Source organism: Thalassophryne amazonica, chromosome 13 (assembly GCF_902500255.1).
Source record: "Thalassophryne amazonica chromosome 13, fThaAma1.1, whole genome shotgun sequence".
In the NCBI taxonomy this organism is placed as follows: Eukaryota; Metazoa; Chordata; class Actinopteri; order Batrachoidiformes; family Batrachoididae; genus Thalassophryne; species Thalassophryne amazonica.
The window spans coordinates 61,794,617-61,938,795 of record NC_047115.1 but is presented as its reverse complement, the minus strand read 5'-3'; the positions used below and the strand labels follow the sequence as shown (position 1 = coordinate 61,938,795).

The 144,179-nt window shown below is 40.1% G+C and overlaps 2 protein-coding genes across 5 annotated transcripts; both read right to left on the bottom strand.

Annotated features, from left to right (window-relative positions):
* Window positions 1-50,625: 50,625 nt before the first annotated feature.
* On the bottom strand, window positions 50,626-84,981 carry rel (v-rel avian reticuloendotheliosis viral oncogene homolog). The gene is made up of 11 exons (XM_034184689.1): window positions 84,857-84,981; window positions 84,415-84,453; window positions 80,559-80,698; window positions 80,322-80,470; window positions 79,625-79,716; window positions 58,262-58,402; window positions 55,457-55,561; window positions 55,018-55,236; window positions 54,592-54,657; window positions 54,024-54,104; window positions 50,626-53,793 (listed from the first exon to the last, which is right to left on the bottom strand). Exons 1-11 carry the CDS (start codon window positions 84,861-84,863, stop codon window positions 52,874-52,876), a joined length of 1,959 nt encoding a protein of 652 aa, XP_034040580.1. The 5' UTR covers window positions 84,864-84,981; the 3' UTR covers window positions 50,626-52,873.
* A 3,930-nt stretch (window positions 84,982-88,911) lies between these two features.
* On the bottom strand, window positions 88,912-143,166 carry papolg (poly(A) polymerase gamma). 4 transcript variants are annotated; one of them, XM_034184559.1, is made up of 24 exons: window positions 142,852-143,164; window positions 141,986-142,144; window positions 125,853-125,919; window positions 125,646-125,727; window positions 124,431-124,540; window positions 121,927-121,980; window positions 121,702-121,813; window positions 118,306-118,395; window positions 117,305-117,443; window positions 117,112-117,184; window positions 113,442-113,562; window positions 105,057-105,141; window positions 104,341-104,394; window positions 100,582-100,701; window positions 99,205-99,314; window positions 96,551-96,672; window positions 96,297-96,451; window positions 95,988-96,082; window positions 94,421-94,623; window positions 94,247-94,330; window positions 94,111-94,170; window positions 91,345-91,448; window positions 91,140-91,240; window positions 88,912-91,058 (listed from the first exon to the last, which is right to left on the bottom strand). In XM_034184559.1, the coding sequence occupies exons 1-24, from the start codon at window positions 142,866-142,868 to the stop codon at window positions 90,883-90,885; spliced, it is 2,493 nt and encodes an 830-aa protein (XP_034040450.1). In that variant the 5' UTR covers window positions 142,869-143,164; the 3' UTR covers window positions 88,912-90,882. The 4 variants fall into 4 exon arrangements, with proteins under 4 accessions (XP_034040450.1, XP_034040451.1, XP_034040452.1 ...); XM_034184560.1 differs by lacking the exons at window positions 91,140-91,240; window positions 91,345-91,448; window positions 94,111-94,170; window positions 94,247-94,330; window positions 94,421-94,623 and having other exon boundaries at window positions 142,852-143,165; XM_034184561.1 differs by lacking the exons at window positions 88,912-91,058; window positions 91,140-91,240; window positions 91,345-91,448; ... (7 more) ...; window positions 100,582-100,701; window positions 104,341-104,394 and having other exon boundaries at window positions 105,053-105,141; window positions 142,852-143,166.
* Window positions 143,167-144,179: the final 1,013 nt, after the last annotated feature.

The following is a 144,179-nucleotide window of genomic DNA, read 5'->3' as shown; positions in this document are numbered from 1 at the left end:
ACAAAAATTTTTTGGGCCAATTTTCATGTGTGGGGCTTACGTCACAAACGTTCAGAAAAACTCGCAATTTTTGCCAAACTTCTAGTTTTCACTGGATTTTTTCAGTTAAAGCCAACATTACTTATGCCCTTGGACCAAAGGAACACCATTCTGACAAAAAATGGAACAAAATTTTTTTTGGCCAATTTTCATGTCTGGGGCTTACGTCACAAACGTTCAGAAAAACTCACAATTTTTGCCAAATTCCTGTTTTCACTTGGTTTTTCAGTGAAATCCAACATTACTTATGCCCTTGGACCAAACGAACACCATTCTGACAAAAAATGGAACAAAACGTTTTTTTGGCCGATTTTCATGTCTGGGACTTACATTGCAAACGTTCATAAAGACTCTCAATTTTTGCCCAAATTCCTGTTTTCACTGGATTTTTTTCAGTCAAATCCAACATTAATCATGCCGTGGGACCAAACGAACACCATTCTGACAAAAAATGGAACAATTTTTTTTTTTTTGCCAATTTTCATTTTTTCAGTTAAAGCTGAAAAGACACCATTTTTACCCAAATTCCCATTTTAACTGGATTTTTTCAGTCAAATCCGACATTACTCAGGTACTTGGACCGAATGAACACCATTCTGACAAAAAATGGAACAAAAATTATTTTGGCCGATTTTCATGTTCATGTTTTCAGTCAAATCCAACATTAATCATGCCGTGGGACCAAATGAACACCATTCTGACAAAAAATGGAACAATTTTTTTTTTTTTTTTTTCCAATTTTCATTTTTTCAGTTAAAGCTGACGTTACTCATGCCATTGGACCAAACGAACACCATTCTGACAAAAAATGGAACAATTTTTTTTTTTTGCCAATTTTCATTTTTTTTAGTTAAAGCTGACATTACTCATGCCAGTGGACCAAACAATCACCATTCTGACAAAAAAATGGAACAAAATTTTTTTGGGCCAATTTTCATGTCCGGGGCTTATGTCACAAATGTTCAGAAAAAGACGCAATTTTTACCCAAATTCCCATTTTAACTGGATTTTTTCAGTTAAAGCCAACATTACTTATGCCCTTGGACCAAAGGAACACCATTCTGACAAAAAATGGAACAAAAATTTTTTGGGCCAATTTTCATGTGTGGGGCTTACGTCACAAACGTTCAGAAAAAACTCGCAATTTTTGCCAAACATCCAGTTTTCACTGGATTTTTTCAGTTAAAGCCAACATTACTTATGCCCTTGGACCAAAGGAACACCATTCTGACAAAAAATGGAACAAAAATTTTTTTGGCCAATTTTCATGTCTGGGGCTTACGTCACAAACGTTCAGAAAAACTCACAATTTTTGACAAACTTCACGTCTTCACAGGATTTTTTCAGTCAGGTCCGACATTACTCATGCCCTGGGAGCAAACGAACACCATTCTGACAAAAAATGGAACAATTTTTTTTTTTTTTGCCAATTTTCATTTTTTCAGTTAAAGCTGAAAAGACACAATTTTTACCCAAATTCCCATTTTAACTGGATTTTTTCAGTCAAATCTGACATTACTCATGCACTTGGACCGAATGAACACCATTCTGACAAAAAATGAAACAAAAATTTTTTTGGCCAATTTTCATGTCCGGGCCTTACGTCGCAAATGTTCAGAAAAACTCACAATTTTTGCCAAATTCCTGTTTTCACTTGGTTTTTCAGTGAAATCCAACATTACTTATGCCCTTGGACCAAACGAACACCATTCTGACAAAAAATGGAACAAAACGTTTTTTGGCCGATTTTCATGTCTGGGGCTTACATTGCAAACGTTCATAAAGACTCTCAATTTTTGCCCAAATTCCTGTTTTCACTGGATTTTTTTCAGTCAAATCCAACATTAATCATGCCGTGGGACCAAACGAACACCATTCTGACAAAAAAATGGAACAATTTTTTTTTTTTTTTTTTTTGCCAATTTTCATTTTTTCAGTTAAAGCTGACATTACTCATGCCATTGGACCAAACAAACACCATTCTGACAAAAAAAATGGAAACAAAACGTTTTTTGGCTGATTTTCATGTCTGGGGCTTACATGGCAAACGTTCAGAAAAACTCACAATTTTTGCCAAATTCCTGTTTTCACTTGGTTTTTCAGTGAAATCCAACATTACTTATGCCCTTGGACCAAACGAACACCATTCTGACAAAAAATGGAACAAAAATTTTTTTGGCCGATTTTCATGTCCGGGGCTTACGTCGCAAACGTTCAGAAAAACTCACAATTTTTGCCAAATTCCTGTTTTCACTTGGTTTTTCAGTGAAATCCAACATTACTTATGCCCTTGGACCAAACGCACACCATTCTGACAAAAAATGGAACAAAACGTTTTTTGGCCGATTTTCATGTCTGGGGCTTACATTGCAAACATTCATAAAGACTCTCAATTTTTGCCCAAATTCCCGTTTTCACTGGATTTCTTTCAGTCAAATCCAACATTAATCATGCCGTGGGACCAAATGAACACCATTCTGACAAAAAATGGAACAATTTTTTTTTTTTTTTGCCAATTTTCATTTTTTCAGTTAAAGCTGACGTTACTCATGCCATTGGACCAAACGAACACCATTCTGACAAAAAAATGGAACAATGTTTTTTTTTTTTTTGCCAATTTTCATTTTTTTAGTTAAAGCTGACATTACTCATGCCAGTGGACCAAACAATCACCATTCTGACAAAAAAATGGAACAAAATTTTTTTCGGCCAATTTTCATGTCCGGGGCTTATGTCACAAATGTTCAGAAAAAGACGCAATTTTTACCCAAATTCCCATTTTAACTGGATTTTTTCAGTCAAATCCGACATTACTCATGCACTTGGACCGAATGAACACCATTCTGACAAAAAACGGAACAAAAATTTTTTGGGCCAATTTTCATGTGTGGAGCTTACGTCACAAACGTTCAGAAAAACTCGCAATTTTTGCCAAACTTCCAGTTTTCACTGGATTTTTTCAGTTAAAGCCAACATTACTTATGCCCTTGGACCAAAGGAACACCATTCTGACAAAAAATGGAACAAAAATTTTTTTGGCCAATTTTCATGTCTGGGGCTTACGTCACAAACGTTCAGAAAAACTCACAATTTTTGACAAACTTCACGTCTTCACAGGATTTTTTCAGTCAGGTCCGACATTACTCATGCCCTGGGAGCAAACGAACACCATTCTGACAAAAAATGGAACAATTTTTTTTTTTTTGCCAATTTTCATTTTTTCAGTTAAAGCTGAAAAGACACAATTTTTACCCAAATTCCCATTTTAACTGGATTTTTTCAGTCAAATCTGACATTACTCATGCACTTGGACCGAATGAACACCATTCTGACAAAAAATGGAACAAAAATTTTTTTGGCCAATTTTCATGTCCGGGCCTTACGTCGCAAATGTTCAGAAAAACTCACAATTTTTGCCAAATTCCTGTTTTCACTTGGTTTTTCAGTGAAATCCAACATTACTTATGCCCTTGGACCAAACGAACACCATTCTGACAAAAAATGGAACAAAACGTTTTTTGGCCGATTTTCATGTCTGGGGCTTACATTGCAAACGTTCATAAAGACTCTCAATTTTTGCCCAAATTCCTGTTTTCACTGGATTTTTTTCAGTCAAATCCAACATTAATCATGCCGTGGGACCAAATGAACACCATTCTGACAAGAAAATGGAACAATTTTTTTTTTTTTTTTTTTGCCAATTTTCATTTTTTCAGTTAAAGCTGACATTACTCATGCCATTGGACCAAACAAACACCATTCTGACAAAAAAAAAAAGGAAACAAAACGTTTTTTGGCTGATTTCCATGTCTGGGGCTTACATGGCAAACGTTCAGAAAAACTCACAATTTTTGCCAAATTCCTGTTTTCACTTGGTTTTTCAGTGAAATCCAACATTACTTATGCCCTTGGACCAAACGAACACCATTCTGACAAAAAATGGAACAAAATTTTTTTTGGCCAATTTTCATGTCTGGGGCTTACATTGCAAACGTTCATAAAGACTCTCAATTTTTGCCCAAATTCCTGTTTTCACTGGATTTTTTTCAGTCAAATCCAACATTAATCATGCTGTGGGACCAAACGAACACCATTCTGACAAAAAAATGGAACAATTTTTTTTTTTTTTTGCCAATTTTCATTTTTTCAGTTAAAGCTGACATTACTCATGCCATTGGACCAAACAAACACCATTCTGACAAAAAAATGGAAACAAAATGTTTTTTGGCCAATTTTCATGTCTGGGGCTTACATGGCAAACGTTCAGAAAAACTCACAATTTTTGCCAAATTCCTGTTTTCACTTGGTTTTTCAGTGAAATCCAACATTACTTATGCCCTTGGACCAAACAAACACCATTCTGACAAAAAATGGAACAAAAATTTTTTTGGCCAATTTTCATGTCCGGGCCTTATGTCGCAAACGTTCAGAAAAACTCACAATTTTTGCCAAATTCCTGTTTTCACTTGGTTTTTCAGTGAAATCCAACATTACTTATGCCCTTGGACCAAACGAACACCATTCTGACAAAAAATGGAACAAAACGTTTTTTGGCCGATTTTCATGTCTGGGGCTTACATTGCAAACGTTCATAAAGACTCTCAATTTTTGCCCAAATTCCTGTTTTCACTGGATTTTTTTCAGTCAAATCCAACATTAATCATGCCGTGGGACCAAACGAACACCATTCTGACAAAAAAATGGAACAATTTTTTTTTTTTTGCCAATTTTCATTTTTTCAGTTAAAGCTGAAAAGACACAATTTTTACCCAAATTCCCATTTTAACTGGATTTTTTCAGTCAAATCCGACATTACTCAGGTACTTGGACCGAATGAACACCATTCTGACAAAAAATGGAACAAAAATTTTTTTGGCCGATTTTCATGTCCGGGGCTTACGTCGCAAACGTTCAGAAAAACTCACAATTTTTGCCAAATTCCTGTTTTCACTTGGTTTTTCAGTGAAATCCAACATTACTTATGCCCTTGGACCAAACGAACACCATTCTGACAAAAAATGGAACAAAACGTTTTTTGGCCGATTTTCATGTCTGGGGCTTACATTGCAAACATTCATAAAGACTCTCAATTTTTGCCCAAATTCCCGTTTTCACTGGATTTCTTTCAGTTAAAGCTGACGTTACTCATGCCATTGGACCAAACGAACACCATTCTGACAAAAAAATGGAACAATGTTTTTTTTTTTTTGCCAATTTTCATTTTTTTAGTTAAAGCTGACATTACTCATGCCAGTGGACCAAACGAACACCATTCTGACAAAAAAAATGGAACAATGTTTTTTTTTTTTTTGCCAATTTTCATTTTTTCAGTTAAAGCTGAAAAGACACAATTTTTACCCAAATTCCCATTTTAACTGGATTTTTTCAGTCAAATCCGACATTACTCAGGTACTTGGACCGAATGAACACCATTCTGACAAAAAATGGAACAAAAATTTTTTTGGCCGATTTTCATGTCCGGGGCTTACGTCGCAAACGTTCAGAAAAACTCACAATTTTTGCCAAATTCCTGTTTTCACTTGGTTTTTCAGTGAAATCCAACATTACTTATGCCCTTGGACCAAACGAACACCATTCTGACAAAAAATGGAACAAAACGTTTTTTGGCCGATTTTCATGTCTGGGGCTTACATTGCAAACATTCATAAAGACTCTCAATTTTTGCCCAAATTCCCGTTTTCACTGGATTTCTTTCAGTTAAAGCTGACGTTACTCATGCCATTGGACCAAACGAACACCATTCTGACAAAAAAATGGAACAATGTTTTTTTTTTTTGCCAATTTTCATTTTTTTAGTTAAAGCTGACATTACTCATGCCAGTGGACCAAACAATCACCATTCTGACAAAAAAATGGAACAAAATTTTTTTCGGCCAATTTTCATGTCCGGGGCTTACGTCACAAACGTTCAGAAAAAGACGCAATTTTTACCCAAATTCCCATTTTAACTGGATTTTGTTGGGAAAGCGTAGTGATACGGACCCACAACAGGGGGCGTAAATGAACGGACAATGAAAGAGTCGAATATAAACACTTTACTGTTGTGAATGAGCACAACCACAATACAGAGGACTACAGAATTTTTGCAAACAGTCAATCCACAAAGGTGACGTGTGGGCAGGCTCGAGGATAGCAGACGTCTGTCCTGAGAAGAACCGGAACCACACGATTTCCTCCGCCACCGAACCTGGAGTATACTGGAGCCGCCAAGTCCCGAGTCCCCAGGTGGCCACCGTCTCCGAGTGTCAGATCTGGTACTGCTGGCGAGGAGCAGAAACAATAAGATGTGGGTGTGTGTACACCCAGTAACAACAATGGTGGAGATTCCACCTCCACCTCAAACACAGTAACACAGTAACGTGCAGCGCCTGAATGAATACTTATCGAGTTTCATGTGAGGAGTGAAGAGCGTCAACTCCTCCACAATCCGCAAACCCCAGCTCCAGCTGCGAGTAATCACCAGGTAAGTCTGCAAAAGTCTCAAGAACAGATTACGTGCGTTCGGCACAATAACGGCTGAGAGTTTTACCTTAACAGGTCGATGATATCTCGGCAACAAGGTGGAGATGACGTCCGGGTTTTATGGAGTAGTATGATGAAGTGAAGATGGGTGACAGCTGTCATGAGATAATGAGTGACAGCTGTCACCCCTGGCTGTGTCCGTGGCGGCAGCGCCCTCTCATGCCTCAAGCCCGCACTTCAGGCAGGGCGCCCTCTGGTGGTGGGCCAGCAGTACCTCCTCTTCTGGCGGCCCACACAACAGGACCCCCCGCCTCAACCAGGTTTATCCGGGTATCGGCGGTAGAAATCGGCCAGGAGGGCCGGGTCCAGGATGAAGCTCCTCTTCATCCAGGAGCGTTCTTCGGGTCCATACCCCTCCCAGTCCACCAAATACTGGAACCCCCGGCCCATTCGACGGACGTCCAGGAGCCGGCGCACTGTCCAAGCCGGCTCCCTGTCAATGATCCGGGCAGGAGGCAGCGCCGGACCGGGAGCACAGAGGGGTGAGGTGTGGTGTGGTTTCAGTCTGGACACATGGAAAACAGGATGGATCCGCAGTGAAGCTGGGAGTTGGAGTTTCACTGCGGCAGGGCTGAGGATCTTGAGGATTTTGAATGGTCCAATGTATCTGTCCTTCAACTTAGGGGAGTCCACTTGGAGGGGGATATCCTTCGTTGATAACCGCACCTCCTGCCCGGGCTGGTATGCAGGGGCCGGGGACCGCCGGCGGTCTGCATGGTCCTTAGCCCTCGTCCGGGCCTTCAACAAGGCAGAACGGGCGGTGCGCCACACCCGACGGCACCTCCGCAGGTGGGCCTGGACCAAGGGCACACCGACCTCTTCCTCCACCATGGGAAACAATGGGGGCTGGTACCCCAAACACACCTCAAACGGGGAGAGGCCGGTGGCAGAAGACACCTGGCTGTTATGTGCATACTCGATCCAGGCCAGATGGTTACTCCAGGCCGTCGGGTGCGCGGATGTCACACAGCGGAGGGTCTGTTCCAACTCTTGGTTGACCAGTTCTGCCTGTCCGTTCGTCTGTGGGTGGTACCCGGACTAGAGATACACGGTGGCCCCCAGTTCCCTGCAGAAACTCCTCCAGACTTGAGAGGAAAACTGGGGACCACGATCTGAGACAACGTCAGTTGGTATCCCATGCAGATGGACGACGTGGTGGACCAGGAGGTCTGCTGTCTCCTGGGCCGTTGGGAACTTCGGGAGGGCCACAGTCCTTCGCACCCCTGGATGACAGGAGAGCTTGGAACCATGACAGAAATCCAATACTGCAGCTACGTACAGTCGGTTCTTCGGCCCAGTTCTGGGATCCGTGCTCCGTGCCAGGGCCTCCCGGACGGTCTTCTCCACGTCCCAACACAGTAACACAGTAACACAGTAACGTGCAGCGCCTGAATGAATACTTATCGAGTTTCATGTGAGGAGTGAAGAGCGTCAACTCCTCCACAATCCACAAACCCCAGCTCCAGCTGTGAGTAATCACCAGGTAAGTCTGCAAAAGTCTCAAGAACAGATTACGTGCATTCGGCACAATAACGGCTGAGAGTTTTACCTTAACAGGTCGATGATATCTCGGCAACGAGGTGGAGATGACGTCCTGGTTTTATGGAGTAGTATGATGAAGTGAAGATGGGTGACAGCTGTCATGAGATAATGAGTGACAGCTGTCACCCCCGGCTGTGTCCGTGGCGGCAGCGCCCTCTCGTGCCTGAAGCCGCACTTCAGGCAGGGCGCCCTCTGGTGGGGAGCCAGCAGTACCTCCTCTTCTGGCGGCCCACACAACAGATTTTTTCAGTCAAATCCAACATTACTCATGCACTTGGACCGAATGAACACCATTCTGACAAAAAATGGAACAAAAATTTTTTGGGCCAATTTTCATGTGTGGGGCTTACGTCGCAAACGTTCAGAAAAACTCGCAATTTTTGCCAAACTTCCACTTTTCACTGGATTTTTTCAGTTAAAGCCAACATTACTTATGCCCTTGGACCAAACGAACACCATTCTGACAAAAAATGGAACAAAAATTTTTTTGGTCAATTTTCAAATCCGGGGCTTACGTCACAAACGTTCAGAAAAACTCACAATTTTTGACAAACTTCACGTCTTCACAGTATTTTTTCAGTCAAATCCGACATTACTCATGCCCTGGGAGCAAACGAACACCATTCTGACAAAAAATGGAACAATTTTTTTTTTTGCCAATTTTCATTTTTTCAGTTAAAGCTGACATTACTCATGCCATTGGACCAAACGAACATCATTCTGACAAAAAAAATGGAACAATTTTTTTTTTGGCCAATTTTCATTTTTTCAGTTAAAGCTGAAAAGACACAATTTTTACCAAAATTCCCATTTTAACTGGATTTTTTCAGTCAAATCCGACATTACTCATGTACTTGGACCGAATGAACACCATTCTGACAAAAAATGGAACAAAAATTTTTTTGGCCGATTTTTACGTCGCAAATGTTCAGAAAAACTCACAATTTTTGCCAAATTCCTGTTTTCACTTGGGTTTTCAGTGAAATCCAACATTACTCATGCACTTGGACCAAACGAACACCATTCTGACAAAAAATGGAACAAAACATTTTTTGGCTGATTTTCATGTCCGGGGCTTACATTGCAAACGTTCATAAAGACTCGCAATTTTTGCCCAAATTCCCATTTTCACTGGATTTTTTTCAGTCAAATCCAACATTAATCATGCCGTGGGACCAAATGAACACCATTCTGACAAAAAAATGGAACAGAAATGTTTTTGGCCAATTTTCATGTCCGGGGCTTACGTCGCAAATGTTCAGAAAAACTCACAATTTTTGACAAACTTCACGTTTTCACAGGATTTTTTCAGTCAAATCCGACATTACTCATGCCCTGGGACCAAACGAACACCATTCTGACAAAAAATGGAACAATTTTTTTTTGCCAATTTTCATTTTTTCAGTTAAAGCTGACATTACTCAGAAAAAGACGCAATTTTTACCCAAATTCCCATTTTAACTGGATTTTTTTTCAGTCAAATCCGACATTACTCATGCCACTGGACCAAACGAACACCATTCTGACAAAAAATGGAACAAAATTTTTGGGGGGGCCTATTTTCATGTCTGGGGCTTACGTCGCAAATGTTCAGAAAAACTCGCAATTTTTGCCAAACTTCCCATTTTCACAGGATTTTTTCAGTCAAATCCAACATTACTCATGCCATTGGACCAAACGAACACCATTCTGACAAAAAATGGAACAAAATTTTTTTTGGCCGATTTTCATGTCCGGGGCTTACGTCGCAAACATTCAGAAAAAGATGCAATTCTTACCAAACTTCCCGGTTTCACTGGATTTTTTCAGTCAAATCCGATATTACTCATGCCACGACAAAAGATGTACCAAAATTTTTTTTGGCCAATTTTCATTTCCAGGGCTTATGTCACAAACGTGACAGTATCACAAACTAATCTGTTAAATCACTTGTCGTGATGCCATCATGGACTGGGTATAAGACTGAGTTGCCTTTTTCTCAGCAGAAGTCTCCTTTATTGACTGATAGATGTCAGTGAACTCCAAGAACAAATACTTTTTTCTTGAGTTTAGTAAACATGAACGTATACTTTTTCTTCACGATTCTCTTTATGTAAGCGGGCTTTAATAAGCGTGAACAATGAATGAATGAATGAATGAATGAATGAATGAAAACTGTTTATTTCGAACATTTGATACAACAACAATTACAAGATAGATCAGTAAAGACAACAACAAAAAAGTTCCTACTGTGTACCCAACATGTCCGAAAAGGGGTAGGGTGAAGCATCAGCTTATTTATCCCTACACCTTCTTCCCCACAACCAGTAATACCCTTTGCCACATATACACATAGATTCCTACACACCTAAACCGATATCAATATATATATATATATATATATATATATATATATATATATATATATATATACATATACATACACATACACATATATATATACATACACACATCAACATACATACACATATACATACACATATATACACATATACATATATACACATATATATACACAAACATAAATATACACCTTCACATACCTACTTACATACAAAATACTATATATTTACAAGCCGAAGCAAAAAACAAAAACACCCTAACCCTCATTACCCTTCCTCCTCCCTATACCCAGAAAAAAACATATTTTTGTACCGCTGTTTGAACTGGTTCATGCTTGGACATTGCTTGAGCCCCACTCCCAATCTGTTCCACATCCTCACCCCACAGACAGAAATACAGAAACCTTTTAATGTTGTTCGTGCCCACTGATGCTTTAAATTAAATTTCCCCCTCAGACTGTAATCCCCTGATCTGTTAAAAAACATATTTTTAATATTTGATGGAAGTAAATTGTTTATTGCTTTATACACAATTTGTACTGTTTGAAAATGAACCAAGTCTGTGAATTTTAAGAATTTGGATTGTAAAAATAGTGGATTTGTATGATCTCTATAGCCAGTATTATGAATAATTCTTATAGCTCTTTTCTGCATTACTGATAGTGATTGTGTTGTACCTTTATAAGTATTACCCCATACCTCTGCACAGTACTGTAAATATGGTAAAACCAGTGAGCAGTAAAGAATGCGGAGTGAGTTGTGGTCCAGAATATGTTTCGCTTTGTTTAGAACTGAAATGCTTCTTGACAGTTTACTTTGTATATGTTTTATATGAGTCTTCCAGTTTATCTTATCATCTATTATCACCCCCAGAAACTTATTTTCATGTACCCTGTCAATATCTACCCCCTCGACTTGTAACTGAACCTGTATGTCTGTATTACAATAGCCAAATAACATGTATTTTGTTTTACTTAAGTTTAATGATAATTTGTTTCTGTCAAACCATATTTTCAATTTTCCCATTTCTATACTGATCCTCCTCAGTAACTCCTGCAAATCCCCCCCTGAACAAAAAATGCTTGTGTCATCTGCAAATAATACTAATTTTAATATTTTGGAAACATTGACAATATCATTTATATAAATTAGAAACAGTTTTGGACCCAATACTGACCCCTGTGGGACGCCACAAGCATTGTCCAAGCATGATGATGTATATTCCCCCAACTTCAAAACTGTTTTCTGTTACTTAAGTAGCTTCTCACCCAGTGCAACACCAAACCCCTAATCCCATACTGTTCAAGTTTATTGATTAATATGTCATGATTAATTGTATCAAAAGCCTTTTTAAGGTCTATAAATATTCCAACTGAATGTAATTTGTGGTCTATGGCGTTTGTAATCTCCTCAACTGATTCTATTAATGCAAGTGATGTTGAACTATGTGCTCTGAATCCATATTGACTATCAGTAAGTAATTTATGTTTATTTATGAATTTGTCTAATCTATTATTGAATAACTTTTCTAATAATTTGGAAAATTGTGGAAGCAAAGAAACAGGTCTATAATTTGTGAAGTGGTGTCTATCCCCAGTCTTATACAGCGGCACAACCTTAGCTATTTTCATTTGATTGGGAAATTTACCGGTTTGAAATGATAAGTTACAGATGTATGTTAATGGTTCTACAATCCATTCAATGACCTGTTTTACCACCACCATATCAATTTCATTTAAATCGGTAGATGTTTTATATTTACAATTATTCACAATGTCTATAATTTCATTTCCATCCACTGCTGTGAGGAACATTGAACAGGGATTTCTTTCTATAAGATTATTATCCCAATCCTCAGATTGGGAATCGGGAATTTTTTCTGCCAAGCTTGGTCCAATATTTACAAAAAAATTATTAAAACCGTTGACTACCTCATCCTTATTTTCCTTCTTGACATTATTATCAATGAAATACTGAGGGTAACTCTGTTTTTTATTACAATTTTTGATAATGCTATTTAATATATCCCATATTCCTTTAATATTGTTTTTGTTATTATATAATATGTTACTATAATATTCCTTCCTACATACCCGTATAATATTAGTTAATCTATTTTTGTATTTCTTTTTTGTATTTTCTTTTAAAATTGCTTTTTTTCTCTGTGTGTGACTTTAATGAATGTAATAAACCACATATTCTAAAACTTATACAGCCTGTGTTCTTTCCTATAATATTCTTGAAAAGGGTAAATTGTTTTTCAAACGAGGTATTTTGTGAAAAAAGGGTCTCATTTGAAGTATGCACACACACACACACACACACACACACACACACACACACACACACACACACACACACACACACACATGCCCGCACCTCCCTGTTCTAAAAACACCCCCCTCCCTCTCTACCATTTGGCGTGACACACACACACACACACACACACACACACACACACACACACACACACACACACACACACACACACACACACACACACACACACACACACACGGGGTCATGTTTCAGTGAGGAGCTTCTGTCTTGTTTCAGTGAGAGGCTATTTCTTTAATTAATCCAAAAAAAAAAAGCTTTTTATTTTAACTTCTATTAGGTATTAACGTTAGTGGGGCTCATGGGATGTGATGCAAAAAAATCATGTGACATCTTGGGCTCTCAGTGCAAAGAATTATCCCTCCCACATTACATTAAAGAGGCCATTATTTTTTAATTGTTCTTTAATTTAAGAATTAAAAAATATTAAAGGGGTATTAAAATATTCACATTTAATTAAAGCATAATTCGACATTTCTGTAATTAGTAAATTAAAGAATTCCTTAAGAATTAAAAAATATTAAAAGGATATTAAAATATTGACATTTAATTAGTAAATTAAAGAAATCCTCCCATAATTGCATAAAAGATATGGGTATTTTTTTAATCGTTCTTTAATTCAGGAATTAAAAAGTATAAAAGGATATGCTTTAATTTAAGAATTAACAATATTAAAGTGTATTAAAATATTAGACACTCTTTTAGATATTCAGGTTTAATTATTTCATAATTAGTTAATTCTTTAATTAATACATTAAAAAAAAACCACCCCATAATTACATTAAAAAAAGATACAGGTATTTTTTAATCGTTCTTTAATTCAAGAATTAAAAAATATAAAAGGATATTAAAATATTAGATGCAGGTGGGAGGGGGCGGGGCTTAGAGGCGGGGCTTGGGTGGGGTGGTGAAGAGGGGTCGGGGTGACCTTTGATGTAACAAAAGGTGGGTCAGTTTTCTCTCTCATGTATGTATGTACATACATTTGGATTACTTGTAATCTGATTACTTTTGGATTACATTTCAAAGTAAACTTACCCACCCTTGCACACAAACAAATACCCGGTACTTTATCCTTAGATTTTACTTTGCAAATGATGTTTGTCTTCTGTTGTCCTCTTTGTCTGTAGACGATGACTGCAGATCTGCTCAACCAGCTGCGGACAAGTGAACATGGTGACACTGAAATGCAGCACAAGAAAAACAACATCACAGTGAACTGAATGTGCATGAACATGTGTACATAACAAAAATTGTTTGCATTTTTTTTAACATTAATACATTTTCTCCTTTTTGTTTTATTTCCGTGGATCTGCTTAAAAACAGTCAGGTTCAAGAGCTGGAAGCTCTGATCACAGATCTGTCAATGGGAGCTCCTACAGAAAAAAAAAAAAATACACCTGTGAGAACCTCATGAGAACTCTGGACAGCACATGGGATCAGAACAAGGTACATGGACACACCAGTTTGTTCTTTCACACTAAATTCAGATCGAGAGTTTTCTCACAATTACGTCACTGTTTCTTTATGTGCTCAGTTTCTGTCTGGAAGGTTGGAGACTCTGAAAGAGTAACTCAGGGATCAGATAGAAAGCAGGATAAGGGACACCCAGCTCACTGAGTGGCTGGTGCAGACCATCAGCAAAAATGAAGAAGAGGCAAACATTGAAAATGTTTTGTTTTTAAATCTATTAGATCTTATTGAAAATGATCTGAGCAGGATGTGCTGTAATGACTGTGTCAACAATATGTCTTTCAGAGATCTGAATAGCCAACAAACAGTTTATTGTGGACCGTGCCTTCAAAGGACGCTGGTTGTTCTTAGCGTCAAATACGAATCATGACAATAAACTGAATTTAAATGTTTTTTTGTTTTCATTTTGTCTGTACAGTTGATGTTTCTTTTGTGTACACATGATTAACATCATGCAGGAAATGTTGGAGCAGAATGGGCAAATGCTCAGAATCCAGAGGATGCTGAATACATTTTGTGATGCTTCAGCTCCACCAACTGTTGAATGAAGAGAGTCGACCTGCATACCTGAATTTATTTTGACCTGAGAGTTTATACTTTACATCATCGTCAGATCCCAGGAGTGAAGCTGAGCAGGTATTTGATTAATACTTTGCTGAGAGACAGCTTGGGAATATCAGGAGCAGTGAGCAGGTTTCTCCTTGCAGAAGTGGAGTTGCATCAGGAAAGGTCCAGCATAAAAGTTTTATCACATCACAAATCAGATCTGTTGTTTTGAGCCAGAACAAACTGGAGGAAGCTTTAAAGTCAGAGTGATTTCTGGACTTTAGTTGCACATTTTGATGCGATGTTTGAATTCGTCTGTTTCAGCTGCATTTGTGAAGCATGATGGGATTTTATGAAGATAATAGAATAGTTTTCTTCTGTTTGCATTGACCTTTAATCAGTGGATATCTGACAAGTCTGTGACCTCTGAACTGTTGATGCTTTTCCACAGGAGCTTCCAGTGAATGACCAGCAGGGGGCATTGCAGAGCTTCAAGCTGTCAAAAAATATTGAAGTTGTTTGATTGAAATACTGTAAAAATTGAAGATTCAACTGGGCAATATTATTTTAATAATTTTCTTCAGGGGTTGATGATTTAATTAGAAAAGTGATGTTTACACAACCAAACATATTTATTCTCCTGACTTATGTGGGACTGGCAACATGTATAACGTATTAAATTGCAATTAGAAATATACTGAGAAATCTTTAATGACAATATCATAAAACAAAAACATTTTAATTCAATGAAAGTAGATACCTATGCTATGTACAATATAGAAATATTCATTACAGGTCCTCTAATTATAAATAAGCAACAAATTAGTAACAATTCACAGTAGTTCTATATGTAAAATGTTTATTATAGTACCTAGCATTTTGAATAAGCAACAAATTACTAACAGTTCTTACTATTTCTATATGTATCATAGAAATTTGATTCTTAAATGAATGAATGAATGAAGGAATGAATGAATTTATTCGGCACACAAATCACCAATAGCAAAAACTCAAAACAAAACAACTCAACAACGAACTCGGGTGACCGAAAGGGTGTGTGCAGAAGCAAAGCTTATAAATACCCACCCATTATGCTACAACAATAAGAAATGTATACACACATATATACATGCATGCATACATAAACACATTTATATATATACACACACACACACACACACGCTTTCTCCAAGATCTGTAATCAGTGTCATAACAATATCTATTATTTATGCCTATTTCACAAATTTGATGATACGAGGTCTGTTAGAAAAGTATCCGACCTTATTATTTTTTTCAAAAACTATATGGATTTCAATCACGTGTGATTGCATCAGACAAGCTTGAACCCTCGTGCACATGCGTGAGTTTTTTCACGCCTGTCAGTTGCGTCATTCGCCTGTGGGCAGGCTTTGAGTGAGCACTGGTCCACCCCTCCCGTCGGAATTCCTTTGTCTGACTACTTGCTGAGAGACTGGGGCTTTGCTTGATCAAAATTTTTTCAGAAACTGTAAGGCACATCCAAGTGGACACCATTCGAGAAATTCAGACGGTTTTCGGTGAAAATTTTAACGGCTGATGAGAGATTAAGGAGTGTTACTATCGCTTTAAGGACAGCCCACGGCGCCGGACGGCACGCCGCGCCCCGAGCCGCCGTCGTCAGCCTGTTTCCAGCTGAAAACTTCCAAATTTAAGCCTCTGTTGACCCAGGACGTCGTGAGAGAGCAGAGAAGTTTCAGAAGAGGTCGGGATCAGCAGTTTATCCGGACATTCCACTGTTAAAGGAGATTTTGTAATGAAAGTCGTGCGGACAGATTCGCGCGTCGGCACCCAGCCGTTCATGGCGCGGCGCCACAGCAAAACACCTCCATTGGAAGCGTTACGGGACAAGTTTGAACATGCCCAGCTGTTAAACAATTTCTCGGATACTCACTCGACTGAAAGCCATCAAAAACCGCCTGAATCTTACGAATGGTTATCGACACGGAGGTGTTTTTCTGTGGCGCCAGGGCGCGGCGCGCTGTCCGGCGCCGTGGGTTGTCCTTAAAGCGATAGTAACACTCCTTAATCTCTCATCAGCCGTTAAAATTTTCACCGAAAACCGTCTGAATTTCTCGAATGGTGTCCACTTGGATGTGCCTTACAGTTTCTGAAAAAAGTTCTCAGACAAAGGAATTCCGACGGGAGGGATGGACCAGTGCTCACTCAAAGCCTGCCCACAGGTGAATGACGCAACCGACAGGCATGAAAAAACTCACGCATGCGCACGAGTGTTCAAGCTTGTCTGACATAATCGCACATGATTCAAATCCATATAGTTTTTGAAAAAAATAAAAAGGTCGGTTTCTTTTCTAATAGACCTCGTAAATGACTAATTACCACTGAGCATGTTTTAAGAAGCTGATCCATTAGTTAGTCAGATTTTAGGCAGATTCCTGGAATATTTCAAAATCGAGAAATCTTATGTGACACACGAATAGATTACTAACAGGGCTTTATATTTGACTTTCAAATTAAAACATTACTAAATGCTGAATGCAGATTGTTCTCTGTAGTGACAGTTAGATGAAATGTATTGATCCTTGGCAGACGACAGCTAATGTTATTTGAAGAAAAATTAGCAGAATTCTTTGCAAATCCTTTTAATACCCCCTTGATCGGGTGAGAACAGGAAGTCGTACAAGTCCAGAGAGTAGTTCATTATTATTCCATTGCCTTTTAATTATTTTGCTACTTTGTTTCCAAACATTGGAAGTGGCTTGTCATTTGGGGCCTATGTGGTACAACTACTAACTTTCTAAATGTTTACATACCGTTCTGTCCACAGTGTAATTTCTTTCAGCTTAAGTGCACATACAATAAAGAAATGGTTTGGTAATTAACAGTGAAAACTAGACTTGGTAAGGATGTAATTTAAACCAATAAACCGAGATTGAAATGTGCTTAGTTTTAAGATTAAGAACCGTATGATTTGCAAAAGGACTGAAAGCTGGTTTCAATTTATGGAGAAAAATAACTCGCCTGTTCACCTATATTATAATAGCCAAGTAGCCTCTGTGTGTGTGTGTGTGTGTGTGTGTGTGTGTGTGTGTGTGTGTGTGTGTGTGTGTGTGTGTGTGTGTGTGTGTGTGTGTGTGTGTGTGTGTGTGTGTGTGTGTGTGTGTGTGTGTATGGCTTCGATCACAGAGAAACTGGGGCAGCTAACATTTGCCATTTGGTATGCTTATGTATTTTGGGTCAAGGATGACCGTTGTGGAAACATAAAGTTGAAAGGACAAATATTTTTGGAGAAATTAGCAATTTTAGCTAGTCAGTAGTACACAATGGACGTTGTGCTGCAATTCACCGTGGGAGTTTGGGGTTTTGGGGTTTTAAATGTTGTTATTGTGGTTCATGTTATTTTAACAGTGTTGTAAGTGTTATTGATTCATTGTGTTTTTGTAGTTCCATGGGTTTAGGCAGTTTAGTTAAGTGTCATGTTGCCATTACCATGAGTGAGTTAAGTGTCATGTTGCCGTTAACATAAGTGAAAAGTGTATTGTGTTTGATGTCTTCTGCCACAGTCTCTGTTTGTGCGTGTCTAAAAATAGAAACACCTGCTTGTAGCAGAATGCAGTAAAGACAAAATCATTTTGTGTGTGCGTGCAGATTAGGGATGGGCAACGAAGCCTTGTGAGGCTTTTGGATCTTCTTCCTGATTGTATCACAAATATGTTCGAGGCATCAAAGCATCAGGGACAACTGGCATCATCTGGTGGTTTGCTGAAATTACATCAGGCAAAAAAAAAACACCCTAATGAAACAGTATTGACACATCCGTAGAAATGCAACTTATCTCAACTTGAGAATAAAATGTTATGACCGGGAGATTTCATTGTCTTACTTGATTATTAAAGAAATTGAATATGTTTACCCGGTTGTTTTTGGTCTATCATTTCTTTTATGTGTACTAATTGCAGAAGGAAGGCAATTTCTCTACCTATAGCCTAGAAACAGCTAAATAAAAGACATGTGCAGAAGAGGTTACAATTTACCAAAGAACACATCAACTGGCCTAAAGAGAAATGGAGGAATATTTTGTGGACTGATGAGAGTAAAATTGTTCTTTTTGGGTCCAAGAGCCGCAGACAGTTCGTGAGACGACCCCCAAACTCTGAATTCAAGCCACAGTTCACAGTGAAGACAGTGAAGCATGGTGGTGCCAGCATCATGATATGGGCATATTTCTCCTACTATGGTGTTGGGCCTATATATCGCATACCAGGTATCATGGATCAGTTTGGATATGTCAAAATACTTGAAGAGGTCATGTTGCCTTATGATGAAGAGGACATGCCCTTGAAATGGGTGTTTCAACAAGACAATGACCCCAAGCACACTAGTAAACGAGCAAAATCTTGGTTCCAAACCAACAAAACTAATGACTCGCAGATGTGAAGAAATCATGAAAAACTGTGGTTATACAACTAAATACTAGTTTAATGATTCACAGGATTGCTAAAAAGCAGTTTGAACATAATAGTTTTGAGTTTGTAGCGTCAATAGCAGATGTTACTATTACTGTGAACACCCCCTTTTCTTTTTACTAATAGTCCAATTTCATAGCCTTAAGAGTGTGCATATCATGAATGCTTGGTCTTGTTGGATTTGTGAGAATCTACTGAATCTACTGGTACCTTGTTTCCCATGTAACAATAAGAAATATACTCAAAACCTGGATTAATCTTTTTAGTCACATAGCACTACTATTATTCTGAACACTACTGTATGAGGATACACCTGCTCGTGTGCAACCCAGTAGGCCAGTGGGCCCTCTGTCCTGGGAATGTGAGCATCTTTGAAGTACCTAAAAAACAAAGAGAGATACTGTTGTGATTTTTGCAGGAGAAAAAATAACATATTATAAGAATAAGGCTTTTTATTTTCCTCTGGACCTCTGCAATGGCACGAGCTGTTGCATTGGTACTCTGTGCGCCTACATGGCTGTCAAGCAGGCCCCAGATATTTTGATCTTGTGCTGATGATACGGACTGTGATGGAGGTGATTGTGGTGGTTGTGGTGGTAGTGGTGGAATGATGCTGGCACATTCTCTAGTGAGCCTGTCAACTGCTGCCTGTGCGCTGGTGGAACTGCAAAATCCCATTTCTTTAAATGTGGGATCCACAAGAGTCACGATTGACAGAGGTGTTTGTCTCTCCAGAACTGCAAATTTGTCACTGAGATTTTTCTGGATGTTGGTAGCCAGTTGCAGTGCTGTGGTATGCCTGGTGGTGGTGCAGTGTCTTGTGTTAAGAAGTTTCAGAATCTTCACCAGAGGGATTACCTGTGAGCCTGATACCCTTTTCTCCTCAGACAGCTCAACAGTTGCTGTATTAAATGGCTTCAAGGTTACAAGACACTGTTCAGTAGTAATGTACTCCTCAGCTGTGAATGGAACAGTCTCAGATCTAAAAGATGCAAGGGCAGCACTCAGTAGCTCTCGCTGCTCAAACAGTCTTTGGAGCATATCAAAAGTGCTGTTCCAGTGCATATCAACCTCCTGAATCAGTTTCATGTGAGGCCTGCCCATTTGTGCCTGAACCTCACAGTTTTTCTTTGGCCCTGGTGCTGCACTTGAAAAGGTATACCATTTTGCGTGCCCGGGAACGGATTCCCTCAAGCTCTGGGGTTTCATACAAAGATCTTTTTACCACCAGACTGAGGATGTGCACAAAACAGGGGACATGGCAAACGTTTAGAACATTGGAACAGGCAATCATGTTCGCAGCACTGTCAGTCACCAGACTGGTGACCTTTGTCACCTGACAAAGGTTTGGTGTCACACAGTGGGACATCACTGCTAAGTATGCATCAGTGTTCCTTGAGGTCCACATATCCGAAGTCAGACTGGCAGCTGACACAGTCTGCAACTCAGAAACTGCCTTCTCCTTGGTCTCCTGAAACTTTCTATCAAGCATTGACTTCAATGTCTTCCTTCCAGGGATGGTGTACTCTGGGTCAAAAAGCTGAACAAAAGCCCGAAAGCCTGAATTTTCTACAATGGAAAGCGGCTGGGCATCAAGGACAATCATGTCCAGCAAGGCTTCATCCAATTGTTGTTTCCTGGATACTGTAACATACGAAACACTGTGTGAAAATAGGCTCACTATGTAATATATAAACTGTCATTGTAAAAATTTAATGTGTCCACAGAAATTTAATGTGTCCATGATGTGACCACAAGTGAAGTGACAATGACACTATTTCTGTGAACAGGTGACATTTGAAAGGATATTAAGTGATATTTTTCAAGGTGATTGCTGGAGTGAGTGCCGCTAGTGAGAAATCCTTTTGCCCAAAGTTTGGTGCTTGTTCCTGGTGGAATGGAACACAATTAGTAGACAATAGTAGGCTACTGTAGGCTACTATGATTAGAATAATTAAAAACAAAACAAAACAAAGATTGAGAGAAAAGAAAGATACCTTCTGTCACATCAAAGGGTTGGGCCTCATGATTTACGACCTAGAGGTCAAAGGTCACCAACGTGCTTTTACGATATATTTTCTTGTCTTCTAGCAGAGTGCGAAAATCAGATCATCTTTCACGGTAAGTGATTTAAGTAATCTTTTGATAGAAATGCTTCTGTTTTTTAAAAAATTATGCTCGCGGTAATCATTTCTGAAACAATGTCTTTTTTAGACAAAGCCACACAGACGATACAGAGTGCGTTCGGAGCCGTCGTTTGTAATATATTTGAATTATTACAGAATATTTGTTTGAGAGGCCAGTGGTTTTTTATTCTGTTTTTTAATTTTAAGAAATCAAGTCAGAGGACCTTGCAGAAGGAAGAACGCGCGAGGAAGCCTCGCAACAGCAGGGTCCATCACAGAGATGTAAGTACACCCTACGAAAATTCATTTACGTTTAAAAATATGGATTAATAATCCGAAGTTTTTTCTGTTACAGCCGGGGGAGATCCAGCTCAGCGTCAGAGAACTGTAAGACGGGATTCAGCTTTACACGGTAAGGAGATGAAAAAATGTATTATTTTAGGTATAAATATTTAATAATTTGCGTTTTTCTTTTCAGCTCGCGCTGGCAGGAGACCGTCTATTTTCCACCAACACGCCAGGCTCGAAGATATTTTGGACTGGAATTAATTGTTTCTGATGAAACATCAACTTGTTGGAAAATGTGTATTCTGTTTTTTCGATGGACTACGCTGAATTTTATCATAATTAATGGGAACCGTCCAAACCTCACTGGAAAAAGCTTTAACACACGCCAGGGCCAGGGACTTTATCCAAACGGAAATTTGCGGGGATTCCGTCTACAATGAGGCTGCTTTTGATCACCCCATACAAAAATGGAATTGATGTGACGGCCTTCTAAAATTTGCTAGAACGATTGATCCAATCTAATTCCAACGTTTTATCCAACGGCTCTCTGGAATTAGTGGTCCAAGTCATCTGCAACCAGATCGGAGCAGGAAAGCGTAAAATAGATGATCTCCTGCATCACTAGGTTATAAAGAAAAAATCCGGATGCCTTAATATCGTGTACAACCCCGAGAACAGTTTATGTTTTGCGATAAACCTTGTCCAATTATTGAATCCTCATCTGACTACGCAGGAAGCAGAGGTGCAAGGATACGCATTACAAATTAGCATGGGGTTAACGGCTGGAACATCGGTATCTTTAGATCAGGTGGGAAAATTTGAAAGCGCTCTGGGTTGCAAAATTGTGGTGTTTTTCAGACCTGAAGGGGGGAGAAAGCTGGCAAAATTCCAAACAGGAATGCCGATGCAGCAGAAAACAGTTTTTGTTTTTCTGTTTAAAAATCACTATTACGGGGTCAGAAATCTTAAACAGTTTTTGGGGGTGAAATATGTATGTGATTTTTGCTACGAGGGTTATAACAACCCTACTTCTCATAATTGTCTGTCTTATTGTAAAATTTGTGAAACCTCACACTGTTATACCACAAAAATAACCCCGTATTTTGCAGTGATTGTAACAAGTTGTGTCGCTCGCCCATCTGTTACAGCCTGCACAAACAGCCGAAGTATTGTCCTCTCGCCCGCTAAATTCATTAGCGTGTGTGATAACAGGAAAATATGCCCTCGATGTAAATGCGAGTAAACTATTACTCACGACAGACGCTGCCTTTAAACAGAAATATATAGATTCATTATCATTTCTCACAATGCGCTTGGCTCAAATGCCGAAAGCCATGGGAATCCAGCTGAAAGAGAAATCCTACGCAAAGGTTACTTTCTGCACCTGTTCAGTTCAGAAAAAAATCTGAACTATGTCGGCCCATACCCCAACTCTGCACCTTACGGGCTCGCCAATATGTCAGAGGGAGAAAGACAGGAATTTAATGCGTGGTACATAACCAAAAAAACCCCACAGTTTTCGATTTTAAAGCCGAGGCCATAATGTATTGCGATAATGACACAAAAATTCTGGCTGCAGCCTGCTCCAAGTTTATGTCAGAATTCATCGCTGAAACATGCGTGGATCCTTTCACCTGTGTTACAATTGCCTCGGCGTGCATGAAAGTCTTCCAAACTAACTTTCTTGCACCAAAAACTCTGGCGATCCCCTCCACTGACAATTATAGAACGACTCATAAAAATATTTGGATGTTGCCATGCAATGGTTAGAATGGGTTGCTGAGATGCAAAACATAGCCATCGATCACGCTCTAAACAGGGGAGAAAAAAAAAAAGAAAAAGACACAATAAAATACTAATGATAAAACAGGGAGAAGAGATGATTAATTTCATTTGATCCACCTTCATCGACCAAATTGTTAAGACCATCATTTAATGGTATTAAGCAAACTCGGCTTAAAAGTCTGTCTCTGGACTCTGTGTTATTTCGAGGTGGCAAATTTAATGCCTCAGGTAATGGGCCATCTGCTCCAGCAGCGCTTCCCGCTGGGCCGATTATTGAGCCGTTTAAATCCAATAATAACCCTCCGAGGGTAATTTGTCGGTCTGAATTCTCTCGTTCCATCTTTAAAACCGCGACAAGATGATTCTACCTCAAAAACACAATTAATATACCTCTCTAAAATGAATTCTCCCATTCCATCGAACAAACAGAATGCACATTTTCCAACAAGTTGATGTTTCATTTTTTTTAAAAAAACAGAAGCATTTCTATCAAAAGATTACTTAAATCACTTACCGTGAAAGATGATCTGATTTTCACACTCTGCTCGAAGACAAGAAAACTTAATTGAACAACGTGTTTTTACGATATACCGATCATGGAATTTTTACCGCAAATTAATTCTATATTATACCCATTGCAGACTCCAGACGTCTGCTCCTGTCAAATGCTGCTGTGGAAATGGCGAGAGACTCCGACTCAGGGGGGCAGGACTGGACAGGAAAGCCTGTTTTGTCTTCAAAACAATCTACACCTCCCATGGGTATCTGCCGATCAGGTAATTTGGAGGTGGGTCTTGAGGCGGGGCTTGGAGGCGGGGCATGGAGGCCGGGCTTGGGGGCAGGGAGGGTTTGACCTTTAGGTCGTAAATCATGGGGCCCAACCCTTTGATGTGACAGAAGATAATTTATAGCCTATATGAAACCTTATTAAAAGTGAAATACTAGGATATATATGCTTTTAAAATATGATGTGAGCCAACCTAGGCTACAAGCTGCATATCGGATGTTTAGTATATAACATCCAATACTTGGTAACATGACAGCAGTAGCCTAAAAAAATCTTTTTTAGCTTACTGGGGGTAATTAGGTCGAAATGTTCCCATACTCGTGATCTTTTCTTGATTGCAGCGTTGTCCATATTAATTGCAAGAGCTTAGCTATGAGAGGACGTGGCAAGAAACCCAACTGGGACATTTTTGTGTCTTTTTATCCATTGGGACAGCGGCATGTTTCGGACCCCTCCCAGCGTACCAGTGACGTACGATGCTCCTCACATCATTAGTCACGTGGTGGACACAAGCTCCAACACACCGTGTCGGACCATATTGCTTTGAAAGGAGTGATACAAGCTTCTGTGCATTTGTGCGATTGTCACATCCTTAGTGTATGTATAACTTCAATCATGGACAAAATGGACAGCTGACATTTGCTGTTTGGGATGCTTATGTATTTTGAGTCAAGGATGAACATGACCAAAATGGATCATTGATAGGACTAATATTTTTAGAGAAAATATGGCTACTAGCTAACATTGCTAATTAGGCAGGTGCATACATTTGGACACCCTTTTCATTTTATTGATTTGAATACATGTAGCACTAATTATTGGAACACAAAATTGGTTTGGTAAACTCACTGACCCTTGACCCCCTTACACAGGTGAATCCAATCATGAGAAAGGGTATTTAAGGTGGCCATTTGCAAATGTTTCCCCTCTTTGTATCTCTTCTAATGAGTGGCAACATGGGAGCCTCTAAACAACTCTCAAATGTAGCTAATGTAGCTGTATGTAAACTGTAGAAACACACACAGCCACTGGTGACCCAAAGAGGTCACCCATCCAAATACAAACCAGGCCCCACACTGCTTAGCTTCTGAGATCTGACAGGATCAGGCTCACACAGAGCAGAACTGAAATTGCTGATCCAAACAACCAATGATTTAAAAAGGAAAATCATGGAAATCATCAGGGGTGCCCAAACTTTTACATACCACTGGTGCTTTGTATGTCACGTGCAGGCTTGGGGAGTAACGGAATACATGTAACGGCGTTACGTAATTAGGATACAAAAAAAGGTAACTGTATTCCGCTACAGTTACAGAAAAAAAGACGTATTCAGATTACAGGTATATTTAGTAAAAATGGGGATTACTTCGCAGGATTACAATTTTAATGCATTTTATGATATTATCTGTATATAATTTTTTTTCTCCCTTCTTGGACAGCGACATGACGTCTCCTAACAGGGCAAAATATTGATGAAGTACCCGGATGTTAATGCATTTTCAATGGAGATCCGCGACTGAAAACACTTAGAGAAATGCTTGCAAAATACGTGTTAAAATGCCATTATGACCTGGATATTGAGCCAGTAAAATTAAATTACATTAAATTATGTCAGGAAAGTATTAAACTTACTCTGACACATACACATTCTCAAATATTAGTGTTGAAAGTTACACGGATCTGCGCTATTCAAGCTGCTGAGCTAAGGCGTCCTGCTGCTGTGTTCAACGCAGCACGGCTCCTAAAACCATTACAGTGCATTTATATATATATATATATATATATATATATATATATATATATATATATATATATATATATAATATTTTTACACAATTATCCTTTATTGACGGAGTTTCATTCATGAAGTCAGTGGTGTGGGTACACATCTCTATGTGTGGGTGTGACTGTGAGTGGCACAGCGCGGGTCATTATAATCTCATTATTTTAAGGTGCAAATTAAAAAAAAAACTCCCCAGTCTTGTCGAACAATTTTAATCAGTAACGACAAGTATTTTAACTAGACATTGGTCTAGCAGTGGAAAATATCAACTAGACATAAGTGAAGAGTTAATGGTCCATGTCATCGGGCGACACAGGTACGGCAGGAAACATACAGCTGTTTATCATCCAAATATCACGGACAAAGTGACAAGAAGAACCAAAACCACTTACTTATGGAAGGAAATATTGTCTCCCTTGTTCCTCCGTTTCTGGCTTTGCCAACATGCGCAGCTTTCCGGCATAATCCACCTGTTTCTTGAACTTACCTATACACGCAAATCACTAAGTTGCCCAGAATTAAAATAGCGATCACACCTCCTTACTGACAGTATTTACTTAATGGTTTTCATTATGCTGTTGTTCTTATTTTGAAAGTTCAATAAGTGGACTGATATGCTAAACATGGTGCAAATTTACTGAACAAGTAGTAGACTTTTCTTTTGTTTTGTATATTGTTCTGAAAGCCCATTTTAATTACAAATTCACACACCGCCTGAGTTTTCATTATCCTTCATTTGTTTGGCATTTTTTGTTGAAAATTTAGCAGGTGAACACTGGGGGTGTTTAAAACAATATTGAGGGTGCTCTTAATTCATAATGTGAAGTAAAACAGAGCATGCCATGTAAAAGAAACAGTTTTATTTTTGCTTAATAAACTGTACTATGTAGTCAAGACTATTTCTATTTAGTTTCTTTTGTCTGTATTAGCATATTTGATATTGGAGTAATCCAGAAGTAATTGAAAGTAATCAAATTACATTACTTTAATATTATGGTACTTGGATTACGTTACTGATTACATTTTTCAACAGGTAACTAGTAACTGTATCAGAATACATTTTTAAAGTAACCCTCCCAACCCTGGTCACGTGACATGGATTATTCGTCCCATTTGTGTTGTGTTGCATATAGCATGCAAATTTGGTTCCATGCGTTTTGTACCATTGCACACTGCAACCACCACCCACTAGTGGAGGCAGTGTTTAGGTAAACATGGCAGAGTTTGTTTTGCTGATGGATGATGATTTGGAGGAGCTAACTGATGGTGCTGATTCTTCTAACACACAAAAACAAATCCACTACGCTGTAAGCCGTCTGGAGGCATGAAGAGCTGTTCAGATGAAGAGGGTGAAGTTAGGATGAAAAGCTGAAGAAATTTCTGAAGCAATTTTTCGCTGGAGTGAAGAAAGCAGACGGCCATACATGAAGTCAGTGTACGGCATCACAGACTACATCGTCAGAATTGTTTTTGGAAGTTGACTGAGAACAATTTTGGAACCACTCAACAAGCCTTGTTGAGTGGTACGTTCCATCTTTCACTGAATGAAATATTTGTACCATTGAACTCAGAAACATTCATTATTTGTATAATGTGACATCAGCCTTGGCTTGGGAAGTAACCTGTGATGGACTGGTGTCATAAACTCTCATCCTCTACACACTATGGATTCCAATGATGAACAACCAGCACCAAAGGGTCTCAAGGCTGGAAGAGAATGTATTGTTTTCTGAAAAATATATTTTAATGTGAATGTTGAAGAAAGAATAAATAACTAAATAAATAAAATATTGGACCTTCCCCTCGAGTCTGATTTGCACCAAAATGTAATAAATACTTTTTTTTTGTTAACGCACCACTCCTTATTTAAGTCCACATTAGGTTTTGTGTCATCCCAATGATAAAAATAAATGAAACCATAATGTTCTTGCTTAGGTGTTAAATTGCAGCTAAACAATTCATTGATGTCATACACTGGATTGAGTGCAGCTGATGCCTGTTGGTTCTATGATGGAGACTTTAATATAAACTAACGAGGTTATTTCTTTCTATAGAGCAACCAGACTCACACTGAGTTCACTATCCTTGTATTCTACTATTACTACTGGTCACTAGAGGGTGGTAGGATCCTGCCCACTCAAAATATTGGGAAAATAAAATGTACTACTGTAATAATTAATAAATAAGTATGGATGCTGCAAAGTGTAGTACCAGTGCAAGTTCCGCTGACGATATGACTTGATGGTTTGCTCAGTCAAAATATGCAAGCACCTGTCAGTGTCATCATGCATTTAAATTTGTTCCAAGACTTCATTTCAGTGTTTTCAATTTATTTAATTTAATTTCGTGTTGCTAGAGAAAAGTCTGTGTCCTGGCTGGGTCACCAGCCATATGAAACTCTATGGAAGGTCAAAAACTTTTACGATCTTATGACCTGAGGCTGAGTTTTAATTTGAGCATCAAACCTTCCCTCTCAGAGATGCAGCTCTGTGTGTCCAGGATCAATTATATAATTTTGCGTGCTTCTTTTTTAATCTAATTTGATTGGTCAACAGGCAAATCACTCACACACTGAAAAGAAGTTTCACCCGTCACTCTGCCTGTAATAGCCTGAAAAATTGTTGTGCACCTGCAATCGCCACCACTTCTGTGTTTCAAGTCCAACTTCCAACTACTATTGTGTTATTTTGTCTGACTGCTTTTGCAATCATTAGACGACAGCACATAATTCAAAGCAACGATTAAATAATGAAGCACTCTTTGGACTCTTCAAAGAGCACTTTGAAGCTTTGACTTGAAGTTTTTTACAGGCTGAATTCAAAACAAAAAGCCTTTGGGTAGCAGCATACAGCTGAACAACTTGATCTTATGGTGAGTTTTAAAGCATTTCCAAGTAATAATAATAATAATAATAATAATAATAACTGTTGTGAAAAGTGTAATGACACGGACCCACAACAGGGGGTGTAAATGAATGGTCAATGGAAATAAGAAGTAACACTTTTAATGTTGTGAAATGTGCACAACGGATACAGATACAATTCGATACTAAGGTCAATTATAAAGTTGGTGTCGTGTGGGCAGGCTCGAGGATAGGAGACGCCCATCCAGAGAAGAGTCGGGACCCACACGATTTCCACCACCAACGGATCTGGAACACTCCAGAGCCGCCAAGTGCTGAGTCCCCAGGTGGCCACCGTCTCCAGCTGTCAGATCGGGTACTGCTGGCAGGAAACAGAAACAGTCAAGAGTGGGTGTGTGTGCACACACCCAGTAAAAGTCAGCTGAGTTTTCCTGATAAAGGGAGAAAACACCACCTCTCAATCCCACTACTTCCTCTGGTTATCCGTGCAGACTCCACTACACAAGTATAAGAGTGAAGAGTGGAGAACGCCACCTCTTACCACTCCCTTTGACTCAGCAGACAGTGGAGAAGCTGCAAAATCTGAAGGTAAATTAGCTACCAATACAGATGTGAAAGACGTCACAACTTAATATTACGGCTGAGTGTCTACCTGAACGATTCAGACGATTTCTCGGCAGAGGTGTGGTGTCTTCTCCAGGCTTTTATGGGTGGCATGATGAGTTGATGAATGACAGCTGTCAGAGTTCCTGGTGCTCCTGGCGGCGACTGCGCCCTCTGATGCCTGAAGCCCGCCTACAGGCAGGGCGCCCTCTGGCGTTGGGCCAGCAGTACCTCCTCTTCAGGCGGCCCACACAACAAATAATAATAATAATAATCCAAGTAATAATACACTCTGCAGGGCCGCCTGAATAGCTTATAATGGTGCGTTTACACATAGGCAAGACGTGTTATGAATGTCATATTTGCATCAATCTTGGCACATTCCTGACATTCTTAGTGTGACAACGCATCTGAATAGGTTTCTTAATAGTGTGTGTTGGTGCGTGATATTCTTGATATTTGTGGAGCATGTTTTTGGCTGTCAAAAAATCTTCCACAAATGTCATACACTGAAGAAGGACAGTGATGCCAAGTAGGCTAAAAGTTTTGTTTCAATACTCCTCAGCGCACTCCTGCAGGTGTTCCACCTGCTGCATGTGCCTGATGTTTGGGAAAACGAGCGTGACAGGAGCCACGTGGAGCTACACATCTGTCTCCCTCTGTCTCCTCCTCTTCTCTGCGCCACTCCACGACACAGAGCCCAACTAAGCATACAGTCACAAAGTTCTTCTGCTGTGGATTTTGAAGAGCAAACTGGAGTGATCTGAATTGTTCAGCAACTGCCAGTTGGATGAATGCGCTGTGTATGTGTGTGGAGACAAGCAGAACATTATTCTTGACCGTGCGTAATGGTTTGTGATAATCCTCCAACAACATGTACCATTAATCGTCGCTACTGTAATTTTCTATTTGTCACTTTCCCTTATGATACTGCAGCTCTGGGTTTACTTCTGGGATTCCCTTTTAGCATTCTCCTGCTGATATAATCAAGTCAAACACAGTTGATTCAATCCTCCAGTGCAGGTTTGTATGTGGGTGCCATGGGATGTTTGGAGGCAGATGCTGCTTTGAGCGCAGGCAGAGATCGAGCATAGCCTGAGTGCAGGTGTGTGCAGTGTGGTTTGAACTGGGAGACCTGTGATGTCAAGTGTTGCATGGGGCAGCGTGCGCACACATATCAAGCTTGAGTTGGGACGCCACAGTGTGCTAGTATAATGCTGTGTGTAGGTGTGCAAGATTGAGGCTGCTGTTCGTGACACAAGGGTGTTATGGTCCTGGTGACAGGTGGAGATCCAAATGTTAGCCTGTAGATCTCGATGTACAATATGTGGGAAGATGCCCGCGTTGTTGATGGGTCTGGTATTTGGGATTTTTTGCAAAGCACTTGTGACCTTCTGCACAGGGATAAATTGATTTTTTCTTCAGTCTCAAAGTCAACAAAAACATGAAACAGGAGAGATTCTGCGCTCTGGCTACATCGTGCAAGTGTGTGCCATTAGGGCGTGTGACCTTTTTGGCAGACAATCTGACGGACCACATATCCCACAGAGAGCGGCAGTGCCGAAGTGGTTTGAAGCTACAAAATTACCCTGTGTATTCCAGTTTTTTAAAACTAAAGGTTGTGAAGGTAAGAAACTGTCTTGACATGCATGGAATGGTTTGAGCAATTCCTTGACTGTCCCTGATGCCAAGATATTTGTCAAATCGCTTTCACTTCCAGACTACGGTCTGCTGGTTTGACCAGACGAATTGCGTCTTTCAAAAGCAACATACATTAGTGGGTCTGAAATTCCAGTGTTCCAAACTGGTCGAATGATGTATTTTTGCTGGGCAGCACGCTGGATTGGCCTGAAAGTGATAAAAGGTACTTTTCAGAAACTTGTAGTTCCCTCTTGTTCAGCCTCTATATGTTTTCTTTGTGCTGCACATGTGTGTGTCACTGAGTGCACGACAAAGAGGAAGGCAAAGTCTTGTAAAAAGTGGAACTGTTTAACAGGAAATATTGGTGGAACATCCACAACTTGAAATGGGTTTATAGTATTTGTTCATGGTTTCGGGTATCAAAGGAAACAATGGACAGAATATGCAAGTGCAGCAACAAAATATTATTTGACATCACTGTAATAGACTTTTTTTCTGAGTACTACCTGACAGACTGTAATGCAGGGAGGGACATGTTTTCTCTAAAATAACAATAAATAAATTGCCGTTTGGACTAATTATAATCCTGATTTGCTAATGGCATTGGCTTATGTAATCAGGGTGTGTTTACTTACGTCACGCACTTGGCTATAGATCAAGATCACAAAAAATAACTGTGCAAAGTGAATGAACACACACAGAGTACAGAGTGCCCTGGTTAAAGTATGAGCAGGGATTTTCCCCACTCTAAAACATGAGTTGTCTTGCATGCAAAGCCTTTCTAGCAACACCTATATTTAAAATGTGCTGCAGGAAGTTAGAAAATTGCAGGATTTGGGAAATTGCCCTCAAACAATGTAAAGTATAAGTGGTTTTCATATTTGATAGTGAGGTGTGAACTCAGTGACTCACAGTTATATTATAGGTGAGAAAGATGATCAATTAAGTCCTTTGATTCAGATGTATATACTATTAAAATGTTGAATTGTGGTGCAAAATAAACACGAGCTTTGAGTTGTGTTTGAGTTGAACATGAGGAAAATTGTTGTGAAAGTGTCGTGACACGGACCCACAACAGGGGGCGTGAATGAACGGACAATGGATAAGCCAAAAAGTAACAATTTAATGTTGTGAATCACACAACGATGTACAGACAATAACAATACAGTGACTGTCAATCATACACCAGGTGACGTGTGGGCAGGCTCGACGATAGAAGACGCCTGGCGAGAGAAAAGCCGGATCCACACAGCTTCCACCGCCAACGGAGCTGAAGAACACCGGAGCCGCCAAGCCCTGCGCCCCAGGTGGCCGCTGTCTTCAGCAGTCAGACCCGGTACTGCTGGCAGAGAACAGAGACAGTCCAGATGAGTGTGAGTCGCACACTCAGTAATCCCACAGTCTGTATTCAGTAAAGGAGAGAGCACCTCCACCTCCAATCACACACTCGTGCAGCTCCTGTCTAACCACTTATCTGGTTGGGGTGTGAAGCGAAGCCGTCGCTGATCACACCAAATGCCAATCCCACAGATAAGGCAAACACCACAGGAAAACGGCTGCAAAGAAGTTCAGATTATTACTCAATGTTTTGAGTCAGCAAAGAAAATTACCTGATTGGTAGTTGATTTCTCGGCGAGGAGGTGGAGTCGCAGTCCGGCCTTTATGGAGATGGTGATGAGTTGGCTGAGTGACAGCTGGTGCTGATGAAGAGTGACAGCTGTCACTCTCAGTGGCTCCGGCGCCCTCTCGTGCTTGAAGCCCGCACTCAGAGCAGGGTGCCATCTGGTGGTGGTTGGCCAGCAGTACCTCCTCTTCAGCAGCCCACACAACAAAAATACTAAATACATTATATTCTGATGTGGTAAAATAACATTATTATATATTTTATCCCCATACAGAGAAAGTAGAGTAAGTCCTATTCGCCCTATTGCGATATCCCATAATCCCTTTGCGTCATAGAGTCGCTGCAGTCAAAACAACATAGAGAATCCACATGACGATAATTGCAAATGAACATTATACTACCAAAATTTACATTTTTTTGCTTTTCATCACATTAATAAGAAACTGCATGAATGAGACCCGGAAAACTTGCTAAAACAAATATTGCAAATGATCTGTGTCTGCTACAGTCACTTGCCCAGTTCCGGATCATTGCCAGTTCCGGATCACTGCTGTAGTATTTGCGCCACCATTTTTCATAATCAGCGCGAATAAGCTAATACTTGGTACCAATGGAAAGACTGATGTTTGGTCTACAAAGGACCACAAGCTCGACTGGATCCAGCCGTCCTTGTGATTAGCAGAGGAATCCAAACAGCCGGTCTCTGTGGTGTGCGCGCGTTTTCTGACTCACTCATTCCTACAAGTGTGAAAGTGACGATCTCTATTAAGTAGCAAAGGTGAGATAGCCATTCAGTGTCATTGGTTCTAGAGTGGGAAAATACTTACTTACTTGGGTAGAAAATGTCAGTGTGTTATGTCTTGCTGTTTAATTGCTGTACGCATTTATCTCTGACGTGAAAATTTGCCAGTTGTGGATCAATGAAGCAGCAGCCTCGTGTCAGTACTTGTGAGCCATGTGTACTTTGGGGGTCATCTCAACATCACGAATGGGCATGAATGTCAGGGTTTTTACTTTTTAATTCGGGAGAAATCTCACCTCCACACATTTAAAACCCTCCTTTGCTCTCCATCTCTAACAGTATAAGGTGTGAAATGATAGCAAGTTTGGGCATTGTGTGCTATCCTGATCCACTTCATTGAGTTAAAAGCTTAGGGGGAGATGTCAAAATCCAAGAATGTTTATTACCACAGATTTTATTTTATCTTCATTTATTAAGGAATGTCACTCAATTTGAGTAAACACTTCATTTTTTGCTCGTAAAACGTATAACAGTGCCTTTCGAAACTAAGTAAATTCTCATTAATAAGTATAATTTATATCATTTTGTGTTCAAAACACATTCTCGGGCACAGTGTGTATCATTCTGCATTAGAAGGGCTCCAGCCAGATGCCAGGAATGAACCCAAAGTGACACAGAGTGTCATGATCCAAAACCAGGCAAAGTGATCTATTTCCGGCAAATATTTGCACCACACATAATGTGGCTTCACACTTTAAGTAGAGGGGCTACCCCATCCTGACTTCTTCAGCTAGATAACATCCAAATACCCAATACAACAATACACAATAAGGACATTCAGTTGCATTATGGCTCCGTATAGAGGGACTTTCAAAAAATGATCCAGAACTGGGCAACTGACTGTACTTTTAACCTGTGTGGAATTTAATAAACGCAAACTGAATTTCAGACAAACAGTGCTGTAATGGGTGATAATCACGGCTTTAAAGAGAAAACTTCACTTTCCCCCGGGAACAATATGAACAGGAAGTGATCGCAGCTCACAGCAAATCCCATTGAAAATAATGGAGGAACAACGTGAGCTTCTGGCATGTTTACATAAAACAAACACAATAACAACGTCTGTAAACCCAGATAATACATTCACAAGAATTTTAGGCACAATATACAAAGAGTTTTATGTTGCGATGTTAATGCTGTTGTCCGTGTGCAGCGGTTAAAGTGCAGCCTGATCAGACTGTCTCAATGTAGTTCTCAATGTTATGTTAATGAAGCTTTGTGAGATTTTGCAGGATTTAAAACCTCAATGGGGCAAATGCAGGTTCTGAGGCCCATCAGGCTGGTGCTTATACATGGTGGCCATAACACAAAGCAGATGGTCATCACAAGTACTCCTCCAGCCAACAGTGAGTATCCATTTTGGCTGGGTGGACTAAGATGACGCAAATGGAGTCCTCTCCAAGGACATAGTCTGAAGCACATACATGGAATCAAACCCTGGTCTATAGGTTGGTAGTCCAATTCTTATGCCACAGTGTCACCTGCTAATAAAGCAAATATCCAGTCAGCCAATCAAGTAGAAACTCAATACACTTAGGCCAGGATCTGCTGAAGCTCAAACCAAGATTCAGAATGTGGAAGAAAGGTGATTTAAGTGACCTTGAATATGGTGTGGTTTTTGGTGCCAGATGGGTGTGTTTATATATTTTAGTAGCAGCAGTTCTCTGGCTGAAAATGCTCGATGACAGGAGTCACAGAAAAATTGCCAAACTGGTTCAGCCTGATAGAAATGCAACCGTGACTCAAATAATCACCTGTTAAAATCAAGATATACAGAAGAATAACCAGCATGTTGAACTATGAAGCAGATGGGCTACAGCAGCAGAAGACCACAGTGGGTGCCACACCAATCAGCTGAGACCAGAAAACTGTCTACTCGGTTTTCTGTCTATGCAGGTGACCAGGTCTTAATGACATCGGGTTGCTTTTGGACCAGATCTCTACTTTTAGAAATTCATATATTATACCTCTGGGTTCAGATAGGAGTTCTACACTGATATTTTGCTGAGTTTCCAAAATATTAGATTTGGTGCTGCTAAGAAATCATCACCATCATCATCTTCTCCTTCACCCAGCTGCTCCCCTTAGAAGTCACCACGGCAGGTTACCTGTCTTTATATAATGGTGAGTGGATCCTTGTCATATGATTGGTGCTTTGCATGTCACGTGACATGGATTATTCATGCCATTTGCAAATATGGTTCCATTTACCGTGCAAATTTGGTTCCATATGTTTTGTACCATTGCACGCTGCGAACTCTGCCCATGCACACACTAGTAGGGGTGGCGTTTAGCTAAACATGGCAGAGTTTGTTTTGCTGACAGACGATGATTTGAACAAGCTTATTAATGGTGCTAATTCTTCTAACACATGCACACACAAAACATCCACTACGCCATAAGCTATCTGGAGGCATGAAGAGCTGTTAGGATGAAACCTGGACAAATTTCTAATGTGTTTTTTTTGCTGGACTGAGAAAGTACACAAAGTCTTTTTATTTTTTATTTTTTCTGGAAGTACTACTGTATTTTCCGCACCATAAGGCGCACCCAAAAGCCTTAAATTTTCACAAAAATCGGCTATGCGCCATATAATCCGGTGCGCCTTATGTGTGCACTGAATTCCAAAATATGTAAAAACAGCGGACGATCTTGTCCTTGACCGTCAGACCATTTCTTGCTGACACAGGGACGTAATACGTACACTATGTATGCTGGCAGCGATAAACCAATCAGAGAACATGTAATGGTATCTGACCATGGTAGTTTTTAAGAGGAAGACGCTGCCAAAAGAAAAGTTTCCAGCCGGAGTCATCGTTAAGGCCAATCAAAAGGGCTGGATGGATGAGGAGAAAATGAGTGGCCGAGAGAAGGATATGTAAAGAGACCGAATGTTTTTTTCCACGCATCACCGTCCCTGTTGATCTGCGACTCCATACGCGCCCATCTCACCGCTACTGTGAAAAACCAAGTCAAGAAAACAAATTTGGAGCTTGCCATCATTCCGGGAGGACTAACAAAAGAACTCCAACCACTGGACACTAGTGTAAACAGGGCGTTCAAAGTGAAGTTGCGAGCGGCTTGAGAGCGATGTATGACAGACGGCAAACACACCTTCACTAAGACGGGGAGGCAGCGCCGGGCGAGTTACGTGAGTATTGTTACCTCCGCCAAGGAGGTTATGTTTTCGGTCGAGTTTGTTTGTCTGTCTGTCTGTCTGTTTGTCAGCAGGATAACTCAAAAAGCTTTGAACGGATTTTGATGAAATTTTGTGGAGTGGTTGGAAATGACAAGAGGAACAAGTGATTAAATTTTAGTGGTGATCCAGATCACGATCCAGATCCAGGAATTTTTTAAAGGATTCTTCACCATTGCGGGATAGGGAGAATTTTGACATTCTAGTTTCTAACACCACAAAAACAAGGCAGAAAGGCTTGAAAAATTAGGGTGTAACATAGTCAAATGTTCTATCAAACAACAAAGTTTGGTGATGATCGGATCTGGATTCCGGATCTGGTGATCCAGAATATGCAAAAATATAGGGAAAATAGAAAATATGTCAGTGTGAGGTGACAAATGAAGCTAGAGATACACAACTAACACCAAATTGTAGCTGAATCTGTACTGATTCAGTAAGGTGTCATCAGATTTGATGTAGCTTCAAATGTTATGGAGCTAGATCCAGAAGAAAACCGCCATTACCAAAAAATCGTTATTATACAATAACTTTTGAACTAATAAAGACATAAAAGTGATTCCAAGTTCTAGTGCTATGTTTTCATGGTCAAGGATGTCAATATAAAGGAATATATAAAGGAAAGAAAAGTGTATGTATCATACACTCAACAAAAATATAAACGCAACACTTTTGTTTTTGCTCCCATTTTGTATGAGATGAACTCAAAGATCTAAAACTTTTTGCACATACACAATATCACCATTTCCCTCAAATATTGTTCACAAACCAATCTAAATCTGTGATAGTGAGCACTTCTCCTTTGCTGAGATAATCCATCCCACCTCACAGGTGTGCCATACCAAGATGCTGATTAGACACCATGATTAGTGCACAGGTGTGCCTTAGACTGTCCACAATAAAAGGCCACTCTGAAAGGTGCAGTTTTATCACACAGCACAATGCCATAGATGTCACAAGATTTGAGGGAGCGTGCAATTGGCATGCTGACAGCAGGAATGTCAACCAGAGCTGTTGCTCGTGTATTGAATGTTCATTTCTCTACCATAAGCCGTCTCCAAAGGCGTTTCAGAGAATTTGGCAGTACATCCAACCAGCCTCACAACCGCAGACCACGTGTAACCACACCAGCCCAGGACCTCCACATCCAGCATGTTCACCTCCAAGATCGTCTGAGACCAGCCACTCGGACAGCTGCTGAAACAGTCGGTTTGCATAACCAAAGAATTTCTGCACAAACTGTCAGAAACTGTCTCAGGGAAGCTCATCTGCATGCTCGTCGTCCTCATCGGGGTCTCGACCTGACTCCAGTTCATCGCCATAACCGACTTGAGTGGGTAAATGCTCACATTCACTGGCGTTTGGCACGTTGGAGAGGTGTTCTCTTCACAGATGATGCCAAGGAGATGTGTTGCACTGCATGAGGCAAATGGTGGTCACACCAGATACTGACTGGTATCCCCCCTCAATAAAACAAAACTGCACCTTTCAGAGTGGCCTTTTATTGTGGACAGTCTAAGGCACACCTGTGCACTAATCATGGTGTCTAATCAGCATCTTGATATGGCACACCTGTGAGGTGGGATGGATTATCTCAGCAAAGGAGAAGTGCTCACTATCACAGATTTAGACTGGTTTGTGAACAATATTTGAGGGAAATGGTGATATTGTGTATGTGGAAAAAGTTTTAGATCTTTGAGTTCATCTCATACAAAATAGGAGCAAAACCAAAAGTGTTGCATTTATATTTTTGTTGAGTATAGTTTTGGTTGTAACACTGAATTGTTGAATAGATCACTGTGCCAAGGAGGGAATCTCTTTAGGGTCAGTGACCCTATGGCCTTGTGTAGCACATGCAACACTTAAAAAATAGTTCTATTTCAGAATTTACTGTTATTTATTTAGAGAAGTGTTTCATAAATGTTAAAAAAATTCATATATTTGCAGTTTAGTTGAATAATAAATTGAATTTTGTCTCTTATTTGTTTTTGTCTGTAAGCACATGTAATATCAATATCAGTGCTCAGATGACAGTAGCTTCTGGGAAAGGTGCAAGTTGCAATAAACTGTGATGCCAAGCGCTAAGGATACATGCTATCCAGTCACAGCAGATGAAACTTTTTTACTAGCAATCATCAGTTAGAGTTTTTTAGGTTCAATGATTCCAGAGCGTGTAGATGTTATGGCGTCAGTGACGCCATGGCCTTGGCAGAGGTTTGCACTCTCCGAGTGGTCTAGTTAAATAGTAGAATAACAGTAGATACTAGATACTAGAATAAAGTTCAAATAAACTCACTGTTTTGCTTCCGTGACCCTTTCTTTTTTTTTTTGTATACTATATGTTTTAGCATGCACCTTATAATCAGGTGAGCCTTATATTGCAGAAAATACGGTACATTTGTTTTTCCAAGTTGACTATTTAAAGTCCATGTTGGACTGTTGGACACCAAAATGTAAGTCCCTTTTCTGTTGTTTATAAATTAATAAAATATCAAATGACAATGATCTATTTTAGCTGTTATATACAACAAATGATGAATGTTTTTACAGTCTTTCAATGGAAGGAATACAATTTTGTGAAAGCTGGAACATACCAGTCAACTCAGCTTTGTCTCGTTGAATGGTATGTTCCATCTTTCACCTCATGAAATATTCGTACCATTGAACTCATAAACTTTCATTATTTGTATAATATATAAAGGCTGAGTGGATCCTTGTCATGTGATTGGTGCTTTGTATGTCACGTGACATGGATTATTGGTCCCATTTGTGTTGCGTTGCATTTAGCATGCACTTTGGTTCTATTTTGCGTGCAATTTGGTTCCATACGTTTTGTACCATTGCATGCTGCTAACCCTGCCCACTAGTGGGGGTGGCATTTAGCTAAACATGCAGAGTTTGTTTTGCTGATGGATGATGATTTAAAGGAGCTAATTGACGCTGCTAATTATTCTAACACACACACACAAAAAAACAAATCCACTCTGCCGTAAGCCGTCTGGAGGCATGAAGAGCTGTTAGGATGAAAAGCTGAAAAGCTGAAGTGATTTTTTGCTGAACTGAGGAACTTCACAAGGTCTTTTTTTTTTTTTTGGGAAATCAGTGCACAGCATCAAGGACTACATGGTCACAATTTTGGAATCCAATTTAAAGTTTGTGTTGGACTGTTAAGCAGCAGTGAAACACCAAAATGTAAGTCCATTTTCTGCTGTTTATAAATTAATAAAATGACAAGGATCTATTTTAGCTGTTATATAAAACAAATAATGAATGTTTTTACATTCTTTCAATGGAAGGAATATTTAATTCAGTGAAAGCTGGAACGTACCATTCAACATGACTTTGCCTTGTTGAATGGTATGTTCCAACTTTCACCTCATGAAATATTCATACCATTGATCTCATAAACATTCATTATTTGTATACTATCTTATCCTGTCCACTGCTTCTTGTTCTGTCACACCAATCATCTGCTTGTCCTCCCTCAGCATGTCCTCTTTAGCCTCCCTCTGGTGATAAAATTATAATATTTGAACAAACAATATTGGTCGTCCCTTCTTACCAGGTGGCTACAACATTGGTTGCAACTAATCTATAAAACAGTCAAGGGGAAGATGCCTTCTTACCTTCTTACCTGCCTGCTCACCATACCAACAGCTCGTATAGTTTTTGGGCATTGCTCCTTTTGTTTTACTGCTGCAAAGGATTGAAACTCACTACAAAACCCATTAAAACTTATATCTTTCTCATCATGGACTGAAAATGAAAACTGATTCTTGGCTGATTTTATCTGTTAAATAAAGATCAAATTAATAAATTGACACATGGCAAATATAATGTTTACTGCTGATGGCTGTAATTGAAAAATATAAATATACCTCATTTAATTTTAATTTGCCCTATTTAAATTTGAATAAAATGCATTGCAGGTCCACCTGTAGTGGTAGCACTGTTGTAAAAAAAAGAAAGTTGAGGAAGGGGGACAAATCTTCACCTTATGTCTTAATATTACATACATTTCCTATTGTGCGTGTGCTTCTGCTTCGCCTGAATCAGTGGCAGTTGTGTGGTGACATAAAGACACACTCATTCAGGTTGATGTGTGTGACCGGATGCCAGTGTTGTCAGCAGGGTTTGCAGAGTTGCAGCCTCAAAGGGAGGAGGAGGAGACAGAGCAGCAGAGGTGGAGCTTTACTGGAAACAGATGGCTAAACAGGCCTAACTTGCCTTATCCAGGACACGGTGAGGAAACACACCACAACATCTAGGACATTCAGTTAATGTGTATGCAAAGAGGCAATAACACCAGCCTGCACACGGATCTGACATACTGTGCACATACAGTGTTAGGAAGGACTTTTAACTTCATCCTGAAGTATACATTTAAAATGTAGCATGTGGCAGAATTGAACTATGTTGATTGTGCCAGAATTTCATCATCCTATCGATGTTAATGTGTTACTCTTACTGTTGTACAAAGTATGTGATGATGCAATAATTTGCTTCATGATTCAGGGAGGGGACTCATGTAGAAAGGTTGTTTTTTTTTAAGTAGACAGCCATCATCTGATGGTCTCATGGGTAAGTGTTGGGCTTTAGACCTGACGATCTGTAGTTCAACACCCAGCCAGATCAGAAAATCACAAAGGGCCCTTGGGCAAGATCTTTAATACCCAAGTTCCTCCCAGTGTGTAGTGAACACCTTGCATGGCAGCACCCTGACATTGGTGTGTGAGTGTTAACGTGAGGCATAACTGTAAAGTGCTTTGAGTGACTGATGCAGATGGAAATGCGCTATATAAATGCAGTCCATTTATCATTTACTGCTGAGGCATGACAATAAACTACATCTACGATAGTTGATGGTCCTTCAATCTACATATAACTCTTTAATTCTTTTTTTATTGGGGACGGGGGCTGGCAGAATAGCCCTTATCACGATTAGAGTTATATCACATTGGGCACGTGCAACAGCCGGGTAATGTCAACATTGGCCGACAGCACAAAAGTTGGGTTTGTTAATATGCATGGTTGTTATGAAATATGCAGATATTTAAGGTGCAGAGACAAAAGGCAGGTGTGGTGTGACACCCAGTTCCAAACCTGAGGCATCTCATCCAGGTGGACACCTGGAAAATTCTTACCTCAAGATGGATGATCATCTGGTGGTACTGCTGAGCAAGCTCTTTCTGAGGTCCACAGATCTGGACAAGGCGGATCTCAGTGGGTGGATACACCTACGTTTGGTCTTTTGGTTTTTGCATTGGGTTACCAGTCTTCACAGTAAGTGGTTTTTCCATGTCAGAGGGCACTCTGAATATTAATCAGAGGAATCATAGTACACTACTTGCTGGAAACTCTGGACCCATATAACAAGCTCAGAAAGTGGGCTGTGGTAGCACTGAGGGGAGATAAAGAGACATTTGTTCGAGGAACTTATGGGTAGGTGACTCACCATCTGTGGTCTGGTAACCCTCTGCCTACTTCCAGAATAAATGAAGTGCTACTTTCCTTCAAATCTACAATCTGCTCCACTACAGTGATGGAAAGTGATGGCATAGGTCCTGACAGCTACTTTGAGCAGTTGCCTAAGGATGAGCATCTTGCCAGGTTGTTGGACATCTCCATTTGCAGAACATCAGTGACATTATGGAACACCTGAGGGTGGGGAAAGCCACAAGGATCTGGGATATCTGGACTGAACTTTGTTAGGCAGGTGAAGACACTGGTATTATAAGCAGTCATTGCTTCCGTTTGGGACACAGACAGGTGCCATTCCAGGTGTTCTTTTCTAGAAAGGGCCAAAAACACTTTTCTTCCAATCCAGGCTGTTTTATTCTTCAGCAAATTGTGTTAGGACCACCATTGGCAATGGCTAATGGGCCATTTGATCAGCCATGTTGGAAGTCTTGGTGCTGTCCCCTGATACCAACGTTGAGTGAGACACCTTGATTTTTTCATTCTGTAATGTAAATAAATTCTAGAGACTTCTGTTTTGACTGTGACTATTTTTCTACTACTTTTGACAATTACATTCCAGAATTCACCTTATTCCACTATTTCACCAGGTTATTAGATTTCACTGAAAATTGCAAAATATGCACAGAATGCATGTTTGCCTGCATCTATCGCCCCAGGGATACAACGAAAATCAAATAAAACTTCAAGCCATTATTGATATCACTCCTATTCATAATTTGAATTATCCACAATGTGTTCTAAGCCTGCTGACTTTTAGTTCAGAAGACCCCCAAACTAAAATGGATTAAATTGAAAAGACTTGAAATGCTGATTAGTAACAAAGCAGATTAGTGTTACCATGTGTACTGAGGTTAAATCTGGGTTCACTGTGGTTCCTTACAAGACAGGAAGGAAGCTACATACAGCGCTTCACCTCAGTCTCCCAATACAAGAGAACACAAACATCTCCAGCGTAACACATCCTGAGTTCCTTGGTAATGATGCTTCAGGATGCACTGCTTGTAAATGATCTTCTTCTTATCAAATGCAGTCATTTTCAAGAAAACTGATTAGAATCAAAAATGTTGATTTTTCACGTCATGGAAGAGCAAACAACAACACTGTTACTTTGAAAGTGCACATCAAATTTATTTGATTATGACTATTTGAGATGTCAAACCGGGTATCAATGGTGCAATCTGCACAGAAGTGCACTTTTATTTTTCAATACTTTTTCCTCTTACATTTAAGCGGTCAGCATAATAAAACCTGAAACAAAATACCGTGCAAAAGTTTCAGGCACTGTACAGTTTTTATTCAAAATGTAACATTTGTTGTATTTCCCCTCTTCTTCATTTATGGATCAACAAAAAATTTAATTTTGCATGAAATGTAATGAAAGAAACTTGCAAATTATGAAGTTACAAACCTAATTTTCTAATAAATAGAATCAGAATCAGATTCAAATTTATTGCCAAGCAAGTTCTCACATACAAGGAATTTGATCTGGTGTCATTGGTGCATAAACAACAATAAATAAAAGAAAAGGAAAAAAAATACTTCTGTAAGAAGTAATGGAGTGAAATAGATAAATAAGCAAATAGGCAAAACGATGTTCACTGTCAAAGAAATGCAACATAGTGGAGTGGGACTGTGCAAGGCATGCAGATGTACAGTACCTTTCAGTGCAGGGACAATTAAACTGTACTTTGTGGGAGTGGGAGTGGGGGCAGAAGGCAGGGTAATTGGGGGTTATTATTTATAAGGCATTATTTATAAGTCTAGCTGCGGATGGAAAGAAGCTGGTGTTCAAAGGACACAATAATGCTACACTCATATTTCAAAGCACCAGGCACAGAGAAAATGTTAAATAGGCTTTTAAACAGTCAAGTTATTTGAACTCATGTACATAAAATTTGCCATTTTCCTATATGTTCTGGCCCTGACACACCTTGACCAGCCCATGCTGACCATATTAAAAATGCTGGCATATGCTGGTGTACGACTAATAAATTAATGCAGCTGTCACATGTTGATGTCAGTATATGCTGACAGTCCCGTTTCTGAAGAGTGGTTTGGATCGGTCCTGCACGGCGTAGTGCGGGTGAGAACAGTTAAGTCTGTCTTGGATTGCATTTCTACCGCTGACAGAACCATTTTGTTTGACCATTCTGTCATGCAGCATCTCCACGCGGAGGTTAAACAGAGTAATTTAACATTAATTTATGTTATTTTAGTTTTCTCTTGGTGGATCATGGGATTTATTTTCATCGTGTGCAGAATGCTAATGAGTTGACTGATGGATGTAGTAAATGCTGCCATGAATGAATCAAGTGACTCGTTCAGAGTGCCGGTGTCGTGGTCTGATTGGTTCCCCCCGTCTGACCACGACACCGCCATCCTCATGCTGAGAAACAAACCTGGAGCAGAAAAACTACCGAGGGACTTGTTTTAAAATGTTACGTTTCCAGCCACGATAAAGTATTTTCAGACGTCGTTTTCCAAAGTCAGGGTGCTTTATGTGGAGGTTTTTGTCAGGCTGTGATGATGAATCTGACTGAAACATACAGAAAAGATTAAGACTTTATATTTACTCTATGTGTGAATGGTTTTAATATTTGAAACCTTCTGTTTGTATGAAGACCGCAGCTTTCAGCCAATCAATGGACAGCATTAATGGGCGTATTTAGACTTATGAGTAAATTACAAGAAACGTGTGTCAACAATCGCATAACTTACCTACAACTTATGTCCTGCATGTGCGGGATGTATGAGTCATACGCTGGCAAAGTTTAAAATTTTCAGCATGCCCAAAATTTTTTGAGGTGCTTGGTGTATTACAACGTATATCAGCGTGCTTCAGCATGCTTTAATGTGCTCTTAACATAAAAAACTTACCCAGAACAAATTAGACGTATGCCAGCATTTTAATGCGGTTGGCATACACTGGACAAATCATCAAGATGTGACAGGAGTAATCGTATCAGGCCACAAATTTGCACTTTCCAACTGACCTTGATCATAACCAGTCGTGACCAAAATCAAATCATTTCTTTCCATCCATAATCATTCAATTATAAAATGACTGTAAACTCCTGATGAACACCCTTGTTTCCATTAATTGTGAATCACCTAAAATAAATTATGTAGTTTTGCTTATTTACACCTTTAGAAAAATAGGGAATTAATTAAACAATTAGTAGAGCAGCACAGAGGCTTAGTGGTTAGAAGTGTTGGCTCACAGTGAGAAGGTGATTTACCTTTATGTTTGTACAGAGATTTGAAAATGAAAGTTGAAAAGAGATGAATCTCTTAATCGAAATAGAGAAGTATAAAGAGACTCTGAGTCAGGCACATATCTACTTACCCAACTGTTCTTGCACAATAATTGTGACTGAAATGATTATCATTACATTTCCTTTGTTGAGCAACTGGTTTTCTACATTTATGTATGTTCTGTGCAGAAAACCATTAACCTAAAGATTATACCAAATAGATATTATCTGTTCATAATGTGTGTGACATGGTGATTATCCAAATATCCAGTGTTTTACATCTTGAGGATTTTTTTTTTTTTTTTTGTCAGTGTGAATTGTATGGTGACACTTATTGTTCTTTTTGTTGTTTTATTTTGTGCAGTAATTTGTACAATTGAAAGTGTTATATAAGTATTTTTATTATTGTTGTTGTTGCTGCTGTTGTAATATATTGCAAAGTGCTTTGCAACATAAAGCAATACAAGTTAAATTAAATAAAAAAAAACTAACTAAAAGCAGAGACTGGATTTCAAAAATGCAGTCATAAAATACACCATAAAACAGATTAATTATATGGCTACAACAGTACGCACGATCTGATAGGCTGATGTCCAGTCTGATATTTTCCCATATTAGACTGTTACCATGACAGTCGGTCCGCCTTTGTTTACAATTTTCACAGCGCAAAATAAAACAAAACAAAACATGAACAAAGAAATTATGAGCAACGAAGAGGACCATTCTCCAAGTGAATTTTATTACACTGACGAGTTTGAATTGGAGGAATTAACAACAAACAAGCTTGAAGTGGACATGCAAAATGAAGATGAAAACAGCCATATAATAAACAAATTATTAACCTCGCTTGCTCGGTTTGTACGGGAACATCAGACCTCTGTCTTTTTTGCACAAACCGAGTCCAGCGAGGTCCGTACTGTCAAGACCTCGGTCTGATATTTTCCCATACACACCTTGCGTTGGGTTAATAATTCTTTAATACATCCATCCATCCATCCATCTTCTACCGCTTAGTCCAATTAAGGGTCGCGGGGGGCTGGAGCCTATCCCAGCAGTCATAGAGCGCAAGGCGGGGTACACCCAGGACAGGACGCTAGTCTGTCGCAGGGCCACAAACAGACAAACAAACACAGACACACCCACACACACCTACGGACAATTTTAAAGATTCCAATCAACCTAACCTGCATGTCTTTGGATGTGGGAGGAAACCGGAGCACCCGGAGGAAACCCACGCAAACACGGGGAGAACATGCAAACTCCACACAGAAAGGCCACGGGAATTGAACCCACAACATTCTCGCTGTGAGGCAACAGTGCTAACCACTAAGCCACCGTGCTGCTTCTTTAATACATACAAGAAATAAATATATAGCATATAGCTACACTGCAGACTGATCCCAGAAAGAAACTGAAAGCCTGGATCTTGGTCTTGGTCTTGAACAACGGCAAATCCAGACATTCTCAGTACTCATTCAGCTTTTTTTAAGTACTGCAATCAGTGCATCCTTTGAGTCCATGAAGATCACAAAGTCATCCAAACAAGTTAAGCTCAGTGAACCTTGACCAACAAGGGCATGACTGGACTCTACACAGCAAAATCACCAGTGTTAAATTAACACTGACAGTGTACATATGGGCCCACACTGGGTCAGTGTAGGACCATATGCATGTTGGCGATTTTTGTTGTGTATAGTAACATTAACAAGACTTCATTGGTACAGAGCGATCCGCCAAAAAGACCTTGTACCAAAGACATCCATTCATTGCCTTAGGACAGTGGTTAGTGTCCAAGTCTCACACAGGATAACAAACTAGGACCTTAAAGGCTTGAATCTTCATTCTCTTGTACTGGCATCACCAAACATGTATGGTCTCTTAAAAGATCCTTTTCATTTGCATAGTGCAGTTACTTAAGATTTTCATGATTATTTCCAGTGCCAGTCATGTTCAATTTGTAATTTCTAAACAATAATCTGTAAGACCGATGCAGGGTTTCTATAAATTGGTATATTAGGGGGAAAAAGGGCCACTACATAGCTGGCTGTATTTATTTCTTCAGACACTGAAAATTAACATCAACATCATTATTTAGAAATTAGGGTGCTCATGTAACTTTGCTGTGTCATTTTGAGTGCGTGGTGGATTTTTATCTCCAGTGTCAGCTGCCCTGTTCTTGCTCATTCAGTCGTTCAACTAATCTTTCAAAAAATGATTTATCGCAGATTTCAAAGCTGTATTTTTAGCACTCAGAGTCTTGACTGCTAAAAACATTTTAACACAGCTATGGCTGTTAAAAAAAAATCTTTTAACAGTAAATATGAGAAACACTTGTCAATTTGTACTCACACAAAACTAAGAAGACAGGATGCCAGTCCATTGCAGGTTGCTTCCCAGCCAAGGTGAATACTCATTTTACAGCTCGGTGGACAGAGATGAGACAGACTGTGTCTTGGCCGAGGACACAGGCCAATAACGTGAGTGAGATTTGAATCTAGATCAACAGTACATATTGGCAGGACAGCTCCCTATCTCCTGATCTACCTGCACTGCATGGAAACCAGGGCTACATCAGAAAAAAAAAACAAAAAAAACACTGCAATGATTTTTACAATTACTTTCACTTCTGTTTCATTGCAGACAGTATAAAGCCAGGATATTCTATGTTTTGTGTGGTAAACTTCATTTCATTTGTTGATATACTTCCATTCCTGCATTTCAGTCCTGCAACATTCCAAAAGAAGTTGTAATGCTAAAACATTTTCCACTTTGTAATGTCACACTTGCTTCTTACAACACTGACATTGAGGAGGCTAACTGATGAAGCATGCCAGGTAATATTTTGTTCCATTCTTCCCACAAATACATTCTAATGTGTGCAACAGTACAGGGTTTTCCTGTGTAGCCTTGCCTTTGTAATGTTTGCAGAATGTGGTTTTGCATTTGAAAATTGTATGGCTGACCCTGGAATAGATGTAATCTTGAAGGCAGCATACGTTGCTCTACATTCTCAGTGTACTTATACACATACAGTGGGGCAAAAAAGTATTTAGTCAGCCCCTGATTGTGCAAGTTCTCCTACTTAGAAAGATGAGAGAGGTCTGTAATTTTCATCATAGGTACACTTCAACTATGAGAGACAAAATGAGAAAAAAAAAAAATCCAGAAAATCACATTGTAGGATTTTTAAAGAATTTATTTGTAAATTATGGTGGAAAATAAGTATTTGGTCACCCACAAACAAGCAAGATTTCTGGCTCTCACAGACCTGTAACAACTTCTTTAAGAAGCTCTTCTGTCCTCCACCTGTTACCTGTATTAATAGCATCTGCTGAAGCTCATTATCTGTATAAAAGACACCTGTCCACAGCCTCAAACAGTCACACTCCAAACTCAACCATAGCCAAGACCAAAGAGCTGTCGAAGGACACCAGGAAGAAAATTGTAGACCTGCACCAGGCTGGGAAGAGTGAATCTACAATAGTCAAGCAGGTTGGTGTGAATAAATCAACTGTGGGAGCAATTGTAAGAAAATGGAAGATGTACAAGACCATTGATAATCTCCCTCGATCTGGGGCTCCACACAAGATGGTATCCCGTGGGGTCAAAAATGATCATGAGAAGGGTGAACAAAATTCCGAGAATTACACGGAGGGACCTGATGAATGACCTGCAGAGAGCTGGGACCAAAGTAACAGGGTAAACACTACGCAAAGAGAGACTCAAATCCTGCAGTGCTAGGCGTGTCCCCCTGCTTAAGCCAGTACGTGTCCAGGCCCGTCTGAAGTCTGCTAGAGAGCATATGGATGACCCAGAAGAGGATTGGGAGAATATCATGTGGTCAGATGAAACCAAAATAGAACATTTTGGTTAAAAACTCAACTCGTCGTGTTTGGAGGAAGAAGAATGCTGAGTTGCATTCCAAGAACACCATACCTACTGTGAAGCATGGGGGTGGAAACATCATGCTTTGGGGCTGTTTTTCTGCAAAGGGGACAGGACAACTGATCTGTGTTAAGGGAGAAATGAACGGAGCCATGTATCGTGACATTTTAAGCCAAAACCTCCTTCCATCAGTGAGAGCATTGAAGATGCAACACGGCTGGGTTTTCCAGCATGACAATGATCCCAAACACACCGCTCAGGTAATGAAGAAGTGGCTCTGTATAAAGCATTTCAAGGTCCTGGAGTGGCCAAGCCAGTCTCTAGACCTCAACCCCATAGAAAATTTGTTGAGGGAGTTGAAAGTCCATGTTACCCAGTAACAGCCCCAAAAATCACTGCTCCAGAGGAGATCTGCATTGATCAGCTTTCTTGTAACAAAATCAATCTCCATGATGTAACTAATGATGCAACAGATAAAAGTTGCCCTGTGCACAGTTTCACCAGTCACAGCCACCAAGGCCTTTAACGGAGCTGTCTGTGTGTCTTGGTGGCTTTCCTCACTTGTCTGTTCCTTGCAGGGGCACACAATTCTTGACAACTGCCTACTCTACATACATTTAACATACGGTAACATAATTATCGCATTTCCTAATGACTGGGGTTAAGCCAAACAGTCTGTGACTTGGAAATGTTCATGTATTCATTACATGATTTGTCTCACAAAACTGGCTGTAAAAGTGATGATTTCCTGTAAATTCACCAAACTGTGCTCATTTCATGTCTGTACTTTTTATTTTACTGTTAAAACATTTTTATTGTTGCTGTTCAATAAATTCAATAATTTTTTTGCCCTTGAAATTCTGAAATATAAATTGTAAAATGTCTGTGAATAATGAAACAGTGGCCATAATAATTGCATACAGCATTAACTGATATGTATGTTTGTATGTGCAAGTTGTGTATATAATGTTCATTAAATGACAAAAATGTGGGAAAAACTCCATTTATTAAGACTTGATTCTGCAGAAATCCCCCCCCCCCCCCCCCCAAAAAAAAAATCAAGTCTTTTATTTATATTCATCAAAATAATTACTCTCTTTTAACAACAACAAAAACAAAATAAAACATAAAGGTAAAAAAAAAACAAAAAACAAACAAAAAAAAAAACAACAACAAAATAATAGCATGTTGGCTATAGATAGACAGAGGACTTTCCTGATATCAGGCCAAAGGTTGAAACCTGCAATAGAGCCAGTGTTAGAAAACCCATCATCAGACACGTGTCGTACCAGGATGTCCCCAAGTAAAACTCCGCCTCAATCTGTCTCGGTGTCACAGCATCAGATACATGAACCAAACAAAAACAAAAGTGACCTCTATGCGTCAGAATAGGTCTGAGAACTCTGGCTAACACATGCGATCACCGTTATGACATAGTCATTACAAAGGAAAGGCACCACTCAATTTGCTTCCTCCTACTTCCTCAATGGAAATTTTACTACCTTGCCATTTCTTGAGTGTTTTAAACATGATTATTGCTATCATGCTCAAGTATGGCGAACACATATGTATATGTACTGAGTGCAGTTAACAGCAAGCACTGTGATATAAAAACAGCTAATGACACATTAATAGCGAACTGACATCTCACGGCTGTAAATTATTTACAAAGCAAGAAAAGTCAAATCTTTAAAATAAGCAACTTCTTCAAATGTTGATAGTATTATGACATTCAACATGAAAGAAAGTACTTTCAAACTTACCCACTTGTCAAGGTCAACTACCCAAAAACTGTTGATATCTATGTTAATCATCCATCCCACATCATCTGAATAAGACAAAACAATACATTTGTACATTCAGTGCTTAAGCAATCCAACTTTGGCTTGGAAAACCTCAGCATGTCTGCTGACATCCAATGACTGCCTCAAAAACAGTTTGTCAACATACATGTACACTCACCAGCCACATCATGAGGTATTCCCATTCAGCTATCCAATAAAGCAAATATCTAATCAGCCAATCGTATGACAGAAACCTAATGCATTTAGAGGTGCAGATGTAGTCAAGACGATCAGCTGAACTTCATACCAAGCATAAGAATGGAGAAGAAAGGTGGTTTAAAGGACTTTGTACATCGTGTGGTTGTTTGTGCCAGATGGACTGGTTTGAGTATTTCACAAACTGCTGATCTACTCTTTCCGCAGAAATCATCTCTGGAGTTTACAGAGAATGGTTCAAAAAGAAAAAACATCCAGAGTACGGCTGGTCTCTGCACAACAATGCCTTGTTGATGGCAGAGGTCAGAGAATAATGGCGAGAGCGGTTTGAGCTGATAGAAAGGCAACAGTAACCAATTATTAACAGTACCACTAATTACAACCAAAGTATACAGAAGACCATATGTGGAAACACAACATGCCAACCTTCAACTGATGACCTACAGGGGACCACACTGGGTACCACTTCTGTCAGCTAAAATCAAAACTGAGGCTACAGTGGGCGTGGCTCATTGGACAATGGAAGTTTGAAAAACATTGCTTGGTATCATAAGTCTCAATTTCTGCTGCGACTTTCAGATGGTAGGGTCAGATTTTTGTGGAACCATAAAAGTGTGAATTCAACCTGTCTGGTAACAACAATAACAATATAGGGTGGTGATGATGCAATGATGTGGCAGCTAGATGATGCTATCATATCAATATGGACTAAAATCTCAGAAATTTTCTGAGCACCTTGTAAAATTTATGCTACAAAGAATGAAGGCAACTGAGGCAGTTTTGAAGTCAAAAAGAGGTTGAACCCAGTACTAGCCATGTGTACCTAATAAACTGGCAGGTTTAAGCATTTGCCTTGGACCAGTCTGACTTCTCTGCATTTAGTCATTATAATTCAGTATTTTAGATAATTCCATAATCTTACACTGGCAGCACAAACCAAACTAACTGCTGAATTATGAGAAGAATTCAATATGATAATTCAAATTGGTGCCACTTGAAACTCTTGAATATAAGCATCTGTTGTTTTGAAGTGGGTACTTTGTCCATATTCAAAAGTGCACCAACCACAGTTTGGTGATATAAAACAAAGTAGTTCTGCAACTGTATTGCCTCCATTTTTGTTTCAAACTTTTCTAGAAACAGATTTTTAAATGATTTCTTAGAAAAATCTTCATTTTAAAATAACTCGCACCAGTCACAGTACACAATATTCATCCCTTCATATGTCACATGTTTGTTTTCAGCTCTCTGCTGAAGAGGAAAGCAGTTGTCAGCAATCATTTTTATCCTGTCATTGATCCATTCATGCTAATATTTATGGCCTCATCCCACTGACACAGTGCCCGAAGCAAACACGACCTGAGCCTTATCAGATCACAAGGAGCAAAGTGAAATTTTTGGCTTTTAAAGCCAAACAAATTCTAATCGTTCCTTGGAGATTTTTCCACTCTTCTTCCACAATTAAAACGATCACTCCTTGTAGTCACCATGCCGATTTACTTTGATCCAGTCAGCCAAAGTTGCAAAGTGGCAATCAGAGGACGCATTGTGGCCAGAAAAGGGATTCTGCAGATTCTTCAGGGGCAAGGTGTTGCTGCTATTACGTTCTTGTCCCATCACATCCATACTGGTACCATTGCTGTGAGGACGGGGGAGCAAGTTGGTATAAGTGCTTCCTTGGCTTTCCTTTGGAGACTGCATCATCGGAGTTGGGATATCCTGTCCCACTGAGATCTGGGGTTCCTGCTTGAGCTGGAATCCAGTTTGAGAGCTTCCTCCAACTAGATCCTTCAGAAAATCATCCCCATCCATGACGTCTAGCTGTGAAAAAGAGCTCAGACCCAGGAATCCCCCTCCGCCACCGGTTGCAGAGCCATTAAAGGTGGGCTGGCTTGGTGTGATGGAATTGAAATTGGGCCACACAGTCTGGAGACCTTGGCTCTGGCTCCCCTGATGATTCTGGACCTGCATCTCAGATGTGAGTTCTTCTTTTTGTTGTTGCAGCTGAAAGAGTGGCTGTGACTCTGGTTGGTTCATTGCGGGACCTTGTGGGACTATATCCAAGCACTGCAAGTCCCTCGATGAGAGCTGAGGTAGAGTGTTCCCCTCACAGCCACTGGGGGCCACTCTGTGGGAATAACTGTGGTGACGGTTTGATGACTCTTGCCTGTTGCCACTTAAGCTGCTCCTGGGACCAGATGGGTTTATGGTGACTGTATCCATTGAGATTGTTGGATTGGGATTTGCCCATGACTGGCTGATTGGCACATGGGGAGCTTGTTGCGTCATCATGACATGCTGTGGGTTTGGTTGGTACGGCCGGTTGAACATGGTGGGTTGTTGCTGCATCGTAGGTGTGGGCTGCTGCCTCACATACATGTTGTTCTGGTCTGGAAACATATATGACATTTTAGTGTGATAACGGTGATGCATAATCTTTTAAAACATGCTACGAAGGAACACAACCTACAAGGTTAAGGTTAACTGGGATTCACTTTTAAAGTAGTCTGACTGTTTTTCTTTGTTTAACGTAAATGATACATGAATGTTTATCACTGCATAAAAGGAATCTCATAAAACAAAACTTTCTACTGTTTGGAGCAAATCTTAAACCAGGTACCTTTTCGCAGGAGTTGAGCCATCATGGGATTGTGTGGCACTGCCTTTGGCCTGTTCATAGCCAGACCAGGAAAGGAACCATCTAAAGATGCAGAAAGACCACAAACATTTGCTGCAATGACACTTGTATTGATTACATACGAGTACATGTGTTGCATGGTCTATGTCTGGCTAACTGGTCAACTGGTTGCACTGTCAACTAGCCCCATCACTCAGCGGAACAGACTCTTCTGCTGGAACAGACCCAACGAGTGGCTCGATGACGATGAGATGGAGATTTTCTTTACCACTGTCGCCTGTGTGCTTGCTCTAGAAGCTGGTAAGGTTAGACCTTACTTGCTTGAAGCACCTTGAAGCAGCTTTGTCATGATTTGGCACTATGTAAATGAAATAAATGAAATGAATGAATAGCCAAGTTCAGATGGGTTCTCACTGCATTCTCACATGGTGACACTTAAAAGTGTCAGACATACCAAGTTGGCAACTTTTTGGTTATGGGGCTAAGTGGTTTTAACCTATTTGGTTATGGGACTAGTTGACAATGGAACTAGATAAAATTTGTGTCTTACTTGATAATCCTGACATCTTCATCAAGTGTTCCCGTCTACGCTTTTTCTCATTGCAGCCGTAAGGATCTATTACCAAAAGAAAGAAAAGAAATATTTTTGTTACATACAGTAGTTGATGCAAAATTATTTAACTTTCACTCTGACTTGAAGGACTACGGATAAAAATGCTGTTGTGTTCATGGGTTTTAAATATAATTTTTTGTAAATTACCGTAAAACAAGTTTATAGCATAAAATTTACAGGTTGTTCTGTGATGGTATTACTACGTTCAATTCTGGGCATCACAGCTGCTGTTTTTTTTTTTTGTTTTTTTTTTTTTACTGTAAAAACAATGACTTTAAAAAAACTGTGTGATCTTAGACATAAAAGAATGTCTGCAGGAACAGTTTGCAAACTTCAAACAAGAGACTGATGATTATGTCTGACCTTTGTTGTCAGGCAAATATCGGAAGTCCATCGACTCGCTGACTTCCTGATCAGAAGGCCGGCGCAGCTGCATGTGCACAGTGACAGATTCTGTTATGGCAGTGTTGTAGTAGGGTGGAGTTTTGAAGACGATGGCCACTTGGCGATGAACATCTGCTTGTGAGAAGGAGCCTTTGGCCTCCCAGCCATCAGAGGAGAAGAATCGAACTTCAATATCATCTACAGGAAAGATGGATGTGGACAAGACAGGATGGAAAACTGAATGGAGGCACGGGAACATTTTTGTGTTAAAATAGTAACAACAACAACAAAATGAACATTAATGAATGGATTAAGTGAACGTGATGAATAGAAAACAGAGATGCGACATAGATGACAAAGCATGTCAGAGGATAACGCTGTCTAATCTGTTGCAAAAACCTGTAGCACTTCTGCGTACCTTTCTGTACTTTGTCACACAACAGGAAGATCTCATCACCGCCTTTCACACAACCACTGTTTGTGTTGACTCGACAGATCCTTAACTCTGCTGTGTTAGGCGCTCCTGTGAAAGAAAGAAAGACAAAGTCATAAGGATACGTCACAACAGACAAGATGAGGTTTTTGTTTTTTTTTAAAGCCTCATTCTTAATTGTGTTTAGCATTATTTTTGAATTGCCTAACATTGCAAAAAGGTGTAGTCACACAAATATAAATAAAAACATAATGTTGGTAATGAACATTAAATGAAATTTTGAAAATAAAGTCTTTATCATGGAGTATTCTTGACTAAAGGGTGTTTGAAAAACAATCATTTCATTCTCAATAATTGGCAAAAATATGCACTCCACTAAACTATATCTCCCTCATGTACTTCCCAGAGGGTACCTAAGGTGTAGGTATCAAGTGCATACTAATTGTTATTGTTATTATTATTGAGCTATACAGACCTACAAGCATATTCATGTTTTTCCTAAAACTAATCAATTTATTTAAATTAGCAAAGCTTAAAAAGTTATAAAAATTTTAAGTTTTTTTACGTTTGGAAAGTTGTGTTAAAACTTGCCACAGTAAAACTCCATTATAATTTGTTTAAATTGTGTTTTGTGCCATAAATATACATGATATGTGATATACAAAACAGTAAAAATAAGGGAAAATCAGGTGCTTGCACACTAGGGCTGGTACTTTATATTTCAGTTTATAGCTCGTATTGTTGACAGTTTAGAAGGAAACATCAGTTTACAGTTCAAGCCTTGGCTGGTTGAGTCACATGTCATATGCTTGCTGTCAGGAGAGGAAGTGCTCCATGGTAACCATGTTGCTTGAAGGTTAGTGCACATAACGAACTTCTCCTTTCTCTCAAAGTGTCTGAGGAACACTGCTCCTTTACAATGTGAAATACGCAAAACACTGCAGGACATGGACTTAGAAACAAATGCCGCGCCTACAGGTACGAACTGTATGTACAAATCCAACTTCTGCTATGTCAGTTACTGCATGCTCACTGTTACCACAAAGGCACAACCCTCCTGTTACAGCTGGTTATTGCCCAATAGAAGGGTAGGAGTTCAAATCCTGATTTGTGCTATCTGTGTCTTTGCCCAAGACACTGAATTACAAATTGCTCCAGTCTGACCCCCAGCCTGTAGAAATGGTCACACTGGGTTGGTGGCAGGGTTGGGCCTCCAGCAATTGTGAGACCATCCAGCCACCTTATAACCAGATGAGGGTGTAGAATGGAGTGGGGCTAAAAGCTTTATCCCACAGAGCAGCGTTTCCCAATGCTGGTCCCTGGGACCTAAAGTACTGCACATTTTCCATTTGTCCTATATGTACTCAAAGCAGAGCTCAGTCCGGTCTGTTCAGTCAATCAATAGCTGGCTGAATAATGGCATACACAGGATTTGGCTGCTGTTAAAGCAGGGATAAAGCAGTAATCTGACTCCAGGGGACCAGGATTGAGAAACACTGACATAGAGATGTGACAATGAGAAGCAATGTTTGTGCAAGCCTCATGACCTGACCTGGATGCTATTACATCCACAAAGCAGCTCAGTGTATATTTTCTTCTGTCTGTATTAGATGCACTTTGTTAGATGGTTTGTTTCCACAATTACTCAATCCTGGAAGAGAAACCACAAATTTTGGGGTGGTGGAGTAACATTTATTTATTTTATTTGGGGTACTTGGCTGGGAGAATGCTCAGGCTTCAAACAGAAATAGCTGCATAAGGAAGGGCTTATGGTGTGTAAAATATGTGCCAAATCCCCATGTGTATCTGTACTGGATATACTATGGTGACCCAGGGCAAAGGCATCTGAGCGCTGATCCATACCCTGCACACACTACACACAAAGACATAAATGTACAAGTAGATATAAATATGTCTGCAATGGTGTTTTTCCTCTATGTATGACTTCTTCATATGACTTCTTCAACCACTTATCCAAGAGCCAGTCTGTCGCAGGGCCACATATAGACAAACAAACACGTTCTCAACCACACACACACCTATGGACAATTTAAAGTTTCCAATCCACCTAACCTGCAGTCTTTGAATGTGTGAGGAAGCCGGAGCACCTGGAGGGAACCCACACAAACATGGGGAGAACACGCAATCTCCACACAGAAAGGCCACAGGTGGGAATCGATCCCATGACCTTCTTGCTGTAAGGCAACAGTGCTAACCACTAAGCCACCGTGCTGCCTCATTCATACCAATCAATCACAAATATTTTGCCGAACAATATGCTTTATGTAATCCATCTAAGCTTGTTGGTTGTTGAGATGTAAAAAATAAGGTATTTTTGGGAAGGTGTTTCCCTCGACCTTTGACCAAACTACTCCAAAATCTAATCACAGTTAATATTCCAATCAAGTCTGAAGGAAATCCATCCAGCTGTTTTTGAGTTATTTTGTCCACACACACACACACACACACACACACACACACACACACACACACACACACACACACACACACACACACACACACACACACACTGAAAACAATACCTGTTATTGTCACTTTGCTGACACACACAGTAATTGGGGAAACACACCTTAATAATGCGAAAACATTTAAGATTGTGAAATTTAATGCCAGTGTATGTCTGCTAATAACACCGGTGGCTTTACTTCATTATCGTCACACTATTGTGGCGGGAGTAGACACGCCTAACCTGCATGTTAGGTTACATTGTCAGGGCTTGTTTGCCTGATATGATTTCAGTCGTGAACACACTGACGCTCAGCCACTCACTGTTGTCGTAGATGGGATTGGTGACAATGGGACTGAGCGCTCGGGTGTATTGGCCGTGGTCATCCTGCAGGAAAACCTGGATGCACAGACGGACCACATTCAAGTCGTACTCCTCTGTCTGCAGCAGCTGGTCCCGTGGCACTGAGGACACAAACAAAACAAACACATGGATGAGCATAGATAGATAGATAGATGATAGTCTATAAAGTGTCAGCCTGTAGGCTGCCCTCTTAACCTCATCTTTGGTTCATCAGTAACACGTCACAGATAAACCTTCCGACCTACATTCTAACTACATACTCTCACACAAACACATCTGAGTGTCAAACACACCGCCCACAGAGGCAACGTGCACACCTTGCAGTGAGACAGCTTTTCACTGACACACCCACATGCAGACACACACACACACACACAAGGCTTTCACATCTGCCTACATTATCTTCCTCCATCTCTCGATTTCTATCTCACACTCACGTCGAGGCCTTCCCTGCTGCAGTGGTGACGCTAAGTGGCGTGACGTCACGGTGGAAAGTAGTGTCTGTGCCTGCGTATATGCACGTGTGCAACGCAGAAATAAGAGTCCCTGCAAGGCTGACCATGGTGGCTCCTGACGTTTGTGAAACAGGTGGGACAGAACTGACACCCTCTGCACATTTTTGGTTCTTTTAGAACCATTTCACAGCCTGTTAAAGGTCAGAAGATGTTCAAGCTTAGAACTGTGTTTGCACATCTGTAATTACATCCCTCTGCGAGTGTAATGATGGACAGCTGTTATTGCACATCATGTCCATGTCAACCCTTTCTGATGTTATTCATTGACAATAAAGGATGAATAAAAGTAAAAAAAAAAATCTTACACTGGATAATAAATTGAAGAAGATCATAAAAGGAAAACTTTTGAGGCAGAGCTAACTACTAACATATGCTCAAGTCTTCTCTGTCCACAATATTTCAATGCAATCCAAAAACCAACCATTTTTTTAAACTTGCTTATTCCAGTTAAAGGTCATGGGGAAGCTGGAGCCTATCCCAGCAGTCATTGGGTGAGCGAATGAAACTGCTTTTTTGAATTCTAGCACCCACAAACAGACAGTAACAGAACCACCACTATCTTATATCACTTGGCAGAGATAAATATTAAGATTCACAGTTCATCCAGAAAGTACACACAGCACTTCACTTTTTCCACATTTTATGTTACAGCCTTATTCCAAAATAGATTAAATTAATTTTTCCTCTCAAAATTCTACATACAATACCCCATAATGACAATGTGAAAAAAGTTGTTTTTTTATTTTTTTGATTTCTGCAACTTTATTAAAAAAACAGCAGCAACAACAACAACAACTAAGAAATCGCATGTACATATGTATTCACATCCTTTGCCATGAAGCTCAGAATTGAACTCAGGTACATCCTGTTTCCACTGATAATCCTTGAGATGTTTCTACAGCTGAATTAGAGTCCACCTGGGGTAAATTCAGTTGATTGGAGATGATTTGGAAAGGCATACACCTGCCTATATATAAGGTCCCATAGTTGGACATACAATTACATTGGTGGACTCCAATTAAGCTGTAGAAACATCTCAAGGATGATCAGTGGAAACAGGATGCACCTGAGGTAAATTTTGAGCTTCATGGCAAAAGCTGTGAATATGTACATGTGATTTCTTAGCTTTTTTATTTGTAATAAATTTGAAAAAAATCTCAAACTTTTTTGGCCATTATGGGGTACTGTGTGTGTATTTTATCTATTTTGAAATAAGGCTGGCATTTTTTTTAATTAGCAAAAATCTCCACCACCCCCCCCCCCCCCACCCTTGCCCCCCAAAAAACAAACATTTTTTTCACATTGTCATTATGGGGATACAACCTCAAAAAAAAAAAAAAAAACCTCCATTTTGGAAAAGGCTGTAACACAAAAAAATGTGTGAAAAAGCGGTGCTGTGAATACTTTCCGGATGCTCACACTGTATGTACTATGACTGTATTAGTTTTAGCAAAACTGCTCTTTATTTAAAGAACTGAATGATCCAGAATTAAGATCACAGCACCAGGTTCTATAATCAGCTCAAACCTCTTGAGCAATCCTACCAACAAACGACAACTACCGTAGCCATGCTAGTGAAGAAGGAAAAACAGCCAGCAAACAAAACCAAAAAGTGTTGTTAGTCACATATAAAACAAGACGGAGGGGAACTCCTGATTATGATGGCTGGATATGTTAGTACAGTATTCGGTATTATGTCCGATAAGTCACTGCATGTGCTGCTGGCACCAGTACGATTCATTTTCAACTGAAGGTATTGTTGAATCAAAAGTTGTGAAATATCGGACTAATGGAGAATTTCAACTTTGATAAATTATATAAATCTGAAGCTTGATGCATAATTCAGTTGAGCAATATAAACGAGCACACCATTTTTTTTCTTGCCAGATTTGTAAAGGTGTGTGATGCAAGTTTCTGTTTCATAAATCTCATTCTTTGTTAAACTTTGCATGCCTGCATATGTGTGTGTATATATATATATATGTGTGTGTGTGTGTGTGTGTGTGTGTGTGTACTCCTTGTGTGGTAAATGTGTACATATCATTTACACATCTTAGATCTGGCTGTAACTCTCCACCTGCTATGATTTCTCCATATTTAATGACAAACAGCAGTCAGACCGTCTGACATTTAATACATCAGTGATGCTTGTATGCTTTGCTTGGACAAGTTCTTCCAATAGGCACATACAAACCTACTTGACTCAAGCACAATGAAACGGGAACATAAACTAACATTGAATTAATTCCTTTGTTTGAAATGTAATGCGCTTTTACAAAAAAATTATTTTGAGGATATTAGATCAAAAATATCCCAGCATGCTCTAGTCTCGCTCTTTTATCATGTTACTGATGTAGGCGCCATCTCTGCGAGGATGCCGAGACTTGCCAAGTTTGATACTATTTTGCTGAGTTTGCTGTTGCAACTCATGAAATGTGCTAAAAGCACAACTTGTCTTTTTGACCTGTTGCCGACCAAAGTGTTTAAGGACCCGCGGGCTACACTTGGGCCCACTATGCTGACAATTATTAACCTGTCACTAACCTCAGGCTCTGTTCCTACAAGTTATAAATATGCTATGATCAAACCTATTCTAAAGGAACCTAACGTGGATCCAGGTTCACTGACAAATTACAGACCAATATTAAATTTTGCTGTAAAATTTTTGAAAAAGTGGTTTCACAACATCTCGATTATCTCGACAAAAGTAATGTTTTTGAGGCACTGCAGTCTACGTTTAGAATGCACCACTCCATGAAGACAGCACTTAAGCACCGGTCACAACCAACCGTGTGTTTTTTTTTCACCGTACGTTTTCTGCAGATGCCACGGCCACTACATTTTTGTGAAAACGTACGGAGGCAGTAGCAAGAGGAGGGAGGGAGTACGTTCAATGCACGTCTCTAGGAGTGTAACGATAAAGAGAATTGACAATAAAGCAGTGTGTGTGTGTGTGGCGTCACTTTTCTTTTGATGTGTGTGTTATGAGCGGGACCGGAGCAGCAGGTGTTTTTCAGCATCGGCGATGCATGAGCATGTCCAGCCTGTTAGTGAAAAGTCAAACAAGGTGTGAAACACTGATAGAGGAATATATTCACTACACACTTGATTACCAGCTTTTAAAATTTCAACTTAATTCTAATTTATATATGTGTATCACAAGCTTCAAGATCTGATACCTACAATTTAATTCCATAGTATGTGGTGAGTAGCCTACTGCCTCCATACGGATTTGGTTAATTCAGTAGTAATTGAATGAAAATGTGCTGCTTGGAATCCGTACGGAGGCAGTACTCACAACGTGCGTCATCTGTACTGCTGGTGAATCCGCAGCCTGACCGCAGCGAAAGTTCTCCAAGCACTAAAACCTCTACGGCGTGTCTGCGTGCTCCTAAATTCGTACTGAGGCAGTACTTACGACGTATGGATCTCCAAATTTAGCCCACGTTTTTGCAAGTAGACTGCACGCATGTGCAAGTACGGCGGGTTGTGACCACGGCTTTACTGAAGTGACTAATCTTCTGCTCGTGATGGATGCAGATACCACAACAGTGCTGCTACTATTTGATCTTAGTGCTGCATTTGATACGATGGGTCATCATATAGAATTGGATAGGCTTGAGAATTATATTGTTATTACTGGCCATGTTCTCTCGTGGTTAACATCTTACTTACATAGTCAATCAGGAACACTTCAGAAAACCATTGTCAGTTAACACAGTTCATTGCTACATCTACAAATGCAAGTTAAAACTCTACCATGCAAAGTGAAAGTCAAACATCAACAACATCCAGAAATGCCGCCACCTTCTCTGGGCCTGAGCTCATTTGAAATGGACAGATGCAAAGTGGAAAAGTGTGCTGTGGTCTGATGAGTCCACATTTCAAATTGTTTTTGGAAATCATGGACGCTGTGTCCTCCGGACAAAAGAGGAAAAAGACCACCCAGACTGTTACCAGCGCAAAGTTCAAAAGCCAGCATCTGTGATGGTATGGGGGTGTGTTATTGCCCATGTCATGGGCAACTTACACATCTGTGATGGCACCATCAATGCTGAAAGGCACATCCAGTTTTTGGAGCAACACATGCTGCCATCCAAGCAACGTCTTTTTCAGGGACGTCCCTGCTTATTTCAGCAAGACAATGCCAAGTCACATTCTGCACGTGTTATAACAGCGTGGCTTCATAGTAAAAGAGTGCGGGTACTAGACTGGCCTGCCTGCAGTCCAGACCTGTTGCCCATTGAAAATGTGCGGCGGATTATGAAGCACAAAATACAACAATGGAGACCCCGGACTGATTAACAACTGAAGTTGTACATTAAGCAAGAATGGGAATGAATTCCACCTACAAAGCTTCAACAATTAGTGTCCTCAGTTCCCAAACACTTATTGAGTGTTGTTAGAAGGAACAATGACGTAACACAGTGGTTAACATGCCACACTGTCCCAGCTTTTTTTTTTAAACGTGTTACAGGCATCCATTTCAAAATGAGCAAATATTTGCACAAAAACAATAAAGGTTATCAGTTTGAACATTAAATATCTTGTCTTTGTGGTGTATTCAATTGAATATAGGTTGAAGAGGATTTGCAAATCATTGTATACTGTTTTTATTTACATTTTACACAATGTCCCAAATTCATTGGAATTGGGGTTGTATCTAAATTCTGGGACTGTTAATGAAGCAAAGGGCTAGCTAGCTAGCTAGCTGCTGGCAATCAGATTAGCATCCTGTCTATTATTCAGTTATTTTGCTGCTGAGAAATATTGTTCTGTGAGTTGTTAGCTCTGAGTTTGTTTATTTGATCTTTGTTATTGTTAGTATAACCAACACAGTTGGTTACCACTCTAAATCTGGTCTGTCTGAGGTTTCTTCCTCAAAAAAATGTCACAGGGAGTTTTTATCTTACCACTGTTGTCTGCATGCTTGCTCAGGGGGTTGGTAAGTTTACCCCTAACCCTTATGAAGTGCCTTGGGGCAATGTGTTATGATATGGCACTATATAAATAATTTGAATTGATAATTTTGCTGATGATCACCCTTCATTGTTGTATTTATATAATGATGTATTGGGCTGTAAACACTGATATTATAATAGCCAAGTGGCCTCTATGTGCGTACATGCGTGCGTGTGTATGTACATGCGTGTGTGTGTATGGCTTTGATCACGGAGAAACTGGGGAGAGCTGATATTTTCCATTTGGTATGCTTATGTATTTTGGGTCAAGGATGAACGCTGCGAAAACAGAAAGTTGATAGGACTAATAATAATATAATAATATAATAAAATAATAATAAAATAATATAATAATACATACTAGCTAACAGCACTGAACAACGGATGTTGTGCTGTAATGCACCATGGGAGTTTGAGTTTTGGCGTTTTAAATATTATTGTTGTGGTTCATGTTAGTTTAACAGTGTTGTTAGTGTTACTGATTTATTGTGTTTTTGTAGTTCAGTTGGTTTAGTCAGTTTAAGTTAAGTGTCATGTTGCCATTACCATGGCTGAGTTGTGTCATGCCATTACCATGAGTGCGAAGTATACTGCATTTGATGTCTTCCGCCATCATCTCTGTTTGTGGGTGTGTCAAAATAAAAGGACCTGCTTGCAGCAGAATGCAGAAAAGACAAAAACTGCATGTGTGTGGCATATAACTTTGATTATTGACAAACTGTGGAGAGCTGACATTTTCCAGTTGATAAGCTTATGTATTTTGGGTCAAGGATGATTGCTGGCAAAACAAAATGTTGACAGGTCTAATATTTTTGGAGAAACTACAGATATTAGATAACAACCCTGAACAATTTCCTCTGAACAAGATTTCCTCTGAAACATTTGACTTGTTTGTAAAATTAGCTTTTGGCAGTTTCAAGTGACGTACTTTACTGACACTTACGATGCAATCATCATTTATTTAAAATAAAAACCTAGTGTATTCAAATATGCAATTGAATGCCCTCGTCGGAGTCCCAGCTTGGGACTCCGACGAGGGCGGTCGTATCTCCTCCACTTTCCCTTATCTCTGTTCTGCTTTAACCTTCAAGTCCCTACTTCACCAGACTGTGAACTCCTCAAATTATATTGGCTTCTGGATCTATTGGACTATTATTGGATTAACCATGGAATTGATCAATCAATCAATCAACTCAATCAATCAATTTTATTTATATAGCGCCAAATCACAACAAACAGTTGCCCCAAGGCGCTTTATATTGTAAGGCAAGGCCATACAATAATTACGTAAAAACCCCAACGGTCAAAACGACCCCCTGTGAGCAAGCACTTGGCTACAGTGGGAAGGAAAAACTCCCTTTTAACAGGAAGAAACCTCCAGCAGAACCAGACTCAGGGAGGGGCAGTCTTCTGCTGGGACTGGTTGGGGCTGAGGGAGAGAACCAGGAAAAAGACATGCTGTGGAGGGGAGCAGAGATCAATCACTAATGATTAAATGCAGAGTGGTGCATACAGAGCAAAAAGAGAAAGAAACACTCAGTGCATCATGGGAACCCCCCAGCAGTCTAAGTCTATAGCAGCATAACTAAGGGATGGTTTAGGGTCACCTGATCCAGCCCTAACTATAAGCTTTAGCAAAAAGGAAAGTTTTAAGCCTAATCTTAAAAGTAGAGAGGGTGTCTGTCTCCCTGATCTGAATTGGGAGCTGGTTCCACAGGAGAGGAGCCTGAAAGCTGAAGGCTCTGCCTCCCATTATACTCTTACAAACCCTAGGAACTACAAGTAAGCCTGCAGTCTGAGAGCGAAGCGCTCTATTGGGGTGATATGGTACTATGGGGTCCCTAAGATAAGATGGGACCTGATTATTCAAAACCTTATAAGTAAGAAGAAGAATTTTAAATTCTATTCTAGAATTAACAGGAAGCCAATGATGAGAGGCCAATATGGGTGAGATATGCTCTCTCCTTCTAGTCCCCGTTAGTACTCTAGCTGCAGCATTTTGAATTAACTGAAGGCTTTTCAGGGAACTTTTAGGACAACCTGATAATAATGAATTACAATAGTCCAGCCTAGAGGAAATAAATGCATGAATTAGTTTTTCAGCATCAACCTGAGACAAGACCTTTCTAATTTTAGAGATATTGCGTAAATGCAAAAAAGCAGTCCTACATATTTGTTTAATATGCGCTTTGAATGACATATCCTGATCAAAAATGACTCCAAGATTTCTCACAGTATTACTAGAGGTCAGGGTAATGCCATCCAGAGTAAGGATCTGGTTAGACACCATGTTTCTAAGATTTGTGGGGCCAAGTACAATAACTTCAGTTTTATCTGAGTTTAAAAGCAGGAAATTAGAGGTCATCCATGTCTTTATGTCTGTAAGACAATCCTGCAGTTTAGCTAATTGGTCAGCTGGTCAGCTGGTCTCTGAACGATATTGACACCATTTTTTCTACAAGAAGGTCAGAACCGGGGGATCCTACCTGCCCAGATGGAACGTATCCTGCGGGCTATATTCTCAACTCCTGGAGTTCCTGGCATGTGGCATGTTTGGCGCCTTTCTCCGTTGAGGACGTTGAGGATTTATTTATTTTTGGTCTTGTGGTAGCAGGGCTGGTACTTTTTGGCTTATGTGCTGCCCTGATCTACCGGAAAATTGTCAAGATGGCAGCATTAAGAACCACAGCCCCTCGCTTGTCCGTCATGATTAATGAGGTTGGCAAGGCAGTGCATTCTCAGACTGCGATGACTCTTGAACTCAGACGCAAATTGGGTGACATCTTGGAGCAGATGCGTGCCTTGCAGTTGAAGTTGAAGATTTCACAGGCCGGTGGATATTCTTAATTCATAATTGGGAATATTCTTAATTCATAATTGGGATTTGGTTGTTCAAGTGGAACTGTTAAAAAGTGTTTTTCACTGCTCAAACCATAACATTACAGGCTTATCAAGCCTGAAGGTCAAATTGCCCGACTGTTTGCCTCCAGAGGAATTTCTTCGGCCTGGGGAACATTGGCTGTTTCTTATCTCAATTCACAAAGACAATAAACTGCTTTTCACAGGACTGAAGCATGCTCCATTCCCTCCCCCCACCCGCCTCCCATCTCCCATCAACACTCCCCTCTCTGGCGCCTGCTAACATCACTCCTTTCCCCTTCGGCGGGGGCGGTGCAGTTTTAGCTGCAGCCCCCGTTACCCGGCGCATGCGGCACATCTCAGGGTTGCTGCGTGGCCTTCACCCACATGCCTCAATTCGGATAACGGACTTCTTCAAACTTAGTGCACATAAACAATGTCAAATGTGTATGTGCTGTCTTTGATTCTGATGTGTGCCATTATTACGGTAAACAAGTAATAATTGTGGACTAATTGTTGTCTGAGGTAACTGAGTGTAAACATAATTTCTCCACTGTGAGATCAATAAAGTATATATATCATATAGTTTTCTCGTTATTTGTAATGATTATTATTCATCACAGTGTCGTTCCTTTATTTGCTATGCTTTTTTTATTATATTATTATATTTATATATTTGCTTGCCTCTACTGGTGGTTGGCTCTCACTTCCTGTTCCGGAGCACAGCGGTGTTTTGCTGTATCTGTTAGCTGTTTAATCTGCGCAGTTAGACTGATCTAGTTACCTAGATAACGATTTGTTTCACAATGTAATCTTCACGTGCCTTAACTAAAGCACTCCCTCTGCTGAATCACCTCTAAATTATTTACACATTATTCACTTTGTGTGTTTTTAGGAATCCGCTAGCTTAGCGCAGCTACTAGCTCTTAGCCGGTTTAGCATGGCGGCTTCTCCTGTCTCTCCCGCACTTTTCTGCTCTGGGTGTGAAATGTTTAGATATTCCTCGGCCTCCTTTAGCAGTAATGGTACTTGTAATAAGTGTAGCTTATTCGTAGCTTTGGAGGCCAGGCTGGGTGAATTGGAGACTCGGCCCCGCACCGTGGAAAATTCTACAGCTAGCCAGGCCCCTGTAGTCGGTGCGGACCAAGGTAGCTTAGCCGCCGTTAGTTTCCCTCTGGCAGATCCCGAGCAGCCGGGAAAGCAGGCCGACTGGGTGACTGTGAGGAGGAAGCGTAGCCCTAAACAGAAGCCCCGTGTACACCGCCAACCCGTTCACATTTCTAACCGTTTTTCCCCACTCGGCGACACACCCACCGAGGATCAAACTCTGGTTATTGGCGACTCTGTTTTGAGAAATGTGAAGTTAGCGACACCAGCAACCATAGTCAATTGTCTTCCGGGGGCCAGAGCAGGCGACATTGAAGGAAATTTGAAACTGCTGGCTAAGGCTAAGCGTAAATTTGGTAAGATTGTAATTCACGTCGGCAGTAATGACACCCGGTTACGCCAATCGGAGGTCACTAAAATTAACAATGAATCGGTGTGTAACTTTGCAAAAACAATCTCGGACTCTGTAGTTTTCTCTGGGCTCCTCCCCAATCGGACCGGGAGTGACATGTTTAGCTGCATGTTCTCCTTGAATTGCTGTCTGTCTGAGTGGTGTCCAAAAAATGAGGTGGGCTTCATAGATAACTGGCAAAGCTTCTGGGGAAAACCTGGTCTTGTTAGGAGAGACGGCAGCCATCCCACTTTGGATGGAGCAGCTCTCATTTCTAGAAATCTGGCCAATTTTCTTAAATCCTCCAAACCGTGACTATCCAGGGTTGGGACCAGGAAGCAGAGTTGTAGTCTTACACACCTCTCTGCAGCTTCTCTCACCCTGCCATCCCCTCATTACCCCATCCCCGTAGAGACGGTGCCTGCTCCCAGACCACCAATAACCAACAAAAATCTATTTAAGCATAAAAATTCAAAAAGAAAAATAATATAGCACCTTCAACTGCACCACAGACTAAAACAGTTAAATGTGGTCTATTAAACATTAGGTCTCTCTCTTCTAAGTCCCTGTTAGTAAATGATATAATAATTGATCAACATATTGATTTATTCTGCCTTACAGAAACCTGGTTACAGCAGGATGAATATGTTAGTTTAAATGAGTCAACACCCCCGAGTCACACTAACTGCCAGAACGCTCGTAGCACGGGCCGAGGCGGAGGATTAGCAGCAATCTTCCATTCCAGCTTATTAATTAATCAAAAACCCAGACAGAGCTTTAATTCATTTGAAAGCTTGACTCTTAGTCTTGTCCATCCAAATTGGAAGTCCCAAAAACCAGTTTTATTTGTTATTATCTATCGTCCACCTGGTCGTTACTGTGAGTTTCTCTGTGAATTTTCAGACCTTTTGTCTGACTTAGTGCTTAGCTCAGATAAGATAATTATAGTGGGCGATTTTAACATCCACACAGATGCTGAGAATGACAGCCTCAACACTGCATTTAATCTATTATTAGACTCAATTGGCTTTGCTCAAAATGTAAATGAGTCCACCCACCACTTTAATCATATCTTAGATCTTGTTCTGACTTATGGTATGGAAATTGAAGACTTAACAGTATTCCCTGAAAACTCCCTTCTGTCTGATCATTTCTTAATAACATTTACATTTACTCTGATGGACTACCCAGCAGTGGGGAATAAGTTTCATTACACTAGAAGTCTTTCAGAAAGCGCTGTAACTAGGTTTAAGGATATGATTCCTTCTTTATGTTCTCTAATGCCATATACCAACAAAGTGCAGAGTAGCTACCTAAACTCTGTAAGTGAGATAGAGTATCTCGTCAATAGTTTTACATCCTCATTGAAGATAGCTCCTCTGAAAAAGAGAGCTTTAAATCAGAAGTGCCTGACTCTGTGGTATAACTCACAAACTCGCAGCTTAAAGCAGATAACCCGTAAGTTGGAGAGGAAATGGCGTCTCACTAATTTAGAAGATCTTCACTTAGCCTGGAAAAAGAGTCTGTTGCTCTATAACAAAAAGCCCTCCGTAAAGCTAGGACATCTTACTACTCATCACTAATTGAAGAAAATAAGAACAAACCCAGGTTTCTTTTCAGCACTGTAGCCAGGCTGACAAAGAGTCAGAGCTCTATTGAGCCGAGTATTCCTTTAACTTTAACTAGTAATGACTTCATGACTTTCTTTGCTAATAAAATTTTAACTATTAGAGAAAAAATTACTCATAACCATCCCAAAGACGTATCGTTATCTTTGGCTGCTTTCAGTGATGCCGGTATTTGGTTAGACTCTTTCTCTCAGATTGTTCTGTCTGAGTTATTTTCATTAGTTACTTCATCCAAACCATCAACATGTCTATTAGACCCCATTCCTACCAGGCTGCTCAAGGAAGCCCTACCATTATTTAATGCTTCGATCTTAAATATGATCAATCTATCTTTATTAGTTGGCTATGTACCACAGGCTTTTAAGGTGGCAGTAATTAAACCATTACTTAAAAAGCCATCACTTGACCCAGCTATCTTAGAAAATTATAGGCCAATCTCCAACCTTCCTTTTCTCTCAAAAATTCTTGAAAGGGTAGTTGTAAAACAGCTAACTGATCATCTGCAGAGGAATGGTCTATTTGAAGAGTTTCAGTCAGGTTTTAGAATTCATCATAGTACAGAAACAGCATTAGTGAAGGTTACAAATGATCTTCTTATGGCCCCAGACAGTGGACTCATCTCTGTGCTTGTTCTGTTAGACCTCAGTGCTGCTTTTGATACTGTTGACCATAAAATTTTATTACAGAGATTAAAGCATGCTATAGATATTAAAGGCACTGCGCTGCGGTGGTTTGAATCATATTTATCTAATAGATTACAATTTGTTCATGTAAATGGGGACTCTTCTTCACAGACTAAGGTTAATTATGGAGTTCCACAAGGTTCTGTGCTAGGACCAATTTTATTCACTTTATACATGCTTCCCTTAGGCAGTATTATTAGACGGCATTGCTTAAATTTTCATTGTTACGCAGATGATACCCAGCTTTATCTATCCATGAAGCCAGAGGACACACACCAATTAGCTAAACTGCAGGATTGTCTTACAGACATAAAGACATGGATGACCTCTAATTTCCTGCTTTTAAACTCAGATAAAACTGAAGTTATTGTACTTGGCCCCACAAATCTTAGAAACATGGTGTCTAACCAGATCCTTACTCTGGATGGCATTACCCTGACCTCTAGTAATACTGTGAGAAATCTTGGAGTCATTTTTGATCAGGATATGTCATTCAAAGCGCATATTAAACAAATATGTAGGACTGCTTTTTTGCATTTACGCAATATCTCTAAAATTAGAAAGGTCTTGTCTCAGAGTGATGCTGAAAAACTAATTCATGCATTTATTTCCTCTAGGCTGGACTATTGTAATTCATTATTATCAGGTTGTCCTAAAGTTCCCTGAAAAGCCTTCAGTTAATTCAAAATGCTGCAGCTAGAGTACTAACGGGGACTAGAAGGAGAGAGCATATCTCACCCATATTGGCCTCTCATCATTGGCTTCCTGTTAATTCTAGAATAGAATTTAAAATTCTTCTTCTTACTTATAAGGTTTTGAATAATCAGGTCCCATCTTATCTTAGGGACCCCATAGTACCATATCACCCCAATAGAGCGCTTCGCTCTCAGACTGCAGGCTTACTTGTAGTTCCTAGGGTTTGTAAGAGTATAATGGGAGGCAGAGCCTTCAGCTTTCAGGCTCCTCTCCTGTGGAACCAGCTCCCAATTCAGATCAGGGAGACAGACACCCTCTCTACTTTTAAGATTAGGCTTAAAACTTTCCTTTTTGCTAAAGCTTATAGTTAGGGCTGGATCAGGTGACCCTAAACCATCCCTTAGTTATGCTGCTATAGACTTAGACTGCTGGGGGGTTCCCATGATGCACTGAGTGTTTCTTTCTCTTTTTGCTCTGTATGCACCACTCTGCATTTAATCATTAGTGATTGATCTCTGCTCCCCTCCACAGCATGTCTTTTTCCTGGTTCTCTCCCTCAGCCCCAACCAGTCCCAGCAGAAGACTGCCCCTCCCTGAGTCTGGTTCTGCTGGAGGTTTCTTCCTGTTAAAAGGGAGTTTTTCCTTCCCACTGTAGCCAAGTGCTTGCTCACAGGGGGTCGTTTTGACCGTTGGGGTTTTTACGTAATTATTGTATGGCCTTGCCTTACAATATAAAGCGCCTTGGGGCAACTGTTTGTTGTGATTTGGCGCTATATAAATAAAATTGATTGATTGATATTGTGAGCACTTATTTCTTTGAAACATGCACTTTTTATTACGTACCACTAATAATATGGCACAGCTCTCTCATTCGTGCTATTGTCATAAAGACTACAAGCAATTTATTGCAGTAAAATATTGAAAACGTGTGATGCTCTATTGCAGATGTGTTTGGTCATCAAGTGTGTCTGCTGTGGGTGTGTGAGAGCAACAGCAAAGAAGCTGAAGGAGGGAGAAATGAAGTATGTAAAAGTGGAACCAGCAAGAGATGATATCGATGGAACATTACCAGTGTGCACATGTCCATGTGTGTTTGTGGAGTATGCTACAGATGCTGGACAGGTGCATGAGAGTGGGCTGTGAGCGGTGAATGTGTGATGGAAAGAAACAGTGCACAGAGCCACTGGGCAAGCAGGTTGTATGTGAGGCTGCGGCCGTGAGCCATCAGGTCATTGGTTGTGATGGCGGGTGGGGGTGGAGGGGTTCGTGGTTGGTGGAAGCAGAATGTGAGAGTGAGAAAGAGGAGGAGGCAGGTGCCAGGCTTCGCCGCACACACTGGCTCCATGACTCACAATTTAACCCATGCTTCATTGCATGCAAAGTGCAGTTTGGTGCTGTGGAGGGGGTGTAGTACTCCAGAGGAGCACAAAGTTCAGTTCATACATCATACAGCGCCAGAATGCTGTAAACTGCTCCAGTCACATTTTAAAGTTCTATGTTGCTAAACGTGTTCCTGGGAGTTAGCGAAGCAAAGCAAAATATGTGCAAGTTCCTGTGGACACAAACAAAAACTTTTCTAGTGAATGAGGTCAAGATTCACGTGGAAAATCCTTTGGGAACTTGTCATCAGTATGAGCAAACATCCATGCAGCGATACAGAAGACAGTGATGCCATATAGAATTAGATTTACATCAAAAAACAATGCACTGCTAACTATCAAACTATATAATGTTACTTCATAGAGAGTAAAACCAATTGAAAACCATAGATAACCCAGAGAACAGCATTTACAACTTAATTTTCAACCAAAAACATGCTGTGTAATTCAAAATATAACACAATGCTAAAATACCCTCGGCTGTATGAGCATTGTGTTCTTTATAATTTGCAGTTGTTGAATAAATTATTAAGATCCTATTGTCTTACCTACAATTTGTACATGTTGAATAAAGTTCCTTAATCAATCAATCAATCAAAAACAATAATTACGTTTTAAGGGCGGAAGTTGTACAAATCAAGGAATATATGTAGCTCACCCTCTGTGCATTTGCAAGTATTAATGAGACAAATTGAAGTCCAAAGGAAGTTAGCGGAAGTTAGCATGCACGCTAATGTCTGCAAAATGCCTTGTAAATGACTCCAGAGGTGCAATCAGCATTTTCAGTTTTAGAAGGCTTTATTTCTTGCTAGCTTTTACATAATATATGACAAAGAGCATATATTTACACACAAATGGAATGGAGTTTTGTAGCTAGCTACCAGCCTGTGATGTCACCATGCAAATGTCTCCGAAATAATAAGTTCAGAGGTGTTATTAGGTTCCAAAAACAGCGTTTTCAGTTTTAGAAATGTTTATTTCTCGCTAGCTTTTACCTAAACAAAGTGTTTTTTGGAGAGATGAGCCACTGATGTCACAGTGCAGCTCGACTCTGATTGGCTGTCATGCCCTCACTCAAAAACAAACCAAACAAACTGAAACAGAATGTGACACTTTAACCTCTTAAAATAGGTCAAGGTTAGCCATATTTGAACTTGTCCAAGGTCTATGTCCCAAGAATGTTCCCTGTGAGTTTGAAGACTGTGGCAGGAATAAGACTGGACTTATGCTGAACACAGACAGACGGTCAGACAGATGGACACAAAGCCTTTGCAATACCCGATGGCCATATATGATGGGTAAAAAGCATTGATTTTGTTCATGTTTTTAATCGTGGCTAAATTGGTTAGCAGTTTCACTTCACAGTTGATGGGTTGGATTAGAACTTCAGGCTTTTCAGTGTACAGTCAGTATTGTTTGTTCTTTCTGGGTACTCCTCCAAAACTCCAAACCCTACATTTATTGTGAATAAGTATGTATCACAATGCAGGATCCTGAGACTTTAAGTATTGTTCATGTAGAAACTCAACTGCTATGAGGAACGTGCGAATCTGAAACAGTTTTAGACTCACGTAAGACCATAACTGTACTCGTGCACACTGTGTCAGACTTGTCTGCATGGTTTGTGGGACAGAGACATGGACTGTTCAACCACTGCATCACTCCGGCTCTCTCCCACTGCAGAGAGGGGGCGTGTCCAGCAGCTGCTCCTTTCCATTTAAAGCAACAGATAGAGGAACTAGTTACTTCAAAGACACATGTTTTTTTAAAGGATGTTTGCAGGAGAAGAAGACCCCATGTGTTTGGGTCTTGGTGCTACCTGTCGTACTTGGATGCTATCCAGTGTCTTCAGTTGACAACTGGATATCCAGTCGAGCTGGTACCAGGTTTGTAGGGATATCCGTTTTTAAGACCTACAGATTTTTACAAGCTTAGTGAATTGTTTATGTTGGACATGATCAGTGTGAAAAATTTGACAGTTTCTATTCAAGGTTACTTCCACATATCACACAGGAAAGAACTTTTTTAACACCTCGTGTTGCTTTTTGGTTGTGTAGGTGAGTTATTTTTTCCAGTGCCACTCTCAGATCTTCAACTAACTACGGTGCTAAAAAGCTGCTGTTCTACGTCTGAAGTAACCCGTTTGATTTAGACTTAATAAGATTTCAACAGACATGCACGCACGCAGCATTGACTAATCTGAGTGAGGTGAGCTTGCTGCTAACGGGTGATCTTATCAACGATGTAATCTCATTAGGTCCCATTAGGTTTCTGCATACAGCGTATGTGCACCAGTGGTTGTATCTTGGTTTGTGGAGGCGGGGGGACGAGCAGGGGGTGGGTGAGGCTTATCTCCCCCAACACAGGAAGCAGCTGAGTTTCACAGCAGAAGTGAGCAGCACAGAGGGGAAGGTTAGAGCCATCTGAAAAAAAGACGTCCAGCTACTTGTTGAAAAGTCTGTGTGATATAACAGATTTGAAGTCTGTCTGCGGTGTCATTTATCCACCCGTGACTTCACCACCACTGATGATCACTGTGTTAAAAACCTATAAATTCATACATAATCTGCAGTCTATGCAAAAGCATGCATGAAAGTTCCTGTTAAATATCCTCAAAGTCCCACAATTCAAAGTCTAAACATGAACAAACTCATCTGCTATCAGCAAGGTTTTGCTGTGAAAGTTTGTTTTAGACTTTTGCAACATATGTAACAGAATCCCCACTGACACCATTTCCCCATAGCGTATGTGTAAGTAACTGTGATGAACGTTTATACCGTTTATGCCTGTGTTGTCTCACATAGTGCAAAACCCTCCTTCCCCCTCCCAGTCTGGAATTTGCCATGAGTGCATTAAAAAATACCAACTTTTGAACCAGATTTTAGCCAGACTGGAAGGTGTTTTGATCAACTTCACGATTGCGCGGACAGATTGCAGTAAGTAGCATATGGTTAATATTTTGTGCGGATCCTCGGAAGCGAAGGACGGCAATTGGGCAGCGCAGTCTCGTTTGAAGACGGGTGCCAAAGGGGTAAAATATGACACATGATGTAATTTCTCTACTTCCAGGGACCGAAACACTTCATTTTCTCTGAGTTTTTGAGCAAATTACACACAAACAAAGTGAAAATGCAAAGAAAAAGTGGTGATGCAGTGGAACGTGGACATGTATTGCAGTTTGTTTGACCCGGAGCACAAACGTGTTGAGGCGGTTGTGCAGGTGAGAGAACGTAGCTACTGTGGTTAGCTGTGTAAGCTAACACTTACCCACACGACCTTTCCCATTTGCCTCGTCTTCCCTTCTCCACTGGGAACTGAAAAAATCTGCACTTTTCGCGACTGCTGTGGTGATTGCAGCCGAAAACAAAACAGTACACCATTTTCACGTTATAATTGACGCTGTTTGTGGGAAGAGACTAATCTCAGGGCGGAGTGTGGGAGTGTCAGCACAAGCCATTTGGAGGATGGGGGTTTCAGTGGAAACCATTTTAAACTGGCACATCTTAAACCGGCAGATCCACTAGGTGACAGCGAGTATGCTTTTAAGATTACCGAGCCAAGTTGAATGGTTTGTGCTGAGACTCCCACAATCCACCCGGGGATTCTCTGTCATGTTCATGCCGGCTGTCCCCATATGTGGTCAAATCCCGCGATATCACATAGGGGTTCAAACAAGACTGCGCTGCCCTATTCTTACATGCGTGTGGATTAACGGACACAGGCCGTAAAGAAGAACAAGTAAACAAGCGAGATGTGAGGGGTTGGAACCGACAGTCCGAGATGTGTTCTCCACCAGGGTGGTGGTTGACTAAATTCCCAATCAATAAATTCCAGGAAGTTGAGATTTACTTGATGCTAAACATTTGCAAGAACAGAAATGGACTTGTGGATTTTTAGAGTGACTTTTGATGTGCAGGTATAGACTGTGGTTTTTTCCGGTTAAATCATGCAGCTGGATGCAGATTTTAAAATTTTTGTAAGCTCTCCTTTTGCGCGGATGCAGATTTTTCAGTTGCACAGATGCATGCATTTGCGGCTGTGGATTTTGTGGGGAAACTGCGCGAGGAGGAACTTTTCAGTACACAACAAACTTTCCAGTCTGGGATTTCGGGGAGACTGTATGCACTGTGTGCCAGGAAGCTAGCTTTGGAAAGCTAACAAGCTAGTTCCTTCGTTTCAGTAACTTGACTGTGGAAGTTGAAAGTGCTGTTGGAGAAGTAAAGAGAAAATAGCTTTAGGGACTTTAACACACTGAATATTAGTTATTTCTTGCAGCGGTACGCAGTGAATTTGTCACCTCTGAACTCTGAGAGACACGCCCACTGAACTAGTCAGGCTTCTGTCAGACACACCCCTTGAAAATGTATGTTGTTTATGTTGCAACACTAATTTTCTTTTGAATTAAAAAAACAGACTTATTTTTCTGTCTTCTGCTTTGAAACATTTCCTTAAATCGTGCTTTCGGCTTGTCACTGCATCATTAAAGATAACAGGAATCACTTTTTTTCTTTTTCTTGTTTTTAAAATCTTAACCGTTAACAATCAGGAAATTTATTTAATGTGTTGTGACTAAAAACACATTGCTAAATTTGTCACCAGAATGTAGAAACAGGTTAAGTTAGTTCCGTAAGTTTTAATATAGTCCACGGTGACGTTCAGCTGCTGTCCGTCAGAGTTTGATTCTAAAATTACCGATCAGGGAGAACAACGTTTCCAAACTCACAACAATGGATCAAAATGCACAAAAGGACAAAAGTGTTAATATGACCACTTGTTACTGTTTGGATCTGCCACCAACAAGTCTGTCTGTTGCAGGTTTAAGAAAAAAAATGACATTTGCACAATCAGAGTTCAGTTCAACGCTCATTAAACGTCTCTGAGTTCTAAACCTGCGTTTTGCCAGAGGATTTACAGACCTGTGAAGCACCAAACTTTTATCATAACCCAAGCTGTGGGGAAACCCCTTGTTCCACCCTCCCCCTTTTAATGATTCCCGCATTCCCAGCGCTCACATGGCATCCTGCACCGTGCTGAATTGAGCAACTGTAACCAAGAATGAGGAAGTAGCTTGACGCTTGTTTGTACACGAGAACTGCCGTCTCTCTGCAGAAGGCGATCACAGAATGAAAGCGCGCAGAGGAAACAGCACTAATGTACAGTAAATGTAAAGAGTGTAGCGGAAAGACACCCAGATTTACTTTGTGGAGAGAAAATTTTCACAGCTACCATGAGGACTACCCAATTTGAAAGCAAACGTTTCAAATGTTTGTTTTGCTTTAAACTGCTAAAAAAAAAAAAAAAAAAAGTGAGAAAACTAAGAGCAGAAAAAGCAACAACAATTAGAGATTTCCAACCATCATCTCCCGGATCACTTTCCCGATGTATTGTATGCAACGATGGAAAATCAGATAGAGTTCAGTCATTCCTGCTACTTTACGCAATGCGTAGAGTCGCTTTGTGGTATTTTCAAAACTAAAGACACAAAAAGCAAAAAGCACCGTGACTGGGAGCATCAAAACAGTGAGGAACAGGATTAAAACCGACTTCACAAGGGACAACCCGAAGCAACACGACCCACAATGCTGTGGTCAAGATGTGCCCACCACCATTGCACATCCCTGGTGTACATGCACAGCATGATAATGCACAATCTTGATACAAGACAGTGACCCAGTATTCCAGGAAACAGAACAAATGACTGGTGTACGTGTTGCAAAAAGGATTCAATTCCAAACTTCAAATACTTCACAAAGTGTAACCAAATGTTTTCTGCATCCACGTAACCAAAGTGATTTTATGCCCCATTTACACTGAGTCCACGACCGATGTGCGATCGAAAAGTGGCCTCTGTTCGCCATCACTTTCACTGGCTCTCACCGGGGTTGCAGGCTGGTCACAGTGGGATTGGAACAAAGATCCCTCCCGGTCTACATCCCTCGCCATTGGTCTCCAACACGTGCGCGAGTGTATTGAACTGTTTAAAACACTCGCAGCAGTTGTGCAACCGGTTAAAACATATATGGTCTCATAATCAGTCTCGTTAACTCTCACAGGTCCCAACCCACTCCCAACCTGATCCTATTGGTCGTAAATAGACCCACTTATCTCTGCTTGGGGTTGTATCAGTGACTTGGACAATTCTGTCGCCAAGCACGCTTGGTGTAAAGACAAATAACAGATCAAATGGGAGACCAGCCAAGACTTATGAGAGTTGACAACATGTCTTGGTCTTGTAGGTCTTATATGGGTCTCAGTCCAGTGTAAACGGGGCATTAGCACACGATGGACTGACGCTTACATGAGCACATTTTTCTCTTATACCAACATTTCAATCTTTTCTTCTTCCTTGACACTTAAACGGAACCTGTTGCATGCAAGTGTTGCTACTTCTTGTTTCTGTTAAAGATGTGTGACAAGTCATCTGCATATGCATTACTTTTTGCAGACAGGAATTATTGCCATAAATTATTGCTCATGAGATTTTACTAATCTCATCCATGGGGAGCTCAGAGTAGAGCCGCTGCTCTTCGGATTGAAAGGAGCCAGCTGAGGTGGTTGGAGCATTTGGTAAGGATGCTCCCTGGGCGCCTTCCTAGGTAGGTGTTCCAGGAACGTCCACCTGGGAGGAGACCCCGGGGAAGACCCAGGACTAGGTGGAGAGATTATATCTCCACACTGGCCTGGGAACGCCTCGGGATCCCCCAGTCAGAGGTGGTCAATGTAACACAGGAAAGGAAAGTCTGGGACCCCCGGCTAGAGCTGTTGCCCCCGCGACCCAATCTCGGATAAGCGGTTAAAGATGAGTGAGAAGATGATGAGTGAGATTTTACTAATGATGTCATCAGCAGTAAGTTGACCTTGCTCGACTTTCATAACAGAACTGCTGACTGTAAAAAAAAATCTGAAGTTGTACAACCCATCATGTGTGCATCGATTTTTGGCAAAATAAAAATAAAAGATAAATAAAATACAGTTTTTGCTTTTGCATAGCACTGAATGTGTGCCTGAAAATAGCGCTGGACAATATCCTTAAGAATTCTGTGTACTGCCCATGACGGAGATGGAAAGAGATGCAGATATGAACTGTAAGTTTGAAGGACTCACCGTTGAAAGGGTTAATCCCTCTGGTCATCCTCTGGATGATGGCATCTTTCACTTCCCTCCTCCGCACACATTGGATACCCAGATTCTGGAAACTGTGGAAAATGCGATCAGTCAATGTGAAACTGAGGTGTGCCACAGACAGGCATGTCTGTCTAACACCGAAAATATGTCCTGAAAATGGTGCAAAAATTACAACAGCCAAGCAACAAAAGCCTTTTATTCAGAGTTGCTGCTTCAAAGAGAATTTAGGGTCTTATTTGAGCCCGAAAAGCAGCATGTATACTGAAATTCATTACTACACTCCACAAGGGTTTTTGCAAACTGTACAAACCAAAAGAAACTGACTCATTGATGCGCTTGTATACACACTGTTTTCTCTCAAGCACACACACCAAATTATGAGTGATGTCACTCGGGGAATTCCCATATTGCCATCCTCATCACAGACACGCTTTGACAAATCTGCTCTGTGTGTGTATGTGTGTGTGATTTGCTGTATGGGTTTATTTCTCAGCGTGTGCATCTGTGAGGTCTCCAGTTTACACTGTGTGTTTTACTGTCAAGTGAAACTGTCAAGTGAAACATGAAATGCTGTCAACAGTAACCAAGTTGATCATGCTGTGGTGTGCACGTATGCGTGAATGTGTGAATTATATGACACACAAAGTGCAGGTGGGATTGTAGGAGGTGACCTTACGCGATCACCCTGCGGTCTGGACCAAACTCGGCCTCATAGAATCCGTCTTTGCAGTCTTTGCCCACCAGGTCGTGTGGATGAGGCTTGTAAGGCTCATTCTTTGTCACCAAATGCACTCGTACTTTGCCCTTACCGCAGTAATTTAGGATCTGTGGAGGTAGACAAGGAACCAATAAGACAGTTTTAACATCAGCGCACTTCTGGAAAAGAACCCATGTGAAAGGTGGTCTCACTGACCTGCAGACTGGGATAGGTCCTGTTGTTGTCAGAGCTCTTTTCGCCCGGGATGCTGCCGGCCGAACGACCTTCGCATTTGTACCTGAAGCGCATTCCCCTCTGCTTTGGCTGCTCGAAGATCTGGACCTCCGGCTCAGTCACTGTGGAAAACATAGACCAATGGTTGGACAATGAAAACCATCAGTGATGGGATGTGGGATGGAAGAGGAAAGTAAATGGATCGAAGACAGAATTAAGCTCAGATGTCAGGTCTGGTAGCGTGCACTGGTACCACACATCACATTATCCACCACGCCACGGAACCACCTCGGGTCCTGGATGGCAATCATCCAGGCAGACAATCGGCCCATCCCCACCTCTTGAAAGTTGCCATCTATCTGCTGTAGCCAGGTGAAGTGTTGGTGTCCCTTGGCTTTCTAGAGCCATTGAGGTCCTCAGCCCATAAGCACTTATGTACTAGATCAAGCACACAGAAACGAGCCACATGTCCAGAATGTTGGAGCTGATACTCCCTCACAATATAAGTTATACTTTTTATCTGAGTCTCCAGAAATAACCCTCTGAAGAGACCAAGTACCAAAGACATGCAGTCATCACCTGATGTTACTGGTTAGTGTTCAAGTCAATCAGCCAGACAAGTCAGGAAGCACCAGGTCCTTTAGGACTTGGACTTTAGCGACCACATGACTCCAAAAGCTCTTCCCAGTCATCTCTCAATCTTAAAGGTCAAAGACCATAGACAAGTATGTCACTGCTGAGATAAGTGAACATCTGTAGAAGTTCAACACTTTCACCACATACAGATACACTACTGGCTGAGTCCAGGAAGTTATTCAAAGCCTGGATCCTAGTTTTGATTCAGTATAAGAGGTCATCCACTGTACAGTGGAGATCAGGTCCAACCTGAGGTGGTTCATGCGGGTGGTCACATGGAACATTTCTCTGAGCAACAATAACCATCTTCCATAGTCCAGTTATTCAGTGCCGATACAAAATACCAGTTTCAGGATCGACTCAGTGTTTGCTAATCATTATACCAACAAGCATGTTTCATTTTCAGTGCACACTGTGACACATCCACAGTGTGTCCCAAGAGGATTTTTGTTGTTTGTTTGTTTGTTGAACTCTCTCTTAAAAGTGGGACAGTTTTACGTATAAGGTCCCACAGTTGGCAGTGCATGTCAGGGCACAAACCAAGCATGAAGTCAAAGGAATTGTCTGTAGACCTCTGAGACAGGATTGTCTCAGGGCACAAATCTGGGGAAAGGTACAGAAACATTTCTTCTGCTTTGACGGTCCCAACGAGCACAGTGGCCTCCAACATTCGTAAATGGAAGAAGTTCAGATCCACCAGGACTCATCCTAGAGCTGGCCGCCCATCTAAACTGAGCGATCAGGGAGAAGGGCCTTAGTCAGCGAGGAGAACCTTCCAGAAGGACAACTGTCTCTGCAGCAATCCACCAATCAGGCCTGTATGGTAGAGTGTCCAGATGAATGTACCGTTTACACAGGCCTGGAGTTGCCCAAAGGCAAGAGATGTGAATTCAGACTTCATTCTGAAGGATTTGGTGGATCACATCAAACTGAGAAGTGTGCACTTAGTTCTATGTTGCTGCACACCGATGGGGATGACACCTGAACATCACGCCAGTCTTCACCCTCACAAGGTTTCGAGCTGGGTGAATGTTTTTACAATGGTGTTCCAATCCCAACCCTTGTTAGGAGATGAATCTATGTTTCTGTGGTGGGTGGTAGTAACCCACGCAGACGCCTCGAAGAACATGCGCAACCAGAGAGGAACTGGGCCTCCATGGAACCAACCAAGCCTACAACCTTTTTTGCTCTGAGGCAAGACTGCAAAACACTGTTGCACCATGTTGCACATGAAGTAAATGCAGTCAAGTCCATAAGTATTTGGACAGAGACATTTTTTATATATATATATATATGTAATTTTACCTCTGCACACCATCACAGTGCTATTAAAATGAAATAAAGAAGTACAAGTACAATTTAGTACAAGGGTTTAGCCAAAACATTGCATTAACCATTTAGGAATTAGAGCCATTTTACACAGTCCCCCCGTTTTCAGAAAGCAAAAGTAACAAGACAAACTTAAATAATAGGATTATTGTTTATTTTCTTTGGAAAAGTCAGGGGATGAAAACATGAACATTTGCAAATCACTAAATTTGTCTTGGATTTTATTTACATCAATAATGAAGAAATACAACCCATGTGGTACTGTATGGTTAATCTGTCTGGAGTAAGGAGTTCTCAAAAAGAGTGCAAGAAGGAGATGAATGAAGGAAGCCACCCAGACACTTATTGCAACTTTGGAGGACTAATATAGGATTAGAGAAATTGTGCATAGTGCAACTTTTGTCTGTGACATCATCAGTTATACAGCTTCAGAAGGATTTTCTTAAAAAGACGATGTGAAATTTCAGCTGCAGTTTGCCAAAAGGCACCTGGGACTTGAGCCTAGATTTAGCCTCTTTTCTTGTTGCCAAATTATTCTATTACACTCCATCACAAAGGTTTATAAGTGGTGATGTAACAGACCAAGACTGCACAATGCAGAGTGTCTCCAATCACAGAAGTCTGTAATTCCTTCAGAGTTGGTGGCTTTCCTCACTAGTTTCCTTCTTTCCTTCCTTCAGCAAACTGCTCATAATATAAACACTGTTACCAAGGCCAGTGTGAGTCAGCTCGGCAACAGGAAACCCACTTAAAATTCTGACAAATATCTAACCAACTGTTAATATCACTAATATTTGTGATCCTTTCACTTTGTCCTGATACGATGTCTGCGTCAGATTGGCTACACATAAAAGCCACTGAATGTTCAAAAATAAAACAAAACATTTAAAAATAATAATAATTTGTGGATGTTAGGCCTAATTATGCTACTATCAAACTGGTGGAAAATTTTACTTTATAGATTTTTTTTTATTTTTATCATTTTGCATTCTAATGACAGGGGTGGGGGCGTTGCATCTCCCACAGCAGAGTCCCTGTGCCCATCTTACAACCCCTAAAATAATTAGTAAATTGAAGTTTAAAAACACGCATTTGTGTACTTCACAGTATTATAAATGATTACATCCACTTCCTAATATTGTTGGTATTAATTAAAAAAATAGATAATTGGGAGGGCTTTTTTTCATTTGCTGTGGTGAGGAGGCCTACCACTTGTTTAAATGTCATGACATCACTGTTTGTGGTTTTTCTATGCATCTGCTGAATACATTATCATGTACTTGTTTTAAACACTACCAGTCAAAAGCTTGGACACAAACTTCAGGATAAAAAGTTCAGGATTTAAAAAAAGTTGTATCTCGCAGAAAACAAAACTCGATGAACACGATGCGTGTGAGACAGGAAGTAAAACTGATATGGGAAGCGCTTCTTTTTTTTTTTTTTACTTAACAACACACAAATTAGATTTTTGTGGACACGACAGGGGAGTGAAAAGCTGTGAGATCAGATGGCACATCTCTCACAGGTGTTCACCAGGGTGAGCCAATGAAACAAGTCATGCTACAATTCTGGCATAATTTAGAAAGACACGTTTACCACAAAGATAGGCTCCGAACAACACAACACAACGCAGATCAGACATGCACACATGTACGTTCATAACATCACAACACAACAAAAACTGCTTCAGTGTAAAGAACCTCTGATTCTGACATACGTCTGTACCACCAGTCTGACTAAAGCCTCACTTGCTTACCAATAACACAAAATGAGGAAGTGAAAAAAGACAATTCTTTGGCACTTATGTGAGGGTGGACGTGCGCAGACACGCAGCTCGTGTTTTACACCACAGCAGGTAATAAAATGTACTTACTTAAGTGTGGATTGTCTCCAATCATGGAGGGTAAAATGACTGAGGAGGGAAAAAAACAACATGCAACAAGTTAGACTCATAAAATAAATATATGTTAAAGCAATAAAGTTCATTTCACACCATGATTTCAAGTGACCCTGTGTTATTGTGTACAGATCGGTGTCAATCACAGCAAATATAAGGAGCATGCTTTTTTGACAAAGAGCATCATGTTACATACAGTATAATGATAACAATAATACTGTCATATATATATATATTGTGTGTGTATATAACATTATTATTAGCAGCCAGATGCAGAAAAATGAAACACTTTATTGCTGCTTTTGAGGGATAGCAGTCACATTACAGTCAAATACACTTGAGTTTTGAAGATTATGATTAGATTAGATTAATAAAGTACAGAGTGTGTGTTGTTGTAAAGAAACATGTTGCTACTCACCGTCCATGATGCACGCACACACTCAGATTTGTCACAGGTTTGTGACTGTTGTCCAACCCTGAACTGAATGAGACAGTGGACAGGAAGAGGAATACTTCTTACTGACTCTGACTGGGAATTCCCCCCCTCTGACTCCGCCTATTTTATACCAGATCAGCCAATGGGAAGCCATGCCGCTCACTGCAGAGAGTATAAAGCTCTGAGAGGCTTCACTCCCGCTGTCAGCGTCCAGATTCAGTGACGGCTGCCCAGAGGCTAGATGCAGCGTGGATTTTTAGATTAAACTACAGTAGTGTTCAGAATAATAGTAGTGCTATGTGACTAAAAAGATGAATCCAGGTTTTGAGTATATTTCTTATTGTTATATGGGAAACAAGGTACCACTAGATTCAGTAGATTCTCACAAATCCAACAAGACCAAGCATTCATGATATGCACACTCTTAAGGCTATGAAATTGGGCTATTATTAAAAAAAGTAGAAAAGGGGATGTTCACAATAATAGTAGCATCTGCTGTTGACGCTACAAACTCAAAACTATTATGTTCAAACTGCTTTTTTAGCAATCCTGTGAATCACTAAACTAGTTGTATAACCACAGTTTTTCATGATTTCTTCACATCTGTGAGGCATTAATTTTGTTGGTTTGGAACCAAGATTTTGCTCATTTACTAGTGTGCTTGGGGTCATTGTCTTGTTGAAACACCCATTTCAAGGGCATGTCCTCTTCAGCATAAGGCAACATGACCTCTTCAAGTATTTTGACATATCCAAACTGATCCATGATACCTGGTATGCGATATATAGGCCCAACACCATAGTAGGAGAAACATGCCCATATCATGATGCTTGCACCACCATGCTTCACTGTCTTCACTGTGAACTGTGGCTTGAATTCAGAGTTTGGGGGTTGTCTCACAAACTGTCTGCGGCCCTTGGACCCAAAAAGAACAATTTTACTCTCATCAGTCCATAAAATATTCATCCATTTCTCTTTATGCCAGTTGATGTGTTCTTTGGCAAATTGTAACCTCTTCTGCACGTCTTTTATTTAACAGAGGGACTTTGCGGGGGATTTTTGCAAATAAATTAGCTTCACACAGGCGTCTTCTAACTGTCACAGCACTTACAGGTAACTCCAGACTGTCTTTGATCATCCTGGAGCTGATCAATGGGTGAGCCTTTGCCATTCTGGTTATTCTTCTATCCATTTTGATGGTTGTTTTCCATTTTCTTCCACGCGTCTCTGGGGTTTTTTTTGTGTCCATTTTAAAGCATTGGAGATCATTGTAGATGAACAGCCTATAATTTTTTGCACCTGTGTATAAGTTTTCCCCTCTCCAATCAACTTTTTAATCAAACTACGCTGTTCTTCTGAATGTCTTGAACGTCCCATTTTCCTCAGGCTTTCAAAGAGAAAAGCATGTTCAACAGGTGCTGGCTTCATCCTTAAATAGGGGACACCTGATTCACACCTGTTTGTTCCACAAAATTGACAAACTCACTGACTGAATGCCACACTACTATTATTGTGAACACCCTCTTTTCTTTTTTTTACTAATGGCCCAATTTCATATCCTTAAGAGTGTGCATATCATGAATGCTTGGTCTTGCTGGATTTTTGAGAAACTACTGGTACCTTGTTTTCCATGTAATAACAGGATAATATATAATATATATATTTCTAAATAAGAAATACTCAAAACCTGAATTAATCTTTTTAGTCACATAGCACTACTATTATTCTGAACACTACTGTATATGAAAATAAACAGTTAATTTAGAATATGTGTGCCAAATTTCATGCTTTATCACAAAATGAACAATTTTTAAATGGTCATTTTTAGCTAAGCTGCATCACTGCCATGCATATGGACACCAGCTTTATAATCCTCAGGCTTATGGTTAGGGGATGCACATTCACAAGCCAATTGTAAATGTTGTACAAAATACTTCCACGCAAATACATTATGATTAAAGGTATTATATTTTAGAGAGTTTGCATTTCAAATCTAAAATAATATTAAATAAACACACCTTGTTCTACTGAAATCTTTTTTTTTTTGGCACAGAATGTGAGTTGCCACAGCGGGCCACAAAAATGGATTGCAAACTAAATGTGGCCCCACGTTGGGTGGCACTAATTACAAGAGAGAGACTAGGTAGAAATGCTCTTCAGCTCAATAAATCCTTCACATGACCACATTATTACAGTTTTACAATATAACTGTTATAAGTAACGGGTACGTCTCTGATTCACTACATTTCAGAGCAGAAAAGGTTTGCCTCACTGACAACCACATCTAATCGATGAACAATACACTGACTGCTCAGCAGGTGGCGGACGTATCTATGAAGTGTTTGTATTCTTTTAATTAGGCATGTTAGATGACAGCATTTAGTAAGAACAGCCATGGCTAAGTTTTGCCATTTCCATGGCAACATGTCCATTGGGACCCTCATTTTTGGTGTCAAATTGACATTTGACACCAAAGACTATGTGACGAGCATAACATCCACAGCTTGTACAGAAAGGCAGAATGTGGTGAGCCACAGATCAAGTCAGGTCAGTACAGGAGTTGTACAGCTGTTTTTAGCCAGTAAGACACTGACACCTGCAGGTTTTAACCATTTTTGTGCTCAGAGTTCATATTCCACTACTGGATAAGTGTGACAAGAATGAACAGCTTTGCTGATGAGGTCCAGTTGTGTCCATAAGTATTTAGATAGTAATAATTTGTACCATTTAGATTTTTAAGATATGCTTTTAGTGTAGTAAGCTTTCCACAGAAATGCGACAATAATCATTTTGGAATTATCCATTATTAGAGTTGCTCCAATTTCAGAGGTCATAGTACAAAATAAATGGTTCGTTTTTAATACAAACCATTGCTTTTACTGTCAGATTTCTTTAGACAATCCAGAAGAAATTAGAGCATTTCCAAGTCACTGAATATGTCTCAAACTTATCTACATCCATCATTAAGGAATACAAACAAACAGTGTTTAAATCTGTGCAGACAGCACTCTAAAACTGAGTGACTGTGCAAGAGACTTGTGCGAGAAGCCAGATAGAAACCCATGAGAGCCGTTTCTATGTTTGTGACTGGAAAAACTGTGCATCGTGCCGCTTTTGTTTCTGACTGCACGTTACACAGCTTCATGGTGAACCAGGACTGAGGATTTTCTTTGTAAGATGATAAAAATTGCAGTTAGTTTGCCCGGAGGCACATGAGAAAATCAAGATGCTGTGATGTTTTGTTGTGTGAAAATCTGGGCATTTCATTTCAGCTCATTTGTGGTGGTTAACAGAAGCAAAATATTTATGGACCTGACTAAATGTCTACAATCCACCCCGTGTTAACCCCACAAGAGCCAGTACCCAAAATTAAGACTAGGAATTAACTGGCACAAAGTCGAATACTGACCTAGCTATTTACCGATTGACATCATACAACATAATTTAAATTTCCAACGTTCCAGCTGTCATATACACAACACTCAGGATGGACTCATGATCTCTTGCTCAATGTCATTATACAGTCAACCAGAAACCACTGCAGAACTAAGGAACAAACCTGATTTCACTCAGACACCTTTACCCACTTACACACTGCAATATATATGCAGACGATTATACTGTTACAAATCAAACTTTTGAAATCTCTTCGTGACATGTCTGCTGCAAGTAGTGAAGAATCCAAAAATGAAACTCATTAACAGCAGCCACACTGACACCATGGTAGTTTTTAACTGGGAACATTTTGCTGAATAAAATGTCCCAAACAAGATCTGGTCTGTTGTACTACTAAATACCTCACAAAACCTTTTAAAAACATTTTAGCCACCTGCAGTGAAGTTAAACTTCAATTTGTTGTTGTTGGGGAGAGAACACAAGCTTCAAGCTGCTGTATATTGCCACATAAAAAAAACTGACAGCTAAATATTTGAAGAGAGCATTTTAGAGACATAAAAAACAAGAACTCAACGACAACCTCTGCCAACAGAAATGCAATGTAAATAAAACATGAATAATAATAATAAAAGAGACGGCAGCATAGTTTTTAAGGGTTTAATGGGTATACAGATTCATTAAAGGACGTGATAAACACATACAAAAATACCCTTTCAATACATTTTAGAAACAAACATCAAAATGATCTGTTTTGTTAAAGGTTTCCAAACAGCAAAACAATTTGTCTTGAACACTGGTGCAGATTTCTTCTGAAATAAAGATCTACCTGCTATGAATGCTATTAAAAAAAAAGTCACGTTACAAATATGCAAATATAAATAAAGTGGTAAGAAAACCTCAGGTGATAAAGAAAATGAATTTTTGGAAGAAAAAAAAACCTGCTCTGTACATTTATTTAGTTTTGGAAACTGATGCTGGAAAAACAAGTATGTTGACCATCAACATGTTCGGAGAAAGCGAGCACCTTGTGAGCGACACGCAAACGCCGAAATCCACCACAAAGATGCCCGTCTTCATGCCAAGAGAGGATTGAGGCCCACGGCGGGAATAAAGTGGTCTCCTGACTGACTCCAGGAGATGCCTTTTAAGAACCTCCACAGGAGGTGCAGAGGGTTAACACCCAAAACTAAAGGAACTCTCGCACTCCAACACAAACATCGATGCATGCACGCTCACAAACAATCCACCAGACATGCATGCATACCCACATACAAGCCACATAACGTCACACGTTTCAAGGATACGGACACACTCACAACTAGGACTTGGCTTCATCTGGATCAGGACAGCTGGACAAGCAGTGAGCTGCACGGAAAGACAAAGAAAAGAAAGAAGAAAAAAGAGACCACGGCGACAGATGGGGAGGAGTAAAAGCACTCAAATATTTTCATTTTAGCTCTCCTGACAGATTAGACGACTGAACACGGGGATAATTCTACTGTCTGACAATCTGCCAATCATAGAAATAAAACACTTTCCAACACTTCATTACGGACTGATTCTTCTGCGTGTCACATTTATCCTCCATCTGAGGGCTAAATCTGTAAGAAGTGTTTGCAGGTGAGCGTCTTACTCTAACGACATCGGTAAAGCAGGCGAGCCGTTCCTGCCGGTCTAAGTCAAATGACAGATGCAACAAGGACACAAGCTCCATACGATCATTACGGTCCCGCTGGTGTTCCAAAAGCTACGCGAGATGTGCACGCTTGTTCGTCATATGTAGAAAAGCTGTTCTAAAAGCTCCGGTTTTTACTGGCACCTGAGAATTACCACCACATCTTGGTGATTGCAACAGGTTCTGCTAAACCGGAACGCAAATACACACTGCAAGTCCATTTCTAACCTAGAGTCCCGCCTGGGTCGCCATGGTCCAAAGAGGTTGTGATGTCTTTAAAATTGAAGCAAACCCCCCGACAACTGCATCCAAACCTGTACAGTGTTTACAAAATATATTCAGGGATGGATATCTTTTTTTTTTTTTTTTTTTTTTTGGTCTTTTTTGGACAAGCAGTAGAGAAAAACTTTTTTTAAACTTTTCTTTTTAGATAAAACTACAATAGAATGGTCAAAAGACTAATCTTTTGCATTTTTTTTAAAGACAAAAAAAGTTATGTACATCAAGGTTTACTGTACAGAATTTCATTTTGGAGGAATAAAGCAAACAGCTTACACGAGAATTGTGCGCAACAAGTGACGATAAATGGGCTTTCTTAAAATATCTTAATGAAAAACGCATCATTTTCCCTCTGCATTTAAACACTGGGGGAGGAGTAAAAAACAAAAACCTTACTGCTTTAGTTCTCGTGTCAGATATTTCCATTGTGAATCCGTTAACTGGCCTCTGACGGAGGGCACGGACAGCGTCTGATATGGTTTCACCTATCCACGGATAAATCTGTAATCACTGCAGATTTGAGGCCACGCTTCAGTTGCTACTGCACACATGAATACGCGACCTGAACGCTCCTGTCTCTGTGTGAAGAAGTCATGTCCTCTGTGTTTATTGCAGCGATTCACCTCTGACTTTGCGAATCCAGTCTACAGCAGTCTCTTCAAGCTATGTGGATTCTAGCCTTCTCGGTTTCTTTCGGCCTCTTGGCCTGCTCCTCCAGAACGGGGGAGTGGGGCCGCTTGGAGGCAGCTCCGTTCAGCGAATCAATGCCTCGGCTGACTAACGTTGGGATGGAGCTGCCAACTGGGGGGACCACGTGTTTTGATGCCATATGTTCTACAGGAGAAAAAAAATAAAAACAATCTTAGTGATAAGCACCTCAGTGATGACAGTTACTGGGACTAAACAGACATTTACTTGAGCCAATGACCGGAATGGACATGCCCTTTTCTTCGCTGGCAGGAGGAGTATCAGTGGCGAGGGAGTCCTCAAACACTGGCGGCTTTGGAGGTGTGATGCTGCATGATGTTGAACGAGACACAAAAGAAAAAACAGAGTTCAACCATGTGCTTACCTCATGATCACTTAACCTGAAGATGCTGGAAATATGTTTCAAACTTACTTGTGGCGGTTGAGGGCCAGTTTGATGGAATTTTTCACAACACGACAGCTGTTGCTGGCTGGAAGAGGTGAGGAGGCGTCTGGCAGCTCCATACTGGGAAGCCTCTGAGGAAAGGATCAGAGACATCATCAAGCCACACACCGTGATGTGGTTCAGAAAAGCCTGTGTTTAATGAGCACCGATGGGAATAACGGTGACAAAATCATTTTTATTTTTCCAGTAACAGGTAATTAACTAATTATTGTTTCCATCGTTACAACGCCGTTACAGTTCCAGACAATAAAATGCGGTCATGTTATTATAATTAATCTCAGTCACAGCTGAGTTGCAAAGCTTTTTTCTTCATCTTTTCTTGGTGAGGGGAGCAGGGATGGGCGAGACAATGGCGTAGGTGAAGGTGATAGGCTGAGGAAGAGCAAAGTTTTGTGGTAAGTCAACCTACAGGCAGAGGTGGACAGGAATTCACACACAAATACAAACACATGCACAGTTGGTCGCACACACAAACGACCAAGACACACACAGAATTAGCGCTTTTCAACTTCAACTACAGACAGTACTTTCCCCTCAGGGAGATAAAAAATGTGTCTGATTGTTCTACTATAAAAACACAGTAATGATATCTACAACAATAAATTAAATGTGATATTTGAAAGAAGTCTTGTGTCACATTGTCCCACAACAACATTCAAATAATGTAATTAGCATACAATGTTTTCTATTAATTTTCTTCTATTGTGTCCATTTAATTCAAACATATTTAATATTCAGTTTTATTAAAAATAATTGAACATACAGTTGAATTTTAAAGTTCCATAAACTGGGTGGGGATGGATCCAAATTCTAAAAGTAACGGAATAATTACTTTCCCTAATAACTTGACTGGACACCTCTGACATGTACCGTGTATCTGCAAAGTATTCACAGCACTTCACTTTTCCACATTTTTCCATGTTACAGCCTTATTCCATAATGTGTGAAATTCATTTTATTGCCTCAGAGTTCTGCACACAAAACTCCATAACCATGTGAAAAAAGATTTTTTTTATTATTATTGTTTTGTTTTTTTTTGTTTTTTTTTTACAAATTAAAAAAAAAAAAACAACAACAACAACAAAATCACATGTACATAAGAATTCACAGCCTTTGCCATGAAGCTCAAAACTGAGCTCAGGTGCATCCTGTTTCAACTGATCATCCTTGAGATGTTTCTACAGTTTAATTGGAGTCCACCTGGAGTAAATTCAGTTGACTGGACATGATTTGGAAAAGCATACACCTGTCTACATATAAGGTTCCACAGGTGACAGTGCAGGTCAGAACACAAACCAAGAATGAAGTCAAAGGAACTGACTGTAGACCTCAGACAGGATTGTCTTGAGGCACAAATGTGAAGAAGGATACAGAAAAATTTCTGCTGCTTTGAAGGTCCCAATGAGCACAGTGGCCTCCATCATCTGTAAATGGAAGCAGTTCAGATCCACCAGGACTCTTCCTAGAGGTGGCCACCCGTCTAAACTGAGCGATCAGGGAGCAGAAGGGGCTTAGTCAGGGAGGTGACCAAGAACACGATGGTCACTCTGTCAGAGCTCAAGCATTCCTCTGTGGAGAGAGGAGAACTTTCCAGAAGGACAACCATCTCTGCAGCAATCCATCAATCAGGCCTGTATGGTAGAGTGGCCAGAGGGAAGACATTCCTGGAATTTGCCAGAAGACACCTGAAGAAGTCTCAGACCATGAGAAACAAAATTCTCTGTCTGTTGAGACTCAGATTGAACTCTTTGGTGTGAATGTCAGGCATCATGACTGGAGGAAGAATGGTGGTGGCAGCATCATGCTGTGGGGATGTTTTTCAGCGGCAGGAACTGGGAGACTAGTCAGGATTGAGGGTAAGATTAATGCAGCAATGTACAGAGACATCCTGGATGAAAACCTGCTCCAGAGCGCTCTTGACTTCAGACTGGGGTGACTTTTCATCTTTCAGCACGACAATGACCCTAAGCACACAGCCAAGATATCAAAGGAGTGGTTTCAGGACAACTCTGTGAATGTCCTTGAGTGGCCCAGGCAGAGCCCAGACCTGAATCTGACTGAACATCTCTGGAGAGATCTGAAAATGGCTGTGCACAGAGACTACCCATCCAACCTGATGATTCTTGAGAGGTGCTGCATAGAGGAATGGGCAAAACTGCCCAAAGATAGGTGCACCAAGCTTGTGACATCATTCCCAAGAAGACTTGAGGCTGTAATTACTGCCAAAGGCGCATCAACAAAGTATTGAGCAAGTGCTGTGAATACTTAAGTACATGTGATTCCTTATATATTTATTTTTAATGAAACTGTAAAAGTTAAAAAAAAAAGAAAAAAAAACTATATGTTGTCATTATGGGGTGTTGTGAGCATAATTTTTAGGGAAAAAACATGAAGTTACTCCATTTTAGAATAAAGCTGTATGGAAAAAGTGAAGTGCTACGAATACTTTCCGGTTGCATTGTATGGTGGTGTGTAGCCTTATTTGTTGTTTTGGGGCCTTACTGATGGCATTTCACTCTTCTCGTGATCCCTCACTGTTCAACAGATGCAGAATTCATTAAGTTTATATAATTTACTCAAGGCTACGCAAGCATTTTGTTTTAAATTGGTGTGGCATGTTCACTTGAGCAAACAGAATAATTCAATAAAAAAGGAGGTAAGAGGAATATTAAGAGAAACTGTTCTATTAAGAGAAAATGTTCTTCATTGAGGTGCCCTAAGACAGAAACGTACCTGTGTTCTTGAGGTATCTATGGTTGGAATGGGTTTTGCCTTGGATCCAGGAGAAGTAATCTAATGTGAAGAGGAACATTTTTTATTATTTATTTTTGCTCCAAGTTATACAGAAAATGAAGAGTGGTGAACTTACAATTTCTGATAAATCTCCACGCACACAGGAGTCAGACGTTGGTGGATATGGCTCCTTGAATGTGGCATCATCAGTGGGAACCACCTGCAACAAAACAAAGCTTTTCTCAAGTCACCAATCGATCCACTACTATGGTTTAAGGCACTTCTAATGTTAAATTTAGTTGCCATGTACCTGTGTCTCTTTGTGCCTTTTGCTCAGTTCTTCTTGTGTGGGTGAGTGCGGCCTCTTGGCAGGGGCAGCACTGGCTGAGTCCTCCATGCTGCTGGACTCCTCTCTGGGGGTGCTAGTACCGCTGGGCTTCGCTGGGCCACTCGGCACTGTGCTGGCTGAAGTGCTGGCTGGTGGAGAAGAAGGCCTTGCTTTGACTTGAGGCTCTGCAGAATATATGAGGAAAGAGACATGGACAGGTCACACACTACAATAAAATGAACATAATTTCTTGCTTTACATACACAAATATGAAGTTTTTTTTTTTTTCCATTTGCTGATATGTCAAATCAGCATTTTCACTATGTGCAATATGATTCTGTGAACTTGTGCTTATGATGAGCTATCAAACATGTTCAGGTTCCAGGTCCAGTTTCTATCAGAACTTTTTTTTGTAATTTTATGAGAATAAAGTAGTGCGATAAAAAACAAAAAAACAAAAAAAACCCTCAATATTACAAAAATAAATTTATAACGTTACGAGGAAAAAACTTGTAATATTACGAGAATAAAGTCATATTTTTATGAGAATAAAAATGAAAGAGGCGATTTTGGGAGCTACTAATCGCCGGAACTACATGCAAATTCTGTGTGGTTCCTCCTCCGGAAAAGCCATTTTCTTCCATATTCTTTTCAAAGCTCTGATATTAATGATAATGTGGTGCAGATGGGCCAAAAGATTAAGTATTTCCTAATTTGTAAAACCTATACTGAAGTACAACTTAAAGCGCTCCACAGATGTCATTTTGAGATGCAGAATTTTTCTGTAATAAAAATCCATCTTTATTTTCGTAAAATTACAAACTTCTTCTCATAATATTACAAATTTATTCTCGTAATATTATGACTTCATTCTCATAAAATTATGATTTTTTTTTCTCATAAAATTATGACTTTAAAACTCAATATGGTCCTAAAACGCCGTCATAGTTTTATGCAAGCCATGCACATCTGATCTGTGCAATTGCTGCCGTCATGCTGAACTATCTCCTTGGGAGAGAAAGTAAATATGTCTCAAGTCCTTAATAGTGAGGTTGAGTACGCTGATTTTTTTTTTTTTTTTGGCCATCTTTAGGACTCTGCTGCAGGGGTGCTGGCCAAGTGGTTACTTGGCTTGGTTTTCAGTGTGGAAGGTTCCAGGTTCATCCCTGCCACATTTCTCAACGTAAATATATCGCAATGTAACTGCGTTGGAGTTGCGTCAGGAAGGGAATTCGGTGTAAAACTTGTGCCAATTCAACATGCAGATCCACCCCAAATGAAAAACAAGGAGGCAGCCAAAGGGACTTACTTTTTAGGACTCTGCTGCAAGTATGCAGCTTTGAGGGTCAACAGAAGTTGTAAAAATGGAAAATTTGCTGGCAAATGAGCCCCCAGTTGCTGTGACCTCTTGTTGGAAATTATTTAGCATGTAAAATTTCAAGAATATCAAACAACTTTGCTAAAACCATTACAAATTTTGCCTGTACTTAATTATACTCATCCAAACTTTCCAGACAGAAAAATGTAAGAGTAGAAAAACTGGACTCACTTGAGCCAATGACAGGGATGGACATGCCCTCATCATTAGCAGCTGGTGCAGCACTGGACTCCACAGAACCATCAACAGAAGGAGTCTTAGGAGGGCTGCAACATACACAAATTCTAAACATTTACACTACCTATGAAATGAAATATTTGATTATGCAGAAGAAATTCTAGTCATTGCACATAATTCCTTACATAAAGAAACCTTAGAAAACATCCTTAAAATGTGTTAGACAAAAATACAAATAACACACCACTACAGCATGCATATTTAGTATGAAGAGAAAAAGGCCGAATCAAAAGTGCATTGTACCTGTCAACTGCCTCTGACACGGGCTTGGGGGGTTTACTGGTCGGTGAGCTAAATGGAGTCCCCGAGTCTGTGTCTCTGGAGCTGTCCAGATGACTGCTGTCCAAAGAGATCCTCTTAGAACTCCCACCATTAGAGCTACGGTTCAACTCCATGCTCTGGAATTCCCAAACCCGATAGACAAAACAGATTATGAGATATAGACAAAAAAAAAACAAACAAAACACATTTCTGTTGTGCACATGAAGATGGCTAACCCTCTTCTTCTTCTGCACCAGCTCAGGAGGAAGAAACTGATAGAGCTGCTTCTTCTTCACATGCGTTGCTTCAATCTTCATGCCATCCTTCAGCATGTTGATGTTGCTGGCTTGTCTGTATACTGCAGGTGACATATCACATTAACCTTTACCACATCACAACCTGAACACGCCAGTCAGTCAGCTTGATAAATATTGGAAAATTTATGTTTTAAATAGTTTTTTCAAAATTTTTTTTTCCCAGCATAGTGCACACTGAACAAGTGTTGCACAACCGAGTGAGTTGGTTTACAGCTTGACCTGTCATATATTCACACACACATCAACCTACTAATTTAGCTTTTTAACACCGTACATCACGTTTTGTGAGGACAACATTTCATTTCTTAATATACAGCTATTCCTGCATTTTGGGCCTGTAACACTTAAGACACTGGCATTGCGGATACCAAGCGACAAAGCTTTTCAGGTCTTATTTTGTCGCATTATTCCTGCAAACATGTCAGAAGGCGTCAAACAGTACAGAGTTGCAGTTGCATTTTTCATTTCAAAATTCCACACACTTCTCTATTGGTGACAGGCCAAGACTGCAGGCAGGCCAGTCCGTTATGGTTTTGAGTTGTCTTGCAGAAAAACACATGGACCTGACTGGAAAAGATGTGATCTTGAAGGCAGCACATTACTCTAAAAGCTCAATGTACTTTTCTACATTAATTCTGGTTTTTGGACTTATTGCTGACAAGAGCCTGGATGGTCCTTTGCATCTTTGGTCTGGAGCACATTGTGTCCATCTCTTCTAAAGAAAAGATCTGGAATACAGTTCCATCTAAACACAATACACTTTTCCATTGTGTGATGGCCAAGCCCAGATGGCTCTGAGCCCAGAGCTGTCGATGTCACTGATGTACAAGGTTAACATAAGGCTTCTTTTATGTACAGGAACGTTTTAAAGTGGTATCTGTGATTGTTACTCAGTATTGTAGTGGTTGACCAAGGTTTCCCAAAGTCATCCCTTGCCCATATAGTTACATCAGTATTGATAAATACTGATGTAACTATATGGCAATATCCTCTTGGCAATATGGGAATACCCTCTTGATGCAGTGCCATCTGAGGGATCGGTGATCACGGGTGTTTGTCTTAAGCCTGGTTCACACTACAGGATTTTAAAATTATCTTTAGGTTTCTAAAACCTGAGAGACCACACACGTGAAGATAAAAAAAATCATAGCTCTAACAGGTTTCATCATAGTGTGTGGTGTTCAGCCACACGGTAAGGACAACACCACCACACACGAACAGATTTCACACACGAGCATTCCCAGCTCAGACAGGAAATCTCGCAAAATCTCTTGAGATTAAACGCGACTTCAGAGTAAACAAACTGAGATACTTTGTGGACTATTTAAAACAGAGGGAAAAACACAATACAAAAAGAAAAGGCATTCTTTAAAAGTAGTGGAGACAGCGTGACCACCGGACTTTCTGGTAAGTCAGAACAGCTGTTTTGATTTTATTTTCCGCTCCCTATGTCCGTCACCTTGCTTTCTGATTGGCTGCACATCACATTCAGCAGGCTGCCTGCTTGTTTTGGTCGGAGGACAAAACACACACTGCGATATCGGGCCAAAAAATCCAACATGTTGAATATCCCCGATTTGCGATCGGACCGCTCCTGACGTCCTTCCGAGTAGATCAGAATGCTCTTAACACACCACACATGGCAGGAATATCTGATAAGATTATCGTTGGCGTCATCACGATTGTCGCGGCGTCCTTAAGATTATCAGAAGGGGAAGATCGGGTCCCATATCGGCCTAATTATCCTGCTGTGTGAACCAGGCCTTAGGTTTGCACTTTTGCTCTTCATGCACTGAATTTCCTGCAGATTCCTTGAATTGTTTAATGATATTCACAGTGCAGGGAGAAATATGCAAATCCCTTCCAATCTTCCCTTGAGGAAGATCGTTTTAAACATTTCTACAATTTTTTCACATATTTGTTGACAAACTGGAGATCCTCTGCCCATCTTTTAGCAAGACTCAGCCTTTGGTAGAAACTACTTTTGTACCAAATCACAATTACAATAACCTGTTGACATCACCCATTTGAAATATCATTATTTATTACCTCATTAATAGCCATAAATTACCCATCCCAACCTTTTTTGGAATGTGTCACAGGCCTGAAACACAGGAATGGATCTATAGTAGAATATTAAATGACACTGACCACACATGAAATATGCAATGAAATGGGTTTTTTGTTGTTTTTAAATTTGCATTTTCCATATCCCAGCTTTTTAATAAATAAATAAAACAAGTAAATAAAAATGAGTTCCAAGCAAGCCTTTCAGTTTCAAATTGATGGTATTTAGATGAAAATTCAGTGAAAGAATTACAGCATTTTAAAATAACGGCTACTCCTTTTCAATATATCAAAAGTAATTGGACAAAACCATCACTTTTAATAGTAAGCTTTATTATTTTGTTGAAAATCTTCTGCAGCAACTGCCTGAAGTCAGGAACCAGAGATCACACACTTTCTGCTTCAGTGCTGTTTCAGTCATCTTCAGTTTCTGTTTACATTTGTGACATTAAGTCTTCAGTTTTGCCTACATAAAAAAAATCCTTAAGCGGTTTATGAGAAAATACCAGTGTCTGTGAAGGACTGGATATCATATGTCAAGTCGATGTTTACGCTCTCTGCGTTCTCCACTTTCTTAAATATGATCCCGATAAACCACATGGACACAAAGTCATTCCTGTTGAAAAATATAGAAGAAAAAACAAAGTGTGTTTATTATTCCATCATTAGCTCATTATTGCAGAAATGGCACAGTGGGTCACTAAGGCAAGCCATGGTTTCAGTCGATTCCCCAACAAAGGCATTAAACTCAGCATCAAAACAGTGACCTGCAGAACTGTCTTCCTGAGCAACCTACTGTACTGCTGCAAATCCTGGACAATTAATCATTATCACATCCAACTGCTAGAGCAGTACCACCAGGAACGTCTGAGGAAAATCATAACCATAGCATAGCGAGACGAGGCCTCCAACTTGGAGGCCCTGAAGGGATCTGGAGTTCCCAGCACAAAAAGCTTAAGCCAAGAGCCAGTTGCGCTGTGCAGGGCGTGTTTTCCATATGGAAGACTCCAAGATAACAAAGGTGCTGTTATACTGTATGGTCAACTGAAAGAGGGTCATTATAACCCTGGAAGACTGTGAAAATGCTTCAAAGACACACTAAAGATAAGTCTTGAAGCCTTTATATTGATAGTGCTACTTGCAAAGCATATGCTCTTGAATGACTACACTAGAAGCAAGCCTTCTAACACAAGAAAACACCAGCTATCAAGGAAAACAAAACAGTGCAAGCAAGGTGCACCTCTCCGAGAAGTCTTCCTGTGCAACATCTTGGAGAAATCCTGTGCCTCAAGAATTGGTCTCTACTCCCACAAAAGCGCTCATTCCAACAAGTAGCCTGTCTGCCTACTCATCAGTCAGCCCAACGGAAGAATTCACCACTGTTAGCTTTTATATCATTTATGCTGGTCATAGACCAGAGTAATAAGAATGTGCGGAACTGACTTGACAGAGTCTTTAAGGCTTTTAATACTGTACATCAGTGGTGTCCAAAGTGTTCCAGAAAGGGTCAAGAGGGTGCAGGTTTTCTTTGCAACCACTGACTCCAGCAAGTGATTTCAATGATTAACATCACTTTGAGCAGATGGGATGAGTTCATCAGTGAAATCACCTGCTGGAGTCTGTGGCTGCAAAGAAAACCTGCACCCTCTTGGCCTTTCTGGAATACACAACAACCATGACCAGCATGGATGTTGTGTTTGGTTAATATTGATCCAAAGTACTATCAAGGTTGAATTCAAATTATTACATGTACCTTCTTAATAAAGAACTCTGTAAAATAGTTCCTTTATGACTCATACTCGCGGGTTAAAATGATTGAACTTAGAAACACTAGAGGTGGAGTACTTTCACATTTTGAATGCCAAGGACAAATCTGAACTCACTCATTGCGGTTCTCTTTAGATCCAGGGAAGGACTGGGGGTTCACATGAGCCAGGGTAATGTATTCATTTCTCTCCAGGTTTCCCACCAAAACACGGATCTTTGACTCCACCAGACCAATCCTGAAAGAAATACCAAAGACATATTCATAAAGGCATATACATATAAATAATGCAACAAACTGCCCTTCAGTATATGAAATCATGTGACTTTTTTGCCAATGTGTGTAGCTCCTGACACAAACCAATTTACAGGAACAAATTAAACCTGGAAAATTCCAGAAATATAGATGGGAAATACTTTTAAAAGCTTCTGAACTAACTGGCATAGTCAGAGATTAACTGGGGAACCTTGAGCTGAATTTAAGGGCCTAACTGATGAACTAGTGGTTTTTGTTTCTAAAGCACTGAGGTAGGGAGGTGAGGATCCAAACAATTAAACCAAGGCATCCAGAGCAAAGTTTTGCAACTTTGCAAGTCAGGGATCTCCTTAGGAGTAATGTTGAAAAGATTCATGAGTCCATAAACAATTGTTGAGATAAAGTAAGTCCCTTCGGCTTCTCCCCTTTTTCACTTGAGGTTGCCACAGTAGATTATGGATGGATCTTCAGTTGAAAATGGCACAAGTTTTACACTGGATGGCCTTTCTGACATAACTCCACATTACATGGAGAAGGTAGAGAATATTATAGAAAAATATAAGCTTTGCATTATACAGACGTTACACTGGGGTAGAAAGCCCAACTTCAGGGCCACAATTATGAAAATGATGAAGGGGATGATGGCAATATTCCACCTTTAAGAGAACACTCCATCACCATGACCCAAGCTGTGGACAAGGAGGAAACCCTCCCAGCTCCTCATTGGCTGAGCACACCTGTCAGTTAACTATGGATGGAGAATAACAAAACATGTAGGAAAGGTGCTCTCCAGGAGTAGATTTGGGTAGCCCTGGATTAGTCCATAATTGACATAAGGCGAGACAAACTTTGGCAGTTGATCACTAGGATCAAGGAGATGCTGATGAAGTGCTTTTTAAATGTTGGACAATGTCACGTTTCTATCTGATGCCTCCAACTCAATTATCAGTTCCTGGATGAAGTTGAAATGTTTTCCAGCTAAACGAGAAGGACAGTTAAATTTCAGGAAGCTTCTGATCTTTGCCTGAATGACAGAGAACATGCAAAGACTTGTAGAGATGCTAAACTGTGCTGTGGATTACAATGAGTTTGACTTTTAGCCCATGTTCAAAAACACAATAAGGCCCTTAAACAGAACCACAGGTGCCCCAATAATTCCATTTAGTCATTCAGTAGCTTTTAAAAGGCCATCAGTTTCTTTGGTATCTTCAATGCTGCGTAAAGGAGCAGTCATCTTTGTGTTTGCAAACTGCAAAACAACTGAAGATATGAAATTGACTAATAACACTTGCAATTAGAATTTTAAAATAACTATACGGAAACAAAGAACCCATCTTTCCAGGCTATACGTTACATAAGCGTGTTAGCTGCATCTGTTGCACAGTGTTTGGGAAGGGAAAAGAAGCCAATGAGACACTGTCCCCATTTTGTGTAAATGTAATGGGACAATTGGCAGTTACAGTGGCAATGAAGTTAAAACACAAAACACTGTTTGCTTTTCATTTAGATGTTCATTGTTCAGTGCCTCAGGCATAGTCTCAGTGGCTTGCAGATGTGTTGAGTACATTTGGATTTCCTAGTTTGTTGAAAAATAAGGCTGGATTAGGGTTGGCAAAAAATATAAATACTGATTCCCCCTATATTGATTGATTTTGATAATTACCACGATATAATTTGATAATGCTGCCATTCTGAACCTCAAACCATTTTGTAATTTTGTGGCTTCTCACATTACAGAAACCAGACGCCAGCTATAATGTGCCCCTAATTTACTGAATCAGAGGTGGTAATAACTTTACAGCTTATATAGAGGAAACACTAGTGAGATAGGTTGTGCCCACGGTGCAAAAGATGTGAAACCAAAGGGACGTTTTTCCAGTTTAATGTGGCAATGGTGCGAGGCTTGTGCCCTTTCTAATCTATTAGAATTTTTCAAATTCAATTTATTTTTAATTTATATAGCACCAAATCACAACAAAGTTGCCTCAAGGCACTTCACACAAGGAAGGTCGAAACTTACAAACCCCTAGAGCAAGGACATAGGTGACAGTGGTAAGGAAAAACTCCCTCTGATGATGTGAGAAAGAAACCTCAAGAAGACCAGATTCAAAGGTGTAACCCTCTGCTTGGGCCATGCTAGCGACAATTTACAAAACACAAAACAATTTACAAAATGAATATACAGGAAATTTTGCCATTGCACAGGACGGGAGGGCTGCAGAAGTAGACACCACTCCCATCCCCAAACAGAGAGAAAAAACAGAATAAGGCATCAGAAAGACAACAAATACAGTATAATTTGCCAGCATTAAGCAACAAGAAAAACAGAAGAAATACTAAGGTTATTGCCGGCCACTAGCCCTAAGCTTCACTAAAAGACCCAGACTTTAGATAACATTGAGGCCTGCTGCATTTCCTAATTTAAAAGGGTAAAAAGCACAATATCATACTATGCCAGTGTGCTAACCATACAAAAGTGTTGTGTGTTCAGAAAAGCATCATGAAGAGGGGAGAAGGGGAAACAACAAAAATTAGTCCCTTTGGCCGCTCCCTTGTTTTCACTCGGGGTTGCCACAGCAGATTGAAGGTTGATCTGTTTGTTGATTTTACACAGTTTGCAACTCCACATTACATGAACAAATGTGGCAAGGGTGGGGTTTGAATCCGCACTGAAACCAAGCAAACTAACCACTTGGCCACCATCCCTGCCGAAACACCAAAAAATAAATGTAAAAATTAATTTTATTTATATACACTCAACAAAAATAGAAATGCAACACTTTTGGTTTTGCTCCCATTTTTTATGAGATGAACTCAAAGATCTAAAACTTTTTCCACATACACAATATCACCATTTCCCTCAAATATTGTTCACAAACACAAACCAGTCTAAATCTGTGATAGTGAGCACTTCTCCTTTGCTGAGATAATCCATCCCACCTCACAGATGTGCCATAACAAGATGCTGATTAGACACCATGATTAGTGCACAGGTGTGCCTTAGACTGTCCACAATAAAAACATTTTCAATATTCATTTTTAAAACATTATAGTTAGCCTATCTTAGCATAGCCATCATCTCTATTGTCCTACAACTGTCCCATACAGCGCAAACAAGTGGAGTGCCAAGTAGTATGCTATTTAAGAGTGTGGCCTTTCAGTTTGAGAGCATAATTTATTAATTTTGCTGAGTCTCGAAGACACAGCATATCCACCTCACTCTGAGCTTCTTGTTTTATGGTAGTTGTCATGCAGCTTAATGGTGCATTACAGTCACCTTCTGTTTTGGAATATGGATCAGACAGCAACTCATTCAGATTATATATAGGAGCAGCCTGTCATGCATGTAGACAGAGCTATCTTGAGGCTGTTGACAATATAGGGTTTTTTTTTTGTATACAAGCCACAAAATCTGCCAAAAAAGTTTAAACAAAACAAAAAGCATGACAGTCCAGAAAGTATGGTACACATCTTCACTTTCAAATTTGATGAGAATTGCAATATGTTAGTTGAGGAAAATTGACTTGGAAATCTTTTAGCCAAGGTCTATGTAAATCTGTGTCAGAACCACATATGATGTCAACTTGCAGACTTACTAGAAACCCAGTTCCATAACACTCACCATTCCAAGTGGTTTTCTTCTGTGGAAGCACTGGCAGTCAGAACAATGTAATGTCTACAACAAACAGATCATCAACAGACATACAGATAAAAAAAAGAATACAATAAAAAAATGAAACCTACTATTTCGCAGGAACAGGCTTTCTTGGCTACTCTTCCCTAACCCTCCCCCACAGCACTGAGCACAAGGAACAAGATTTGGAGCCTCACAACACTTAACAGCCACAAGTATGCAGATTCTTCTCTGGCCATGTTTTTGTTCAATTATTTTTAGCATCTAAATGTGACTTTTGAATACCCATCTGGAAAGTAGTAATGCTGTGGCTACAGAGCACTGCTCTTTTTAAAGAAGAGCAAGTGTTTCAAAGGGTGGGACTCGCATGCACTAAACATGCACAGGAAGAAACCTCACACACTGTACTTGCACATGCAGTCTGAACGAGAATGTAAATGGGAAAGAAAAGCTCAGAGGGATTGTTGCTTCATTCTTTGCACACGACACCAATAAATCTTTACATAGAGTAGTTGGATGCTATATTAATGTGTAAAACATCATTTACAACACCTTTTAAACATGCAGTTTCAAAGTTTCCAAATAACTGACATATTCAAGCACTACAAGCACAAAAGAATAACTGCCATTTATGTCAGTTACTCGGCGCAACCTTTGCCAATTCATGTTATGTTAGAAAATCTGGGGTGGAAGTAGACACTTACTTGTACTTTTGGAAAAAGTTTGGTGGCTCAAAAAGTTTGGACCACTCTGCTTTTCCCTGAAGAATTTCATCTGTGATGCTGAGACCTGTTCACATAAGACAGTAATATGACGCATATTAACGTTGATGACTACACAATCAAAATGATGAGAAACTAAAGGTGGCAGCACGGTGGATTAGTGGTTAGCACTGTTGCCTCACAGCCAGAAGGTCACAGGATCACTTCCTACCTGTGGCCTTTCTGTGTGGAATTTGCATGTTATCCCTGTGTTTGTGTGGGTTTCCTCTGAGTGCTCCAGTTTCCTCCCACATTTAGACATTTTTAGGTGAATTAGGGTAGGTGAATTGGAAACTTAACTGCCCAGGTCTCCCTTGCAAAAGAGATCTCGATCTCAACGGGACTAACCTGTTTAACAGTTTAAAATAAATAAATAAATAAAAAGGTACAGCTCTAAATTGTTGGTTTGAGGGGCATAAATATGTTTTGTTATCACTACCTTTCACAACCTAGCCAAATTGGTTTATGATATTTAGTAAAACTCACCTAAACAGTCATCGTAGAAACCGGATACTCACACTCACCAGACAAAAGCAAAAGTCCCAAAGCTTTTGTATGGTTTTCCATGTAATAAACATCGTATATATCGGATTTCGTATCACTGATTTTCGCTCACATCGGACAAAAGGTCCCTCCACCCCAATCACAATGTATTCCCAAAAGCCCCTTGCATGTACTGGACAGAGCAATTTTGGCACTGCCCAGTCACAACAGAGGTACGAAATTACGTTCAGCACTGACACTCACTGATTCAAGGAAAGAGGGTAGACTGTGTCGCCAACCAAACAGTCCCCCCTAAAAATCAGTCCGCCCTGCCTTCACCATGCATGTATCATTTCTGTGCGTCAGCAGCGCTTCACAGATTATCACCCGATTTCTGCTTAAAACTGCACTCCAGTCACCTATCTCAGCGACAGGTATCTGAAGCTTTTGTACAACAATCATTTCCACATAAATTCAGCATTATTTCGTAATAAAAGATGGGCGACTGATCAGACTGCGCCTATGTCATTTTGGAGCCTCAGTAGCGATTCACCAATTATAACCTCAATGCTGCTTAAAACGGCCTTGTTTCTGCTTTAAACTGACTTTAGAATGATTTAAGAGGTTTTCTTATCTGATGGTTAATAATCACATTGTTGCCTTTGATCACTTTAGGAGTAGGGCGTGAGACTCAGACACATATGCAGTGAAGGCAGGGCGGACCAATTTTTGGGGGCACCTAAAGGAGGCAGGCGATAATTATCAAAATGCTGATTGTTGCCTGCATTGTAATATGATGTTAAGTTTCACACATATCCCTTGGTGTGATGAATGAAAGACAACCGATTTCAGGCATGTGAAAGGCAAATGCAGAAAAATTCTTAAAATAGCCGGGGGTCAAGAGGGCCAAGGGTTTTAGGCATGCTAATGCTCCCCAGAACCATTTTCTGCAGGGAATTTGCAAGAGAGAGTCTTCTCCAAAACTGAAGAGGCAATAACAAATAAAAGGAACAGACTCAAGCCTAACATCCCTGAAATGATCTTGTTTTTAAATAAAAACCTTTGAATCCCCCAAATCCCCTCCATTTTGTGTAACTATAGTCATGACAGTCCATTAGTTGCACAAGCATTTCACAATTTCTATCTCTATTACATACAGTATTTTATGATGGCACAATCACATTATAACACAAGTATATTACTGTCTTTAAAGTAAAATGTAGTCAAAAATGTCAAGATGCACATAGAACCTTTTATTATTAATCATACATAACAGCACCTTACCGTTTTATCACATTTTGCCCTTTATTGTTCAATGCAAGTGCTATGTCAAAGATCAGCCACCAGATGTCACCATATTTATTGTATGCCTCAAAACAGCCATTTCAACACATTTGCTTCATATTGATTGGAGTGGTTCAAAATGCTTCAGATTCTCAGTCACTAATAATTAGCAATAAAATAAATCGGTGGCCACTATTAAGGCATGTGCATGGATAGACTTATAATCATGAATACTCTGACGTTGTGTTGCTAACCGTGACATAAGGTAACAACCAACACGTCCTTAGAAACAGAGAGCAGCTCACGTGGATGTCACAAAATGTCCAATCCCATGATGCCTGCTTCTCTGTCAATGTTCCTGGCATCCAAATCACCAGTTTTATCCACTTTCAATTATGTCCTTCCACAGAGTTTGACACATTTTTTTTTAAACTGTAGTTTGATGCCTTTACAGCGGTATGTAAAAGTTTGGGCACCCCTGATGATTTCCATGATTTTCCTTTATAAATCACTGGTTGTCTGCATCAGCAATTTCACTTAAATATATCATATAGCAGACAAACAGTGATATTTGACAAGTGAAATGAAGTTTATAGGATTTACAGAAAGTGTGCAATAATTCTTTAAAATAAAATTAGACAGGTGCATAAATTTGGGCACCCCAAAAGAAAAAAATACATCAATATTTAGTGGATCCTCCTTTTGCAGAAATAACAAATTAAAATTAAAATTTATTAATTTATATAGCTCCAACTCACGATGAAATCGTATCAAAGCGCTTCACACAACATAAAAAAAAAATGAATAAAAAATTTAAAACAATAAAAAGACTACCATAAAAGAATACAAGAACAAAAACACATAACACTAATGATAAAACAGGGAAAACAAATGAGTCTTTAAACGTGAGTTAAGTCTCCACAGTATCTGACTGCCGAATGTGTGCCGGGAGATCGTTCCACAGAGTTGGGGCACGGTAGGAGAAAGCTCTGTGACCAGCAGACTTTTTATTCACCCTGGGAAGACACAGAAGTCCTGCACCCTGAGAACGCAGGGCCCGAGCTGGTACATAGGGGCTTACCAGGTCAGCCAGATAGGGAGGTGCAAGTCCATGAACAATTTTATAAACTAATAACAGTACTTTAAAATCCGACCTTGCAGCAACTGGAAGCCAGTGCAGGGACGCCAAAACGGGCGTAATGTGGTCAAACTTTCTGCTTTGTGTCAAAAGTCTGGCAGCAGCATTTTGAACTAGTTGAAGACCCCTAATCCTGCACTGCGGTAAGCCAGAAAAACATTACAATAGTCCAATCTAGAAGAGACAAATGCATGAATCAAAGTCTCAGCATCAGACAGACAGGATGGGACGAATCTTCATTATATTTCGCAAATGGAAGAAAGCAGTCCTCGTAATGTTTCTAATGCGGAGATCAAAGGACAACGTAGGATCAAAAATTACACCAAGATTCCTTACTTTATCCGTATGATGTATAACACACGAACCTAAGCTAAGTGCTAGCTGATCAAATTGATGCTGATACCTCGCTGGACCAAGAACCATAACTTCAGTCTTATCAGAATTTAAAAGTAGGAAGTTACTAGACATCCAACTTCTTACTGATACAAGGTAATCTTCCAAAGATTTTAGGTAAATGAGATTACCAGCAGTTATTGGCATGTACAATTGAGTGTCTTCAGCACAGCAATGAAAAGGAATCCCAAAGCGCTGCAGTATATTCCCAAGGGGTGCTACATAAAGGGAAAAAAAGCAGGGGGTCTAAAACAGATCCCTGCGGAACCCCAAACTTCATGTCCCTACGATCAGAGGAGGTATCATTACACAATACACAGTAAGAACGACTGGATGCTTCCCATAGCTTCCAATGAGAGTCTAGATTCTGGTGAAAGATATTTGGACCATTCTTCTTTACAAAACATCTCAGGTTTGTTGATTTCCGAGCATGGACAGCCGCTTAAAATCACACCACAGCTTTTCAATAATACTGAAGTCTGGGGAGTCAGATGGCCATTCCAGAACGTTGTACTTGTTCCTCTGCATGGGTTGTTGTCTTGTTGAAAGATCCAGCCCCGGCGCAACTTCAACTTTGTCACTGATTCACTAACACTGTTCTCAACAATCTGCTAATACTGACTGGAATCCATGTGACCATCAACTTCAACAAGATTCCCAGGACCTGCACTGGTCACACAGCTGCACAGCATGATGGAACCACCTCCAAATTTTACTGTAGGTAGCAAGCGTTTTTCTTGGAATGCTGTGTTCTTTTTCAGCCATGCATACCGCCCATTATGTCCAAATAACTCAATTTTAGTTTGATCAGTCCACAGCACCTTATTCCAAAATGAAGCTGGCTTGTCCAAATGTGCTTTAGCATACCTCAAGTGACTCTGTTTGTGACGTGTACACAGAAAAGGCTTCCTCTGCATTACAGCATCATACAGCATCTCTTTGTCCAAAGTGCGCTGTATAATAGAACGATGCACAGAGACACTATCTGAAGCAAGATTATGTTGTAGATCTTTGGAGCAGGTCTGTGGGTTGACGATGACTGTTCTCACCATCCTTCGCTTCAGCTTATCTGAGATTTTTCTTGGCCTGCCACTTCAGGCCTTAACTAGTACTGTGCCTGCTGGCTTCCATTTCCTCACTATGTTCCTCACAGTGGAAACTGACAGCTGAAATCTCTGAGAAAGCTTTTTTTTTATCCTTCCCCTAAACCATGATGTTGAACAATCTTTGTTTTCAGGTCATTTGAGAGTTGTTTAGAGGCTCCCATGTTGCCACTCAGAAGAGATGCAAAGAGGAGAAACATTTGTAAATGGCCACCTTAAATACCCTTTCTCATGATTGGATTCATCTGTGTAAGGAGGTCACGGATCAGTAAGCTAACAAACCAATTTTGTGTTTCAATAATTAGTGCTAAATGTATTCAAATCAATAAAATGACAAGGCTGACAAAATTTATGCACCTGCCTAATTTTTGTTTAAGTAATTATTGCACACTTTCTGTAAATACCAGAAACTTCATTTCACTCCTCAAATATCAGTGTGTTCGTCTGTTATATGATAGATTTAACTGAAATTTCTGATCCAGACAACTCATCCATCCATCCATTTTCTTCTGCTTTATCCGGAGTTGGGTCGCGGGGGCAGCAGCTCAAGCAAAGCCGCCCAGACCTCCCGCTCAATTCCGAGCTGCTCCCGAGTGACCGAGCTCCTCACCCTATCTCTAAGGGAGCGCCCAGCCACCCTGCGGAGAAAACATCTCGGCCGCTTGTACTCGCTATCTCGTTCTTTCGGTCATGAGCCAAATCTCATGACCATAGGTGAGGATCGGAACGTAGATCGATCGGTAAATTGAGAGCTTTGCCCCCCTACTAAGCTCTCTCTTCACCACGACGGTCCGATACAGCAACCGCATCACTGCAGATGCTGCACCGATCTATAAAGGAAAATCATGGAAATTATCAGGGGTACCCAAACTTTTGTAAACAACTGCATAAAGCAAGTTTTGTTTTTTTGACCACAATATGACAATATCATTAGCTTTGTTTTTATTTACAAACATTTCACTTAAATCATGTAACTTCACTTTTTGACTACAACAAATTGTCCTTTAACATTAATTGTGTGTTTCTTAACAAACCTGACACTGCCAGACATCTCACTTAAATGTAACCTGTGGACTTCAGCACTACAAAATATACAACACCAGGAATTAAACTGAAACTGTCCATCAATAACTTTATGTCTGTGAGGACTTAAAGCCTTTTTGAAAACGTGAGGGGCAGATTCATTTTGATGAAAAGAACCTTCTCTGCTTTATTAGCTGTGATACTGTTTCTGCTTTTATCTACAACACTGAGCTAAACAGCCTTTCACTCTCCACACTATTTTTTAACTTTTAATTAAATACGTACTGGTAACATACACAAATACAAACAGTAAATGTTTTTAACCCCCCAAAGGTGGAACATGTAATATTAGAGGAGCACGGCGTGCACAAACACAGCGTCATGGCACAAGGCAAAACGGAGTAATTTTAACATTTTATTTTTTCTTTGTGGTTCATGGGATAATTTGGAGTGTGCGCATGAAAATCCCACATTGAGAGGTTGACATCACACTGCTGTAAAGCGGTATTGGGTCAAGAAGTATCAGAGGCATTTTATATGATTGCAAGTATGGGTAAATGAATACGCGATCAGGCTGATACCTGATACTGGTATTGAGATCGGTGCATCCCTAATACATATAGCGAGTTTTGTCCATTTCATACATATAGCAGATTTTGATTTAAATGGACAAAATCCGCTGGTCCATCTGAATTAATTATATGCAAATTTTTACTGTATATACACCAAAATTTTAATAAAGACCTCAATTTGGCCACATTTCCAGATGTGATCATTCATTCACTTTCTATACCCACTTACTCCAACAAGAGTCATCAGGAGATGACATATCCCCCCAGTCCCCATAAATCAGTAATACAAACTGCTGGGCCGGGTTCTAACTAGAACCATTTTAGTACCAGGTAAATTATGTGATCGTGACTCACGGCGGGGGGTCCGGGAGGCCCCGGCGTGGGTCAAGGGGCAGAGCCACATCAAGCTATAGGGTTTTATGCTTTTAAAACTTTATTAGCAAGCCCTACTTTAACAAATTTTGAGTGGTTTTAGATGCATTGAAAGAAAGAATAGCCAAAAAAAAAAGAGAAAAAAATTATGTTGTAATAACTGTAATACCAAAGTTATTATTTTTTTTTTTTTACATGTTTCTGTCAAAGTCTAAGTTAATAAAATAAATAATGTTGAAAAGGTTAAAAACACATTAATATTAGATGGGTGTATAGCATTTGCTCTGTTCTTCAAAAATGAGACATTGTACCTTTGTGAAGCAGTGTGAAGAGTTTTTCTGTCATGACAGTTTTTTTCCAACATGTTTCAGTGGGATACCATTATTATTATTATTTTAAACAATGTAACCTCTAATTGCCTTGTTTGAACAAGAGCTGAACATTGTTCAACAAATTGATTTGATTGTCAGTTTTTCACTTTCACTGAGGCTCGTCGCCCACTCCTCTTCTCTCTCTCTCCAGAAGCATCTCTGGATTATGAAACATTTTTCTGGAGGATTTTTTTTCCTTTAAGTCAGAGCAGAGTGTGTCTATCCGCTCTTATCTCTGCTTTCAGCATTCTGCGGCTTCACAGTGTTGAAAGCACCTGACTGCAGCTCTCTCTATTTGTGCTTAGATACGAACAAAATGAGAAATATACTTATTTCTTTAATTATTTGGTTGAAATTGTAAAATAAAACAAAAGTATGACTCTACAAGCTCGAAATGTGATCGAATTGGCACATTTTTTTCAGCAAAATTTCAGTTCATTTTTTTGGAAAATCCATGGTGGGCAGGACAACCAATTTAAACACGGAGCCAGGCAAAAATTTGCTGTACTGGGCGGTACCGCCCAGCACTGCCCACCGTAGCTAGAACTCTGCTGTCGGGGATCACCCAAGTACACCCTTATGTTAAATATGAATAAAATTGGTCAGCAGGTTCTTGAGATATCATGCTAAAAACGGACTGAAGGACAGACATGCTGAACACTATATCCCCCCTTATTTCATACTGGGGGATAGTAAACGGTTGGGGGGGGGGGGGGGGTTAGGGCACTAGAGTCTATCCAGCAGTCACAGGGCATGAGGCAAGGTACACCCTGGACGGGATGCCAGTCTATCGCAGGGCCACATTCTTGCAGTCGGACATCTGGGAACTTCCTAGCCGGATGCGAGCCACCATCTTAGCTTGGGGGAATTGCGCGACTTTGGTAACATTGAAAGAAACACGAAAATGCCCAAAAGTTGTTGAATTCCGGGTTGTACAGCCAACCAAGATTTATCCCGAATGGCAGTTCTATATTATAGTTTTTAAATCTCGTTTTAAAACATACTTGTTTTCTTTGGTTTTTGACTAGAGGGTTGATGATTTTATTGTTTTTAAAAACTTTTATTGTTGCCAATCTATTTATTTATTGATTTATTTTATGTCATTGTACAGCGCTTTGGTCAACTTTGTTGTTTTTAAATGTGCTCTATAAATAAACTGGATTGGAACTGGATTGGATACCATCTGAGAAATGCAGGCGTGAGAAATGGCTCGCTGCAATCAACAGGGCCGCTGTAAAGACCGATGAGAGCATCAACAAAAATAAACAATGGAGTCCCAAGTCTGGTCCTGCTATCTGTGTTGTGCCCATTTCATCTCGTATGTACTTTTTGTGTTAATATTTATGAATTGCATGTTTTTGGAAGTGGGAAGAAGCCGGAGCACCCAAAGGGAGCCCAGGCGAACACAGGGAGGAAAATGCAAACTACTTACAGAAAGAACCAGGTGGGAAATGATGTGAGGACATTCTAGCTGTGAGGCAAGAGTGCTAACCACTAATCCAACATGTCGCCTGACACAGCCTTATGATTGTTAGAATTGAACTCTTATAAGCTAGGGATCTGCAACCATGGAAAGCAGTTCTTCATACCATATTTGAATTCCTCGCTCATGATGGTTCGCGTTGATGTGGACACATTATATGTGGAGTTCTGCTGTGGATAGGCAGGTGTTATGATGGGCATCAGGTGGTATCGATCAGAGGGGTTCACCTATAACAACAACACAAATAAGACTGGTTTCACTGTATGAATGAAGATTTTTCCTCAAAAGAAACACATTTGTAAACTTAACTAGCTGAAAGGGACTTCACACCAACAGCCACCAAAAAAGCAAAGGATAAGTCACATACATATGAAGGCTACCCAAAACACAGCCTCTAAATTACTTGTTTGTGGACTGTCTTTGTGTAACTGTTTGTACTACTTGAGGCATATCATCCAAATTGTGTTTAGAATCACAGATCACATTTGTGCCCCTCTCCTGTATCTGAGAACAAACAAAATCCCAGCACAAAAACCATACTGTAATTCAACTCAATATACACACGCACACTCGAAACGTATTATCCTGTTCACCACTACAGATTATGTTCCTGAATTTTGTGTATACATACACACATACATACACATACATACACATACATATACATACTTGGGACTCCGACGAGGGCGGTCGCATCTCCTCCACTCTCCCTTATCTCTCTGCTTTAACCTTCTAGTCCCTACTTCACCAGACTTGTGAATTCCTCAAAACTATATTGGATTCTGGATCTATTGGACTACTATTGGATTAACCATGGAATTGATCAGCTGGTCTCTGAACGCTATTGACACCATTTTTTCTACAAGAAGGTCAGGACCGGGGGATCCTGCCTGCCCAGATGGAACGTATCCTGCGGGCTATGTCCTCAACTCCTGGAGTTCCTGGCGTGTGGCATGCTTGGCGCCTTTCTCTGTGGAGGACGTCGAGGACCTATTCATTTTTGGTCTTATGGTAACAGGGCTGGTACTTTTTGGCTTATGTGCTGCCCTGATCTATCAGAAAATTTGCAAGACGGCGGCATCTAGAACCACGGGCCCTCGCTTGTCCGTCATGATTAACGAGGTTGGCAAGGCAGTGCATTCTCAGACTGCAAATTGGATGACACCCTGGAGCTGATGCGTGCCTTGCAGTTGAAGCTGAAGGTTTCGGAGGCCGGTGAATATTCTTAATTCAAAGTTAGGAATATTCTTAATTTATAATTGGGATTTGGCTGAGTGTGGGGAACTATAAAAAGTGTTTTTCACTGCTCGGCTGCAACACTACAGGCTATCTAGCATCAAGGTCAATTGCCCACTGTTTTTCCTCCAGTGGAATTTATCCAGGCTCTGGTGAGATTATTTGGCTCCATTCTTATCTCAACCCACAAGGACAACAAACTGACAGACTTACACATGGACCAAAGCATGCTCCAGCTCCTCTTATCACTCTCTGCCCCTCCCTCCCTGCGGCAGGCCTCGTCCTCTCTCAAGCTTGCCTGGCGGCGCGACTTATAGTTACAGCGGCCTTCACCCACTTTGCCTCCATTTGGATGATGGACTGCTTCAAGTTTAGTGCACATAAACAATGTCAAATGTATATGTGTTGTCTTTAATTTTGATGTGTGCCATTATTACGGTAAACAAGTAATAATTGTGGATTAATTGCCCTTTTTTGGGATCAATAAAGTTGTCCGAGTCTACATACATATACACACACACACACGCACACACGCGCGCACACGCACACACACACCCCCCCCCTTTGGGCACCCCAGATAACTTTCCTTTATAAATCACTGGTTGCCTGGATCAGAAATTTCAGTTAAATATATCATATAACAGACAAACAGTGATGTTTGAGAAGTGAAATGAAGTTTCTAGTATTTACAGAAAGTGCACAATTATTTAAACAAAATTGGGCAGGTGCATAAATTTGGGCACCCTTATTTTATTGATTTGAATACATTTAGCACTAATTACTGGAACACAAAATTGGTTTAGTAAGCTCATTGACCCTTGACCTCCTTACACAGCTGAATCCAATCATGAGAAAAGGTATTTATTGTGGCCATTTGCAAATGTTCCCCCCTCTTTGCATCTCTTCTAATGAGTGGCAACATGGGAGCCTCTAAACAACTCTCAAATGACCTGAAAAAGATTGCTCAACATCATGGTTTAGGGGAAGCATACAAAAAGCTACCTCAGAGACTTCAGCTGTCAGTTTCCACTGTGAGGAAATGGAAGACCACAGGCACAGTACTAGTTAAGGCCCGAAGTGGCAGGCCAAGAAAAATCTCATAAGCTGAAATGAAGGCTGGCGAGAACAGTTATAGTCAACCCACAGACCTGCTCCAAAGACCTACATGATCTTGCTGCAGATAGTGTCTCTGTGCAAAGTTCAACTGTACAGCACACTTTACACAAGGAGATGCTGTATGATGCTGTAATGCTGAGGAAGCCTTTTCTGAGTACACGCCACAAACAGAGTCACTTGCGGCATGCGAAAGCACATTTAGACAAGCCAGCTCATTTTGGAATAAGGTGTTGTGGACTGATAAAACTGAAATTGCGTTATTTAGATATAACAAGGGGCGGTATGCATGGCTGAAAAAGAACAGTATTCCAAGAAAAACACTTGCTACCTACAGTAAAATTTGGAGGTGGTTCCATCATGCTGTGGGGCTGTGTGGTCAGTGCAGGTACTGGGAAATGTTGTTACAGTTGAGGGTCACATGGATTCCAGTCAATATCAGCAGATTCTTGAGATCAATGTTCATGAATCAGTGACAAAGTTGAAGTTGTGCTGGGGCTGGATCTTTTAACAAGACAATGACCCTAAACACTGCTCAAAATACACTAAGGCATTCATGCAGAGGAACAAGTACAACATTCATGCAAAAGGACGATCTATTAAATATTGATGTATTTTTCTGTTGGGGTGCCCAAATTTCTGCACCTTCCTAATTTTGTTTAAGGAATTATTGCACACTTTCTGTAAATCCTGGAAACTTCATTTCACTTCTCAAATATTACTGTTTGTCTGCTATATGATATATTTAACTGAAATTGCTGATCCAAATAACCAATGATTTATAAAGGAAAATCAAGGAAATCATCAGGGGTGCCCAAACTTTTACATACAACTGTGTGTGTGTGTATATATATATATATATATATATAAATATAAAAGCCCTGCACAGGAGGGAAGAAATAAAAAAAAACAAAAACCCCTGTCAAAAACAAAAACTGGTTCATCAGAAACACCTTTTACGCTGTACAAAGAATTTAAGTAAAACTCTAAGGGCACAAAAAAGGCCCAAACAAGACTTTTCTCCCCACAAGCTCAGTCAGGAAGCTTCATCAATCCACCAGTAATTACTGGAACTACAATGTGCCCCCTATGGAAACAACTGGGCTTTAAAAACAAAACATTTTATTACTCAAGTTAATCTTTGTCACACTGCAAGTCAATGGGAGAAGTATATGTAAACCTTAAGAAGCTACAATGAAATACAACTCTTCAGTTGACTACTTTTATTCCCAACAAATCAGTCAAAGACACATGAAGTGATAGAAATGACAGACACCTATGCACTTTCCAAATCATCTCAAAACATTGTCACCCAACTTACAACAAATGTAGGTTGGATCACAGTCCTTGTGCCTGCACATAAATACACAAACTACAGTCAAAAACATTTTACATATATGGTAATAATTCACAGATTTCATACTCACCCTAGGATCCCACACAGGTAAATTCAGATTACTGTCCTCAGGCTGTTTCAATAACACAGGATTTGGCCATTCCCTGCAGGAAGGCAGATTAAAAACAACAAAAAAACCACAACAATTAATCCTGCAGCATAACAGTGTTAAATAAAGCAGTGAAATACTGCCTCCAAGTGGGAAATAAGGGCTACATTCTCACCATTTGGAAAAAACCAAGAAAAACTTGTGGACCAGAGTGGCAGCTACAGCATTGGGATAGAGCTGGCAGGTCCTGGCCACTAGCATGGCCCACGATACTCCACCCAGAAAACCCAGCATGTTGGAGTAGATCCCACGACCTGTCGGCACATGTTGCATAACCAAACAGCACTACCTCAAAAACCAATTGGATGCATCAACAGACTGTATACAGTTGTGTAACTGCACACCTTTAGGTCATGTCTGACATACACTTCTAGTTCTTAAATTTTTTTGTTTGTTTTATGTATGCAAGGAAAATGCACAATGACTCAGACATAATATGTACAGACAAAAATCACATCTACGGTCTCCTTTTCCTGTGCAATAAAAGCCGTGTATCCTCTACATGAACATATGCGAGAATAAGAGGTGGTGTCCCTGAGAGAGAAAAGTCACTCCATGTTTCTGTCTACTCCAGTGGTGTCCAAAGTGTTCCAGAAACTGCCAAAAGGGTGGAGGTTTTGTTTGCAGCCACTGACTCCAGGTGATTGTGCTGATTAACAACATTTGAAGCAGATGGGATGAGTTCATTAGTGAAATCACCTGCTGGAGTCAGTGGCTGCAAACAAAACCTGCACCCTCTTGGCCCTTTCTGAAACACTTTGGGCACCACTGGTCTACTCCAACCTGTGTCTTACACTGATGTTATCTTCTACAGCTTACGTGTGGTTGAAACAAGCAGGAGAATTCCTGAGCCTTTAAGATTATGATGGGCAGTTCACAAAAAGATCATGTATCTATCTATACACACATAGACAGGTATCCCACTGCAACAGTGTGACAACCACACAGGCTCACGCTTTACACACTTCACAAGTTAACAGACTCTTGAATTCATGTAAAGCTTCACGAGTTAATAAATATTGTCAATACAGGAACAGATGAATACAGAAATCTTACTTGATGAAAACTTGTGGAAACGTCAAATCTCTCAACATTTAACACCTAATATCCACTTACGTTTGGCCCACAGTTTGATGGCTCTCAGTGTTAGTCTGAAGTTTTCCTTGTTTGGCACCAGGTATAAAATTTCATCAGTCACCCGACAGCCTGTTTTGAGACAAATCAAACTTTTAAAGGTTTGTCCATTATTTGAATCAATTTACAAGTTAAATTCCCAACCGGCCTAAATTTGCAATTAGACACGCTCAGATTTCAGACAAAAACATTTTAGTGATATTTCTATAATGCTGCAATATTACATAGCATGGGTCTCAAAACAGTTCCACAAAGGTCTGAAAGGGTGGGGCGGAGGGTTTCATCCTTACTGATCATATGTACAGGTGATTTCACAGATTACATCCATCTCAAGGTGACTGCAATGAAAGAAATCAACCAGTCCAATTTGTGGATGCAATAAATCCCTGCACTCCTCTAAACCATAACAGAAGTAGTATGAGTGTATACACGATTATTTTAACAAAACCCAACTGAGGAGTGGGAAAAAAGTACTAAAAGAAAAATTCCTTGCATACAAAAAACTTAATTTAAATTACACCTTTAAGATGCCCGTTTGCTCACTGGTGAACAGCCTGAAAAAACATCACACTTCCGAATACAGAACAACTCACTTTACTTTTTAAACCAATACCTCACTTATCAAAAGCAAGGACAAAGTGGTCCACCTTGAATGCTGAAAAACACGCAACAGCAGCATCCTTTTCCCACCACAGGAAAAGTACATTACAGGGTTCTAGCTAGGATCAAATTTTAGTGTAGTGGTAATGTCAAGGGAGCAAAGGGACCGGGGGAGTTGAAAATTCAAGGTAAAAAATGGCCATTCTAGGGGTACCCAGAGGGGAAAAGCCAGGTACGACAGCCCAAGTCCCTTCATCATGTCCAGAAGGCTGGGAAAGTTTGTTGAGTGGGCAATCTCATTCTGGGTTAGCCAGTACATGGCCCTCAGTGAGGCAGTCGGAGTCTGTGGACATTTTTAAGTCAAGACTTAAAACCTATTTTTATTCTCTTTCTTATGAGTAGTTTTTTTATGTTTTATTCTTTTACTTCTGTTTTTAATTATTAGTTATTTGAATTTTCTTATTTTTATTTATTTATTTTATTATGTTTAACTGTGTGAGTGAGTGAGGTGCCTCATGGCTTTTGTTGTAATTTGGCGCTTTATAAGCTGATTAAGTTGAAATTGAACAACATTTTATTGAGTCTTAAATAAATATGAAATTGGTTACTGGATCCTTAAACTCTGGACATAAACTCTACATGGCGGCTCCTTGATCTCTGGACATAAACAGAAAGAAAATCTGTTAGTTTTTGTCAAAAGCATTTCCTTTCAGACATTATTGGCATGTATGTCTTTCCATACCTATGAGCTGAGCTGCAAGAATGCAGGACATCTCATTTTGGAAGGAAAAAACATTTTAGTCGATCATAGTTTATTGTCTGTATTGCAACGTTTGTATGAGGTGTTATTTTATTTAAAGCGGCGATTCGTTTTGAAGTTATTAATTCCGAGCGGACTCTCTCAGCAGAGAGCTGCGCAGCGTTTAAAGCTGTGACAACGGAACGTAGGACGATTCTCGTTTCTCGCCTGCAACAAGAGTCCCAGTTAGTGACTTTAATCCACACAAAAGTGACTCATGATATTTTAATGGCTTTCAGAGGGGTTAAGAAGCAGACTTACCGCTTCTGAAGAGCAGCGAATCAAAGAGCCACGAGCCATTGAATCGAAGCATTGCTTCGATTCACGCTTCAAACTGGAGTCGCGCTGCAGAAACGGTCAATTACAGACACTGTACTGAAAATCGTAACGGTCCAAAATTATAGCGTAAAGGGCCGTAATGCAAGTTTACGCTAGCTAGAACCCTGCATTACTAATTTATTCATTCATGCACAGATCTTTAGTCACAACATTTCTACTGATCTTGTGTTGTGCCTTTTATTGTCTTGTTAGAATGCTCATAGCAGATGGTCATCCAACTGAGTCTGGTCTGCTTGAGGTTTCTTCCTGTAAAATTAATTAGTGCTGAGGCAGTTCTTTCGTACCACCATTACCAATATGCTTGCTCATGTGCTGTGTGAGATATAGGCCTTATTTGCATGTCATGCTTTGAAGCGAGTTATGTTTCAGTGCTGTAATAAAAAAGGTGAACTGATACACATATACTGTATCCAGTGGTAAAAGGGCTCCAACTTCATGTAGCAGCCAAGGTGAAGTCCTCTTGTGCTGCGAGCTGCACAAATCGCTGTGCAAGTGGAAAATTCACATTTTATGTGCAAGTCTCATTTACTTTGGTTTGAAACTCAACATGGAGAAGCTTCTGGATTATTCCAATTTCTGATCATTGCAACGCTTTCATTACAGGGTTATACCTACCACGTCATGTTGCCGTCAGTGCCTAGGATACTTAACCCGTTTATGCCCAGATTTTTTTTTTTAAAGTGGAAAAAGCTGCATTAGTACCTTTGAGATTTTTTTTATTGCGAGTAGAAAATGACAGTGATACACTTCAGCAACAATTGTTGCCAGTGGGGCAAAACGGGTTAATTTGCAGAGGGGTAAAGCAGTTTAAAAGGTTAAAGTTAAATAAAAATAAAAAATAAAAAAACAACAACAAAAAAAAACAACAACCCTGTTATAGTAAAGCAAATAATAATGATAATAAAATGAAACAGTAACACAAATCTTACACTATTTGAAAACTTGACACTTGTAGAATTCTGACACAATTCAATGTCTCATTGTGTGCACACATATAATTCCTAATTTGACCGAAAAATAAACTGGCTTGACCTCATCTGTGAATGCCAAACCTAGTTACAAATGGTATATCTCAAATAGACAGGTCTATGGCAACATTGAGTAGCAGAATACCTCATGTGCGTAACAACTGCAGCACTAAGTAGTAACATTGTCAATGGATTAAGGTTTGTGTACAAATGTTAATCATCAGTTCAGAGGCTAAATTAATATTTGTAAGACGTAGTTGTTAGAGCACTGTTTACACTGTGTAGAGGTACATTTGCTGGCAAAACATCCAGCTACTGTATAGCCATTGTACAAGTAAATGCAATTTGACACAGCTGTCAATCATTTATCATTGTACATTCGCATTTATACAGCTGCATAGTCATTGGGAAAAATGACCTGCCTTTTCAAAGGCTTGAGGGCTAAAGGGACATGTTTGACAATGTTGATAAAGCAGGTTTATTTTTATCACTTTCAAACACAAATATATGAATCCTTTTTACAAAAAATTACACGTACATATTGACATCAAAAAGTATTTTTGTTTCCTATTTGCAGTAGGGCTTTAAAAGTCATTGTTGAACATGGCGTCATCCAAGAATCAACATAGACTTCTCCACTGTATACTATCCCATAGAAACAATGGAAAGTACCATTAAGGCTACGGATACACCGGATGTCAAGGTTTCTCAGGATGGAGTCTCCCCTCAGGTCCAAGTTGTCTGGAATAGACTGCAAGGCCAGTCTGGCAAAAAGTAGATCAATCTAAGAGAGAGTGAGAGAGAACACTTCATTGCATCATTAATTTAATGTTTTAATTTAATAGGGCAGCAGGATCAATCCAATTAAGATTAAACACAGGCATCAAAATGATTTACCTCAATCCCGTCAAATTTAAATTTTATCACGGGTACAAAAGCATCCTCAACAGCCTAGAAAAAAAAGCACAAAAACAAGACATTATCACCAACAAATCTAGCGTAAGAAGACAGAAGATTAAAAGGTCTAGAATTAACATGCAATTAACACTAGATGAAACAACAGAGCAACAAGAAAGTTCTAGACAGCAGCAAATTCCAGCCATCTTAACTGAAGAATAAAATTGCCAGATAATACGTTCATGCATGCTACCCTTCAGCAATATTCCCATTGTAGAGCCTTTGAAAAGAACTTATATTTTCTGGACTATAAATCACAATTTATTTGACTTGTTTTACTTGTCTTGTGCCTTGTATTTTGAAATGACAAATGAAAAAATTAAATAAAAATGCTACATTATTTTCTATGGCTACAAGATAATGCTGTGTTGCTGCATTTTATATTATGTATTTGACTGTATGATCTTTTATATATGTTCACCACTGTGAAGCACTATGAGACGACTATCTGTGTAAAGCACTATACAAATAAACTTTACTTACTGTGTACACGTGACAAGCTGTTCCTGTATACTGATCTGAAAGAGGTACAGTGATACTACTCCGCATGCTCCCTTGTTTGGACAGTAATGAACAGGACACTTAGGCCAAGGTAAGGCTAAGTATTATGTTTTAAAAAATGTATAGGAGCTTTATTAATTAATTACATTTAGTGAGGTAAACACACTTTTAGCTTTGAACTCACACTTTCACCTGTTTAGTAGCCACAAGAAGCAGTTTTCTTTTGAGTTCTTTCAGCCTGGTACAAAACTAAGACAACATAAAAGTACTCATGACTAAGTGTCTCTGTACACGTGCGCTAATAATTAGTGATCTCTGATGTATTTTATTCCTCTCAATCTGAGTGTTAGCAGGTACATTTCCGGAAAACATTTCACTCTGCAATTCTCATCATTTTTCAGTGTGTGATGTTCTTATTAGCAAAACAGAAACATCCCGATGGCTAACAGACAGAGGGAAAGGAACCTGCTCCTTCCAAAAACAAAGCTTCTGAGCTACCATTCCAAAGTGATGGCTCGGATTTACAGAGAGAAGACGATGTGTCACCCTGAAACTCTTAACTTTTTCAGAGTGTCGGATTTTGGAGCCTAAAGTGTGGTGACGCACTGTTTGTGTGGATGCTTGTTTACTGAAGCTGTGGACATGTATGTCGGGACATCTGCCTGTTTTTAACAGACTTCCTGGACATAGAGATGGATTTGTTACAATGGAAAAACTCAGAATACATTATTTCCAGGAATTAATGGGCATTATTTAACATGCCATGATTGTGAGAGAGGCAAAGCTGGAGCCAGCTTCACACGCGCGTGCCTCTTGTTTGTGTGGAGTTCACATTTGGAAAACAATACAGTGAGTCTGGAATGTTCAGGATTTTACCCCTTTTGTGTTTTGTGGCAATCTTTTTTTTTTGCTTTGAGTAGCTGGAGTGTGTGTGTGTGTGTGTGTGTGTGTGTTGCTGCTCCTCTCAGCTCGCTGCGAAAAAGGAATGTTTCTAAGACTGGTTTTCCCCCAGCAGCAAATGTATGTTTTTTAGATTTTATTGATAACAACACTCATAATTAATTGTACACAAAGCTGAACCTGAAGCAGAGATGGTTACTGACAGGCTGGGTTTATGACTCATGGCAGTGCAGGTGCACAGACACCTTCTCAGAGCTGTAGCTTTTACAGTGACTGCATCAAAATGAACAGTTTTCACTTAAAAAGGAGTCATCATAACATAACATCACATTTATGTAAATTTGGAATTAATCTGTGCCTCAGTTCTTAACATTATCAACTACATTCCATTGAAGCGCATGCTGGGACCCTTCTAGTAGCTACGACACCTGTCGGAAACACCCGAGTACTCACAAGTACTTTGTTTTCGGACGTCTCCATAGCTCTTTGCTGGAAATGCCTTATACTTTGAAACCGGTCACAAAAGTGCACAAAGTAATCCCGGTGGATCATTGGATGGCCACTAACAGCCTAAATCTAAACTGTTATGATTTTGGTGTGACATGTCCTTTAATTAGCCCAGCAGCCGGTCTGCTCTGTGTCAGCCTGATCTGTCAGATCTCAGAAGCTAAGCAGTGCAGGATCTAGTTAGTACTTGGATGGGAGACCTCTTTGAAACACCAGCGGCTGTGTGTGTTTCTCCAGGTAACATTGGAGTTGCGTCAGGGAGGGCATCCAGCGTAAAACTTGTGCCAAATACCAGTGCAGATCTGGCAGTATCCGCTGTGGCGACCCCGAACAAAAACAACGGGAGCAGTCGAATGGACAACAAGATGTCCTTTAATTAGCCCATTAGCTTCTGTTCACTAAGGCAGTGTTTGCAGTATAAATAAATGCTGCTTGGATTAAATCCATTGAAGCAATATGAAAAATGTGACTTAACTCCAGTGCGACTTAATAGTCTGAAAAAATTTCAATATCAACTAATTTGAAGAAATACTCACTCTCAAGTCTTTGATCTCTTCATGGTGTTTCAATTTCTCAAAAAAAGACTGGAAAAAGTCACTTCTCTCTACATGGCGTGGAGCCACACATAAAGCATCAATATCAGCTCCTGCAAGAAAACAGTTAACTTCACCAGTCTTGTAGCAGATGCATGTAGTTAAATAATCAAACACATTCTGATAAGTTACTAATATAGTTTTTACTCTGTCCTCTTGTACCTCTGTCCTGCACGTTCTAATTCAACCTTCTGAGCTCATGACTAATAACTGTCAAAAAAAAAAAAAAAAAAAAAAAATCTGATTGAACTGGTGATTATCTCTGGATATCTGATTTAGCTTATTGCGCATTAGTAAAGGAGGAAGAAATGGTAAACAGTTGATTAGAAATACCATTAGCTCTCAGCTGTATTGTATTATATTGCACTGATAACTAAGGGTGTAACAATACATGTATTTGTATTGAACTGTTTCGGTAGGGGGACGTTTGGTTCGGTACAGGGCTGTGCACGGGTGGGTTCACCTTGCGTGTGTTTACCGTAAGTTCTGGACTATAGAGCGCACCTGAATATTAGACGCACCCACCAATTTTAAAAAGAAATTGTACATAAATACGCCACACTTGTGTATAAGCCGCAGACATAACATGAGATATTTACACAAAGATTTTTTTTTTTTTACTTTTAATTAAATACATACTGTAAATGCTTTTTTCCCCCCCTAAGTATTACACGAAAATATTGACGAGCACGTCATTCACCACGCGCGCACGGTGTCCCTGCGCCACATGGAGAACTGAATAATTTCATTTTCTCTTAAAATTTCATCACATGTGCAGCTAAGATTGCACAGAGTTTGCGGTAAATGAGACGTTATTGAGGCGCTGTGACTTTTTCGACTTGTTGCGCCAAGACAGAGAACCGATGGGGAAGGAGGGGGGAGAAGTCTCCGCTCCGCTAACTGATCTGAAGGCGCAAAGAGCCACAGAATGACTTTTCTTCACTAAAACGCAAGGATAAGATCTTATATTTAGTGAATTCACACCGCATGAGGAGCACAGCTTTCAGGAAATCAACTGACGCATCAGTTGACATATCTGTTTATTTGAGAACATTTTATTTAACTTATTACCAGGCAGCACTTTGCAATTATTTTATTTTCTTGTTTGTATGTTACAATAAACTGGGGGGGGGGTTAGAAATACACCACTACACATACCTTTTGTGTGTACTCCAAGACGGTATGAACCAAATGTAAATATCTTGCCCCCAACACAACTTATAGCAGATGGAGGAAGATTCTGCAGAGAAGAATGCAGAGCTATGTTAGTGTGACATTTACCTCATACTGACAAAAGAAGGCTAGGTTTTCAAATGATTCAGAGTCACTGTTCAATACTCAAAATATGACATGATGACAACACACCTTTAATTCAGAGATCTCTGCAATCCATTCTTTAACAAAGTTATTCAGCTTTCCAAGAACTGCAAGCCTGAAAGATGACAAATTGTATTTTATGCATTTCATTTTAAGACCACAACCTTCACCGTGGCTGAAGGATTAATAATTTCATTAACAAAATTGCAATTCTAAAATCACTACTATAATTTTAATTCAGCTCCAACTTGTTGTATCAATCTATATTACAAAACAATGAGAGAAAATATATTTTCCAGACCAGGGAAATCACTAGGTTTTAAGGACAGGGGAGGCTTAGCCCCCAGGAGATGTACAGGATGTGACAGAATGTAGTGAGCCAGCACAAAATTTCACAAACGGCTAACAAAAATTGAGAAGCAGCTTTTCCACTTTTTTGGACAAATTTAACAGAGATACTTCACTATATATGTTTTAGGCCACCACTAGATTTTTAACAGAGCACAACATACACACAAGAAGTAAACAAGAAACAGATGTTTAAGTATGCTTTTGAGTTTAAATGGCAATATTTTCTACTTTTTTTTTTGGGGGGGGGGGGGCAGGAGTGGACTGTGAGAGGCAGAAAAATAGTGGCAAGGACTACATATGTGGCAGTAAGCATACAGTAAGCAACCATGGTATGCTAATTCCTAAGGCATTTCGGGATGAGGTCCACCGAAACTGCCCTACCCAAAATAAAATGGGTTTAGTTACGGTGGGAATAATTGGTAGAGGCTTTGAGCGCAGTTTCTCCCCATCATTCTGACATGCATTGATCGTTAATGTCAGTAGCTGTTTACATTTATTGAAATGTCATGTGCCTGGCCAATGTGCAGTCAAAGAGCATGCGCTGCCATTAACAAAGAGGGCAAAAAAGTTATTAAATTGTTCTAACTTAATTAATATTATTTTAATTAAAAAGCAAACTAATAACAGGTAGGTACGGCATTTATGGTCCGTGTAAGCCCATTGTACTGACTGCCCTTGGTACTTCCACATTCACCCAACATGTATGCTGTAATGCACATCCGATACACATCTGGGTACTTCTTGCCCTCTTTAGTAATGGTGGCCGTGCCCCCATGTAGGCATGGCAGTGTTACTCAGACTCAGACTCACTTTTATTGTCACTCGACCCTTACAGGCAGAACGAAATGCAGTTTCTCCAGGTCTTACATTAGTGGTATAGGGTATGCGCACTCCAGCTTTGCTATACCCAACTCTATGATGGAAACTGACATATTAATGATCATATAAGTTAATAATGACAAGCTATTATTTATTTAAACTCATTCTGGCTACATTATATTGAATGTCTGTATTTTTTTGTAAAATAATTAATTAATAAATACCCCCCCCCCCCCCCCCCAAACACACACACACACACACACACACACACACTAAATTATTTATGTGAGATTAAAAATATTGGGGGGGGTTCAGCTACCCTAAAAGAGGCCTAATGATGCCACTGTTCCAGACTATAACGACTGAGTGGATTCTTGTCATTTGATTGGTGCTTGTATGTCACATGACATGGATTAATTCATCCCATTTGTGTTGCATTGCATTCAGAGTGCAGCTTGGTTCCATTTAGAGTGCAAATTTGGTTCCATACATTTGGTACCATTGCACTCTCACGTACACGCGCACAGGCTCGTGCACACACGCACGTGATCACACACACACACGTGTGCACATCCTCGTGCACGCGCGCGTACACGTTGCAAACGTGCTCGCGCACGCACACACAAAACCAATCCACTGTGCTGCCTGAAGGCTGTTATGGCCCAGTCACACGGCACTTAACGAAGGGTGACGAAGCCCTGACGAAACAAGAAATCTGGACTTTCATTGACTGTCGACCTTCGTGCAGCTTCGTTCCTGCAGCGGGCGCTTCGTCAGCATTTTTAAACTGTTGAAAAATTTGAACAAAGGGCAACGAAAACCTCAGTTCGTCTGTGTTTCGTTTTGCTGTCGTTCTTGACGTTTTTTTAATTGTTTGTGTAGTTTTTTTAATGTTATTGTTTAATTTGACTTCGTTGGAGCAGCTGAACGTTTTCACACAGCGCAGAAGCCAGTTTGTGAGCGCTGAGGCTGCTGCTGCGTTCATGTACCGTCGGAAATTACAGGGCAAACTCAGCCTGCTTGCTTGGATTTTTTTATCTGTGTGGGGGGGGCAGCTTCAATGGGCTCAGGCACATTACAAAGGCCAGGATTAATCTTTTGTGTGGATATAATTAATTATTTTGCCACAAGCAACTGTTGAATTTGAAACAACGAAAAAGTTGTATAATTTCCGACGGTACATGAATGCAGCATCAGCGGCAGCAGGAGCTCCTGCGTGCGCTTATTATTTTGTATTAAATATAACAATATGAGTGTAGGAATGACAATCCAGTCCTTCTGTACATGTGGCAGGCAGATGAATCAAAATGATAATATAAAGAGCTGTTCTGGAAGGAAGAATTCACGTTGTGGATCAGTGATCAGCTGGTGGAAATAACCGCACGAGTCAATGCGCGCATTAACACGTACTAATTAATTTACTGCTCTGATATATTCAATCATCTTTACACTTATTTATATTTATTCTCCCTTTTGACAGTTTTCTGTTATAAATCAATATTTATGTGACCACGGAACACTTTTTTTTTTTTTTTTTTTTTTATAAATTGGAGCGGACGGAGCACGCATTGTGTCGACAGACAGTGTGGATTCTGATGATGATGGAGATGATCCCTCTTTTGTTCTGGACAAGGAACCAGAGCAGGTGGTCCATCGACACCTCCACAGATTCTGTTTGCAGTTTCTCCAGGACTCAGGCGCTATGAGCTCCGTTCCAGCGCCGAGTGCTGGAGCAGACACACTCTGCTCCAGCAGTGGCTCCAGGCACGTTTCGTTGAGATCGTGAGCTTCGGTTTTGTTAAGTTCCTCTTTCGTCCCTTTTGTGCTCTTGCGTCGCAGACTGTTCAGTGATAAAAGCTCTTTCGTCCACCTTTTCTCAACGAATTGTAACGTTTTTTACTTTTCCCCTTCGTTCAGGAATCGACGTGTGCCGTGTGACTGGGCCATTAGCAGGAAGAGAAAACAAAAGCTGGACTCATTTATGACGTGATTTTTTTTTTTTTTTTTTTTGCTGCACTGAGGACGTATACAGTCTTATTTTTGCTCACGCACGCACAAGCACCAACAAGGTTGCATGTGTGTGTGTGTGCGCGCGGGGGACATGACTCTCCTGTGACATAATTTGAGCTGACACTGCTAATTCTTGTAAGATACAGACACACACACAAAAAATCCACTCCCCTGTAAACCGTCTGGATGCATGAAGAGCTGCTAACATGAAACGCTGATGTGATTTTTGGCTGGACTGAAGAACTACACAACGTCTTTTTTTTTTTTTTTAATGGAAGTCCAAAGTCAGTGCACAGCATCACTGGATAACACGTCACAGTGGAACACCAAAATGTCCCTTTTCTGTTATTTATAAATTAATAAAATATCAGATGACAATGATCTATTTCAGCCGTTATATAAAACAATGTTTTTACATTCTTTCAATGGTACGAATATTTCATGAGGTGAAAGCTGGAACGTACCATTCAATGAGGTGAAGCTGGGTTGAATGTCCTAAAAATCACCTCCTTCACGCATGCGCGTATGTAGTGCTCAACAAAGTCCATTTTGATTTTACCCTCAAGATTCTACTCACAACACGTATGACAGCATGAAAAATTTTCCAGAAATGTTTGCAAACTTAAAAAAAATTTAAAACCTAAGAAATCATACATATATAAGTATTCACATCCTTTGCTCAATAGTTTGGTGATGCACCTTTGACAGCAATTACAGCCTCAAATTTTCTGGAATATGATGCCACAAGCTTGGCGCACCTATCTTTAGGCAGTTTTGCCCATTCCTCCTCACAGCACCTCTCAAGCTCCGTCAGGTTAGATGGGGAGTGTCGGTGCACAGCCTTTTTCAAATCTCACCACAGATGACCAATTAGATTCAGGCCTGGGCTGTGGCTGGGCAATGCGAGGACATTCAGAGTTATCCTGAAGCCCCTCCTTTGATATCTTTGCTGTGTGCTTAGAGTCTTTGTTCTCCTGAAAAATTAACCGGTCGCCCCAGTCTGAGGTCAAGAGCGCTCTGGAGCAGGTTTTCATCCAGGATGTCTCTGTATATTGCTACATTCATCTTTCCCACAATCCTGACTAGTCTCCTAGTTCCTGCCGCTGAAAACATCCTAACAGCATGATGCTGCCTGGCATTCACATCAAAGAGTTCAATCTTTGTCTCATCAGACCAGAGAATTTTGTTTCTCATGGTCAGAGTCCTTCAGGTGCCTCCTGGCAAACTCAAGGCGCAGTGGCAAACTCCACAGTGGAATGCTGGAGCTCTGACGGCGTGACCATTGGGTTCTTGGTCACCTCCCCAACTGAGGCCCTTCTCCCCCGATCGCTCAGTTTAGACGAGTGGCCAGCTCTACGAGAAGTCCTAGTGGATCCGAACTTCTTCCATTTATGGATGATGGAGGCCACTGCGCTCATTGTGCCCTTCAAAGCAGCAAAAATGTTTCTGTACCCTTCCCCAGATTTGTGCCTTGAGACAATACTGTCTTGAAGGTCGACAAACAATTCCTTTGACTTCATACTTGGTTTGTGCTCTGACATGCACTGTCAACTGTGGGACCTTATATGTAGACAACCTTTCCAAATCATGTCCAATCAAATGAATTTATATATATATACACACACATATATATATATATATATATATACACACATACACATACATACATACATACATACATACAACCCCTGCAAAAATTATGGAATCACCGGCCTCGGAGGATGTTCATTCAGTTGTTTAATTTTGTAGAAAAAAAGCAGATCACAGACATGACACAAAACTAAAGTCATTTCAAATGGCAACCTTCTGGCTTTAAGAAACACTAAGAAATCCAGGAAAAATAATTGTGGCAGTCAGTAACGGTTACTTTTTTAGACCAAGCAGAGGGAAAAAAATATGGAATCACTCAATTCTGAGGAAAAAATTATGGAATCATGAAAAACAAAAGAACGCTCCAACACATCACTAGTATTTTGTTGCACCACCTCTGGCTTTTATAACAGCTTGCAGTCTCTGAGGCATGGACTTAATGAGTGACAAACAGTACTCTTCATCAATTTGGCTCCAACTTTCTCTCATTGCTGTTGCCAGATCAGCTTTGCAGGTTGGAGCCTTGTCATGGACCATTTTCTTCAACTTCCAAAGATTTTCAATTGGATTAAGATCCGGACTATTTGCAGGCCATGACATTGACCCTATTTGTCTTTTTGCAAGGAATGTTTTCACAGTTTTCGCTCTATGGCAAGATGCATTATCATCTTGAAAAATGATATCATCCCCAAACATTCTTTCAATTGATGGGATAAGAAAAGTGTCCAAAATATCAACGTAAACTTGTGCATTTATTGATGATGTAATGACAGCCATCTCCCCAGTGCCTTTACCTGACATGCAGCCCCATATCATCAATGACTGTGGAAATTTACATGTTCTCTTCAGGCAGTCATCTTTATAAATCTCATTGGAATGGCACCAAACAAAAGTTCCAGCATCATCACCTTTCCCAATGCAGATTCGAGATTCATCACTGAATATGACTTTCATCCAGTCATCCACAGTCCACGATTGCTTTTCCTTAGCCCATTGTACCCTTGTTTTTTCTGTTTAGGTGTTAAGGACTTATTAACAACAACAATGAGGCAGCATACAGAGATGAGGTGCAACTGGCATCATGGTGTGACAATCATAACCTGGTTTTGAACATTAAGAAAACTAAAGAAATAATTGTGGATTTTTGCAAAAAAGGTCAAAGCACTCACTCTCCATCGGCGGTGAAACTGTGGAAAGGGTCTCCAAATTCAAATTCCTAGGCGTGACGGTGACAGAGGATCTGTCCTGGGACAGTAACAGCTGCAGTTGTAGGAAAGGCCCAACAATGCCTCTTCTTTCTGAGGAAACTAAAATGTGCCAAAATTCCTCAGCAGCTAATGACTAACTTCTACAACTGTGCTATCAGCAGTGTGCTAACCTACGGATTCTTAGTGTGGTTCTCCAGCTGCACTAAGGCTGACCAGCAGGCTCTCCAGCGAGTGGTGAGGACAGCGGGGAAGATCATCGGGACTACCCTCCCGGAGATCAGGACACTCTACACCAGCCGCTGCCTTAGAGGAGTGTACAACATCCTTCGGGACAGTTACCATCCTGCACATGACCTATTCCACCTGTTACCTTCAGGGAGAACATACAGGTCCACACGTGCTAGAACCTCTAGAATGGCCCGCAGTCTGTATTCCCAGGCCGTGAGGCTGCTAAACCTGCAGTCTCTGCCTCCCCTTCCTTCTCTGTCATCGCCCGCCATCACTACACGTCACATCCCACCATTACAATAACTGTGAATTGGTCTTTGCATTGCTGCAGCAGCCACTCGACACTCCCCAACATCCCTGTTTACTGGGAACCCCCGTTACATATACGCACTTTACTCTGTTGTACTGTGCACTAAGATGCTGAACTGTCTCTCTGTGCCTTACTTGATAATGAAGGTTTACAAACATTCATACCCACAAATAAGTTATTATGTCATGAAAAAGCTACTATGCCATTGTTTGAGGCTCCATCGAAATTTTGTGTCATTTATAACTGTTGCTATTATGGCAATGACAAAGTATTGAAATTGAATTGAAATTAATGATGGCTTTCGTTTTGCTTTTCTGTATGTAAATCCCATTTCCTTTAGCCGGTTTCTTACAGTTCGGTCACAGACGTTGACTCCAGTTTCCTCCCATTTGTTCTGTTATGCATTTTCGATTTTTGAGACACTTAAGTTTTTTGTGTTGACGCTTTGATGTCTTCCTTGGTCTACCAGTATGTTTGCCTTTAACAACCTTCCCATGTTTGTATTTGGTCCAGAGTTTAGACACAGCTGAAAGTGAACAACCAACATCTTTTGCAACATTGTGTGATGATTTACCCTCTTTTAAGAGTTTGATAATCCTCTCCTTTGTTTCAATTGACATCTCTCGTGTTGGAGCCATGATTCATGTCAGTCCACTTGGTGCAACAGCTCTCCAAGGTGTGATCACTCTTTAGATGCAGACTAACGAGCAGATCTGATTTGATGCAGGTGTTAGTTTTGCGGATGAAAATTTACAGGGTGATTCCATAATTTATTCCTCAGAGTTGAGTCCATATTTTTTCCCCTCTGCTTGGTCTAAAAAAGTAACCGTTACTGACTGCCACAATTTTTTTTCCCTGATTTCTTATAGTGTTTCTTAAAGCCAGAAAGTTGCCATTCGAAATGACTTTAGTTTTGTGTCATGTCTGTGATCTGCTTTTTTTCTACAAAATTAAACAACTGAATGAACATCCTCCGAGGCCGGTGATTCCATGATTGCCAGGGGTTGTGTGTGTATATATATATATATATATATATATATATATATATATAGAGTGAGGAAAATAAGTATTTGAACACCCTGCGGTTTTGTAAGTTCTCCCACTTAGAAATCATGGAGGGGTCTGAAATTTTCATCTTAGGCGCATGTCCACTGTGAGAGACATAATCTAAAAAAGAAAATCCGGACATCACAATGTATGATTTTTTAATCATTTATTTGTATGTTACTGCTGCAAATAAGTATTTGAACACCTACCAACCAGCAAGAATTCTGGCTCACACAGACCTGTTAATTTTTCTTTAAGAAGCCCTCTTATCCTGTATTAATTGCACCTGTTAGAACTTGTTACCTGTATAAAAGACACCTGTTCACATACTCAATCAATCACACTCCAACCTGTCCACCATAGCCAAGGCCAAAGAGCTGTCTAAGGACACCAGGGACAAAACTGTAGAGCTGCACAAGGCTGGGACTGATGACAGGACAACACGCAAACAGCTTGGTAGAAGACAACAACTGTTATGATTATTTATTAGAAAGTGGAAGAAACACAAGATGACTGTCAATCTCCCTCGGTTTGGAATTCCATGCAAGATCTCACTTTGTGGGGTAAGAATGATTCTAAGAAAGGTCAGAACTACACAGGAGGACCTGGTCAATGACCTGAAGAGAGCTGGGACCACAGTCACAAAGATTACATTAGTTACACATGATGCTGTCATGGTTTAAAATCCTGCAGGGTAGCAAGGTCCCCCTGCTCAAGTCAGCACATGTCCAGGCCCGTTTAAAGTTCACTAGTGACCATCTGGATGATCCAGAGGAGGCATGGGAGAAGGTCATGTGGACAGATGAGACCAGAATAGAGCTTTTTGGAATCAGCTCCACTTACCATGTTTAGAGGTTGAGAACAACCCCAAGAAAACCATCCCAACAGTGAAGCATGGGGGTGGAAACATCATACTCTGGGGGTGCTCTTCTGTAAAGGGGACAGGACGACTGCACCGTATTGAGGGGAGGATGGATGGGGTCATGTATTGCAAGATTTTGGCAAAAAACCTCCTTCCCTCAGTAAGAGCATTGAAGATGGGTCATGGCTGGGTCTTCCAGCATGACAATGACCCCAAACACACAGCCAGGGCACCTAAGGAGGAGCTCCGTAAGAAGCATTTCAAGGTCCTGGAGTGGCCTGGCCAGTCTCCAGACCTGAACTCAATAGAAAATCTTTGGAGGGAGCTGAAACTCCAAACCTGCAAAATTTGGAGAAGATCTGTATAGAGTTGACCAAAATCCCTGCTGCAGTGTGTGAAACTTGGTCAAAACCTACAGGAAACATTTGACCTCTGTAATTGCAAACAAAGACTACTGTACCAAATACTTATTTGCAGCAGTAACATACAAATAAATAATTTATATATATATATAAACAAAAAAAAAGATTTATAACAGAAATGTTTCACTTCTGAACAGTATGTTCATTTAAGCATTTGATACTTGGTTGGGGCTCCTTTAGCAAGAATTACTACATTGTTGCAGCATGGCATGGAGTTCATCAGCTTGTTGCAGTGCTCATATGTTATGGAAACCAAGGTTGTTTTGATAGCAATCTCCAGCTCTTCTGCATTGTTGAGTCTGGTGTCTCATCAAGGGTTTTATATGTCAGGCTAAATCTACCAAAACCTGAAGTCTAGACAGAAGAAGAGAACATCTCTGCACTTCAAAATGTGAGGAATGCGTCTCCAAAAACTCCACCAACAGGTAGAAGCTGCAGAGGAGACCTTCATCTGGTTAAAAGTCCTGCGAGTCCAGCTCACCTGTCATCTCTGCAAACTCACACTTGCTGCTACACTTAATAAAACAAAGGCTATTTAAATAGGAAGTACTTAATTTGAAAAAGCAGTTTCCTTTTATATTTAACATTAACGCCCCATAAAAAAAGCCCTCATCAATTTCTTTTGGCTGTTTTTTTTTTTTATTGACGGCAGTACAGCTGTTCCAAGAACCACCATGTCCACTAGGTGGCAAGTGTGCTTTGGCTGAAGTTTATCGAGCCAGACCCGGAACTTACTGTCTGTTGTCACTGACAACCGCAGACGGGAGATGGTACATAATGCCAACAAAACCAAGAAGCTGAAGCCATGGTACGGAGTGAGCGTTCTCCTCCGAGGTGACAATGAACGATATTTACAGCCAGTATGCATGCGATATGCTGGACAATGGAGGAAGCTTGGACGCCAAGTACAAAGGTTGTGAGATGAGTTCTTCCTCGTTCGCGACTCCCTCCATGGCAACTCACTGGTGCCAAAAAACACTTGCGCTCGATAGTTCCGGCCCACAAGTTTCTTCTGTAGAAGATGTCTGATATTATGTACATATTTTTGTGCATTTTAATATTATACCATTGCAAAGCTGTGACGCTAGTTTTGACATAGATCGAAATGAAACTTCCCCTGAAAGGGAAGTTTCATTTCCCAGCCTCAAAATTTTACTGTATTGTTTGTTCTCTTTTTCTAAGAAATGCATTTAAAATATCTGCTCATCCTCATCACTTTTTTCTGATGTCAAGGATGAGAATAATGGCCTTTTTATGGGGCCTAAATGAATGAATTATTAAACACATCCATGAAGTCAAAGTTCAGTCAATGAGACACTTGCACGGGTAGAAAAAGCACTGACCCCACTGTGCATAATTCCAAATCATTCACAATCAGTAGAATACTCAAATTCATATTTTAGTAGTTACTCTGTCCTGATTACAGCATTAAAAAACAGTCAACGAGGATGCAATTAAATGTTGAAATTACTAAATTAAAAAATTATTTCATTATGAGGTTTATGTCACATCGAGAAATCCTAATTAACAGACATACTGCAGTCACTGTTACATGATCTCCTGTTGTGTTGAAATGAATATATTTATTTATGGTGTCTTTTTCCCTGGTTGAAATTCAGATATGAATGAATGAATAAATGAATTTACCAGACTTAAAAATGTACAAATTACTTTCATGCCATTTTATTTGTCTAAAAATAAGTGCCCAAGGTTCATGCAATCATCTCATCTGAAACAACAACAGATGTGTTATGGTCTTAATTTACAGACAAACAAAGATTTCTAAAGAATCACTGCAAAATGCAGAAAGGTGCAGATGATTTTCTTCCCGCAAAAACAGAAAGACTCACGGTCGCGACTTTAAATCAGCAGAAAGGTGACTCGTGACTGACATTTTTAAATGGCTTTGACGGAGGTTGATGAATAAACTGTGGAGCCACTGCTTATGAATCAGAACCAGCGGGTCCACAATGAACATAGAGAAATTATTTTCCTCACTACACACCCTCGAAACCAACATAACAGCCCAACTGCAGTGTAACGTTTTTCAGGCAGCAGCGTAACAGGCCATTACGCTTTTATAACACTGGCAAGAAACTTGACAACGGATAAAATTCACTGGTCCACCTGAATCCATTATAAGCGAGTTTTACTGTCTGTGTGTATAAATATATATACATACACACAGATATACATACACACAACCCCAGTTCCAATGAAGTTGGGACATTGTGCGAAATGTAAATAAAAACAGAATACAATGATTTGCAAATCTTCAACGTATATTCAATTGAATACACCACAAAGACAAGATGTTTAATGTTCAAACTGATAGACTTTTTTTTGTTTTTGCTCATTTTGAAATGGATGCCTGCAACACATTTCAAAAAAGCTGGGATGGGGCAACAAAAGACTGGGAAAGTTGATGAATGCTCAAAGAACACCTGTCTGGAACATTCCACAGGTGAACAGGTTAATTGGAAACAGGTGAGTGTCATGACTGGGTATAAAAGGAGAACCCCAAAAAACTCAGCCATTCACAAGCAAAGATGGGGCGAGGATCACCACTTTGTGAACAAGTGTGTGAAAAAAAAATAGTCCAACAGTTTAAGAACAATGTTTCTCAAAGTTCAATTGCAAGGAATTTAGGGATTCCATCATCTACAGTCCATAATATAATCAGAAGATTTAGAGAATCTGGAGAACTTTCTCCATATAAGCGGGAAGGCCGAAAACCAACACTGAATGCCCGTGACCTTTGATCTCTCAGGCGGCACTGCATTAAAAACAGACATCACTGTGTAAAGGACCTTACAGGAACACGTCAGAAAACCATTGTCAGTTAACACAGTTCGTCGCAACACCTACAAGTGCAAGTTAAAACTCTACCATGCAAAGCGAAAGCCATACATCAACAACATCCAGAAACACCGCCACCTTCTCTGGGCTCGAGCTCATTTGAAATGGACAGACGCAAAGTGGAAAAGTGTGCTGTGGTCTGATGAGTCCACATTTCAAATTGTTTTTGGAAATCATGGATGTCGTCCTCTGGACAAAAGAGGAAAAAGACCATCCAGATTTTTACCAGCACAAAGTTCAAAAGCCAGCATCTGTGATGGTATGGGGGTGAAAAGAAGGAGAAACAAAGGGAATACGAGAAGATCCGACCGAGAAATTTCAAACAGAGCTGACAGGAAGAATTTAAATGGCTATTGTATGATGGTGAACAGATGTTCTGCAAGATCTGCCGAGCCGAGTATGGGAATCTCGACCCCAAGAAAGTTCGTCAGTCAGGGATGGCAAACAACTATGCCAAGCTTGCTTCAGAATCTTGCTGTAATTTCTTGCTGTATGCACAGACTGGAAAGTGCATACAAAGAAGCTCTCCGGCCAGTCGAGCTGTATGAGAAACTCATCACACAACTCTCAGGTAAAATATTATTGTATCTATATCTGGTTAACTTTGCAAAACCATTGGATGACATCCCGCAAGTTGTGCAGATGTGTGAAGCAGGCAATATTGTGCTTACAGTGGTGTCTAACGCATTTACATATGTCGAACTTATATACATATGTACAGTTAATTAATTAATTTTTTTGGTCAGTTCACTCGCCTGGCATAAATGTTTTATTATTGCTGTTTTTCTTTCAACACTATAACAGATGAAATACCTTATCCAACTGACTCCAAAATGTATATGCGTAATCATATACTCGGTTTCCCCACATATGAACTTTTGGGCCTACTGCCATTGAGAATTTTACAACAGAACAACTTAAAATACAACCCCAATTCCAATGAAGTTGGGACGTTGTGTAAAATGTAAATAGAAACAGAATATAATGATTTGAAAAGCCTCTTCAACCTATATTCAATTGAATACACTACAAAGACAAGATATTTAATGTTATTTAGCGTTTCAAAAAAGCTGGGACAGTGGTATGTTTACCACTGTGTTACATCACCCGTTCTTCTAAAAACACTCAAGTGTTTGGGAACTGAGCACTAGGGATGGGTATCGATCCACCGACATCAATAAGCTTTGTGCTTAACGATTCTGTTATCGGTCCTTCAGAGTGGCAATTGTTTTGGGGGGTGGTTGTCAGGAAAATGATAATTTCTCTACATTGATTACAGACCCTGCAGCGGGTCCGTAATCAACTTTTCTGCATTGCGGCTTTGCTTTGAACCTTGAACCAATTGAAGCAGTGGTTCGCAGATTGAAGCAATGCTTCGATCTATTGCTTCGTTTAATCTTTCTTTCTTTCGCTTAATTTCCCCACGCTAAAACCCTAAAGAGCATACGTCTGAGTATTATTTACCTTTTCTATGTTAAACTGACCTGTTATGGTGTTCTGAAACAGTTGATAGATGTATTTTAGAACTTAAAAACGGGAGCGATGCTAACGCGTTAGCATGTCTATGGCATTTTCAATGTTAAAAGTTAGCATTAAGCAGTTGCGGGTGCGTTCACGTTCGGGTGCATTTGTTTTTAAATTGTAATATTTCTTAAAATTATTTTTGTTTATATATTAATAATGTAATGATGATTATATACAATATATACTTATTATATACAATTTTAGCGAAAGAGACAAGAAGAACCTGAATAGAAACAACAGAAAATATAAAACCAACTAACAATGAACATACATAAATAAATACATATAGAAATAAATAAGTGTTTCCTGTGAACACCTAGTGACTCTTACACCTCCATTTCATCCCTGTCTTATTTAAGTTTAATGACAGTTTGTTTCGGTCAAACCATATTTTCAATGTGTTAATTTCTTCAGTGATTTCCTCTAGAACTATCTGCCAAACTAGAAAACTGCTGCATCCTAGTAAGAGTAGAATACTATTGGAATAAATGTGAATAAGTTGTTTTTTTTCCCTCACTAAATGGATGCTGCACTCACTCCAGTTTATCATCTGGAACAGTCCCAGATTGCATTTCAGAGCTTCTAGAATTGAAACATTTTCGTGCAGGTGGTATTGGGGGGTAATTTTGGGTTTCAGCTTTTTTAAGTTTTTCACCACTTTCATCCCTGAATATGTCAATCGTGAGTCACTTTTGTGTGGATTAAAGTTACTAACTGGGACTAATGTCTTGTTGCGAGAAAGAAATGAGAATCGTCCTCCGTTCTGTTCACACAGCTCCAAACGTTGCGCGGCTCTCTGACGAGTCAAGTTAGAATGATAGGATCCAGTCTGAATAAATAACTTCAATGTGAAACACCGTTTTGTTTATTTTTATTTATGTCCAGAGATAAAGGATACAGTGATCAATTTCATATTTATTTACTTTACGATTCAATGAAATACATAGAAAACCTGTAAAGCCTACTTTTAGTAAACTTCACAAGGTATTGATAAGTGAATCGATAAGGAATCTGATCGATAAGCAGAATCGATAATGGCATCGATACTGATAAAATCTTATCAATACCCATCCCTAATGAGGGCACTAATTGTTGGACTATTTTTTCCACGCAGTTGTTCACAAAGTGGTGATCATCGCCCCATCTTTGCTTGTGAATGGCTGAGCCGTTTGGGAATGCTCCTTTTATACTCAATCATGACACTCACCTGTTTCCAATTAACCTGTTCACCTGTGGAATGTTCCAAACAGGTGTTCTTTGAGTATTCATCAGCTTTCCCAGTCTTCTGTTGTCCCTGTCACAGCTTTTTTGAAATGTCTTGCAGGCATCCATTTCAAAATGAGCTAATATTTGCACAAAAACAAAAAAGTCTATCAGTTTGAACATTAAATATCTTGTCGTTGTGGTGTATTCAATTGAACATAGGTTGAAGAGGATTTTCAAATGATTGTATTCTGTTTTTATTTACATTTCACACAACCATGGCTGTGAAATGAAAATTGTGAGATCCGAAGAAAATTCGCAGGGGGTTCAACCTTTCATTTGAACCGTCAATGATCATGTTGAAATAACAGAATATGACGTGGGAGTAGGACCTGGAATGATTTTCCTTTTAATTGTAAACCAAATTATGCATTAACTCAGAACAATTAAATTACATGAAATTCATGAAGACTGAAAAGACTGTTAAAGTATTTCAAAAACCACAGCTAAAGATTGCAGAATATTTTAAAAATCAGGGTAAAATATCAATAACATACCTTATAGTAAAAAGTCACACATTATTGTGTAAATTCCTGTAAATCCACTCAAAGCCACAGTGTCTTTTTTCCCCCATGAAAAAAGATAAGATATGTAAAGCCTTTATTCATCCCTCAATGGGAAAAAAGTCTACATTAATAAAAACTAATTTACATTGTTGTGTAAATTCATGTAGCCTAAATTCATTCAAAGCCACAGTCTTTTTTTTTCAATGAAAGAAAGTCTAGATTAATGAAAGAAAAAAGGCATATAATCTTTTCTGAAATTCTGTTTGAACAGCACAATGTTTATTTTCCAGAGAGAAAAAAAAAATTCTTACCAGTTCGCTTTCCCCATTCATCTTTCAGGTGTGTTCATGAAGCCAGCAACAACTCCATGGATTCTTGTTCTTATCAGACTTTTTCAAACCGTCTTTCTCGCCATCTTCGCTCTGTCTGATGTCACTCCGTGACAGACATGCTGCAAAATTCTTCTTTTAAAAACTTGAAAGTTCTAAAAGTTTGCGATGTCCACAAGCTACGTTTAGCTAAGCTTCGCACAGGAGCCACACAGTGTCACCGCAGCAACAGCCAGGCTTTGAGTGCCATTTATTCTCCTCGAAACTCTGCGAATCTGAGGAAACTGAGTTGTATCTGTAACACACAGATCAGTGTCTGCGGACTTATAAAACTTACACCATGTCGTTTATAAAAAAAAAAAAAAAAAAAAGAAAAAGCTTTGCGATAAAGATTTTAAAAACTCGGTAACAATCACGATTAAAGAGTACAACACTAACACTCCCGCCCCCCTCCCCATGATGAAATCCGCGGATCCGCGGAGTTTTCACAGCCATGCACAACGTCCCAACATCATTGGAATTGGGGTTGTACTGTGGCCTCTGTACAATATATCATTTCTGACCAACATCCATAACCTCTGTCTGATGAATTCCAAAATGTATTCTCATTGTCACATATTAGGTTCTCCCAACTCCTATGAACTTTTTGGTCATATAAAACTACACGGTATGTTTATAGATCCTTTTCTAGAGTATAACTGTGAGTTATACTTGAATGCTTCAGTTACTTCCTGCAGGGGACGCTCAGCCAAGACTTGCCTTGTTTTTGTTAGTTTGTTTTTTGTGCACCACTTACAAAAAAAAGATGAGAACAGCAGTAACTGTGTTAGAAACAAACTGATCAGGCACTCACCTATGGTTCAATTCTTCTTCATCTTCAAAGACTCCAAATGGCTTCATAGCATCACAGAGCTTCTTGGTGTACTGGTGATCTATTTCTCGTGGAGGGGCCAGACTAATGGCAGAGGTGAGGCCGAAGTGTTTCTGAGGCTGTTGTACACCAGGCATGGTGCTGGAAATGAACACATGAGGACATCATATAGTGACAGCTACTACACAAAATAAAGCTTGTTAAGTTCACTTTTCAACCGATATCAGGCATTTGAAAATAAAGAACAAATGTTTACTAGTCTAGGGTTATGTGAGCACTTAGCCTCACAAATGTCAACCACAACAAAAAACATGCAAGGGTCATCTTTCGATTTTTATCGTGTATGCCATCACAAAGCGTTAGCTAGCGTAAGCTACACTGACATCAATATAATTCAATTGTAGAACTAAAAATTAACACACATTACGCCCACAAGTGCATGGCGAATAGCAAGAAGGAAACACAGAAACACCAAAACATGCCTGAAATTAGGACATATAAACAGCCAGGAGTTAACAAGTAGCTTGTGATCGTTAACATGCAGAAGCTAGCGCTAGCTGATTGTCTCAGACTGCTTTATTTTTAACTTTTTCCCCGCTCAGACCTGCTTAAAACATTTACACCTACCCAAACCTAAGAGTATGTCTTAAAACTGTCAAAGCCGACAGTCACATTGACCTCGCCGAGACTTAAAATCAAAGAAGCGGGCTCAAGAGCAAACGTTGGCTGTGGGCCTTGTTTGGTTGCTGTGACAGTTAGCCAACCTTAGCATTAGCCTATTCTTTAAAGCTTCCTAATCGCGAATTAAACGATTCATAACGGCACCATATGCCACAAGTGTCGCTCACCTTGACATATCTTTCATGACACTGAAAAGCTAGCACTGTTTTCTGATGTAAATCCGTATAAAACCAAGAAAGCCAGCGAGTGGAAATGATAGCCTCTGCCTGATTACAACAATGGTCACTTTCCAGGGGAAAACAGTTTCAAACCTTCCCACTGAACCGGAATCACTTCTTGTCACACGTCTAAACGACAGATACGTCTAAACACGTCGGAAAATACACTGCATTTTAGACGCAAGAAGCTAAACACAGATTTAAGCACTAATATAAAGCTTTTCGTGGAAAAATTAAAGCTCGACGCGTGTGCTGACTACACTGTAAAATCACTGATCACAAACACCAGGCGGCGCTATCGTGCTGCGTGGCGGCCATATTATCTCACCCAAAACATGGCGTGACCTCACAGTGACAGCACAGCTGATTTGCTGCTGATACACCTGTTTCACAAAATTCCAGGAAAAATTCAGTGTATTGCAGCAGTTTAGATATAGAATGTGTAGAAGTAAACCTTGTTAAGAGGGAACGTTTGTAATACACGGTGTGCCTGTGTGTGTGTATATATATCTATCTATATATAGATAGATATATATATATATTCATTTCAACTGCTTATGGGTTGCAGCGGAATTTACACTGAGCGCCCTCTGGTGCCCATTTTTGGCCGATGAAAACAGAGCCGAGCTCACGTGTAATTTGGTCACATTTCAAAGGGTCAGACTCGTCAATAAAGTCAGTTTAATGTACAATGGTTCATGTCTGGTCAGCTTGGTGTTTAAATCTCATTGTTCCAGGCAATGATAGCTATCAGCTGGCTGTCAGACGCAAGTTATAGACAAAACCAAACCAGCTGATTTCAACAGACAATCAAAGCAGCCCAAGCTTGTTTTCACCAGGCAGCCATTCGCAGAAGTACAAATTCTCGCCTTCAGATTCCGCCACTTTGCCGGAAGTGACATGCACTCGCGAACCCATCTCTGTCCATATTGCAGCCAGCAGCAAAGCAAATAGCTCATCCCGCACATTCCTATATTCAGGGGATCCCAAAGCATTCCCAAGCCATCTGGGAAATATAATCTCTCCAGCGTGTCCTAGGTCTTCCTCTGGGCCTCCATCCCGATTGGTCTTCTGTGCAGCCGTCTTGACAAACGCCGTTTCCCACCTTCTCCAGCATTACCTAAGAAAAGTTATGTGTGCACTCAACAGATATTCACATGACTCACGGTTTTATCTGACCTTGCTAACTGAAAGCAACACTTCTCTAATCTGCTCTCTCTGACAATTCCTGTTGCAAGTTTTCTCATCCGAACCTCAGTTTCACATTGCTGTATCAC

Excerpts from the sequence above, each read along its gene's own strand:
- rel (XM_034184689.1), bottom strand. Across the intron at positions 80,699-84,414 it reads TGGAGACAATCCACACTTAA|TGACTGAGCCGGAGGTCCAG; the intron begins GTAAGTACATTT and ends TGTTTTCCACAG. Across the intron at positions 55,237-55,456 it reads GTGTGACAAAGTACAGAAAG|ATGATATTGAAGTTCGATTC; the intron begins GTACGCAGAAGT and ends TCTTTCCTGTAG.
- papolg (XM_034184559.1), bottom strand. Across the intron at positions 125,920-141,985 it reads GAAGAAGAATTGAACCATAG|GCTTGCAGTTCTTGGAAAGC; the intron begins GTGAGTGCCTGA and ends GTCATCTTTCAG. Across the intron at positions 94,624-95,987 it reads CATCCCTGTCATTGGCTCAA|AGCCTCAAGTCAAAGCAAGG; the intron begins GTGAGTCCAGTT and ends TATATTCTGCAG.